The 144179-nt window shown below is 41.2% G+C and overlaps 1 protein-coding gene across 1 annotated transcript; it reads left to right on the top strand.

Annotated features, from left to right (window-relative positions):
- The first annotated feature begins 34213 nt into the window (after positions 1 to 34213).
- CCDC88A (coiled-coil domain containing 88A) lies at positions 34214 to 134007 on the top strand. Its single transcript, XM_056852326.1, has 31 exons — positions 34214 to 34302; positions 34409 to 34509; positions 60162 to 60270; positions 66170 to 66239; positions 69171 to 69229; positions 72159 to 72242; positions 73523 to 73663; positions 74342 to 74511; positions 82414 to 82495; positions 82805 to 82963; positions 84281 to 84427; positions 84877 to 85021; positions 87162 to 87346; positions 93653 to 93790; positions 95351 to 96421; positions 98224 to 98351; positions 104203 to 104344; positions 106214 to 106390; positions 108851 to 109012; positions 109878 to 110155; positions 110335 to 110478; positions 111201 to 111387; positions 112947 to 113092; positions 113253 to 113345; positions 113515 to 113729; positions 123137 to 123220; positions 124161 to 124364; positions 124667 to 124738; positions 125608 to 125688; positions 128148 to 128416; positions 132972 to 134007. Exons 1-31 carry the CDS (start codon positions 34240 to 34242, stop codon positions 133995 to 133997), a joined length of 6132 nt encoding a protein of 2043 aa, XP_056708304.1. The 5' UTR covers positions 34214 to 34239; the 3' UTR covers positions 133998 to 134007.
- The last annotated feature ends 10172 nt before the right edge of the window (positions 134008 to 144179 follow it).

Genomic DNA, 144179 nt, shown 5'->3' with positions numbered 1-144179 from the left:
CATATTAATAAAATTTATCAGCACCTAAAAACCGTTTAAAGCTACCAGCCTAACATATTTATATTGCACACTTTTTCCAAGGATTGGCTGGCCCAAGGTCAAGCAGTAAACTTCATAGTTGAGTAGGGATTTGAATCTTGGTCTCCCCTTCACTTTAAGAAAAATTCCAGATTACAAATTCTGCGTAAAGTAGAACCAACCTGTGTGTCATGACTAAACTGTTAAAATATATACTTTCCTATTTTGCATACCGGTAATTCTATTTGTTTGCTTTAGAGGGGTAGAGAACTAGGCAGAACACTGAAATTAGGACCACTGAGATTCTTGGCATGCTGAATTCTGTTAAAGACCTCTACCTAAGACCATGGAGAGCTGCTGCTGGTCTGAGTAGACAATACTGACTTTGATGGACCAAGGGCCTGATTCAGTAGAAGGCAGCTTCATGTGTTCATGTGTGCTCCATGTGCTAAGTTGTGTATTCATAGATTGCAGGCACACAAAGTTCTCTCAGTCCTGCTTAAGTTTGGCAGGAGAGCTCAGCTATTCCAAATGGAAGTAATGTTATGGTGAAGCTTAACAGACAGTGTCTTTCTGGATTAGATAGTGCTTGACTGCTCAGTTGGTATACTTGCAGGTTTCATCTTGATGAGAATTCATTCCTAAGTACTGGCCTTTGCAGTGCTACACATCAGCATTATTCTTCTTATAGAGAGCTGTTCACTTAAACATAATGGGGTGAAGCTACTCAGTCTCACCCAGTTCTCCTCCATACTGCAGTCTCTATCCCACATGGCTTTTGTACCTGCAGATCCCATAATCCTCAGAATAACCTTTTTTGAGTAGTCAAAAAAGATGCTGCCTTCCTTTTCCAGCAGCTGGTTGGATCTAGCCCAATGTGCAGTAAGCAACTATAATAGTTTGCATGGCCAGACACCGTAAAGAATTGTCAATACCAGTGTGTATTCTGTATATTTTCCACTATCATGTACACAATAAGGGAGGACTTACAAGACGTTTATGAGGAGGACTGTAGGCCTGAAACTATGCCACTGTCAGGATCACAAGCCCTGCACCTGATCCTGCGCCACAGTGTTGGTCATCCATTCTGAAGGACATAATGCCAAGGATGGTGTGGCATTCAGGTACAGCTAGTGACACGCACAGCCAAACTGACTATTTATAGGCCCAAGGAAAGTAGAAGAAAGTATGGAGGAAGGCTATCTTGGTGACAGACCCTTTACTCATTATAACTCCTGCCCACAGAAGTTTATATGGTAACCTGCATAGTTCTGTCGGCAGGTAAGGGTGTTTTTATAGCATGCGTTTCCTGAGTATTAACTTTCACCGATTTAATTCAGTTGTGTTTGTGATGACGTTTTAATCTTACTATTACTTTATTTTAAATTTGTTACTTTAAATGGAGTGTCAGAGAAAAGTAATGGGCAGGCTGATCCATTGGTCCTGCTTTGCTGATAGTCGCTGTTTAGCACATGAAATCTTAGGTTCAGTTTGTGCCTATGGTCTCAAGAAACTTGCATATCTGAGTGTAATACAACAGCCAGTCAAAGTGAGTGGCGCAAACCAGCTGGGCCTTGAGGTGCCTGTCATGCTGTGCAGCTTCTTCATATATGATGTTTATTGCTTGCCAGCAGCTGCTAGTTGCGGGTTTTTTAAGTAGCCCACTTGTCTGTATATCACACCAGAAGTGGGGGGGGGGGGGAGTCCCAGCCTTGCTGCTGGCTGCTGCATTGATAGACTGTGGCCAAGACATCAGCTTTGAGATGAAGAATCCTCCCTTGCCCCACTGTAGCCAATTGTGTGTCCAATGATGAAGACAGCTGAACTGAAGGTTCCCATACTTACTATGTTTGAGTCTTCATTCAACTGGCCAGAAAAATGTACAGTTAAAAAATGCAGAATATATATACTACTGGTGTTGAAAAAAATTGTTAGGAACTGCCTTCCACCTTGGGCTTAGGCTACTCAACATTTACCCACTCTTGTCTGTTCTTTTTACTCTGTTCCCTTCAGTTAGGTTATCTGTCAGCCTATTTTATCTTCCTCTCAGGGCATGATTGTGAGTATCATTTGAGGAGGAAGGAGCGTCCACTGGGAGACAGATGGTGGGCAGCTCACTAGGCTGTTTGAAAGTTGAATTAGAGATACAACTTACATTCTTGGGGTCCTTGCATCCCCACTGGCAGCAGTAGAGTTGAGATTCCCAGCAGGTGTTAGTGTCTGAACTCCCAAGACGGGTTGCTTTAAAGGATTCTGGGAAAAAAAGTGTACTCTTTTATTATTTTTGTTGTCTTTGGCTGTTGGATGTTTGTCCAAAGTGCTCCATCACGAAAGTCTCCTCTTGTGTGCTTCCAAATCTAAATACATCAGTGATTAACTCAATGCCACGAGTCTTGATGTATGAGATCTGGTGTTCTTTGCTGGGTCTCATATGACTTCTGGAGATATGCCATGACTAACTGCAGAGTTAGCAGGAATCTCATCCTCCTTTGTTGTCATGGGACAGAGAGGGGTGAGTGGAAAGCAGTTCCATAGGGCTCTCTGATTATTTTAGTGGGAGTGTTTGGATGCTGCTCTTTTTGTTGGTATAACATTTCCCACAGTCCTAAAGAGCAGGATTAAGCTCTAGGAAAGCACAAAGCTCTTTCTTAGTTCTATTCCTTGCCCACTGAACCACTGCTGCAGTCACTTTTCTCCTCTTGCATTGGCAGTATTATGCTCATAGTATTAGTTCACTGATGTCAATTCACTACACTGGCATAACTTCAGGCTCTGCCAATGCAGGGGGATTTTGAAACATCCTTGGCATAATTCAAGACCGTGAACATAATGTTATATATAATAATAATTTTAAAAATTGGCTGTCAGCTGTTCTTCATTGTTCTACCCTAGTCCTATTTCCTATGGTAGATTGAAAAGATGCGGTTATAAATGTTGAGTCATTTAAATGTGTAAGTTAATTAAATTATAGTAGAGCTCATTGGTTTGACTTTCTTGGGGGCTTTGAACCTGTGCAGCATGGTCTTCATATTCTAAGAGCTGTTGTAGGAAATGTCAAGAACTCCGTTTTCTTGTTTCTGCTCCTTTTTACTAACCATATTAGGCCACCACATTTTTTCTGGAGAGGTAATAACAGCTTTGAGATCAGAGAAATGGCGCTGGTGGGAATAATAAACGAAGCACCCCTTCCCTCAGAAAAAGTTCCATTGATCGAACTAGCAAAGCCCTACAGCAGCTTTGAAATAAAGAAAAAAAATTGTCAGATCTGGTGACATGATGCTCTTTAACAGTGTTTCTTTTTCGATGCCATAAGTGAATTGGGTTAAAATATCACAGTTTAGTTTTTTGTTTTGCACAGGAGTCTCTGGTGCTATTGATGTTAATAGCTGATTTTCTTGATGGCTAATGTAGGATTGTATATTTGGGTTATAAACCTGACTGAAACAAAACAGGGGCATTCCTAGTGGCTGTGCCACTACTAAAGACTCCTTTCACAAAGACCCTTGCTGAAGCGTGAACCTAGACTTTCAGCGTCTTTGGAAGTAATTTTGGTGACCAGCACTAAACCCAGTAGTATGTTAGCTTTCACTATATATATTATATATTCATTTATTTACTTCATTATATCCCACCTTTCTCCCCAGTGGGGACCCAAACCAGCTTACATCATTTTCCTCTCCTCCATTTTATTCTCAAACAATCCTGTGAGGTAGGTTAGGCTGAGTGTGTGTGACTGGCCCAAGTGCACTTTAACAGAGCAGTCCTAATTAACGAGTAACCCTTCTTTAAGGTGTAACTCAATTTAGAATTGCACTGTAAATCTCCTTGATATTCATGTGCTTAGCCTTTGTGAAGAAAAGTGGCACACCTGTCTTTCACTCTTTTTTTTTACAATAATACTTCCAGCCTTTGTATTCTAGTACATCTTACTGCTGCAGAGCTGAAAAATGAATGTATGGACCAAGCCTAGTACATATTTTTTAAAATTGTCCTGAGGTTCAGCCAAGTAATATCAGACTATAAATAACATAAATAACAATAAAAAGGTAAGGGGTACACTATTCGTTCTTTTGTGACTGCTGTGCTGGAAGATCTTTCCATATTATCTCATTCTATTAATGGTGAATAGATTGGTGTCTGAGAGCTGAATAACCCACATTCTCCTCTCCTTAACTGATCTCTAGAGTGCAATATTTCAGGCAGAAAGAGAAAGCTGATTACGTTAAAATGCAGCTGTTCAGGGAGACAGGAGTAAAAACCCATCTGAGCTTCACTTGGTTGAGGAAGAATTCAGAGACCTTAGAGACTGTCAATAAAGGATGCTTTCAGATATGTTTATTCAAGTGTAAAAGTGGAAGCAAAGAACCAGTTTATTCATAGTATAATCAGGAGTAGGAGGTGGGCAACTGCACCCACAGTGTTACAAAGCAACATTTAAATAAATAAATTATATATATATAGTTTATTTATAATAAACTTTTATTTACATCCCATCCTCCCACAGCAAGCTGGGCTCAGGGCAGCTCACATCACTATTCCTATTTCCTATTCTACATAGGAAAATGTGTATACCTATCATTTGCAGTAGAATGTCACATTTTGCTAATTGAGATAGCACAATTGGTTGCATTCATCACACTTAACAGGATATCCTTTTTACAAAGCAGAAATATCAATGCAGGTAAATTACATAAAATGGCCTAGTTTTCCACCTCACTGCAATGCAAAGGACTTAGCATGGTACAAGCTGAGAAAGCACCTCTAGTTTCCATCTAAATTTACCAGACAGACCTTTGACCATTGGGTAAGAACCCCCATGCATGAGACGGTAGATGCTACTTAACAGCTGTTAGCTCAAAACTGCTTAATGCTGAGCATTATACTGCCGTTAACCACCTCGACAATAGACTTTCATCAGTGCCTGTGTTACGATAAGAGGTAAGATTTAACCCACACATTACTTACTTATCTTACTGCTTATCTGACTCAAAGGTCTTGAACAGATCAAAATCCAGCCCTCTTAAAAGCAATCACCACGGCTAAATATTTAGCAATTGTTAAGGTGATTTTCCAATCCTCATCTACAAGGAAAAACTGGACAATTTTTTGAGATGATAAATTTACATACATTAACCTATTAAGAGAGAGGGGGGAAACTTTTCTCTCAGATGAGATCAAATTTCACACACCAATAAAATATGTTCTAAGGACTCAAGCTGGCCAGATCCACATTCACAAACTCTGGATACGGTGTGCCTGCGAATTAGTTTTCCAGTATAGGTGAAGGAAAAGAATTTAACCGAGTGAGCATGAATAATCTTCTATAATAACACACCCATTAGTGATTGTATGAGCAGGGAAATCAAGAGGTCTACATTACAGCAACTAAGTCCATCCATAAGCATATCGCTCATGGGGGAGGTATTAGAACAAAGAGTCTTCTCTTCCAAGTGGAGAGTTCACAAGACGCCTCCTGAGGTCAAGGAAACTAGGCACCTCTCTGTGTTGTCTCTGCCAGAGTGGAGTTTGAGGAGGCACACCGAGGGTGGGAGTTAGGAGATGCATGAAGATGGCAGATGGTGGTAAAGGGGTTGGCAGCAATGGGTTCAGTGTGGTACATCTCCCACAGCAGGTAGGTGGCAATGAGGTGCTGCATAGTGCAGAGCAAGAGGTTGAGCTGCTGAAAGAGCAGCACAAAGACGGAGCCCCGTAAGCACAATCCTCTAGTTTTTCCATGTCCCGTCGAACAGCTCCTATCCCCTCTCCAGCCTCCCCCCCTTCCAGTTACTGCTATAAAGATACTAGTTGCTGGACAGCTTTCCCCACCCCCCGCCTCTTCATTATTGTCAGAAAGGATGGGAGAGGTAAGAATGTGAAAAGTTGGCAAGGAGGAAGAGGAGAGACAGAGCAATGGAAAGGGCAGGGATAGCCATTAGATGGGGTTGGCCAGCAACCCACATTTAGAGGTTTTGTAACCCACTTCTGATTCCTGACCCACAGGTTGAGGAACACTGGTTTAGAAAGTCTCAAAGATGCGGTATGCATTTATGTCATTTTTTGTACTTTTCTGTGAATTACAACCCCATCCTAAGGCCCTCACACTGCACCAGCATTGTTAGTCTGTATCCTATGTCCACTCCACAGAGGATGTAAAAGTAATGGCATATGAATGGTACTCCCATGACAAGCAGACAGAGACACACCCACACAGCATGCGCTGGTGCTGAAATTGGCCTGCCACTCCCCACATGCAGAAAACAAATAATGAACAACAGGAACACAGCACCCTTCATTGTAAAGAGGACTGTGGCTTGAGCGAAGGGCACCTTGGAATGAGCATATACCACAGAGCTCTGCAGACAGAGTTTCAAGTCTTCTGCTACCATGTTCCCATTTGCCAGACACCCACTGGGAAGGAAACATAGCCACATCCCTGCAGTTCCCTTGGCAGAGGCGATGCCCCAAATCTTGATATCCATGAGGGTAGTAAAGATCGCCAAGTCTTTTGCTAGGCAAGTAGGAGGCAAACACTAGGGCAGCAACAAAAGAATACACAGCTGCAAAATCATAGGAGACATATGTTCAAAAGCTCACTGGAGAAAAGAACCCATGTGGCAAACAGGACAAGCGTTTGAATCCCACCCAGAAGGATGCTGCCAAGAAGGCAAAACATACCTTTTAGCCAGCAACAGAGTGATCAGCCACAAACAAATATATATATAAAGAGACCAGACTAGAGCCTACACTTCACATTTGGGAACAATCACACATACACCCTAACTGGGCACACAATAGTGAAACACAATATAAGGCCTTAGGAATCACCCCAGCTGACCTAGTGCTGACAAGCAGGGGGTGAGAACCAATCCCTTTATATTAAGCCCCAATGAAACAGGGATGGGTGTGGCACAATCCATGTACTTATTAACTGGAATCAGACACAGTTTTGAAATCAAGGTAGATGAATAGAGTGGCCAACCCTCTTGTTCCAGCCAGGCTTCTGTGCCTTTGAGAGCTGCACTGACAAACTCCAAAAAGCTCATATATGGACAATTGTTGATTTTGCCCATTTGCAGATTGGCACCTGCAGAAGTCCCTGCTCAGATGAGCTAAGCTGTTATGATGAAGCATAGGGGGAGATGCGGTCCCACAGGAAAGAGGGAACATAGGCTTGAAGAGCTTTGATAACAGATGGACAGCCAATGGTGTGTCTGCAGAAGTAGTGGGATAGCAGATGTATGGCTATACCAAGATCTGGTTGCCTGGGATGTAGAGCTTAAGACTTTTCTGATTTTATCTCTGAATTTTCCATTCTGTAACTCTGAAAGAGTTATGCTGCACATTCAGAAAAAAATTAATGCCCTTATTCCAAATGCATACTTTGAAATAAGTCCCATTTATGACATTTAAGCTACTTTCAAGGAAGTGTGCTTAAGATCGCTGCTTAAAAACTGTGCATGGTAGACATCCTGAGTGACACCCTTCTAAGACCATTGAGGGCATAGAAGGGTGTAACTCTGTTTAGGATTGCACTTCAAGTTGCCTAGGAAAGCTTGGGGAATTAGTTTCACTGGAGATTTGTGAGAAGAGGATAAATATGTCAGGATGGTTTAAGTATAGCAATTTCTGCCTGAGTATTGGGTGCTGAGAGATAACCATAGTAGGCAGACACAGCAGGCAAAATTATCCATGTAACAGAGTAATTAAAAATACGGTAACTGATGAGTTAAAAATATTGCGAACCTAGAGAGCATTTAGCCCTGACCTGGATAGTCCAGGCTAGCCTGATCTCGTCAGATCTCAGCTGCTAAGCAGGGTCAGCCCTGATCAGTATTGGATGGGAATCCTCCAAGGAATACCAGGGTTGTGACGCAGAGGCAGGCAATGGCAAACCACCTCTGAACGTCCCTAGCCTTGAAAATCTTGCGGGGTTGCCATAAGTCAGCTGTAACTTGACAGCAAAAAGAGAGAGCATTGGGAATGGTTAATCCTATCCACTAGACCCCCAGGGAGAAGATTGGACAGAGGGTTATTTTAATTCCTTTTTTAAACTTAATGCATGACAGCACTTCAAGATTCTGCTTTCAATAATACTTCTCTCTGTAAAATAATGTGTTTGTCTTTATTTTAAATGGAAACGTGTACATTTTACATAAGGATCTGCTGCTAAACATTTTCTTAAATATTTTTTAAAGCTGCAAATTGACCTACACATTACTTTAGTTACAAGGCTTGGCATTCTCCTGAATTATGAAGAACTTAACAAGACTGTTATATTTCCTCATCCACAATTCAAGTCAATGGCAGCCTTCAGCCATGACAATGCTGAACCCCATTTGCTAGTCATACATAGACCAACTTGCAGTTGCTTTATTCTGGATTGTTTGTGAAATATGTGACTATTTTGAGGACTAGTGGTGAGTGCTAAGAATCATAAGGGGTTCCTCCTGATCATATTCTGTATTAGCAGAAAATTCCAGCTGTAACATGTATATTAAGTGCTGTCAAGTCACTTCTGACTTAGGGCAACCCTATGAATTAATGACCTCCAAAACATCCTATCGTTAACAGCCTTCCCCTGGTCCATTATCCATTTCATGTTGGGTCTTCCTCTTTTCTTGCTGCCTACAACTTTTCCTAGCATTATTGTCTTCTTCACTGAGTCATTTTCTCATAATGTGACTCAAATACAATAGCCACAAGTTAGTCATTTTAGGTTCTAGGGAAAGTTCAGGCTTGATTTGATCTAGAACCCTCTTATTTGTCTTTCTGGTAGTCCATGGTATCCGTAAAACTCTCCTCCAACACCACATTTCAAAGGAATCTACTTTCTATTAGCTTTCTTCATTGCCAAACTTTCACACCCATACATAGTAATGTGGAATATTATAGTATGAATGATCTTGATCTTGGTCACCACTGACACATCCTTACACTTAAGGATCTTTCTCGCTCGTTCATGGCTGCCGGACTTCCCAGTGTCGATCTCCTTCTGATTTCTTGGTTGCAGGTTGATGATGGAGCCAAGGAATAGAAAATCTTGAACAATTTCAGTTTCTTCATCATCAACCTTAAAGTTGTGTAATTTCTCAGTAGTCATGGCTTGTGTCTCCTTCAGCTGTAATCCTGCTTTGGCACTTTCTGCTTTAACCTTCATCAGTAGTCGTTCCAAGTCTTCACTGCTTTCTGCCAGTAATGTGGTATCATCTGCATATCTCAAATTGTTAATGTTCCTTATGTTTCTCCATATTCTGTCCTCTAACTTTAGCCTCTTGTCCAGAGTATAAATTACACACTAACAGCCCATTCCTGAAAATACGGCTTGCGGAGTCGGCGGGGAAGAGGCGCAGCGGTGCCTCTTCCTAAGCCGATTCATGCATGCCGCGGGAACAAAAAAAGCAGTTTCATGGCTTTTTTTGTATTCAACGGGGCCAAAAGCACCATTGAAAACAGCGAGGCTGCACCTGCTAAATAGCAGGCACAGCACCGCCGTTCCCGCCACCAGCGTAACTGGCCAGACCAGGATAGGAGGCTGCCTAGCCGGTGGCTCCTCCCCCTGGCCCACCCCCGGCCCACCCCCGTGCGCTGGCACGGCCACTCTACGCCTTTGCCGGTGCCACGGAGAGGCCATGCCGGTGGAGGGTCAAGGTGCGGTCCCGCGGTGCTTGACCACCAGCGGGACTGGCTTCGCCGCCACACACGCTGGCAGCGGGGTTACGCCGCCTCCAGAAGAGGGGGGCCCTTTCAGGAATGGGCTGTAAAACAATCAGATTTTATGGCACACCCATTTCTTTTCATTTCATGATCTTCACAGTCAAAAGATTTGCTGTAATCTATGAAACACAAGCTGATTTTCTTCTGAAGTTCTCTTATATGCTCCAGTAAAGGTAAAAGGTAAAGGTCCTCTGTGCAAGCACCGGGTCATTCCTGACCCATTGGGTGACGTCACATCCCGACGTTTCCAAGGAAGACTTTGTTTGCGGGGTGGTTTGCCAGTGCCTTTCCCAGTCATCTTCCCTTTACCCCCAGCAAGCTGGGTACTCATTTTACCGACCTCGGAAGGATGGAAGGCTGAGTCAACCTTGAGCCGACTACCTGCCTAAATTTGCAATATGATCTCTAGTGCCTCTTCCTTTTCTGAATCCAGCTTGAACATACAGCAGTTCGCATTCCCTATAAGGGAACAGTCTTTGTTATCAGATTTTGAGCATCACTTTGCTTACATGAGAAATTAATGGGATGGTCTGATAGTTGCTGCAGTTTTGACATCTCCTTTTTTTAAATTGGAATGTAGATTGAGCATTTCCAGCATTTCTAGGCTAAATTGGCATCTTCCTAATGTCCTGCTTCAGCTCACAGTATCTTAGTCAAGACAAATTTCCTGGTAGCGTAATCTTCATTTGCAATAGACATAAAATATGAGTGGGGAAAATCACTCCAACTACTGGAATTGTATTTAAATTTCAGATTATTAAAATAGCCCAGCGAGCTGTGGCTAACTCTTAAAACTATTTCATCCCCATGCTTTCCCCTTCTTCTGTTGAGATTTTAAATATTCTTGTTTTACTAATACTTTAGAGGGGAAGGCTGTTAATAATAACTTATCATTTATGTAACTGCTTGGAGTATTAAAAAATCACTTTGAACACATGATCTCAGTCATCCTTACAGAAACTCTTGAAGATATTATTATCAGCATATTATTGCAAATATGAGATAGAAGCTGAGGTAAGATCTGAACAATCAGTGTCACAGGTCACACTCTGTGTGGTGTAGCAGTTAGATTATTGAGCTACAACTTCAGAGACCAAGATTCAAATCTCTGCTCTCTATAGGGTTGCCAGGTCCCTCTTCGCTACTGGCGGGAGGTTTTTGGGGTGGAGCCTGAGGAGGGTGGGGTTTGGGGAGGGGAGGGACTTCAAGGCCATAGAGTCCAATTACCAAAGTGGCCATTTTCTCCAGGTGAACTGATCTCTTGTCGCCTGGAGATCGGTTGTAATAGCTGGAGATCTCCAGCTAGTACCTGGAGGTTGGCAACCCTAGCTCTCTATGAAACTCACAGAATTAACCTTGGGCCAGTTATTCTCTCTCAGCCTAACCTGTCACACAGGGCAGAGGATAAAATGCACAAGGAGAGGACCATGTATGCCACTTTGAGCTTCTTGAATGAACCGTAACAATAAAATAAACAACTCTTAGAATGCTAGACTGGTTCAACCTTTACTGACACTATTACACCACTATTCGAAACTTTGCTTTTGCTCAGATTTGCTTGTGTATCTAATTTTTCCTACTCGGTCTTTAACATCTAATGAGCGAAGCATTGCCATGTAGGGTTTCCACTCTCCCCTGGAGAAAATGGCCTTTTTGGAGGATGGATTTTATGGTATTATAGCCTGCTCAGGTCCCTCCTCAAACCCTGCCTTCCCCAGAATACACCCACAAATCTTCAGGAATTTTCCAACTGGAGTTGGCAACCCTCAATGTGATGCCACTGTGTTGTGAATCATCTTGTCCCACCCACTGCAGTGACCAATAATATGGAGGGGGCAATGAAAACAACCACATGGTGGTAGCATGTCACAGATTTCACTAATTAGACATTATAGTGAGGGGAAAGAAGTCTAGACATGCAACGCAACAGATTAACATATAAGGTAATGTCTAGTATGAGCCTGAGACAGGAGGCCATGCACACACATTCCTTTACCCCTCATAAGGTGATCATGTGCCATAACTTTTGACAAGGAATCCATTAAATACGACTTTGAAATGTAAATCTACTGTACTTGACCAGAAGTAAAAAAAAAACAGTCCCCTTTATTGCAGAACCATTTAGAAGTTGCCAGCTCTAGATCAGAATTAAGCTATATTCAGGAGACAGCCAGTCTAATCATGCTCAGACAAAGAAATGAACTGATTTGTCCTCTTTTACAGAACTCTTTGTAAGTTTTATAGTGTTGAACAGAAAAACCAGTAGTGTGTGAAATGGCCCAGAATAGAGGAGTCTAAAAATAAATCAACAACAGTAGAAGAAAATTAAATTATTCCACTGCAATCCCTTGTGTTCCTAGACATTACCACCCCGGGTGTTTCTCTTAGGTCATGATTAATATTTTTAAAAGTTTTATAAATGCCTGGCAAAATTTTCACTTCAGCTTGGATTCTTTTAAAAGAAATAGCGGTGCTTTGCAACAAAAATAAAAAGCCACAGAATGACAAGATGGGGGGGGGGGATTCATCTTGTGGGATAGAATTCACACAGAAATTGGACAGCCGAAATGTCAGAGGTGTTCACGTCAAAGCAGATTTATTAACAAAGCACATGTAAATCTTTGATAGAAACAATTTGCAGAATATATTGGAACAAAGGGAAGTTCTCAGCTGTAGTTAATACCTCTGGCACTGCAGGTTCCAGATGCAAAGAAAATACAGGAATATAAAATTAAGAAATTTCAGGTTCTACAAGGTCTGAGGCAATCATCCTTACTGTAGAGGAATTAAAACCGGCATTTCTCAATTTAAAATGGCTCTTCATACAACAGGCAAAAAAGAGGTTGAATAAAAATAGATGAATGCTAACATTTGCACAGTGATTAGAATGGATTACATGTTTTATCTGGAGCTCCCATAGCGTTTTTCTGAAGCTCTAAGCTCAGGGCTGAAAGTGGAGCAAATGTTTTACTGGAATTCTACAGTGTTTTTGGAACTCCATTTCTGCTCTTGCGTTTTTGTAACATGAAAGATCTTTGTTCAGAATAACTGCCATCCTGCCAGTATTTGGCTGGTTTGACCAGTAAAACTGTCAGGTAACCAGTATTATAATCTAAAAAGCCAGTGTGATATAGTGGTTAGCGTGTTGGCCTAGGATCTGATATCTAGTTCAAATCTCACTCTGACATGAACCTCACTGAGTGACCTTGAGCCAGTCACGCTCTCTCAGCCTAATCTACCTCACAGGGGTTGTCGCAAAGATAAAATGGAGGTGGGAGAACCATGTGTATTGTTCTGAGCTCCTTGAAAAAGGGCCGGGATTAACATGTGACAACACGTGATAGGCCTTTAAATGCCATTTAAGATGAAATAGAAAACAGTGTAGTTCAACCAGAGTGATCTGTACCCAAACCTTTTACTGACAAACTAAACCAAAGCGGCCTTCTAAATGCAGTTATTTCATATAAAACGTGACGGAAAAAGGAATTCAAGAAAGAGACTTCAAACTATTTACAGGTAGCATGCAGCTTTTGCTATGCTCATTAAGTTATAACATTTCAGTTGTCAACTCCTGATTGCACAGAACAGTTAACAGCCGAGCTTGAGCTCCTCCCAGAAACCTCACATCTTTAGCCATTGTTCTGGAAAAACTGGGCCCTGGGCTATAGTCTCTTCCTGAAGCATTCACTATGCTAGCCTGCTTCCCCACAACAAACAGACTCTGAGACTGATGTAGGGTGAAAACGCAGGGTCGCATAAGGGCGAAAATGCATGGCTGCTTTAGCCTCCTTTATTCCCTGTTTCAACCAGGATTCAGCCAGGATCGAACGCATGCGTTTCGCCGAACGTGCATTCGATCCTGGCTGAATCCTGGCTGAAACAGGGAATAAAGGAGGCTAAAGCGACCATGCGTTTTAGACCTTAGCCTCCTTTATTCCCTGTTTCAGCCAGGATCGAATGCATGTTCTGCAAAACGCATGCTTTTGATCCTGGCTGAATCCTGGCTGAAACAGGGAATAAAGGAGGCTAAAGCGACCGTGCGTTTTCACCCATAGTCTCATGAGAAAGGATTTTCAACCTACTTCTCCATAAGTACAAACCCTGTCTCCAAACATCCACTGTTTAGGTTGCTTACACACAAGACAGTCTCTGAGACAGAATCCCATCAGTCTCACTCTCCAAGGGCTCCAACCCTATATGATAAGGCACAGAAATCAAATTGCTACTATTTTATTCTTACAGCAATATTGAGATAGGTAAGGCAAAGAGACGATTATAGTACAATGAGCTCAATGGCTGGGAAGGGAATTAAATGCATGTCCTTGTGGTATGTCTAATCTAGCCAGAAAATTGCAATAGCTTTTTTATTTCTTTAAAATCAGCATTTTATAAGAATATAACTGAACAGCTCATAATGCCTTTACTATGACTTGCTAAACAATTTCAAAACAAACACTAACTATCCAATACAATTTCATTTCAATCTCATTGAGGACGAAAACAGGTCACAGAAGGAATAGTTAAGGACAATTAGACATTAGGCCAGCAAAAACGTAGTTCTTATATGTATTGTTTCTGAATAATTGGTAATGCAGGTACACAGGGACATTTGCAGGGGAAATAATCAATGGACAAAAAAGGGACATTTAATCCTTTCCCTGCTTATCCCTGAAATTATTCTTTAACCTTATTTCTCTCAACCAAACTTATTTCTTATTTTGGAGCTGCAAAGTAATGGAGAAAATGGCCGGGGAAGGGCTAAGAACTTCTACTGATTCTCCCCAGCAAGTGCCCCCCCCCCCACATTACAGGGCTAAGGCAGCAGTATTAAGAACCTCAGGTTGGTCATGTAACATTAAGTTCCACCCGTAGGCACATTAAAAGCAAAGCCTACATTTTCTCCTAATTATTCTTGAAATTTTCTTTTCCAGTTATTTCTTGTTATTGTTCTGAAAGATTGTACACTCTAGATGTCATCGTTTTTATCTATTGCTATTGGTTGTTAAATAATAATGATTGCCCTTAAAAGGGAAGACTTTGTGCAAAAGCCAGCTTTGCCTTTTTGGATATGAGAGCTCAGAGGCTGCCTATTTATATAGCTACTGAAATGCTCATCATTATGATGTGTGCAGTGCATGTGGGGAAAGGGTCTGTAATTTGCAGGGATGAGGACAAACAATGTGTCGCTGTGCGCTGCTGCTATTTTCTGGCAACTGTTCACCTATGTGGGAGAAAGTGAAGGGGTGCATTCAGGGACATGAATGGGTGGTGGCCAAAAATGCTTGCTTCCCTAGTGTTCCCAGTGCTTGGAATCAGAAGCAGGTGTTGTTCCATCTCAACTGTCTCAGATTGCAGTCCATTGATTTTTCTCCCATAGAACTCGAAGAGAGGCATTAAGAACCAAGAGATTGTCTATGTGCACAGCTGTGCCCTGGGTTCTAGTTCACTAGAATGTGACAAAGCATTAGGACAGTGTGATGGAAAGTTGGAAGCTAGTCTATGTTCTTCTGTGGATTATAGAGTTACTAACTGCAGATGTATCAATACTAAAACCACAATGCTGATTTTAAAGAAATAAAAAAGAGACCATCTTCTTCTTTTGTTCTGAGCTGTTGCAATACATGTTTGCTAGTTCCTTGCAATCCTCACAGTTTCAAAAGCAGTTATCAAAAAGGTTTTGAAACTACAGCAGTGGAAAGCTTCAGCAAAATTTTAATAATAAAGTAATTAATTCATTTCCAGCATCCCTTTTAAAATTATCCTCACAGTCTGACTACAAACGTCTTTTCCCCTTAAAAGCATGTTGAGAAGAAAAAGGTTTCTAATAGTTCACATTTCCAAGAGCATGTTTCCAAGAACACTTTATAGCGGTAACATAGGAGAAGCTAAAGCTGTTCTGGTGAATAGCACTCTTCTTGATTGTTGGGTAAGAAAAAAAATACATGATCCTCCCAAAATAAAGTATTTAAAGGGAAAAAGTCCATGAAAGTGTTACACGCTCACCTTTCCCACTAAATTAATAAGACGTTAGAGCTGACAGACCTACATACATTTACTTGGGAGGAAGATCCAAATGACGTGTTACATATGTATGTTAACAGCAGTTTGATGGAGCTTTTTATATAGAGAAGCCTCTTTCGTAGGGGGTGATTGCAATTGGAGAAGTAACAGGAAGAAAGGGAAGGGGGTGCTTTCACTACTAGTCACTTCTCCACTCCAAATTATTCACATGCCCAAGCCACTTGGCCCCTTTGGGGTTCTAGATATGTGTTTACCGTCCCATGTCGTGTGTGTGTAAAGTACCATCAAGTCACAGCTGACTTATGGTAACCCAGTAGAGTTTTCAAGGCAAGAGACTAACAGAGGTGGTTTGCCATTGTCTTCCTCTGCATAGCAACCCTGGTATTCCTTAGTAGTCTCCCATCCAAGCACTAGCCAGGACCAATCCTGCTTAGCTTCTGAGGTCTGACAAGATCAGGCTAGCCTGGGCCATCCAGGTCAGGGCCTCCCATGTCATAGCAGGCACCATTTTGGAAGAGGCGTTCCTTTGTATTTGAAAGGGGAAAATGTTTCTTCTAAAACAGTGTCTGTCACTCACATTTTTTGTAAGTTAATACATTATAATAATTAACACTTTTTATAAAAATCTGCTGACCAATTAATTGGGGGCTTCTTTTTATCTGATTAAAAAAGCATTTAAAAGAATAGAAATGATCAATCACTTACATGTTACAACCCTGACTAAAAAGTTAGCAGTGGTACAAAATATCTAGCAGCCCACCAAAAAATAGTTCACTGACTTGTCTTCCGAGATGGAACTGTTACTTGCCAAAAGTGAGTAGCTAACTACAAACTGTTAGAGCCTAGACAAGGGAAGTTGGACTTAAATCACCCCGCAAATCCAGCTTCTTCTTAAAAACCCTGATTGAAGAATATTGGACAACTTCTCTAGGCAGCTACCACTTTGGCAAACAGCTGTTATGCTTCAAAAACTATTTTTAGCATTCGACTGAAATTTCTTTGCTGATGTTCCAATGCACTTCTTCATTTTTCCCTCAGCGCTAAAGAGAAGCTTTCTTCGTGTTAGTTTTATAAGTATTTGAACATTTTAACATCTCTTGGTTGTCATTTTTAGTGGGCCTTTATGTCATAAGCTAAAAAAAAAAAAGATGAATCCTGCCTCGAAGGAGCTTACAGCCTAAGGTCTGATTGTGGGAGATGAGAGTGTAGTGGAAAATGTAAAGAAATAAATTGAGCACATACACATAAACTCCGGAGGAAGACAGATGAAATACACAAAGAAGACTCACAGTAGGGTTGCCAGGTCCCCCTTCAGCACTGACGAGAGGCTTTTGGGGTGGAGCCTGAGGAGAGTAGGGTTTGGGGAGGGGAGGGACTTCAATGCCATAGAGTCCAATTGCCAAAGTGGCCATTTTTTCCAGGTGAACTGATCTCTATCGGCTGGGAAGCAGTTGTAATAGCAGGAGATCACCAGCTAGTACCTGGAGGTTGGCAACCCTAACTCACCCACCCCAGTGCTTTTGTTTTTTCCTCTTTAATTTATATATGCATTTACTAATTTCAGTGTTCATTTGTTGCTAAACTTAAATACATGTCAACAAACAATTTAAAATATTTTAAAATGGTGGGCTGGGGGTGGAAATGGCTTTGTGATATCAAAGGTGCCAGCTGATCAGAATCATTCATAGAGGGTTTCTGATGCAAACATGCATAACTGGTATTTTTCAGAGGTTGAACATGGAGAGGAACAGTATGTGGGGGAGAGGGCCTTCAGATCAATCCCATTGCCATGAAAATGTTGCAGCTGTCAGCCATCTGCACTGCAGTTAGTGAATGAGAATTGAAACAGACATAACAAAGATCACAGTTCTCCATTTGCCTTTCAAAATCAGTTACAGGCACATACGGATAGAGTTTGCATCAAGGCTGAATAGGGAAGGAAGAAGCCCCCAAGGAATGTTGTTAATTGAAGCAAGGCCCCTGCACTGTTTCTAGCACTTTAAGAGAAAAAGACAGGTTTTTACAGACCCTATCTTTCCCCCCCCCCTTTAAAGTGCTAAAAGGAGGGGGCAGATTCGAATAGCAAAACTGTGCAGGGGTTGAAGGATTAAACCCTCTCCTTTCTCCTCACATCTGAATTGGGGGTCACATGCCTGTAATTTGATTTAACGATTAACAGAGAACTTTGAGTTTACATCTGTGTTGACCCTAAAACTTGGGGTTTAAGTTTCAGGTGGGTAGCCATTTTGGTCTGCAGTAGAAGAGCAAGATTTGAGTCCAGGAGCACCACAAAGACCAACAAGATTTGCCAGGGAATAAACTTTCGAGAGTCAAGGTTCCCTTCAGCGGATACAAGTAGGAATGGACATCTTTGAGCCCTTTGAGATACAAAGCAAAGTGTAATTAGCTTGATTAGCGCATGGGAGAAATGCTTATGGGCAGAAAATTTGTATCTGTAGTGAGATAAGAATCCTAAATCCTTCTTCGGGGGGCGGGGGGGTCCATTGTTCTGAATTTGTGAATGAATGTAGGATTCTTACACCTGACTATACTTTGCATCGTACCTTTGCATCCTGACTCCCTTTTTTGCAACACTCTTCCCACCTTCTGACTGGAAAATAAGGGCTCAGGGATCTCCATTCCAACTTGTATCTGATGAAGGGAGCTTTGACTCTCAAAAGCGTATACCATGGAAAATTCGGTTGGTCTTTAAGGTGCTGTGTATGTGTAAAGTGGCATCAGCTTGCAGCTAACATATGGCAACCCTGAAGAGTTTTCAAGGCAAGAGACCAACAGAAGTGGTTTGCCATTGCCTTCCTCTGCATAGCGACCCTGGAATTCCTCAGTGGTCTCCCAACCAAGTACTAAACCAGGGCCAACCCTACTTAGCTTCTGAAATCTGACAAGATCACACTAGCCTGGACTTGAATCTTGCTATGTAAGAAGGGACAGTAACTCTGCTTATGTAATTTAAGACTCTTAACAGTAACATCCTAAGCAGAGTTGCATCTTTCTAAGTTCATTAAAGTCAATGAACCTAGACAGGTGTAAAGTCAATGAACCTAGACAGGTGTAACTATGCTGTCAGTGCCTATTGTTCCATGAGTTTGCCTCTCACTTAACACAGCCTTTATTGGTTTCTCCGGCAGATAAACAGCTGTTCTTTTAAATATGAACAATGAATCAAAATGCTAGTCTGATTTATGCATACAAAGCTATGTGCTGAAGTGATTCATTTCCTCTTTCATGTAAAAAGTGACTGCGTAAGAGTTGCATTTTATTTCCCCAAACCAACAAGGGCTGGGAGAAGCAATTCAATAGTTCCCTCCCAACTTAACTGTTTAGACGTTTGCACTGGGAAGAGGCTGTTGCTTAATGGAAAAGTCACACTTCACATGTAGGTTCAATACCTGGTATTCCCAGGTAGTGAAATGCCGTATTAACTTCATTTATGGGAAAAACATATACTCTCTCATATATGTATGCACATTCACAAGTTAGTATAAGATGCCATGCTCAGATATAAGAGCCTAAGCATCAGACACATATATTCTACACACATATGTATATTCAGATAGCATAAGACACACACACACATATATACATATTATACACAAGTCTAGAATCACTTTGCATTATCGGTAACCTGTATTCTTTGGTCAACAGACATTTCCTACTGTAAGGAAATTGGGTCAGAGTGACCTGTTTGCAGTCAGTTGAATGTGAGATCATTCTCGCATGGTACAAGCAGGCTTCCTAATTGGGGCTAAAGCTTTGATTTAAGAGCAAGAAATGTCATGATGGAATGTTAATTTTCTTTTCTTCATCATTAGCTATCGTCAACGCCTTTTGAAGATTCCTATAGGATATGTAAATATCTGTTTATACGTTCCATGTAATCAGTGGCTAAAGTCTTCTACGTAATTATCATTAGTGCTGTCTGTCAATGACCTATAAAACAGGTTGTCTCCCTTTGTTCTGGGAAGAGCTCTGACTTTTAAAAAAGAGTTTCTTCCACGTGCGCTCTGCTCTCTTATTGATCAATAAAAGACCTGCTTAATTGTTAACCTCTGTCTTGAATTACTTGATTGACTGCTATAAGTAATCAGGACATTACAGTAGGAGGAAAGACTGTTCTCTGCCTGAGGCCCTAGAGTACTGCTTCCAGTCAGAGTAGGCAACACTGAGTTAGACCAACAGCTCGGTCCCTCTAACTTGGTACAGCACAGTTTTGTATAATATATCTAATTCCAAACATGGCTTGAGAGTGTGGATAAACCCACACACAATAAGTCCACACATATGGGTACAAAATAGGGATGCCAGCCTCCAAGGGGGACCTGGGGTCCCTCAGAGTTACATCTCATCTCCAGACTACATCTTCTCTCCAGACGACAGAGATCAGTTGCCCTGGAGAAATTGGTGCTTTGGAAGGTGGACGCTATGGCACTGTACCCCTCTGAGGTCCCTGTCCACCCCAGGCTCCATCCCCAAACCTCCAGGAGTTTCCCAACCTGGATCTGGCAACCCTAGTACAAACCCAGGATTGCAAAAAAAAAAAAAAAAAAAAAAAATAAATTGTGGCCCCAAGTGGGACAGCTGATGGGGTTCTAGGGATTTGCAGCATGGGAGCTCACAGCAAACTTGGGGGAGGACGGGATTCTGTAGCTATCGCAAAGACTCTCCAGATGCAGGTGCACCAACAAAACTTCTTAATTGCCTCTCACCAATACAAAGTAGCCTTGATACCCCATAGGGAAAGTTCAACTTCACTTCCCTGCCTCCTCCAAGTACTGGCTTGCTTGTTCCTCTTCAGGCTGCTCCCTCCAGCTCCGGCGCACCACGTCATTGAAAGCCTGTCCTAACGGCTGGATCCATGCTGGGAAACTCGCCTTTCCCACCCCTCTGGTCTTGTAGCTTCCTCCCTGTAAGCTAGGGTTGCCAGGTCCCTCTTCACTACTGGTGGGATGTTTTTGGGGGCAGAGCCTGAGGAGGGCAGGGGTTTGGGGAGGGGAGGGACTTCAATACCATAGAGTTCCATTGCCAAAGCAGCCATTTTCTCCAGATGAACAGATCTCTATCGGCTGGAGATCAGTTGTAATAGCAGGAGATCTCCAGCTAGTACCTGGAGGTTGGCAACCCTACCATAAGCCCAGGGGTATGCCCTCTCCCCCTGGGCTGCAGATGCTGTCATCCAACCACGCCCAACGTTATGAGTGCCCGGTCACTCCCAGCCTATGGGCCTGTCCTCTGAGCCAGCCACTGTGCTGCTCTTGGGTCCTGGGACTGCCCAGTCCGGGAGGCCGTGCTTGCCACCTCCTAGCTGGGAGTCTTGCCCCCAAGGAAGGGCCAGGTCACAAAATCTCTTTTTTTTTTCTACTGGATAGTTTAAAAAACTCCAAGCTCAGAACAGTAGCACCCACCCATGCACCGATCACGTTGAGAGCAAAACACACACACAAAAGAAAAGAAACCATGGCAGCATTTTGGTTAGCTATAGCCATCCAAATAGGTGCCCAACCAGGAGAACACAGAAAGAAAGAGGAGGAAAAATAAAAATGATGAAGGAACTGATAAGAGGATGAGAAAGAGGCATGGAGGGAGGAATCTCCAGTTAAAGGTACTAGGCAAGTTGGTGATGTGAAAGACCTCTGCCTGAGACCCTGGAGAGCCGCTGCCGGTCTGAGTAGACAATACTGACTTTGATGGACCAAGGATCTGGTTCAGTATAAGGCAGCTTCATGTGTTCTTATGTCCATGTGAGGGAAAGTGGAGAGGAACTGGAGGGGGGTGCCAGGGGAGACCAGTAACCCTGCTAACTATGTGATTAGTGGTGGCTTACATGCCTTTGGTCCCAAGCCATGGCTTGATCACCAGACAAGCATAATCTGCCAAGGTGGCTAAAATGGTAAAGATGCATTTTTAGCACCAAACCACTTGTGATCACCAAGCTGCTGGCCTCACGCAGTGTAGTGCAAGAGTAGGGCTGCCTCCAGGTGGTGGCTGGAGATCTGGGATTACAACTGATCTCCAGTTGATAGAGATGGATTCACCTGGAGAAAATGCCCACTTTGGAAGGTAGACTCTGTGGCATTATAACCCATTGAAGTCCCTCCCCTCCTCAAACTCTGCCCTCCTCAGGGCTACCCTCCAAATCTCCAGGTATTTCTCACTCTGGAGCCCTAGGCAAGAGGCTGGCAGAGGAAGGGAGCATGAGATCTCCTCTGCCTCACAAGTCCCTGTTGGCCCCCTGCTTGTATTCATATTAACACGTAAACATCTTTTGCCCTTTGTGTTCAGGTCAGGGAAGAGCATGGATATCAAGCACAGCAGACTACCTCCTGCTAGATATTTGCATAATGTAACTTGATTCTTGGAGCCCCATGGCGCAGAGTGGTAAGCTGCAGTACTGCAGTCCAAGCTCTGCTCACGACCTGAGTTCGAGCCCAACGGAAGTTGGTTTCAGGTAGCCGGCTCAAGGTTGACTCAGCCTTCCATCCTTCTGAGGTCGGTAAAATGAGTACCCAGCACCGCTGGGGCTAAAAGGAAGATGACTGGGGAAGGCAATGGCAAAGTCTGGGATGTGATGTCACCCCATGGGTCAGGAATGACCCGGTGCTTGCACAAGGGACCTTTACCTTTACCTTTTTAACTTGATTCTAGAATGTAACATATGCACACACACACACAAACACTTAACTGTTAAGTGAATCTGTGTGAGGCATTAAATATTTATCTAAAATATGAAGTTTGGAATCTGGAATACAGCTGGACAGATCAAGGAGCTATATAACACGTGGGCCAGTCACACACTCTCAGCCTAACCTACCTCACAGGGTTGTTGTGAGGATAAAATGGAGGCAAGAAGAAGGATGTAAGCTGCTTTGCGTCCCTAATTTGGTGAAAGGTGGAATACAAATAAAGTAAATAATAAAGTAAATAATAAAACAATATTAATATTCTTTGCAAAAATCTGCCATTTATTAGCACCCACACACACAAACATGCTGATTCCAGGAACAATTGTAAGGTCTTACACATTTACTCTTTTAAGTTTCCAAATGAAAATGTACAAGTTTGAATCATAATTAGCAGTATCTATCCCCCCCGCCCCGTTAAGATCTTAATAGTTTTTCTGAAAGCATAACCGAAAGGCTTCCTGCATTTTTGTAAATTGTTCAGTCCATCTGATGGTGCGCTCGATACTTATTTCAAAAAGGATCTAAGATGCTAAATGAAGACTTGATGATCTTGAATTCAAGTGACAAGGATAATATTAAGCTTTTGGAAAGATTTAGGTCAACAATCCTATACATGCAAATCTGGGAGTAAGCCCCACTGAACACTAGTGAGACATATTTCTGAATGAACTGTACAAACGTATATCTAATTCTCATCTTGGCACCACCATGCAGATAAAAAAATCCACACTATGGAACCACCCAGGGATAGGGAAGATGTTCCTATAAACAGGGAAATCTAATTTTAAAAAAACTGCAGAAAATCCAACAGAGGGGGGAAAGTGGAGGTTATGATTGTTCTCATGCAGGAAGCAGGAGAAGATGCAGGCGTCACAAAGGGAGGAGGAGAGCCTGGGCTAGACAGAGAAAGAATGGCAAGAGGAACCAGCAAGGCGTGAAAGGGATATCCTTTCCTGTACAAGTCCTTATGGATCCTCTGCTTGTAACAGAAAGTAAAATCCCAATTGAAAACCCAGTCTCTAGTAATGCAAAACAACTGAAACTGGCAAGCTGAATACACCCCACCATTAGTTAGCTGTACATTTTTATCCTGCCCATCCTCCAAGAGACTCAGGATGGTGTAAACCATTCTCCTTTCCTCTCTGCAATCCTGTGAGGTAGGTTAGGCTGAGAGTGTTTGACTGGCCCAAGGTCACCCAGCAAGTTTCGATGGCAGAGCGGGGATATGAACCTGGGTCTCCCAGAACTTAGTCCAGCGTCGTAACTGCTACACGTCACTGGCAAGCAAAAAAATGTTCACCCTGATAATGGAAACAGTATAAAGAGGGAGCGCTATAATTCCCAGAGGTCAAGACTACTGTAGGACTGGTGACCCAATATAGAAATCCCTGCTCTGCACTCTTTCCGGTCTGATCACAGTGAAGGGAAGAATATGGAAGCAAGGCCTCTGCAGATAATCTGAATGATAGGAGGTATGCCTGATCACATTTAAAGACAAGAACGATCCTGAGAACGTAAGAGCTACCCTGCTGGAACTGATCAGTGGTCCATCTACCCTACATTGGCCAACCCCTTGCCTTCCACCGCCAGCAAGCAGGTCATAGAGGTCAAGGCTTTCCCCTGATATTGCCTCAGAATTCCCTTCGACCATCTTGGCTAGCAGCCATTAATGGACGTCTCTTCCACAACTCTGTCTAATCTCCTTTTAACCTAAGAGGGCCAATGCAGCTATAAAATCACTAGAAGAATATAGACTCTTTTACTAGTTTCTGAAAATGAGCTGGTCATGGCATTCTGCAGTGATTGTAGTTATGGATGCCTGTTTAAACAGAGGTGGAATTTCCTTAAGAGTATCTGCCAATGAAACAACTTCAAGTCTCCATCCTGCTCTGTTTGCCTTGCTCCTGTCTATGCTGCAAATCCATTGCAATCACTAACACAGCAACAGGGATGGCCCATTCACTTCCTTTTTAGTGTTGTCACAAAGTACCCTGATCCACCACAAAAGACCTGATGATGATGATGAAGATGATGATGATGATGATGATGGAGCATTAAGAAAGAACACATCTTGATAAATCCTGAGATGTGCATAGATTATACCACAGCCTTGTAGCTGGGTACACAAAATATGACTGCTGGTCAGAATGAATGCATAGCCTGTCTCCTACTTCTTCATCCCCACTTCCACTATTAGAGAGATCCAGTCAAGGCACTTTCATCTACTTTCTTCTTACTTCTGAGATCAGATCAACACAGCCCCTTTTCTTGTGCCCATCTGCCTGCTTGGTGCAGGAAAGAGAAATTGTTTGTCTTCTAGTTTCCTTTGCTCCTGGAGAGAGAGAGAGAGAGAGAGAGAGAGAGAGAGAGAGAGAGAGAGAGAGAGAGAGAGAGAGAGAGAGAGAGAGATTTGTCTAGAGTACTCATGCAGCCAGGCCCTGTGCTGTTGGTCTTTTAAAAACTCTACTGATTCAGGAAGACTGGGAAAAAATTATCGGAACATTTTTTTTATTCTGGACATATTTTATATCTTGTCCCACAGAACTCCCCTCCACACATTTGATAACCCCTTTGAGTGTATGCTGGACACTGGCGATTTGACTGTTTAAACATCAGGAGAGAGAAAAACAGCCTCTTTCTGTGTGCTTCTGGTGAGATCAGCCGTCTTTTTTTCCAGTGACCTCATGGGGTTTTCTGTCTGCCAAGGCTAACTTTAGTGTTGACCATGGCAGGCAAACTCAAAAGAAAGGCCTACCTGCATAATTTCAAAGCAATATTTGTACTTCTGACATGTCCCAGTTTAGAATTATGTTTTCACCCACTGTTTCACATGAAGAACCTTGAACATAAAGAAATAATATATAGGGGGGAAAGCCTACAGGCAGATTTTATTTAATATGGGGGGGAGGACTATTTGGCCATAATATTACAAAAAAGTGGGAAGGGCATGCCTGGCTAAATGAAGTATATGAAGGTACATGAGAAGCAACTCTGCAAAGCTGCATCAGTTGGGGTCTGGTCAGTGTCTGGATAGAGACCTCCTGGGACCCTGTGTATGATGTCCTGAGTTCTGTGATGAAAGGCAGAAAATGTAACGAATACTTTTTGTGCCTGTGTTGAAGGGAAGGAGAAATCAAATTCATGACCCCTTTCCTAATGAAACTCTACCTATGTAGACTTTAAAGCGCATTTGCAACATTGAAAAAAACATTTCTGTTCCTTGAGGGGGAGGGGGAAACAGGCAACAGATCACCCCAATTGCTCTTAACTGTCCCCTCCTACTATTCTTCTTATCCCTCCAGGGCCTGGCAAACTCCCATGGGAATCTCTCTTTGCATCATGCATTCTTACACAAAGTTATCCCCCCCCAGTCCTCCTTATCTCAGTTATAATTCCAGAAGATAACTTATCCTTTCATGTCAGTTTATTTTCTTTGAAGATTTTCATGATGCACTTTTGTCAAAAGATAAAATCCAAGTATACTGCACCCAGAATCCTAATCCTATCTGCATGAACTGCCCATTCAGTATTTAAACATACAGAAGGGCAAGCAAGCCTTGCTGAAGAAAAATCAGTGATCTGGAAAATCTTGCCCCTCACTAAATTTTTACAATTATTTGACAGTATCAGGAAGCATGCAGAGTTGTAGCAATACCAGCCAAAAGCAAGAGCAAACATTCTTTTTGGCAAACAAATGTAACACCCAGTCTTTCTCCCCAGTGGGGATCCAAAGTGGCTTACATTGTTCTCTCCTCCATTTTATCCTCATGACAATCCTGTGAGATAGGTTAAGCATGTGTGACTGGCCCAAGGTCAGACAGTCATCTACCTAGATAGAGCAGGGATTCAAACCTAGATCTCCTCAGTCCTTATCTTAGACTCTAACCATTGCAGTACAATGGCTCTGATAACTCAGGGAGGTTCTTAAATCCTAGCGTTACCAGATCAGGGTTAGGAAATATCTGGAGACTTTGGGGGTGGAGCCTGAGGAGGGCGGAGTTTGGGGGGGCCTTCAGTGGGATATAATGCCATAGAGTCCACCTTCCAAAGTGGCCATTTTCTCCAGGTGAACTGATCAGTTGTCATAGCTGGGAGCCACCAGCTGTGGTGGTGGTGATGGGGGCTTCTTAAAAACTAGTGTAAAGCCCCTTTGGGTTCATGGCACTGGTCATTTGAGTCCCAACCTTTAACTTTTTAACTTTAGGGCTGAGGACTAGAGACAACAATTCAAAAACCACATGACCAAATATCCCACATACATATATATGAGGTATTTGATCATGTGTTTTTTACATTATTATGATGAATATATAAATATAATATTATTATTATATATTATAATATTAAGAAACAATTCTGCTCAATCAATCCCGTTTGATAGCAAGGTTGGTTGAGCTGTATGCTCCAGCCAACCAGCCATTGCCTTCCTCTAGGTCATGACCCTGGTATTCCTTGGAGGTCTCCCATCCAAATACATGCCAGGGTTGACCCTGCTTAGCTTCTGAGGTCTGATGAGATCAAGCTAGCCTGGGCTATCCAGGTCAGGGCTTGGAGTCAATAGCAATCCTTAATTTTTAAGAGAAAAAGTAAAAGACATCACCATCAGTATATGGGATGAGGCAGATGTAGCATCTTTTCGACTGTGCCCCAGACTGCAGCCTGTTTATTTTGTCCTGATTCAGTTTCTTGATCATACTAGAGTGCTATAGTTCTTTGCAGATAGACACCTAGACAGCGAATTTCATCTTCTGTTGACCTAGAGATTTGCCAGCCAACTAGTAATCTTCTTCTAGTAATCCTCTGTTGAGTAAAATAATCAATTTACAGTAATTGTCCTGATCAGCACACAGTTACCATTCACTGAAGATATTCACAACATGCTAAACATCCCAAATAGTCTTCAGCTTATGGAAAACTGAAACTAGCCATGTGTAAAACCAGATTTAAAAACCAAATTTCAACACAAGAAACCAGTTCCTTTTTGCTAGCCTGTGACTTGATGTTTCTACCAGTACCACCTCTTGTGTGTGTAAAGTGACGTCAAGTCGCAGCTAATTTATGGAGACCTTTTTTGGGGGGGGGGGTTCATGGCAAGAGGTGGTTGGGTCTTTAAACACCAGGAAATGACCTTTGTCATTGTTGCCTGATGAAAGCTTACAAGTTGATGAGCTGGAGACGTTCTGTAGTGTTTGCATGTACAATTATGTACTGTATAGTACTGCCAGACAAAGACCGCTTCGAGGACAGTTATTCAGTTATTTAAAAAAATGCTTTTGTAGTTGCCTTCAAGGGCTAGAAGTTTATTGGCAATTATTTCACTCATGTATTTCCAAACCTTTACTGTTGTCCAAGACTTTACAACCCTCTTTCCTTCCCCCTAGCCTTCCCCTTCATTTTCATTTCATCTGGTAACCTCATAATAACACTCTTCAAACAAGAACTAATTTGCTGGTAAGGAAGAGAAAGATGATCTTTCTCTTCTCACTAGATGTATATTTGATTACAATAGGAAAGATCAAGCTTTATCTTTGCAAAAAATATCACCATTAATTCTCTTGTCTTTGAAACCTGATTTTAAAGGTTGGGTTTCCTTCAATTATTTTTTCTCCTTTTATACAAATAAATGTTATCTTGTTTCCTGTGGAGGTTGGTGAAGGGGATTTTTCTTCTTGATTTGAAGAATTAGAAACATGAAGAATTAAAAACATCTATAAATTTGGGTTAAAACTGTAATCTATTTAGAGGTTTTACCATACTTGGATTTTTTCCACCCATTACCTTTCTAGCATTTCCAATCCACTGCACACTTATAAAGCTACAGGGAACCGAAGGAATGCTACATAATGCTGTAAAGGAGGGGAACGTACTTCTGAATACATTTCCATTCTTGACTTACATGAGAAGGAGCTAGGTCTATATGTTTATATGTTTGTGAATTGTGATTGTATTTATATATGTTAATAAAATTTAAAAAAAGAGAAGGAGCTAGGTCTCTCATCTCATGTGAGAGTTTTGTAAACTGCTTTATCAATATTGCATATAAGCACTCGTGACTATTAAGTACATAAAATCCCCTTGGTTCATGCAGTGATTTATACACAGGAGTTTAATAATGCTAACCATGTAGGCCAATCAATTAACTCAGTCTCATTTACTTTTCTGCAGCCAGCCTGCTTCTTCTCTGCAGTTTGAATGAAAATTTTTACATTTTGTGAAGACTGTATAAATGCCTACACTACCATATTAAACAATTGTTGATTGTTGATGTTTCACACATGAATAGTATACCCCCAGATGAATCTTGTGCATGTCTGGAAATTCACAGCTGCATCAGCCAGTGTTGATAGTTCCTTAAATATGATTGTCAGCATTCATTTGTATATATCTGAAATACGGGGAGAGGTTTATTTGGGGGCATATGGGAGTAGATTGGTTCTTCCCTCCATACCAGAAAAAAAGTCTGATATAGCTTCCATCTGCCCAGGGACTGCAGAAACAAGGGAAAGACCCCTCTAGACTCTTCCACCAAAAAGATGTCTAGGAGCCACCAGGAATCATAGAATAGAATCATAGAGTTGGAAGGGACCACCAGGGTCATCAAGTCCAACCCCCTGCACAATGCAGGAAATTCACAACTACATCCCCCCCACACCCCCAGTGACCAGAAGATGGCCAAGATGCCCTCCCTCTCATCATCTGCCTAAGGTCATAGAATCAGCATTGTTGACAGATGGCCATCTAACCTCTTCTTAAAAACCTCCATGGAAGGAGAGCTTACCTCCTCCCAAGGAAGCCTGTTCCACTGAGGAACCGCTCTGTTAGAAAATTCTTCCTAATGTCTAGACAGAAACTCTTTTGATTTAATTTCAACCTGTTGGTTCTGGTCCGACCTTCTTGGGCAACCGAAAACAACTCGGCAGTCGGCACCATCCTCTATATGACAGCCCCTCAAGTAATTGAACATGGCTATCATATCCCCTCTCAGTCTTCTCCTCTTCAGACTAAACAGACCCAGCTCCAACCTTTTCTCATAGGACTTGGTCTCCAGACCCCTCAACATCTTTGTTGTCCTCCTCTGGACACGTTCCAGGAATCTACATCCCCTCCTTCCTTGGATGAACACCAGCAAGAGAAGATCAGATTTGCCTAACTTGATTTAAGTGCTTACTTTGTTCTGATGTTATTAAACTGATTTATCTCCGCCGCCTTATCTGTTCACTCTCCTTCCCTTTGGCATATTTTTTGAGATTGTAAGCCTGAAGACCCCTGACCAGGATAGCCCAGGATAGCCTGATCAGGTCAAATCTCTGAAGCTAAGCAGAGTCGACCCTGGCAAGTATTTGGGTGGGAGACCTCCAAGGAATACCAGGGTCATGTCACACAGAGGCAGGCAATGGCAAACCACTTCTGAATGTCTCTTGCCTTGATAACCCCACCAAGGGTCACCACAAATCAGATGTGATTTGATGGCAATTTTTTTTAAAAGCCTGAGGACAGTGGCTTCTGAGAGTAACGAGTGCTGCTTTGGGAGACAATTATCTGAAAAATAGGATATAGATAGCAATATGACAAACAAATTCTGGGCTTTGCTGATGTATATGGGAGTGGGAAGAATTCAAGCCTAAGCAAGGAAATACCAGACGAAAGTACATGCATTAGGTGTGGTCCCCATACAGTAATTTCTTCTTTTGTACAGACAGTCATGACCATTCCCAGGTAAACACTTGGTGACCATATGATAGATACCACCAACTTGGTATCAGTGCCCACAGCCATGGAGGCTAGAACCAACACTGACACAATTGTGGAAATTCCTGTTAGCTGTATCTGTGTAGTGTTCTTTTCACCATATGTGGGTATATATGTGGTAACAGATTGTTCAGAATTACTTGGTTGAAGGAAACAACTGTGTGAACACACTTAGTTGTGCTGTCATCATATACCGTACATATAACTATTTTACATTTTTAAATTGCATTTTTTTTTTCAGACACACAAAGCTGTGTGCTGAACACATGAAGCTGCCTTATACTGAGTCAGACCTGCGGCCAGTCAAGGTCAGTTTTGCCTTCTCTGAATGGCAGCAGCTCTCCAGGGTCTCATGCAGAGGTCTTTCACATCAAATACTATCTGATCCTTTTAACTGGAGATGCCAGGGATTGAATCTGGGGCCTTCTGCATGTCAAGCAGATGCTTTGATGCTGAACCATGGTCCCCTGCTGACACCAAGATCCACCACCATGCAACAGCAGGTTGCAAACATTGCTGAGTGCCTTTCTCCCTGCTCCTCTGAGCTGCCATTGGTGCTTATCCACAAGCAAGCAAGGGGCAATAGCCCCTTGGACTACTAATCATTTACTTGTGTACTCATTTGTATGTAGGCACCAGTAGCCAAGGAGGCTTGCAGTAGAATCTTAAACAGAGCTACACCCATTCTAAGCCCACTGACTTTAGAAAGGTAAAGGTAAAGGTCCCCTGTGCAAGCACCGCGTCATTGGGTCATGGGGTGATGTCACATCCTGACGTTTACTAGGCAGACTTTGTTTACAGAGTGGTTTGCCAGTGCCTTCCCCAGTCATCTTCCCTTTACCCCAAGCAAGGTGGGTACTCATTTTACCGACCTCAAAAGGATGGAAGACTGAGTCAACCATGAGCAGGCTACCTGAAACTGACTTCCGTCGCGATCGAACTCAGGTTGTGAGCAGAGCTTGGACTGCAGCATACCACTCTGTTTAGGATTGCACTGTTAAAGTACCACATGCGAATTATTCTCTACTCCCTCCTCAAGAGGGAAGGGCATGTGAGTGTGTAGTGGTTAAGAGCGGGGGATTGTAGAAGAACTGGGTTTGATCCCCCGCTCCTCCACATAAAGCCTGCTGGGTGACCTTGGGCTAGTCACAGTTCTCTCAGAACACTCTCAGCCCCACCTACCTCACAAGGCGCCTGTTGTAAGGAGGGGAAGGGATTGTGATTGTAAACTGCTTTGAGACTCCTTAAGGTAGAGAAAAGCAGGATATAAAAACCAACCTCTCTTCTTCTTGCAAGCAGGAGAGAGCAGTGAACTTGGGGTGGGGGGCACTAGAATTATCAACCTCCAGCTTGGGCCTGGAGTTCTCCCAGAATTACAACTGATCTCCAGATTACAGAGGGAAGACTCCCTGGAGAAAATGGCAACTTCGGAGGGCAAGAGAAACAGAAGCCCTCCTCCAGTTCTGCCCCAAATCTCCAGGAATATCCCAAGTCAGAGTTGGCAGCCCTCAGGGGCACTGCAGGTAATCTTCCCATGAAACTTGGAGCTAGCCCTGATCTCCGTAGCCCCACCCCTTCACTGATTTATCCCTACCTTGGTTTATGTTTCTTGGTGTGAAAAGAGTGTGACTGAGCACAAAGAACATGTAAAGAATTGGCTATCCATACATATGGCTTTCAAAGCCCCTCCCATTCTTTGAGACTGGGCTCAAATAAAGCTCAAATTCCAAATACACACCTACACCAAACCCACACAGTGAAAAACCGATCCGCTTTTCTGGCTTTCCCTAGCCATTGTGTTAAGATGAAGGGAAGCGTCTATTTCTCCCTCTCCCCCCACTAATCTTGACGATCTTTCCCGTCTTGTTGGAAATCTGTGTTCCTTTTGGGGGGCTGGGTTTCCACCGCAGTTTTGCCCAGGAGAATGCAAAACAGCAGAACATAATGCCCTCTTTCCAGCCGTCCTCCTTTCCTGCCACATATGTTCAACACACCCTTTTCACCTCACGCAGGGAAGGCACTGGCATCATGTCACTGAGAGTAGTTCACACACATCTAATGCTGCGCTAGATTGCAACGGGGCGGGGAGGGTAATAACATTAACCTCTTTCCGTCAGGAGCATCCAAAGGGAATTAAGCACGCACACACGTAGCCCCAGCAATGGCTGGCCAGATGACATATCACTACCAAAAAAAAGGGTGAAAAGGGCAAGAGTCCAGTAGCACCTTAAAGACTAACAACAATATTTTCTGGCAGGGTATGAGCTTTCGTGAGCCACAGCTCACTTCTTCAGATACAGCTAGAATGTGAATCCATCTGTCTAAGTAGAGGAGAGTGAATTCAGACAAGCATTAGTATGTAAATGTTAACAGTATGGAAATGTGAATAGCAGGCGTGATGGGATGAGGTGTGGTACGCAGAAAAGTCTGTGATGTCCAGGGGAGAGATGGGTGTGGAGAAATCAGCATTGGTCATGAGCCGTGAATGCAAGGTCATTATTCAGCCCAGGACTCTTGCTCTTTTCTACTACTGCAGACAGACTAACACGGCTACCCACTGTGGGGGGGGGAAAGGGTGGGGAGCGTCTTACATCCCTGAAGCTTTCTCCTCGGAGAGCGCGCGCGCCCTCGTGGCTTTCCATAATGTACTCTGCGGCGCGCTCCCGCCTCCCGTTATTGCAGCTGGCTCGTGTGCGCGAGCGCGCCATGCAGCGGTTCCACCCTCCCCCCTCCCCTCCGTCGCTTCCCCTTAATTCCTCCGAACCAGTCCAGCGGCGGACGGATAAAGACCAAAACCGCGCGGCTGCAACAGGGCCTCCCCTGTCTCCCCGAACGCCGCGTTGCGGAGGGATCTCGCCGCTTCCCCCTTTGGAGAACGGCAAGGAGTGCGCGCGCGATGCGGCTCTCTTGAAGCTCCGTGGCCGTTAGAGGGAGAAAAGAGGCAGAGGAGACTGTGGGGGGGGGGGAGAATTCGCCCCCTAATTCTCCAGCGAGGGGAGAATTAGTCCCTTGGGAGGGTGGGTGGGAGGGAGGGAGGGAGGAGGGGGTGTGTGGCCGGCTGCTCTAACCGAGGCGCCGGTTTGCGAGGAGAACCAGAAAGAGGGGGCATGTGGGGAGGAAGGAGGTTGGCTGGGTGAGGGGAAACTAGGGGAGGGAGAGGCTGAGGCGGCTGGGGGGAGGTTACGAAGGACGAGGTCTGAGGACTAAGCAACGGGGTGGGGTCCTGCTGGCAGCCGTTGAGCTTCCTTTGAAGAAGACAAATGAGGGAGGCACCTCTAGATATCTAGGGGCTGTTCCCGAGAGCGCCAGCCCCGGTTTCCTGGGAAGGTGGGCAAGGTTGCCAGGGCTCCCCTTGCCTGCGGGGGGGGGTAGAAAAATCAGGGCTAGCTCGGTGAAAGGAGGAGTGATTCCCCCCTCCCCCTGCGCTTGGCTTTGGGTGAATGGGTTGTGCATGTGAGTGAGGGAGGGAGGCTTGTTGGGGGCCGGAGGGGGAGAATGCCGCTGCCCCCCTCCCTGGCGATCGCCCGCTCTTGCTGGATCCGGGGTAATTAGCTTAGGAGAGTTTCCCTGGCGTTTCTCCCCCCTGGAGCACGCTCGCTGCTGGCTTGCTGGTGCTGCAGCCCGAGGCGGGGTGGGGAGTGCATGCTTGCGCGCGCGGCTGATGTAGGATCTTGGTAGGGTCCCTCCTTTCTTTCTCCTCTCCCTTCCTCTTCGGCACGGAGAGAGGAAGAAGAAAGAGTCATTCGGAGACATTTGGTGGAAGGAAGGAAAAGAAAAAAAAAACCCCACCAGAAATGAATGTCGACCGCCTCTTGATCGTTCCCTTTCTGGACCAGGAAGAGAAAGCTCTTTTGGCCAATACCCTTCCTACTTTTTAAATTTTACTGGCGAACTGCCTTGGATATATGTTTTTCTTGAAATCGTGGAGCATTTCACGGAATTACTACAACGAAAGGAACTGAATCACCCCATTTTGTCTCTTATACGGTAGTTCCTGATTTTTTTTTTAAAAAAAAACACCTCTTAATTATAAAGCATGGAAAACGAAATATTCACTCCTCTGTTGGAGCTGTTCATGTCCAGTCCTCTTGTCACCTGGGTAAGCATTTATTCTTCACTCCGTGGCTGATTCTTTTTAAAAGGATAACATTTCGTGCTGTAAGAACTGAAATGGAGTCATGATCCTGATGCTAATTATGTTGTAGGTTAAGACGTTTGGGCCGTTAGCTGGAGGAAACGGAACCAACTTGGAGGAATATGTTGCGCTTGTGGATGGAGTTTTCTTGAATGAAGTCATGCTGCAAATGTAAGTTATTTTGCTCTGTATTTTAGTTTCTTAGGGGATGCTGTTAACTAGTGATTGGTCTAAGAATGCATTAACGGTTGTGACCAGATTTTCAAATTGCATAGGAACAGAGCTTGATGTGTTGCTACAATTTAAAGTACTATAGCATAGAAACTGGCTGCTGTTTTTCTGAGGGAGTTGTATGTCTTCATAATACTAAGCAAAGTGGAGAGTCCTGAAATACTAGACAGAAGAAACAGACCTTTGTTGTTGGGCAAAAAGCTGTTTAATCTAGACTGTACATGCTTAGTCAATTTTTAGTTCCTACCTAACTCAGGAGGACCACTTTATAGTTGGTGTTAAACTAAATATACATTTGAATGGTGTTGTTGTTTGTTGTTGAAGAAACAGACTGTCAGTCTTTATGTACAATGGGGTAACTTCAATATTGTTGATCAACGGGACTGGCTTACGTCAAAGTGCAATTACAGTCTGGTCCTATCTGCATCTATTTCCAAGATAATTCACTCCAACTGTAGTCTAAGTTGACCTATTTTGTGCTGTAATAAATTTCAAATATCTCAAAACAAATGGATATTACTGTTTTCAGACCTGTCTACTGGGGAATTATAGTATTGATTTTGTTTCAAATGGCATAATTTGATAGTAATCACTACAAACACTAGTATGTCCCTGATCTGTATTCACATGGCAAAGCTAATACTTAAATCATGGGTGAGCATATTGGACTCTCAGTGATATTGTATGAAAAAATCACATGTTGTACCATTGGAAAACATCTAGATAAGCTGAGCATTTTAAGTAGTAAACTGTGGAAAATAACTTTTACTCTAACAAGAAGGTACTGTTTGAAGCAGTGTGTTGGCTCCATTAGGATAAACATTGCCACAACAAGTGGGATACTCATACTTTTTGAAAGGGTGTGTGTGTAGTGTTGGATTACTTTAAACTTGTAGGCAAGACTCTCTGATATGAAAGCTTTAAGTTTTGATCTGATAATTTTGTGTAATCTCTTGTGTTGTACTGTCACCCAAGAATCACTGCTTGCAGTCTGTTATGGCTCAATACATGTCTATTCATACATGATAATTTCCATTTGTGAGATGTACCACAACAAAATGTTGCTGGTAGGAAGGATTTGACATTAACACTTCTGACTTAAGGACATTTGAAGGCTCAATAAAGATGTTTGAGTTTAGCAATGGACATGTTTGTAACTGATATTGGAGGTGGATCCTGTCCCTATCCTACCATTCTACTTAGCAACGTTGGAAACCTTCCTCCAGCCTAAGAAAGCCCATCCTCCAACTTAAGGAGCTTTTCCATTGGAGAAAGAGCTACCTAAATTGGATGAAGGCCACTTGTAGGGCGGTTGGATCCGCCCTATTGAAACTAGCTTCAGAGAATATTGCTATTTAAGAGTTATGGAAGACATGCAGAGTCTATTAATGAAATTGTACAAATGCAGTTCTTTCACTTGTGTTTTGTTTGTTTTTTATTATTGCCTTATACTTCAGGTGCTGTGAGGAGGGTGTTTTACTTGCTTTGTGGTCTGTTTTATCATGATTACTATGGCTGATGAACTTTGCAGGAATTATGAGCAATTAGGATGTGTCTTGGGATACTTGCAGATTCAGTTGCCTTTCAGAATGCTTAGATGTGGGGGTAGGATTCTGGCGGTGTTTGATTAATGGTTTGGTCTGGAATCGTAGACTGGTTGGGTCTGTTGGTACAGCATGCCTAGAAAACATTTCATGGTCTTCTGGTTTAGAGAGGAGAGGAAGATGCTGAAATAGCAAGAGAAGCAGCCGTAGGAGACATGGGGATGAATTAATAATTATTTGCACATATGAATTGCCCATTAATAATTATTTGCAAAGCTTACTGTAGTTTAGCTGAAGATAATGAATTTTAATTAATAACTATTTCACCATATAATTTTATTTAATCTAAAGGGTTTTGTTTTACTTTCATAGTTTTGACAGATCCCTCCCACCCTGAGGTTTGGGCAGAAGTAGTTTCTGCATCAACCAGTCAAAAGCAGCATGGGGTTTTGACATAAGAAAAAGAGACAGCTGTTCCTCATGCAGTGGTCCCAAAGCTGTTTATAAGAGTACATAACAGCACATATAACATTAAAATAGTAAAATCTCATAAATCGTTATTTCAGAAGAAATTTCGGAGTATCATCCATAAAACAGCAGACGGATCCAAACCTATATTTCACATAGGTATCACACAATCAGCAAAAATCCTCTTGAAAGAACAGTGGGGAGGGGGCCATGGCTCAGTGATAGAACATCTGCTTGGCATGCAGATTCAATCCTTGCCTCCAATTTAAAGAATCCGGTAGTAGGTGATGTGAAAGACCTCTACGTGAGGCCCTGTGAAATACTGATGAAGCAGTGGTCTGACTCAGTGTAAGGCAGCCTCTTGTGTGTGTGTGTGTGTGTGTGTGTATGTGTGTGTGTGTGTGTATATATATATACACACACACACACACACACACACACATATACACACCACTGAAAATGTCCCGGAACAGTCACTGTAGTCTGGGTATCCCTGTGAGAGAGAACAGATACTGGGGGGGGAATGGAGTTGCATGTGGTTTCATATGGGGAGAGACAAGCCTTCAGATATGTAGTTCCAGGCCATGAAGGTCTGTAAATGTCAAAAACAGAATCTTAAATTGAAAGTCAAAACTAGAATCTAGGCTTATTTTAAGGGAAGCCCTACTTATTGGGCATTATAGTAATCTGGCATTGTAGTCACAGTAGCATAGATCAACGTAACCAGATCTGATAAGTCTAGAAGAAAAACTAACATTCAAACCAAATGTAACTGAAAACAGCCAAGTCGAAAAGTACTCCTAATCTCTTCACTTAATTTTGCACAGATAAAACTGCCCCATCCAAAGTTGGTACTATAATTTTTTCTACACAATCAAGCTTTTCAAACCAGCATCACCTTCATCTTGCATAGATTCAGCTTGTTCCCCCTTTGCCTCCTGACCACCGCATCCAGACAGCAACCTTGTAAAGAGCCAGTAGCTTCTGGAGGGTTAACCAAATATAGTGCCTGGTTGTCATCAGAGTATTGAGATGCTCAATCTCAAAGCTATGGAAAACCTCATTAAGCAGGCTGATATATGTAGTATTAAACAGACATAGGAGAAAGAACCAACTGAGTACCCCAACAGGTGAACTCCCAAATCACTGCCACTGACTCTTCAATGACAACTGTTTATGTTTGCTGGGGGAGAAAATTTAATGTCCATCTCCCAGCCTACTTTTTCTTTGGGTTGTAAGGTTGTTCTCCTTGGAGGAATGGTAGGGTGGAAATATGAACAATACAGGTATGTCTTGTCAGCTGTATCAGTAGGACCATAATTATATGAGAAGTGAGAGCTGACATGGCAGTGGTTAGATTGTCAGTCTAGGACTTGGGATGACTGGATTTAAATTGTCACTGTGCCACAGAAGCTCACTGAGTAACCCTGGGGCCCATCACATCTCTTGGCCTAACCTCACAAGGTGGTTGCCGTGAGGATGAAGTGGTGGAGGGAAGGACTATATGAGAAGCAGCTCTGAGTCCCTCCTAGGGAGAAAAGTAGGATATAAATAAATAAGACAACCTCATCAAATAGTTTCTGGTGAAGTTCCTGTTTTGCAGCATTGAAATGAAAAACTCACATGTTATGCACATAAGAAGCTTCATTAATTGAACCCAGGTTCCATACAGCAGAACTACATTTGTAGCTGATGTTACATCTTGGTTTCATCCACGCATGTTCCTCTATTGTGCTGGAGTAATTATTTGCAGCTGGATTGTTTTGTCCACATAGGAAAGTCCAGTTGTGAACGATCTAACTCAACAACAGCACAATATCCAGTGATTTGTGCAGCCCTTCAGTGTTTGAAGACAACTTCTGATAAGTTCATAGCAACTTGTTGTTTGTGGTTAGCCAAGCCAATAGCTTTTTCCATATTTACATCAGATCATGGATGGAAGCTAGTCTTGTGGGATTATCAAGTGAAGGTTGACAGGGAATTATGAGTCCTATGCAGAGTCTTACTTCACTATCATGAATAGACTCCTAGAAGTAAATATATTATCTTTCTCTGGAATTCAACAAAAGCTTTCCAGACTTAGTGAACAAAGCCAGTCCAATAGGACAGGTCTCCTAGCTTTATCTGGACTTGAAAGATTGAACTTTATGTACTGTGCTGTTGGTCTCCTATCCATAGTTAGCAATCCTCGAGCGATTCACTTTACAAATCAGCTCTGTTATACAGTGCAAGTTTTCCTCCAGTCATGTTTGCTCTATCCAGCCACCCATGGATGAAGGGTTTTGGCTAGATTCAGTATTAAGTGCAAATTGGGAAGTTCTCAGTAACCACTGCGGTGGTAGTACTTGTATTCTTATAGATAGGCCTAGTTTCCTAGGTTTAAATGTCCAGTTCCTAGACAAGTGCAGGTGAAGTCAGTTAAATATAGGATGCCTTTAGTAAGGTGTCTAATGTGGGAGTACTAGATGTATAAGATGTGGCGTGGGAGGAGAGTTTTACCGATACCATAGACTGCCAAAAAGACAGATAAGTGGGTTCTAGATGAAATAAAGTATGAACTCTCCCTAGAAGCTAAAATGACTAAACTGAGGTTATCATACTTTGGTCACATTATGAGAAGACAAGAGTCACTGGAAAAGACAATAATGCTAGGAAGGGTTGAAGAAAGCAGGAAAAGAGGAAGACCCAGCATGAAATGGATTGACTCAATCAAGGAAACCACAGTCCTCAGTTTGCAAGACCTGAGCAAGGTTGTTAATAGTAGGATGTTTTGGAGGTCATTAATTCATAGGGTCTCCATAAGTCAGAAGCGACTTGATGGTACTTAACACCTACATGCATGGGAAACAGTTTAATACTTATAAAAAACAATATTTGTAATTGTGTCGTATTTGCTTACTTTTTAAAACTGAAAGCTTGAGGCAAAGTCTTTTTTTGCTGTCTGGACAAACATTAACCAGTGGAGCTCTCACTCAAGAGCAATGTGTCTAATCTTTCTGCAGACACACATCATTAAGTAAACTGCCTATGCTTGAGTGTTATGGGAAAATAACACCTAGACCTTACTAACATAGGAGGGTCAATATTATACTCAATAACACAAAGATCTTGCTGCTTTCCCTTACTCAGTGCAAATGCCATCTTGCTAATTATAATACAGACCAGAGCATTTGATTTTAAAAGTTCTGTCAGAGTAACCAACATCTGCTTGGTGTTGGTGGCTTGCTTTTATGGTATAGGACAGAAAACTAATAGGCTTCAGCTGTTCTTTTGGCTGTGATTCTTAACCCCTTTTATACTGAACTGAAATTACAACATTTTTAATACAGCCATCTTCTTTGACATGTGTATACTGTTAAAATGGATTCCTTCTTTTTTAGTTTGCAGACAAGGTAATGGTAGCTAGGTGGATGGCTAAAGTGGTTAGCATCTTAAAGATTACAGAGTTGAAACTCAGGGTACAATCCAAAAAACAGCATACTTTAAAACTGAAAAACAAGGCCAAAGGCTTACTAGGTTGTTTCGTGTCTCCTGTGCGGCCTGTGACACCCCTATAACACTACATATATCCAAGGCTATGAAGAATCCAAGGCTAGGAAGCAATTCCCTTAAGAGGAAGGCAAAGGAGTTGACCTGCCAGATAGTAAAACTGCATTCTTCTACATCTGTTTATCAACCATTTTTCATTTATCTGTGCAGTTACCCAGGAGAGTGAAATTGGCAAATTGTCAGCATTTGCAGCCAAGGGAGAAGAGTGTGAATGTATGTTGGCCAGTGGCAAAGAAGGCCTGAGGACTGGGAGGTTAAGTTTAGCCATATGTAGAGAACAGCTGTTCTGTAGGTTGAACAGTAGCATCTAGGAAAAGGGTAGATGTTGGGCATCAGAAGTTACATGCTACAGCAAGGTGCTGTGGCATTTGGGGTATCTGCCAAATATGTACAAAGAAAAAAGCGCTCTCACCTTCCTCTTCAGTCAGCAGAACTGAGCTGATGGGACAGCAGAAAGAGCAATTTCATCCTCTTTTTCCTTCCCACAGCTCTGATTGCAGAAAGGACTGCTAGGGAGTTCAGAAAGTGGGGAAGATCCATGACTTTCAGCACTGTGTGCCTCCTGCTAATGGATCACTGGATTCAATGCTTGGAAGCTGCCACCAACAGATTAATTTATAACAAGATATTTGCCCCACCTTTTTCCTCATAGGTCTGCCAAGGCGGCTAATAAATTAAAGCATACAAATTAAAATTTCATCTTAAAAGCCATTAAAACCAATACACAGATACATCCTTAAAGCAATTAAAAACCAGATCTTAAAATAAGTACGAAAGATAAAAACAATAATTAAAACATTGAAGAGGAAGGAAGGATCCCTGAGGGAATGCCAAGTGAAACAAAGAAGTTTTCACTTGCTGGTGGACAATGGCCACAGAACAGGACAGGTGAATCTCCCTGGGCAGACAGCTCCAGAATTTTGGTGGCGCTACGGAGAAGGCCAAAATGAGAAGTAGACTAGGCCAAACTAGATACGACTGTGGCAGTTCCAGTGCTTAAATATTTAATCCGCCCCAGTTGTGAAGAAAGAATGGATGTGGGATCTGTGTGTGATGTGTGTTGACTCTTCCCCACTCACACTGCTATTTCTCTCCAGCTCTTCTCTCCCTAAGTGCTTTTCACTCAGCCAATGTGACTTTTGGTATATATACTTGACGAGAGAATTTTCCAAGAGTGAAGCTGCAGGAAGGCACAGTGCACGTGGGAGGGAAGGTACGTGACTCCACCAATGTGGTTCCTTTGCTGCAAAAACCACTCCAATCCCCTGCATAATTGGTAAAGTTCCATACTGAAACACATGGAACTGTGGCTGTTGCATCTGGATTAGTCCTAATGCTTCCAGAGGAAAATGCTTGACAATAAAAAGTGGTTAAATCATATTTGTCCTTATGGTTTCTGGGCAAAAGGTATTTGTATTAGTTTTAACTCCGTATTTCAAATTTATATTTTGTTCCATTAAGATTTAGGAAGCAGTCTTTAAAAATGCAGCAAACATTAAAGTCTTTGTACACAGAAAATTATTTCATGTGACTATTTGTTGCTATGAGGTGGTATATAAATATTTTAAATAAAATATCTTTCTCAAAAGCCAAAAAAAGGCATATTTTTAAAATACCCAAATACAGCTCGGAGCTATGTTGTCTGAAAATGTTGTTAGTGAGCCATTGTGTCCACTTGGCAGGGATTTGCTCCTGGGATGGCTGACAGAACACATGTTTATTTTGTTTTAGCATACTGAATAATACAAGTTTGTATATTATAGAAGGCATACATGTAGTGGTCAAACTGAAAGGAAACAATAGCAAAGCTGTTCTTGTATTTGGGGCTGCTCTGAGGAGACAGCTGTTTCAATTAATGTTAAATGCTTCCTGGAGTAACATTTCTGTCTTGGGATTCAAACATGTGCTTTTCCCTCTTTTAATCTTAGCCATTTTTGATACTGGCATCTCTAGGATCATATTTAATTATTTTGCTTGCTCATAAGATAACTTTGGCATCTAGTACTTTAAGTCCTTGGATTTCCCCCCTGTATTTGCCCCCCCCCCATTTTGGACTGGTATCTTTAAGTTCATTTTCTGTTCGTTGTACTTTTATTGAAGAAAATGGGGGGGCGCACCAAAGCAAAACAAATGCGAAGAAACAATTGGAGCAAGGGAAGTGATACTTTAAGTTTTGTAACCCCAAAACGTATTAAAGTATCATTTCCCTTGCCCCAGTTGTTCCTTCGCCCTCGTATTTTTATTGAGCAAGTTCCTTAAGAACATAAGAACTTATCCTGAGTAGTTCATGGCTGTCATCATATATACTGTTGTAATACCTTTTAGTTACCAAGTTAATATTAGGAATAAGATACATACAAATAGTAAGTGCTGGGCCACCTTGTTTGTGTAGGAGTATGGATTCAAGTTAATACAAAGATATGATATGCTCCTTTCGTATATCTGGTCCCTAATATATGCTGAATAGTCATCATGTGGCCTTGGCGCTATGTGATTTCCCATTTATCTATGTTGCTGTTATGGGAGTCATGGGCAGCACATGTGTAAGTGGAGTCAATCCTGTCCTGTATGACATTTTTTGTGGGATACTTCCTGTATGTCTAGTTTAATACTGAGATTTTGGACCAGGATCACAGGAAGCACCTGGCAGATGTGCCTCAATAGGACCCTTCACTTTATGTAATGAAAGGAAGCATTCACTAGTTGAACAGAATTATTTACCTTGCTGTTTTAGTTTTATTTGTCCTTTTTTGTTACAGGAAAGGGATTTCCTTTTTATTTTCTCTATTAAAATGCCTGTGCAGCCCAAGAACTGTAAAAACATTTAGAGCCTTTTGGGTTTGTTGTATTGTTTGTGGAAGTGTATACAAGCTTTCTTCTTGTATGTGCTAAATTGAGGGATACTTTTGCAAGTTGAGCTTCGTAGTGAGCCAGCTTATACCATGAACAGTTGCTTAAGGGAAGATAATATCACCCGTTCAAGCGTAACTGTGAATGAGAAACTTGGCACACGTCCTTAATACATCAGTGTGAACATGTGCCAAAGCTCTGTATCTGCTCACAAATTTCCCTCAGTGCTAACAGATACTGAAGGATGATGCTATATTTATTTTCAGCTTTAGCATTATGAGCAGAGGATTGTCCATGTAGGAAAGCATGGGTGAACAAACTAGGATACAAAATTTACTACCACGCATATTTTTCCACATATATTGGCATGTTTTGGCACGTAACGTTCTCAACATGGCCAAATCTGTGGATACTTTATCCACGGACTGGAGCCATGTACAGACAAGACAGATGTTTTTACAAACCTACAAAAACTCTAGGTTTGGAGAAAAATCTGAAATCTTAAAAAAAAAACTTTTTGGGATGGCTAATCTGCCTAAAATAGAAGCAGCACCTGTAACTTTAAGAAATGAGTGCATTCTTAAGCATGTTGTAGGGGTTGCTAGGCTGCCACGACAATATTGCCAGCCTTCAATCTTGGTTTCTGTCAGAAAAAGGGAGGGGGAGGGGTCAGGACCCTTTCCAGGGCTGATTTGGCATTTGAGGGAGAACTTGATACCACACAACTTGCATGACTAACCCAGGACTGACTGCTTGCTACTACTCAGCAGCAGCCACTCAACAAAAGCCAGTGTGGTGTAGTGGTTTTAGACTAGGATCTGGGAGGCTCAGGTTCAAATCCCCATTGTGCCTTGGAAATTAATTGGGTGACCTTGGACCAGTTACACATTGTTAGCCTAAACTGCTTAATAGGAATGTTATGAGGATAAAATGGAGGAAAGGAGAAGGCTGTAAACTGTTTTGGGTCCCCATTATGGAGAAAGGCGGGGTATAAATGATGTGATTAAATAATAAATATAGCTGAATATGGGGGAGGCAGACAAAAGGTGAGTGGTGGGAAAGGAGAAAAGGAAGCATGGAAAGGTGAAAACATGGAGGTTGCCAGGAGGAGGAAAAATGTGGGGAGAAGAATACAGAGGGAAGTGACACAAGTCGTTGCAGGTTCCCCACTGCACAACTGGGCCCAGCCAGGCAGCTGACATTGCACAAAATTTTCCCAAGGAGAGATTGGCAAGAAGAAGAAAAAAACTGAGGATGGGGGGGGGGAATAAAGGTAGGCTAGCTAGTGGGTGGGGAGAAAAGATGGGCATAGCAAAGGGGGAAGCTATGGGACTTTCAGGAAATGGAAAGAGGAAATAGTGGGGAAGGGAAAAATGAGATGTCTCCCTGCAAGTCTTTGCAGGTCCCCTGCTTATACTACCATAATGTTTAACAGAGGAAGTGCTTTATCTTAGTTCCATGTCTCACCTTTAAAATTAATCTAACTGCCTTCTGTTATATGGTTCACTGTTATAGATACTTTCATATTTAGAACCAGTAAAAATGCTCATGAAGCAAGATAAGAGTGCTTGATTTGAGAAGGGCTTCAGAGCATCAGTTTATACAGCCTTTCACATGGCCCAACAAACACATTCTTTGTGTGCCCCATTAGAGGCTGAATTCAGTGATTTGTCAAGGGAAGACAATGGTGGTCACAGATCAGTTTCATGTTCCTCTACCCTCAGCAGTTCTTTCCAGCCCTGGGAAAGTATACTCCAGCTGCCATGGGACCCGTAGAAGAAGAGTCGGTTTTTATACGCCGACTTTCTTTGCCACTTAAGGAAGAATCAGACTGGCTTGTGATCACCTTCCATTCCCCACAATAGACACCCTGAGAGGTAGGTGGGGCTGAGAGAGCTCTAAGAGAGCTGTGACTAGCCCAAGGTCACCCACCTGGCTTCATGTGTAGGAGTGGGGAAACCAACCCAATTCACCAGATTAACATATGCAGCTCATGTGGAGGAGTGGGGAATCAAACTTGGTTCTCCAGATTAGAGTCTACTGCTGTTAACCACTATACCATGCTGGCTCATATGTGGACTAACAGCTATGTAGTTTGGGAGACTGCAACGGGAAGGGGGCAAAATCACAATTCATGACTCTTTTGTTAGCGTAGCTCTGCAGATAGAAGAGGGAGAAGAACAACTTCACCCCTTTCACCTCCCCACTGCAGCATTTGTGGATTACTGAATCTATCCCTATCGTTTGTAACCCACAACAGGTTAATTAGCTGCAAAATGTGTCCCTCTTTCTTCCAGGTAAGTATTCACTTGAAGGGCTGGCTATATAGGGAATAATTAATGCGGGGGTGGGGGGAGACAAACTCTTCTAAGTGAGTATTAATAGACCACTAGCAGTACTGGCATTACTTTTTCTTTTACTTTAAGAGGATCAAACCATACACTCATCCTTTGAGTGGGGAATGAATTATATTACACCTCTGTATTTTGTTGCGAGGGTACAGATGGCTTTGCCAAGTCAGGTTTCAGTGTCTTTAATGTAGTCAAGCATACAAATACTGTGCAATTATTTTCTTCTGTCAGTTTTTTCAATGTTTGAATGTACATTTGGGGTTCCTGAACAGTAGAAGAATGAAGGGGGAAAAAGTTAGTATCAAATTTTATATGGTTCTTGCAGCGCAGTGCACCATATTGAAAGTAGAACTTAGTGCCACTCTCTCACTATAGTGGCTGTGGGGGAGTAGACAGACAGATGCTCATCCTAAAGCCACCCTGCGATTTCCTTTTAAACTGGTGAAAATATGGCATATTTTCTCTAGAGAAAGAGGAAAATGGGAGCCAGCTTCCTGATGTCCATGCAGGGTGAAATCCCCATGCGTAACCTCCTTAGTTGGCATTGTGAACCATGCTGGTGGTGGTGGGGTTTAGAAGGTGGTGGGGACATGTTTTGCATGGGCCTCTGTAGAATGTTTTGGGGATATGCCTGGGTTTTTGGTGACGCAAGCATCAGTGGCATGTCTAAGGTTGGAGGAGCTTGATCCCTCTCCACCCACAGTAGGCTCATGATGTTGCCCAGTTACCGGTACGTGCCAGCATGGGAATTATTCTGGCACAGTGCCAGTGGGGCTTGCTGCTGGCATATCTCCAACATATGCTGGTGTAGGGTTTAGTTGCCATCCTGAAACTGGTCAAGGGTTTAGGATGGGTCTGTAAATGTAGTTTATGTGATGGTCCTGAAAGAATTATGAAATTAAACTGAACCACTTATCATTTGGTTATATAGTCTGTATTTGTTAACAGTATTTAAACTATATTCTAAAAATTAAAATTCAGTGGAAAAAAGGACTCATTTTAGTCATTAAGCACCTTCAGTGAACAGATGGTAAGAGAATACACAACTGTCTTGCAGTCTGTTTAGACTTAGAAATCTGATAGTTTAATGGCTTCATATTTATTTGTGATAGATTTGTGAATGAAAATGATACCTAATCCCTGATTATGTGGTGGCTGAATCTGTATTTTGTAGCACTGCTAGCTTTAACTTTAGAGAAATAACAGAGTCCCCCTCCATTTCCAGTGCTCTTTAAACTAATGTATTATCATCATGTGTGCTCTTGTCTGTTCTCTCCCCATTTGAAATTAATGGAACTTGTCATATGTAGGTTGCTCTTGAATGTAAAATTGCTTAAGGCTATCTTTTACTGTTGAGCTGCCTATTGACTTCTATACAGATTTGCCCTATTTTACTAGGCTATTTGCCAGTGAAGCATTTTAATTTTCTACCTTACAAAAGGAGCCACTCAGACATATAGAATTCATTGCCTTAGAATACATGTATAGTGCGACTAGTGAGGTTGCCGCTGGCAACTTGTTTGTTTCATGCAGCTTTGTTTTTTTAAACAATTACATATATTGTAGGGAAGGGAGTTTATTTTAATACCACAGTATTTCAGAAGCAGTCATTGTGCTTGTTAATATGAGGCTATTTTAGACATTTAATACATACAATTCATAAATTAGACACTACCTAATTAAATGGAAAACTGGCATCAAGAATGTAACATTGTATATAGTATTTTGAGCTGTGTGGGTATATATCTGATCTACTGGTCCATCTGGCCCAGTGCTGCCCAGTTTTTTTGTTAACTAATACAGATTTTGTCATATTAAATAGGTGCCTTAAAAATAGTATATATAATGAAACTCTCTGGACCTCTGAGAGGGCCTGGCTGCTACCTACTTTCTCACCCTCTCATCACTGTAACCTCTTCTTCTCCATGTCCCCTCACCTACCTGCTGCCTCCACCTCCATCCTTGCCTCTGCCTTAGTTCCCCTTGTCTTGACATGGTGCAGAGGTGGCCATAGCCTTCTCTCCCCCCCTTGCTACTATATAGCTCTCTCTCCCCAACCTACTCATCTTGGAACCACCACCTTTTGATGGCCTTATCACTCCAGTTTTGTTCCATCTACACTGGCTTCCAATTTGCTTCTTGGCTTCGTTCATGGTGCAGGTATTGACCTTTAAAGCCCTGTGTGGTCTGGGACAAGCAAATCTTAAGGACTGCCTTCTCCCATATGAACCTACCTGTTCACTCTGGTCATCTTCAGAGGCCCTGCATTGGTTGCCCCTGCCATCAGGCTAGATGGGTGGTGACCAGAGAAAGGGCTTTCTCAGTCGTACCAAAACTATAGAACTCATTCCCCAGGGAGATTTGTTTGTCTTTCTCTATTGGTGTCTTCTGCCAGTGGATGAAGACTTTTTTGTTTCGTTTGGCACATACCCCAGTAGTGGTTATTGGCCTCCTCTCTGATTCTAGTGTTATATGTTTATGTGTTTTTATTTAATTATTTTATTTTAAATGTTTTTAATTGTTCAGATGTTTTCATGTTCATGAACTTGGGAACCCTAATTGGGTGGAAAGGTAACATAAAATGTTTAAATAAAGATAATTTTTTTTACCACAAGTCTGGAACTCAGTGAGTTGAACAAGTTTCATCCTTGTGTTTATTTAAATTTAGAACTTCCAGTCTCTTCACAATTCTCACTCTGAGGGAAAGGCATCTTGGAAGCTGTGAGTGATTCTCATTGCACACCTGGGGAGGCAGGACCAATCTTCATTTCCTGTCTCCTTGGTGGGAATCGCCTTGCTGGTTTCAGTTTCTGTCCTGCCTCTGAGGGGAGAGCAGCTTTGTAGCAAGGAAGAAGCTAACTGGAGGCCTCCAGGTGTGGTGGGTCATCTCACCAGGGAAAAGTAGGACTTGGGTGTATTTAAACCTTCTCCTTTACACATTCCAAGGCCTGAAATGCCTCCCAGGGCATAAGTGATGCCACAGCAGATGGGTGACAAGTGGGGCCATTAGGGGAAGAGTCTCACAGCTTTAAAGTGAGCTTTTGCCCATTCCTATTGGATTCAGTCCAAGTCTTCCTCTACTGTTCTCTTATCTTTTCATCACTCACAGCCCCTCAGTAAGTCAAGGGAGCACCAGGGATCTTAACACCTGAGAGAGGGCACCTGGGAGCAATTGTGTCACCTGCCCGGGGTATTTCCTCATTCCAGAGGTCAAACAGGGCATTGACAGGAACGCCAACCGTATCAACAGGAAAATCCCCTGGAGCCATCAGAAGGCCATTTGGATCAATCTGGCACTGGAAGTTGGTCATATTAATAGACTCCCCACCCCTGCAGAGTCTTGGTATCCCTGTAAGAAACTTTGTTCTTCCACCTTCAGATCGTGTTCCTCCTGCCCAGAACAAAATACTAGATCAAGAGTGCGACCTGCACATTGTGTAGGACCATTTATTACCTGGTTCTACCTAGTACTTTCTAGTCCTTGAAGATAATTTGTAGTTGGTCAACCTGAATATTTATGAATAGCTATTAATTTTTGCCCACTTAGTGTGAGGTGCATTCTGCAATCTAGAATAATTGATTTGAACATTCAAGTATTTTATTTAATTGCTCCTCAAAAACCTGTTGTATTCTTTGCTACATGGCCTAGTAAATGCTTTCGTTTTCCAGCAAGCCAATTCAAAACATCTCCATAAATATCAGTTCTTCTTTTGAGTTGTTTCCCATATTAAGTTTGATAGATAAAATAATAGTATTAGCAATGTTTTTTTCCTTTAACTTAGTCATCCCCTTCTACATGAAGATTTCAGAAATGGTGATGATGGCTGTCTTGTTTCTTTATAATAGTAGGAAATAGCTATGATTTCCATTCAGAGTATGCCCAGGAAATTTTCTTGACCTGTGAACACACCAAGAAGTGAGAGCAGGAGGAAGAAATAGGTGGTGATATAGGTGGAGACCAGTTGAGGAAATCAGGCGGCCAGTTGCAACTTCCCTGTGTGGGAGGACTCTTGAAGGCAAGACATGAATGAATAAAGTGGGACTGTGCCATCCAACGTGCCTGTGTGTAATCTTCTGAAGGGAGGGTATGGAAGGACTACCTTTCCCCAGCCTATTGAAACCTCCCACCCTGACCATTCCCTCTACCTGCTCTGGAACACTACCTGGTGGCTGCAAGGTGTCTTCATAATTCAATCTAATCCAGTGGGTTACATCCCATGATCTGTCAGCAGAAAGGTCTGATAGCCGTGGATCTTCCTGGTTCTCCCCTCCCCCCAGCAGCCATTTTTGACCCTAGGCAAATTTATTTGTGGGGTTGCAGGACTCACATGGAATAAAAGCCACATAAGTCTGTTACCCCTATTAGACAGTCTCCATTTTTAAATGGGGGAATTAGCATTCTGGAGACTAAGTTTAGCAAGAGGGAAGGGTACAAGATCTTTTTACCAGCTTTTATGGGGACGAGCCTTCTTAGAAAACTCTTAAATAAAGAAGCGTTGTTTCTAGGTTTTATGGTTTTTATTGAAAATAGTTGAAATACACACACGGCAACAAAATCGCACACCCAATACACACAAGAGCATAAGAAATAGAAGGGAAGAGGGGGTAGATACAAGGATGTGAGGGGTTGAGGGTGATATTTACCTATGTAGAAGAATGTGACATCCAAATGACAGCAGTTCTGAGCAACCGAGAAATAGACCAGCATCTCTTGGTAATAAAAGAACATTACATGCAAGTAAGGGGTAGGTCTCAGATCCAATCAAAACATGCATGTGTTTGAATGGTGAAAAGGCCACTTCTTATAGGAAAAATGAGCCCTGAGGCTGCATGAGGTAACTGCCAAAAACAACGGGCTTTGCCAAGGACAAAAGGCTTAATTACTTCTCCAGTGGCTGAGATATTAAAGTATGAAAGGGCATGAGGTAATGGCAACATGGAAGAATACCTTAGTTTTCCTGATTAAGTACTGGTATATAGTGTAGATTTTCAGATGTGTGAAGATGTTGTGAAGACAGAAGAACCATTTTGTTCTTTGCTACTTTAACATAATCCATTTTGTGTGTTTAAGGCTCAGCACTCAGTACATTTCCAAGGGCCTAGCTGACACGGGCCTCACAAATAACACCTGCAGCTTGTTAATGTAACGGCCTAGTCCTCAAGGTCAGTTGCTCATGCCATCTTAATTAGTTGAACCAGTACATCTGTGGGAAGATGGGAGGGGGTGAGATCACTGTTTTCTCCTGAGAACTTCATTCCAGCTTAGACTGACTAGAACCATCCAGCGACTTCTCCCAAGAATCCACCCTGATTGGGAGCTGTGGGTCATCTGACCTGGGGTCACTTTTCCATATGTTTGGCTAAGCAGTATGGTAGTCACTCTTTCTCTATACTTCAATTTCAGAATGTCTCTCTGTCACTTGGAACAACATCATAGCTATTAAAAACAGCAACTATGTAACAGCTTAGTAAGTATCAGCCAGCTAGATTTATTATTTTATTCTGCCAGCTTGCCTATTTGACTATGTAACTTGTATTTTAATCTCTTTTGAACTATCTATTAATAAAGCTTTATAATTTTTTTGATTTTTTTTAGTTTACTGACCTAACCTAGTGATTTCAGTTATTCTACTGGTATAAGACTGGGGCTCAGTCCTCATAGATGTTTGGGAGGTGTTCCCAGGAATGGAGGGAGAAGACAGGAGGTGTCTTGGCTTAATCTATTCAGCATGCTGGATGAGGCTAGAGGATTCTTCAGATATGCTAAGAGGGTTGGTCAGAGTTCTATGAATGGACTCTTGACTGCTGATGGAGTTAAGGTGTTTTGCTGTCAGTTCCATGTGTCTGATTGGAGTGCTTCATTAAGGGTGTGAGGGAGGCTCATTTACTCCCTATTTCCAACTTTTCCACCTCGAAGTCAGGGGAATGTAAACAACCTGTCTCTGCCTGACAGCTCCCAAAGTTTGTACAGTTCACCAAGATAAAGAGTCCAGAGCCCTGGACTCTTTGGTTCATCTTGGCATAGCAGTGCCCTGCTTTTCCTGGCAGCTTTGGTCTCATATGCCTTTATGGCATATCAGGTTGCTGGGACAACAAGTCAAGAGTCTACAGGAGGAAAGGGTTGAGATTGCTGCTTCTGCCTCTTGTGTGCGTGCAGTCCTAGTGATGGAAGAGACATAAGGGAGTGGTTTCACCCCCTTTCCCTCCCCACTTGTAGCATGGTCCCACATGGCTATTTATCCATACAAGTCATGTGACCCTGGGAATAAATGGTTGCTGTGGTGGGGGGAGCTGGGATGATCAGGAATCCCTGTGCAAACTTCACAATGGATATAACTCATTATCTACCATCAACCTACAAGCGAAAAGGGCTGCAATTTAAATATGCACATTTAAGAGGAGATATTCATGCAGCAGATGTGTTTAGAAAGTTGGCATAAGTAAATTACCTGGCAGAATACAGAAGTATCTTTAAGATTGTGGTGCTGCCTTTCTTCACATGGCTATCCAGAGTGGTGAGAGGTAGATAGGCATGCGAGAAAGGTTTTTTTGTCTATGGTCCCCAGATTTTTGATTCTCACTGCTCCAGGAAACCTGATTAGTCCCCTCTTTGTTGGCCTTTGGCGTTTGATAGGCATTTCTTTTTCACAGGGCATTTGGAGGAGTCTGAACCCAGTGAACTGCTTGTTTAATGACAGAACTCAGGTTGAGGTTTTGGGTTTTTATTATTGTCTGCTTAATAGGATTTATTCTTTTTAAAGACATAGCGGTGACTGCTGCTAATTGTTCATACTTTTGCTTTTTATTTAATCAGTTTCATTTTGGTTTTATATTTTTGTAAGCTGCAGAAGGGCAGGATATAAATATAAAATACATATAAAACATACATATAAATCAAGAGAGAAACACTTTCATTTAAAACCACCTCATTTACTCAGTCTTGGTTGTAGTAAAGCATTAAAAACATTCAGAACACATCCGGTTACATTCATGTTTCTCTCCTGTTTGTGCTATAGCTTTTGAGGTCTGCAGTCTAAACCTGCAGTTCTTTATTTTCATTTATACTCTAACCAGTTGAGAAAGTATACAAGCAACATTAATAATAATTAAGGCCACAAAATTATCAACATTATCTCAAAGAACATCAAAGCAGCTGATATAGCTTTTAATTGCAACTCAGTTCCCAACTGTTTGTCTAAATAAATAAGCCTTACATTTTCTTATGATGATTAATAAAGAGGTATGTTGCTGCTGCAGCTGTTGTAGGAGTTCATTCAAAAGCCTGAGGGTACTATAGAGAACCGGGTGGGGGCTTAAACACAGTTCAATATTATATAGCATCCCGCAACTGCTATTTGTTTTGTCTCTCTACGCTCTGTCTTGTGTAGGTTAATTATTTATTTGCAGTCCCGCTGTTATAAGCAGTCTTAAGATGTGTATCCAGTTGGCCATCCATTCAGACTAAAAGTAACTGCTGCTTCCTAGTCAGCCTGCCAAACACATGAGAAGAACTGTCTCTGCATCTCTTGGCTTCTAAAAACTTCTAAAATCCTTCCTTGATTGCTGCCAAGGAAGTTATTTAAGTGACTGCCTTTGTGCGCCAGTAGCTGCTAGTAAGGGTAAGGCCTTCTGTTGTAATTTTTGAGTAATGGCTTTCTTATTGATAGCCAACTGTGTATTCCTTTAGTTTGCAGAGATTACGTCACTGTACTGGAGAATATTTGTATAATAATTTATATTTACCAAACACTAAAACAGAAGCTGTGTGAAAAGACAACCTAGACTCTGGTCCTAAACTTATCTTGGGATTTAGTTCAATAACAGATGTATTTATTGTGAAAGGGCATGCCAGATTTTTCTAGCTTCATATAGAATTTTATATTAACGTAGCTAGGTTCTTGAGTTCTGTAATTTGGAAGATGGCTTACATTCTTGTAGTGTTTCCTATCAGAATATTAAGCTTGTATGTGTGTAAAGTGCCATCTAGTCAGAGCCGACTTACGGCAACCCAGTAGAGTTTTCAAGGCAAGAGACTAAACAGAGGTGGTTTGCCATTGCCTTCCTCTGCATAGCAATCTTGGTATTCCTTGGTGGTCTCCAGATATGAACCAGGGCTGACCCTGCTTAGCTTCTGAGGTCTGACGAGATCAAGCTAGCCTGGGCTATCCAGGTCAGGGAAACATTAGGCGCGAATATCTATTATTCTGACCTCATGTGGAAACTTTCTGTAGATTTGGGGGTTGAGGCTAGTAAGGGTGAAGTTTGGGGAGGGAGCTCAGCAGGGATGTGATGCCATAGGCTCCACCCTCTGAAACTGCTGTTCTTTCTAGGAAAATTGATCTATGTAGTCCGGAAATTAGTTGTTACTTAGATAGTATTTAGCTCAACCCCTTTGGTTTCCATTCCCCCACTGGTTCAGAAGCTCTGCATTTTCTCTGGGGTTGCATAATTGATCACAAGGTACTCCTGGAATTTCTTTCGGGGGAGGGGAAGCCCCTGGGCATAGTGTTTTGAGAATTCGACTGCAAATACTGTGCAGTTAGAGAGCAGCAGATCCAGCGGAAACAGCCCATGCATAAAAGGTCAGTGTCATACTTTCTTTTTGCTTACCTGTGCAGAGTTCTTTGTTATTGCCACCCCAGTTATGTCAGTGTCTGGAATCATGAGGTGGGTTACTGGTAAAAAGACTGAGAACAGAAATGTTATCCACCTGTTCTTCCTTCTTTGTTGCTTGCCTTGTCTGGCTGTTGCTTATGAAAAGCACTCCCCTTCTGTAAATTTCCCTTTCACCAAGAACATTCAAGTCTCTAAAAATTTAAGGCAGTGAAGAAATTTATAGTAACTTTGAACCCATTTTCTTTATTTTTCCCTCCCACAAAAAATAGATGTTGGGGGAGAGATCAGGCCATTGACAAGAATGGCTGCTTGAATTCCTGCCTGCCAACCCCAGCAGAATCCAAGGTTAATCCTCGGATTTAATTCCCATCTGAATTGCTCCTGCTGGCCTTTAGGTAATCTAACACTGGGGCATGACATCTACTAGGCCTAAAAGGGTTACTTTTCATCAGCAGAGCAATCAGGAGGCCAAAAAATGGAGAGCAGCACAGAGCAAATAATATAATGCTAAAAACTACATGGTCTGGTAAAGACAATCGCTCCAGCAGGCCATCCAGACTTACATGTAGAACTGTTGGTCCAGACTGAGCTGATCAAATCAGAAGTTCATGAAGAATTCCGAATTAAATTCTGTCAGCAGTTTGCTTCCTTACAAAAAGACCTGAAAAAGCTTGCCTCTGAAATAACGGAAACAAGAACAACAGCAGGAGAGGTTCTGGATAAAGGAGTCCATCTGACTAAATACTGCAAAATGACCACTGTATTTTACAGAGTAAGCTGGAGGTACTGGAAAATCAGAATTGCTGTTCCAATTCAAGAATTCATGGTATCCCAGAAATGGGGCACTGAAGGTGCCTACAGTATTTGCTTGCCTGAATACAAGCTGGCCAGATCAGCAGCTATATTCAGTGACAACTGAAGGAGCTCACTAAGCATCAAAAACACCTTTGGGCGTAGGAAAGATGCCCTGAGAAGTGATTGTAAATTTCACATATTTCTATGATTCATACAGTAACTCCCTAGCTAAAGCTATAGAAAACTTTAGAAATTCATTCTTACTGTTAACTGGGAATTCAGGGTAAATCCTGATGTAGACCACTCAGTTTCTAAAACAGGGCGGTCGTCATCCTCCATGGCTGCAGTTTTGTGAATCATAGGCTCAGCATAGTAAACCTTCTCATACATAGATTATCTTCTCTTCACCCAATTAAGTTAGTAATATGGTTGAAACTGATACTCTTCCACTTTCTTGGATGGACTAAGACATGGTTTTATGTTATTTGCTCACTGACCTTCCCCCCAATCACATCTGTTCCTGGAGGCTTAATATTCTTTTCTTTAAACAAGAAAAAGCTGAAGAAATTGGATATTGCTTTATAGACAGTCTTAATGGTTGTGTTTTATTGTAGACTGTTTGGGACGTGTTTAAAGCTACAGCACGGGGCTGATTTCTTTGTAAATCCTCTCAACTCTGGAAAGTGAGACAGGTTGAAATATCACATTTCACAGAGTAAATGAGAAATGTGTTAGCCCAGTTTTTAAAAAATGAGGTTCCAGTAAGAAACTAAAAGGATATTAGGAATAAATTACAGTTTTTAAAAGTCAGGAAAGCACAAGTCTAAATCTACACATGCCAGTGTTATTTTGAATATGGAAACAAACATGTGAGGTTGCATGCTGTCTAGAGCTCTGATGAACACACAGGTCCAGAGAGAGAAGTTGTATCTCTCAATCTTTGGGGACCACATGCAAACTGTAACTGACTATCTGAGGGACCATATGCAAACTATAACTGACACAAACCCCATTTGCCAAGCATTTGCAAACTTGTACATAGAGTATGATAAGAGTGTGTACTGTCTCCCCACATTCTGTACAAGTGTATCTTGCTTCTGTTCAGATGCCCCGACTAAAACCTGAAGATGTCAAATGGTGGCACAGAGGCAGCAGTGTGGGCATGAGGGAGGCCCAACTACTGGGTGAAAGGCGGCAGCTGCTCCAGGATAGGATGAAGCATTTCATGAGAGACCGTAGCAGTCCTATGCAAATCCAGCTGGAGCGGGGCAAGGCAGAAAATGGATTACGAGATCAACAAGGCCCAGAGAAGGGCAGTGTGGGGTTTGACCAGCAGGGGCAGAGCCCCAGGGATTAAAAGAGAGAGGTCAGAAGAGGGTTGAGGAAAGTAAGCTGGCTGAGCAAGGCTGAGAGGGTGCAAGGAAGGGAGAAAGAGGAACCTAAAGGAAAAGCTGGGGCCTGAGACAAAATGAAGCTACCCAACCAGACAGGCCTGGTGGAACTGCTCCAAGGCACAGCTCAGCCCCCTGAGGTTTGAACGGGCAGAAATGGGCAGGTGAAGGGAACTGCTGTACTCGTTAGGAAGTCTGTGTGGACTTTGCTACCTCCAATAAAGAGGCAGTTAAGGAACACCACTGTGTCTAGTGAATCTCTGCTGCCTATGGAAGTCAGTTATTATAGCCCCTCTGCCCACTGGGGAGGCCACAGTGGTACAGTATGTGGGCAAGGCAGGCTCCTTATACTCAAAGAGGACTGAGGCTTGCTGAGCAGCAGTATGCTCAGGCACAGGTAATGCACTAATTGTGGCAACCGGTAGCCACCCAGCAGTCTCAATTTTTCAAACAGATGTTGCAGACATGGCAGCAGTCTTTTGCAGTCTATGGGACTGCCTCCTCAAGACACTACAGCCCTTAACCACTGGAGCTGGCCCTGAGGAGGATCAAGGCACTATAAGGGTTGAGCACCAAGTCTTAGGGCCAGTGTAGATTTCCAAAATTACCCCAACAGGTGATCCAGACCCTTTGGCCAACACATTTGAGAGTACTCACTCTATCATACTTGAGTAAGTCCAGGAGAGAGTGCGGCTGTCCTCAACCAGGGCCAGGTGGAAAGCTCTGCCAAGTAACATCAGGGCCCTGTGGGACCTGAAAGTGTTCCACAGGGTATGTAAGACAGAGCTATTCCGCCAGGCCTATGGCTGAGGACAACTGCAGGTGAGATTAAGTGAGACCAGTGCTGGCCTCCCTACTTCCCACCCACCCCTTTTTAGTTTATGATCAACTTATTGGGGGTGGACAGCTGACCCTGTCTTGAGTTGTTGTTCCGTGGTTGGCATCATTTGCTACAGTGGGCACTCTATACATATGACAACCATCTTTTTAAAATAAATGGAATGGTTTTATATGTTTTATTGCTATATTGTAAAATTCTAATGTTGTAACCCCCCTGAGCCTGGCCTGGCTGGGGGAGGGCAGGCTAGAATTATGAAAAATAAATAAATATCCATGATCCAAGCCAACAGGGATCCAAGTAGAAGGACCCAACTGTTGCCTGGCTGATCCTCATGGTCAGTTATGATGTCTCGCGGCACAAATGTATTCTTTCCACTGGCCAGCTAAACCACTGATTTTACAATCTGAGTTCTAAACTCATTGACTTCACTGGATTTAGAAGGATGTAGGATTGAATTAAGAACAACATAAGAAAAGCCATGCTAGATCAGACCAAGGCCCATCAAGTCCAACAGTCTCTTCACACAGTGGCCAACCAAGTGCCTCTAGATGTGGTGGTATAATACCTAACAGCATATTCTTGGACATCTTGCCTGTGTTCCACAGTACCTAATATATTCAGTTTCAGTTATCTTTATTGGCATGATAATAGGAATAATAGTAACAGGAATACATAAAACTCCATACTCGCTCAAAAGAGAGAGTACTGTACCTAATATATTTGGCATGCTCCTCTGATCCTGGAGAGAGTAGGTATGGATCATGACTAGTATCCATTTTAACTAGTAGCCATGAATACTCCTCCATGAACATGTCCACTTCCCGCTTAAAGCCTTCCAAGTTGGCAGCCATCACCACATCCTGGGGCAGGGAGTTACACAATTGTCAAACTCTTCAGTGTCTTGATTTCTCCTAAGCTTTTATCTTTAGTTAAACTGTTTTGTGGAGGTGGTGAGTTGGGGCAGTCTATTGGGGATGAAGGCAAGGCCAAGCCTCTCTGCTTACTCTGAGCTCATCCCACAAGTGCACACTCTCTTGAACAATTCCTAATGTGGAGTGCGTCCTCATCTACCCACTGCTTCTTGAGTAAGTCCAGGAGAACAGAGGTGGACTCTGGATAACTGCTGTATAAAAAAATTTATCAAAGCAGACCTGGACAATTGGAAACAAAAACAGTTTTCATGGAGTGTCAACAGTGCTGTTGTTCAAATGAATGTGCTTCCACGTATTCTACTTTGATTTCAATCACTCCTGATATACTTTATTCTAGAGTATGCTACAAATAGCAAAAACTTATTAATGATTATATCTGGCAAGATAGGCTTAAATTCACCACCCTCCAAAGCTCCAGAACTCATCAAACTTCCACGGCAGATCCCAGATGCTAGTCTAATGCTCTGACCACCACACTGGCTTTTGATTCACTCAAAATAGAGATTGTCTGTCTGTGTTTTACTAATTTAGTACACTTTTTTGTGGCATTAAATACTTCCCCCCAGTGTATTTATACATTTATTATTCATATATTGAGTACCTATATATCTAATTCCCGAGTCGGCTCCCTGCCTGTGGATTCTTAAATCTGCAGATAGAGGGCAGACTGACCCCCCCCCCCCAGCAGGTTCTTCTGCAGCCTTGGGGGACCCCCAGGGTCTGCAAAAAAATCTGAAATTAAAACAAATCAAAATTGGGGTTCTCCCCCCCCCCATTTTTGAAAGAATGTTTTCTGTGGACGCTCTTTCAAAATGATGATAGCCGCCACTGCAGAAAGCCTGCCTGGGCTGCTCCTGAGATGGCCAGACCTGGCTCTCTGTGGTGGCAGCTTTCCCTTCTGCAGAGAACCGGGCCCAACTGGGGAATTAATCCCCCTCGTAAGGGGGAGAAGTCATCCCCTTCCACAAGTTTTACAGAGTCCCACTTGTTATTTATAATTGTATGCTTTTTGCATATTTTGCTCATGTTGAGGGTTCAAGTGGTATTTTCAGTTTGTAGTTTACAATGCACTACTATTTTTGATAAAGCTTCTTGTATTTTTGCACTTAGTTTTAGACCACTTACTTAAAAAGGCATTTACATGATTTGTTGAAATAAAATGTTTCTAATAATTTTATTACTAATTCTGCTATCTCTGCATCTTTCAAATACATTCCACTGTTAATCAGTGAAGAGCTTCTCTGTTGTGGCCCCCACCTTATGGAGTGGCCTGCATGCTGAGGTGAGGAAGACTCCCACCCTCCTGGCTTTCCAAAAGTTATGTGATCTGAATTATTAAGTAGGGTTATTTTACACAGGTAACAGGGCTGTACTGTAACAAAATGGTTCTGCAAGATTCTTGGGTAAAGTGTATGGGACTGTGGACAATTCTATGATGTATTGTTCTCACTGTTGCTATATGTAATTTTTAGCATGTCATGTTAATACTTATGCTTTGCTTCAGCTCTGTTTTAGATTTCTAGTTGGTTCCAGATTTTTACAATCCAAATCTTATTGCATTGTTTATTGAATGTCCCATCCTGTTGATTGTACTGACTTGTCCACCTTGAGTCCCAGTGAGAAAGGCAGACTATAAATAACATAAAAATTATTAGAGAATTAAGCAACTTGTCTCATCTCTGCATCTTTCAAATACATTCAATTGTTAATCAGAGAATACATCTCTTGCTAATGTTATATGCTAATAGCTGTTAGGTTATTGGGTACAATTTGTTAAATTTAAGGCATGGTGAATTGTAGAAATAACATACGCTTGTGCATGTTTGTGACTGAGTTTGTAAATATACAGTTTTGAATCAGTTTTGTAAAGATTGTTAAATAGCTGCTAACGTGTGGTAACAGGGCACCTTTAATATGACCCCAGCTCCATGTGTCTTGCTTTTTGAGGTCCTACTCTGCATTTTCCATACCAGATATCTTTTCAGCTTGGATATATTTTAACTTTTATTTCTGTCTTAAAACATTCAGAGCACCACAAATCCAGAATTTAACATTTTGCTGAATTTAAGACAGTGGTTCTTTAATCATATGATGGTTACCATAGTAGGCATTTTAATAGTATCTTGCTGCAAGGCAAGCTTAGGGCTAAGGATCATCTTTGAACTGTAGCGACCTGGACTTTATCAATGAGCAAGGCACAAATTTCCTCTGCTTAACCCACTTTTTTGCTTCATTTACTTTTTTTTTAATTTCAGCAACCCCAAAGCTACCAGTCAGAGAGTAAATAAGAAAGTCAACAATGATGCATCACTGAGAATTCAAAATTTGTCTGTTTTGGTGAGGCAGGTTAAAACGTACTATCAGGTAAGTGATTACCCTCCCCTCATTTTTAATTTTAAAAAATTATTTTCAGCAAGGACAGTTTGTCTATAATGGCTAAATTGAGAATTTTTTTGAGATACAGGCTGTATTAAAATACCACAAGCAGACTGGAGTTTGTTCGTTTTATGTTTGGCTTATTCTCATGCTTGTAGCCTACTTCCTAGTGTAATCCTGCTTTAGAATCTCAGTTTGTGGGCAAGAAACAAGCTCCAGTTTGGTTAAATGCTTGAATGGAACACCCCAACAAAATAAGATTAGATCCAGTATTTCATACAGATATTATTCAATCTCTTGACAGCCAAAAAAAAAAAAGCCTACATTGAAGTGGATTCAGAATCAGTTTGTGCTGTGTGCCAGGTCTGGTGTACTGTAAACATCAGCAAATTCTGAAATCTCACAGTGATGATTACATATTTCTTTTCCTCTCTTTCTGTTCAAAACACTATGGCAGTGTTTGGTCCTCTGAGCATCTTTGGGTATGTCCATACTTTAGCCTGTTCCTTATTTTTTTGTTATGCTATTTTTCATGTGCGTATCCTGCCTTTCTTCTAAAGATCTCAGGGTGGCGCATAATATTTCTTTCTTGTCTGTCTGTTGCATTTTTATCTCCCCCTGTGATGAAATGACACTTCATCAAAGTATCTCTAAGATATGCAACTGTCCAATGTGACACACAAAACATGGGGTTTTTTTTAATAGAACTTGTGTAAGAATTTAAGATGACCTCTCTTTTTGGATGGCATACCTAGATAGCAAGCCTAGTCTTGTGTTTGAATAAATACTGTAACCTAGCACTAGTAAGGAAGGTTGGCCCATCTCTTCAGCATCACAGAGATATTTAATTATAGAGAAAAGAGGGATGTGTTTAATCCTTTGCTTTTCCCATGCTCAGATGTTTTAACATTGTGCTGTCCAGTTGTACCTTCTCTTTACTTCCGTATCTGTGGAACGTTTATATACTTAAAACTCTCTTAATTTGAAATGGGAGTAACAAAACCCCTCCTGTCTTGGACCATTCTTATCAAAGAAAAGAAAAATGTATATAGTTGGGAATGTCTCTAGTGAATGAGATTTCCAGGTTTTTGAACCTTCCTCCCATGAGGGCCGAGGCAGGGAGGTGAGGCTGATTCTTGCAGAAAGAATCTGGTTCAGGCTGTCAGACTGCTGCATCTCTGTTCATGGCTTGGGGTGGTAGCTGGGAGAGAAGAGAGAAATGGGGTAGTATGGAATTAAGGATGGAGAAAGGTGAACTCCACATTGAAGTCTAGCAGATGGAGACCAGTGTCAGCACAGTGGGAGTACACAATCCAGTATTACTAGGGTTGAAGGGAATGCTGGAATAAACAGCAGCATTATTCTCATTCTTTGCTTGCTCAGTCTTCATCATTCAATGCTATCTTACCCACCTCATACCATACAAACGATGTTTTGCTTATTTCAGCATTCCCTTCTTCCCTAATGATACTGCATTATGTTTTGCTCCTCATTCTTTATCTGAGGCTATTTAATATTAAATCAGTGCCCCCATAACATGGTTTATTCATGATTTGTCTTGGATGACACTTTTAACTTTGTGTGTATCACAGTGCAGAGTGGGATGATGGTGTCTCTTTTGTTTCAGTTAGTTCTGGTGAAGTAAAGTGTTGGAACCAGAGATATATTGCCTCTCTTGCTACAGGAACTCATTTAGAGTTGGTACTATGGTCCACTTTTGGGGGACATTTGATGCTAGGATAAGCAATACCCCTTATGGCTGTTCCGCATGGGGTTTTTTATTGGTTCTGCTTCCATACAGATGTGGTTTATCTCCTGGTATCTACTTTTTTGTCCCTTTAGTTTTTGCTCCCCCCTGCCCCAATTCCTTTTCCAATTTTTTGAGATCACTTTTATCCTGATCTTTTTTTGTAAGCCGGTTTTTCCTTCTGCGTGATATTTCTGTCAGTTTTGTTTGTCCCGCTCACTCCCACCTCAGTGGCTTCATATTTCATCATCCGAGTGGTGCCTGGTTGTAGATAGCTGAGCTGTGGATTTCCGAATCAGTGCCAGTAACGCTCAGCCATGAATGAGTGTTGACACCTGATCTGCTTCCTCATGGAGATGATTCCTTGTGGGACGCTCACTGTCACTGCTAATTTAGCTGCATTCACAACAGCAGTGAAGCATCCACATGGGGGGATCATGTTTTTCTTAGTTTTCCCCTTGTGCCTGCCATTCTGCCTCCCCCTGCTGATAGAGGGCTTTTGACTTAAAATGGTATTTGCTTTATCACTATAGTGTCAGTATTTTATATAGATATAGCTACTACTTAAAAAAACAAACAGTGCTGCTGTCCTTGTATCTGTTCCCCTGCTTCTGAGGGAAAGGAGGCTGCTTGCCAGGCTGCCTCTCTTTCTGTGCTCCTGCTGGGTGACTTCCCAGAGGCAACTGGTGAGGCAGAAGCACTCAGTCATTGCAGCTGCCCACCAAAGCTGGACTGGAGGGGACTGGGCTGGGTGGTTGACCTGCCTCTCCAAGAAGAACTCTCTGTAAGTACAAATTTCTCAAGACTCTGTTCCCTGCCTCCACTCTCCACTCACTCCTCTCCCTCTGGTTTCCCTCCTTCCTGGCACTTGCTTTCTCTCCCCATCCACTCTGCTGGGATGCCACATATTTTCTTCTGGGAGTCAGGCACAGTACACAAAAGGAAGAGGGGGAGGCAAGGCCGGGCAAGCTTCCACATGCCCAGCACCAGTAAACCAAGGCAAAAAGTCCTCCATTATCAGGGGTAGGAAGAATGACAGAGGAGAACAAGAAAATGGCGCTTGTGTGAGTGGGAAAGTAAAAAAATCCACACCTACCCATCCATATAGTGAACAAACTTATTTTGCATTCAGTCTTTGAGAAAAGATTGCACCAAAGCAGATTTGAGGAAACCTGTGGTAAGGCAGAAGAAAACCTGGAAGGGGGCTGTTTGCACAACACTGTGATGTGAAAGCTCCTAGAAAATCTACTGCTGTTGGGGAAGCAGGCCAGAGCAAATTGTCTTGTGTGGAAATAGCCAGGTTGTGTCAGGTTTGCTGCTTAGCTCAGCCTAATTGCAGTGCTACCACCTGCTCCAGTAAAATCCATAGACCGACTTTGGGACTGCGGGGTCGTGATCACATCTATGATATGAATTTTCTCCATGTAAATAACTTACGTTGAGAAATCCAGGCTCTCAGACTGGTGGGAGGCATGAGGGTGGGTAGGCTTTTATTACCATACTGTGTCCCCATACAGTGTGGCATATGCTTTTCATGCAGTTGTGACAGAATGGGCACCAGGTGTGCACAGCGTCTGAGGGCTGAATGGTAGCTGTTTTTTGGTGCAGTCGTTTCTCCTCTGCATGGCATTGGTAAAGGTACAGTTTTGCTTATTGTTCTTCAACATTTTGCTCTCAAAATAACCAAGCACCTAGGCAATGTCTTTGAAATCAAATTCGTTAGTCCGAACAGGTTGTCCTGGGGAAACTAGTAAGCATCGACAACTCTAAATACCTCTTCTGCACTAACACAAGGCAGACACGTCAACCCCAAATCTCACAGTTGATTCCATAGACTGCAGTTAGCTTTAGCTGCTCAATTTCTGTTGAATCCATTGTGTTAAAATGTATTGCCTTGAATTTATGTAGCATTATTTTAGAATATCAGAGCTAAAATGAGGTTTTAAAAATCAGTGTGTTGTTTGCACATCCTAATTTTAAAATCATTACATGGGACTCAATTACTTTGTTTTGTTAATATAGTATGTTGTTTGTTCATTTGTATGGCTGTATAGAAGTAATGCTTCTGTCAAACTTGCTTTGGAACTTATCTAAAGTGTTTAATTTTCAAATTCAGCTCTGCCTTTAGAAGCGTCACAATTTTGATATTGTTCTATAAAAAGCCCCTCATGGAAACTTTAATTTATTAGATTAAATTTAGTTAATTGTTTCAGAAACTTTAGATACTATTATTTTTTATTTATAATTGTGTTTGGTTTTATAGCCACGAAATGTTCATTATGCTTTAAGTGTCAGTGGACTTTCCATTTCTATTTAACTATGAGAATGTATAAGTTGAACAGCTGGAAGAAAAGTGGGCAACCCATATTTTATTTTGCATCACAAAGAACATTAATAAAATTGGGCATTTCAATATATTGCAAAATCTCCATTGTATAGAAAAACTCAGCATCTAATGTCAGATTTGTATGTGTACATCTGCTGTGATAGATTTCCAGATGTTTACTAGAGAATACAAATCAACTTTAAAGAATTAGGTGCTGTCTAGACTGGGGATTTTCACTGATTACATCCATCATGGTTGAATAGAGTAACTTCTGTCAGACTATTTACAGAATATTTATATTAGTGCAGTTCTGTTTCCTAAAAAGGGATATTTTGGGTCAACAGCTAATACATACCAATCAATTGGTATAGTCAACTTTCTATATAGTGTTGTCTGCTTGTCACTGCCTGTTTTTCTAAATCTTCTAAATTTATGAAATGATTTTATAGTAAATTAAATGCATGGCTTTAGCCCATTTTCTAAATTACTGGCTTTACATTCAATCAGTGAATGCTGTTTTTTATTGTGTCAGTCTTCTACACACACAGAAACTGAGTTATTGTGCGTTTTTCATATTTACTGAGTGTCAGAAAGATGCCCCTAATGTGTGGCATATTAAGATTGGATTGCCCATTTTATGAGCGTAGATATTTCACAGCATTGAAGAGTTAGTGGGTGTGCACGGTCTCCCACTTCAATGCCTGGAAAATTAGGCCCTTGAATATATGTTTCTTTTTCTTATTTTCATGCAATTGGCATGCCATACTCTTGCTGATTCATTAGGGGGTACATTCCACAAATACTGGATACTTGCAATACTGTTAATTTGCACTGATGGTTCTTCCATTCATCCTTTTTCAACAAGAACATAATCTGTTAATGTACTATAGTTGTGCGGGTGCATTTTTTTAAATGATATTGGTTTTAAAATTGTTGTTATATTGCTTTTATATTGTAATGGCCTGTGGTCTTATACAATAAATTTGACAACTACTTCTACTACTACAATTGTGATTCTGTAACACATAGAGGAAAAGAGGTTGTACAAAAGATTATGGGGGGAAAGTGGAAATTTGATGGAATTTACATCCCCCAGGAGTTCGGTGAAGGCTTTGATTCCCCACTCCTCCACATGAAGCCTGCTGGGTGACCTTTGGACCATCACAGTTCTCACAGAACTATCAGAACCCACATACCTCACAAGATTTCTGTTGTAGGGAGAGGAAAGGAATGTGTTTGTAAGTCACTTTGACACTCCTTAAGATAGAGAAAAGTGGTGTATAAAAAGCTACTTCTTTTTCTTCTCCATTTTATCCTCACAACAACCTTGTGAGATCGGTTAGGTTAAGAGATTGTGATTGGGCCAAGGTCACCCAGCAAGCTTTGGTGGCAGAGAGGGATTTGAACCTGGTTCTCCCAGATCCAGTCTGACACTCTAACTGCAACACCATGCTGACTGTTGATGTAAAGGCGGGGTCTGTGTGTATGTGAAATATCCTTCCACTCACTTGAAAATCAGTCTTTCACTCTCTCTTCATTAATTTGTAAATTCTTCCCAACCCTTTGTGTGGGATGGTGCATGAGTATATGGGCTCACCATTATCTTACATTATGTGTGTTGTGTGTGGTATTCAGCTAAGAGCATTTGTATTTTACTGATACAGTAACTTCAGTACTATTGGACCAGATGTATTTTAAATGAAGTATGTGTTTAAATGAGTATTATTTAGAACTATTTAGATTTTTAGTAATTCATTGAAAGTGAGCTCACCATTCCCATGGCTTTTGTAAATATTTAGTTTTTCTTTCCACAGGAGACTTTGCAGCAGTTGATTATGATGCCTTTGCCAAATGTCTTAATAATTGGCAAAAACCCGTTTTCAGGTAAGTCTCTTACTCGATTTAAATCAGTTGTAGTACTACCATCACTTCTAAATGATCCAGGGTGGGGGCTGGAGGTGGGGATGGAATGGGGGGATTGAACTTGTGTGCAAGAACTAATCATTCAGCAAAAGTTTAGATAACAGTGGGCAGATGAAGTTCTCTAGAATCATTAATCATCCACTTTCCTAGTTACATATAATGGAATTTTAATCTCTTCCACTGGACAGTTTTAATCAGTTGTACATCGATTGATTTTGCAGGTGTAGACAAAATGAAGGTTACAAAAAGGAATGAATGCTGAAGGATGAATGTATTATTCAAATACTTCATTTTAGGAAGCTTTTCATTTAATTAGGGAAACCAGTTTTTAATAACACAGGCCTCCTTTTGCTCCATACTTTGCTGTGCGTAACATCGTGTTGAGTTCACCAAAATTCTGCATAGTTACTTAGACTAATTTTTGGCAACTATTAATGTTAAATTGCCATTGCCCAGTCTTTTCCTTTTTGTGAGCCATGAGCTAATTTTCTGTATTGTCTCATTCACAGAGCTCCCTGTTCACTCTCATGCCCTCTGAATGTGTCCTCAACAGATGCAGGGCAATGTAGCCATGTGAGCAAGTAGTTAATTTTCAGGTCCAGAAGTGGGCAAACATCTTGAGCAGGAATCCAACAGGAAGTTCATGTTAAACTGGCTTAAGGCCAAAGTCAGGCAGGCTGGTGATGCAGAAAAAAACTTGATGGCCTCCCTCACCCAAGTTGCCCCATTTGATGGAAGGCAAGAGATAAGGAATGTCCCAACTAGGGCTGTTGATTTGGGTGTTTCCGAACCAAAAAACAGCCGAATTTTGCCTGATTCGGCTGTTTTTTGGTTCGAGAGCAGCCGAACCAAAAAAAGGCGAGAAACCACCAAATCTGAATCAGGCAGATTCGGCAGTTTCCCGCCTTCCTAAAAAAAGAAAGAGCTCCTCGGGAAGTCAGGGGGAGGCAGCCGGGTGGACCTTTAAAGTTCCCCGCTGTTAATCCAGGCAGCGCAGGTCTTTTTGAAGATCCACCCAGCTGCCTCCCGCCGCCCCCCCCCACTCTCCCGGGGGCTCCTGGCACCGGCGGGGGTCAGGATCGCCTTCCCTTCCCCTCCCCCCCTCTCCCGGGGGCTCCTGGCTCTGGCAGGGGCCAGGATCACCTTCCCCGCCCCCCACTCTCCTGGGGGTGGCTGGGTGGCTCTTTAAAAAGATCTGCACTTCTAGGCTTGGGAGCGGGGATCTTTTTAAAGAGCCACCCAGCCGCCTCCCTGGGAGACCCAGGGACATGGGCGGGTGTCTCTTTAAAAAGATCCGGCTTCCAGGCTTGGGAGTGGGGATCTTTTTAAAGACCCACCCGCCCGTGTCCCTGGGTCTCCCGGGGACACGAGCGGGCGGCTCTTTAAAAAGATCTGCACTTCCAGGCTTGGGAGCGCGGCTCTTTTTAAAGACCCACCCGGTCGCCTCCCCGCCTCCCCAGTCTCTAGATGCACATTTCCCCCAGCCAGATTCTCAAAACTCTGCATGGGGGCTTATTGTAGAGTTTTGAGAATTTGGCTGGGGGAAATGTGCATCTAGAGAGCGCCAAATCCAAAGCAAAACCTCTCAAATGCAAAAAAAAAAAACCCTCAATGCAATCCAATCTTGGGAAGAAAGAAGGGAGGCTAATTAGACTGACCAACTTTCACATGCTAGGTGTGAAAAGTAGAGGAAGTCTTGCCTTCCGTAGAAAACCAATGGGAGGCTTTTTCCTATGGCTTTTGGGGGGGGGCATTTTTTGAGGTAGAGGTCCCAAACGTTCAGGGTGGCTTGAGGGGACCCTCCTTGCAAGAACCCCTGAGTTTGGTGCGGTTTGGGTCAGGGGGTCCAGAGTTATGGGGTCCGGAAGGGGGCAACCCCCTTTCTCCATTAAAACCAGTGCAAAAAGTTTGCATTGGTTTTAATGGAGAAGGGGGTTGCCCCCTTTTGGGCCCCATAACTCCGGACCCCCTGACTCAAACCGCACCAAACTCAGGGGTTCTTGCAAGGAGGGACCCCTCAAGCCACCCTGAAAGTTTGGGACCTCTACCTCAAAAAATGCCCCCCCCCCGAGCCGCAAAAAGCCACGAATGGCTTTAAATGCCATTTAAATGCCTGAATCGATTCAGGAATGCCGAATTTCAGCCGAATCGCCCCGAATCTGAATTGGGGCGATTCAGGAATCAGCATTCCTGAACCGAATCAAAGCTACCCGAACTGAATTTTTTTTTTGGCAGCCCTCCTCAGTGGCACCTGCATATATTGATGGGAGTGCCAAGAGCTGCGGAAGACAATTACCAAACTCACCCTAAAAAGAAAGCCGAGTCAGCCAGTAAAAAATGTTCTTCCTTTATGCCTACAGGGTTGCCAGAATTAAATATATGATCACTGATGACCTGGTGCTCATGTTTGTAGATCCATGTTAATTGGGAAAGGGTTGGATGTGTTCCCTAATCATGCTGCTTGTATGCTTCCCAGTGAAATTTGTTGGTTTCATTGTCTTCAGCAAGAAACTAGTTTCTAAGCAATATGATGTAATTTTTACATCCCAAGTATAAAGTTATGTTTGAAGATACTGATGGCCATTAGAGTTTGATTATCAAGGAACTGCTTTTTAACAGATAAATTGCATTGCGTCTAGAAGTTTGAATACCAGTCATGGTATTCTGCTCATTGGCAGCACAGCATAGAATCATATGCAGGTTTCCTAATACCACAGAGACACCTCAACTATATGGTTCCAGAAAAGGACTACACCACAGGACAGCATATATCCCTTGAACACAAGTGAATCTAGTGCTAGTAAAAAAGATATAAAAGGTGTGGGATTATGTAAAGAATAGGAATTTTTACACCTTATCAAAATGTATGTAAATGTTTTAAAATATTTTCAGAACAAGGTACTGAAGAAGTAAAAAAGCTACTTCTGCTCCTGCTTGGCTGTGCAGTTCAGGTAAGACTTGATTTACACAGCTGTTCATGATGCTCAGTTGGATAGACTTCCTCTTAGGGCTAGTTGTCTTGTTCCCCAATTACTGTATAGAATTGGCCTCTGGGGACATTCCTTCTAGACTCAGCTCCTGCAAACCCAAACCATCTCCAGAAGCCTAACTCAGGATCCTAAGCCTTGTTTCTGTTTGCAGTGCTCTCTATTCAGTTTTGGGATAGTCCTCTGCTGCCAAGCATATCCTTCCAGCACTAAGACCTTCTGCTCATACAAGACCAGAATCTTTCAATGAGCCAAAAAAAAAATCTTCATAGCAGATCAAAGGCCATCTTTGCATCAGACAAAGGGGGACACAAGTGATAGCAAGGTTTAGGATGCCTAAAAGTTCCAAAGCTATACAAACCATAGCAGGGGGTTCCACCAATTGCTGTGCTGCTGAAGACAACAATTATCTTATAAAAGAGTCAAAAGATTTCTAATATTATTTGAGGAACAAATTAGGTAATATTATTGGAGTGTGAGGTGAGTAGGTGAATTTGGGTAGTTACAGTACTATAACAATGCTAAGGAATGTATTTTAAAAAGGACAATTGAACGGTCTGAACAAGAAACTTCTGAAAATGGCAAGAAGTATAAAATGAATCAATCCTATGCTGATTGGTGTCAGATCTGAAGCCCAGGCCAAGCACTAAAACTTATACAAAGTTGCAGGTTCTTTGTTCAAGCCATTCCAAGATGGCTTTGGCTATACGCTTTCTCAGAGAGAAGTAAGTCAAGCCATGTTGGCAGGACATACCTGAAGATTTCCAAAGGGCTCAGAAAAAAAGCTCCAAGTTCCTGCCTCCTAACAACTGAAGAACTACAGAGCTCAGCCTCTTTGAAATATGGAGGCTCCATAGCCAACTAGCCAATTGGATGTCTCTGTTAACAAAGAGTAAAATCTCACACACAAAGAATGTAAAGTTGGATCAAAAACCCTCTGAATGGCTGAAATAAACAGGAGTCTTGTGGCATCTTAAAGACTAACCAATCTTTATTCAAGCTTTTGTGGACTGATGGAAGAATGTTGTAGGCCACATCACACTTCAAGAATAGTTTGGCTGGGCAGAAGAAATTCCTCCAGAGAACATCAATACTCAGGGCCTAGCTGCACATTATAAAGTCCTTGGATTCTCTCTGGGTCTGCCAAGAGGACTTGCAGTCAGATGTGAGTAGCAAATTCCCCAGTGGTAACTCAGTACCCAGGCTCAAGGGTGCTCTGTTTGGATTGGTGTGTGTGTGTGGGGTTATGCCACCCCTCGATTCCATTTTCCTTACCTGAAATTGACTTTAGGGAACTATTAGCCCTGTTTTGTGTTGCTTGTGTACCGATGTACACATAGGTTTCCCCAACAGGACACATATCACCTCCTGTGCCATTTCAGGTTATGAAAATGGCACCAGAAGGGGGAGGCGTAAGCCATTGCCACAGTCCCAATCTGGATCAGGTTTCCATGTGCCTTGAAAATGAATTCGCTGTAGAGAACGTAAGCTCAAGTCTGATTGCAAGTCCTTGTGGCTGACTTAGACATGACCTATAAAAAGGAGAGAGAATAGGTTTTTATACCCTGCTTTTATCTACCTTAAGGATTCTCAAAGCAGCTTACAATCACATTCCCTTCCTCTCCCCACAACAGACAGCTTGTGAGGAAGGTGAGGCTGTGAGAATTCTGAGAGAACCATGATTGGCCAAAGGTCACCCAGCAGGCTTCAGGGGAGGAGTGGGGAATCAAACTTGATTTTTCAGATTAGAGTCTGCCGCTCTTAACCACTACACTATGCTGGTTGTTACCACGCTGACCTAAGAACTTTGTAATGTATACTGAGACTGCTAATGCAGGTGCCATGTCAGAGAGTGGGACTGGCAACTTTTCTTTATCACCCAACAGGAGTTTCAAGGTCTCAGGTCTGCAAACATGAAGGCTGAGATTAGTAAAAAGAAAAGGAAGGTTTTAGTTTCTAGAAAAAATGAAGGTTAACAACAATTAAAATTCAGCTAATATAAATAGGGTACATCACAGTTGTAAGCAATAACTCTGACCATTTGGTCTAAACACTGACTGATTTCCCTGTTGTGATATTCTTTTTATTACATATGTTAGTTAGGATCTCAGTGGGCAACTTAATTTTATAAAATAATTAGCTATCCAAGGAAAAAGCTGCTGAGTTCTGTAGACTCATGACCAGGACTTTGCTGCTAACAGCATCTGAAGGGGTTGGAGTGAGTGTCAAATTATGTACCTGAATATCAGCATTGTCTAGAGCTTAGAATGCATTCCTGAGCTCTTCCCCCGAAAGAGCTCAGGAGGTGAAACGGGCTGCGCCAGCGTAAGTAGGACGGCCGCCAGCACCTGTTCTGCTTATGCGCGCAGAAAGGCCCAGCTGCTGGCGGGAAGGCCCGGACGCTGTCCTCCCCGCTCTGCTCTGGGGCATTCCGGCGCCAGGCTGGGGGAGGAGAGCCGTCTTTAGGCGGCCTCCAAAGCCCTTTTTTGGATGGGAACGCCCCCTTCCCCCCCCCCCCGATATACGATACCTTTTTAGGTGGCGTATGTCCCATGCAACCCTATGAAGGGTCACACGGATTTTTAAAGCTGCAGGGAGGTTTCGGGGGGTGGGCGAAACCTCCTTTGGAGGCAGCACAGTTGCGCTGCCTCCTATGATCGGCACAGCATTCCTCTCAGGTATGCTTTGTTAGTGTCATAACTGCAGCAAGTGCTCATAGTCCTCTTGTTAGGGCAAAACGACAGGTTTTGTTTCATGCTGTTTTGTGATACTGAGTTACCGGTAATTATTTCTGTAAACAGCCACATATAATTGAAAGAAAGATTTGAAGTGTTTTTACAATATTTGGTTATACCAATTATAGAGTGATTTCTGGTTACTGTGTATATTTTAGTGTCAGAAGAAAGAAGAATTCATTGAAAGAATCCAGAGTTTAGACTTTGATATAAGAGCAGCTGTTGCTGCCCACATACAAGAGGTAAATCTTACTTACTAAAAATAATTTTGGAGGCAGCTAAATGTTTTGATCTGCCTTGGTTGTGAAGAATATGAACGATATTTACAAAGCATTATATGACTGTGTAGCATATCATGAATTTAGAGCCTTCATTGTTTTGGTTATCCCATTGTGAGATGTACTGTAAATGCTTGAGTAATCTCAAACAAAAAATTGACTAGCAAGCCACCTAAAATCTCACATTTAAGTACATCATTCAAGGTGGCTGTTATCTTATTAGATTAAATGTGGTTAAGGCAACATGTTCTTCTGGTGGTTCCCCCAACACATGAAGTAATTGGGGTCAGAAATAAATGAAACCTTTTTTGATGTGGGGAAGATGCAAAATCGGATGATAGTTATTGAGTTGTCTGGAAATTGTATATCATGCTGTTGTTTTATTATTGTTACATTATATTTTTGTATTTTAACATTATGTAGCAATCTCCTGATTGTAATTGTGAACCACTTTGAATATATTTGAAAATGTAGTTTAATTTTTTTAAATTAAAACCCCCTTGATACTGGATCACATGTCCACGAACTCAAACTGCAGATTTATACAATGACCACAGAATGACAGAAATGAGTAAACTCTACAAACAAACCAAGTAGAAAACTACCGTAACATACCTGGGAACATGACTATCCCCTGTTAAGAAAGCAGGGGGAAAGGCCAGTAGTCCAAAACATACCACTAGAACCCTTTCAGAGTCTTTGTGACATAACAGTAACTCAAAGTGCTGCCATTTCCTATTAAATATTTCCCATGAACATTTGCTTCTTTTGAATGTTGTACAACATGCATTGTGAAAATTAGTTATGGTAATACTAACTATTTCCCAGCTGTACTTGATATACTATAGAATGAAGTCCCAGTACTTATCTTCTGAATAAACATACATAGATTTGGGCTTGCTTAGATTTCCTTTGAAAACTGAAGTGTGTTAGACTTCGTTACTACTATGTTTTTCACAAGTTTCCCTTGTTATAGAGCCAGACATTGCCATAAAAGTGTGTCTGGTTAACTTGTGAAACTGGAAAACTTCAATTTGCCAGTGCGTTTCGTCTTAGTAATTGCAGGGTAGTCTGCTCACTGGGATTGCCTCTCCTCCTGATTGTTCCAAAGTCAGCTGTCAACTAGGAGGCAACTAAAAGTAGCTGTGTACTAGCTGTGTACAGATTACAATAGATAAGTATTTATTTTATAATCTTACTGTTTAAATAGCCAAATCTTCATTGCACTTCATCTTTCTCTGCAGGTGACACATAACCAGGAAAATGTTTTTGATCTGCAGTGGATGGAAGATGGTGCTCTGTCACAAGAGTATATCGAGCCCCTCCTAAAAAATATGGCATTGCATTTAAAAAGACTTATAGATGAACGAGATGAGCATTCTGAGGTATATATCTTTTACCAGTCTTTCTGGTCTATTGTTTAGGAATTTTAGATCATTAAGAGAGATAAAGTTCTAATTTCAGTAACAGAAAAGGCTAAAGAAGGAACTAATGTACAGACAATGCAACTGCGAATATTATCATTGCTGACTTGTAGGTTTGGTGGGATAGCAGATACATTCAAAACACTGGATTTCATTAAACTTCCTACAGTTTTCATAATGCTTTGTGCTTTAAAAAAAACACTCTTTGCCATAATACCAAGAATAGTCAGCAGGTACAATGATCAATAAGCTACGAAAACACAGAAATATGAATGTCAGTTTTCTTATTAAGATAATAGTGTGTGTGTTTGTAAGGTCAGTGTTGAACTTGAGATAAGTGAGTTAATCTGTGCACAGTAAAGGAAATAAAAGGCAAGACAAGTACTTTGCAAACTAGTTGTCTCAATAAGTTCATGAAGTGTGAGCCAATAAGCAGTTAAAATTGCATTATCCCAGACATTTCTGTAGCATAGATGACTAGTAGCTCTTTCAGCTGAATTGTGCCCACATAGTAGGATGCCTGCTCTAGCCTTTGAGTTCATAATAGTTTGTTTCATGTGTCCATGATATACTACATTTTCTTACTACAAAAACTAAGACCGTTCATATGCTCTTATCTGAATTTTTTTTATTCCTTAGACTATCATAGAGCTTTCTGAAGAACGAGACTCTCTCCATTTTCTACCTCATGCATCAGCGGCACAATCACCTTGTGGATCTCCAGGCATGAAACGTACTGAAAGCAGACAGCATTTATCAGTAGAGCTAGCAGATGCCAAAGCAAAGATCAGAAGACTTAGACAAGAGCTGTAAGTGTACAAAGGGAAGCAATAGGCTCCATGGGTACTCCAGAAAATAGGGCCATTACAGGATGGAGGAGCTACAAGATTATGCCTCTGAACAGAAGACGTTCTAGAAGAAGCAGGAGACACAATTCTGCTTGATCATGTAGGGTTAGGGATATAATATACAAACATTTATATAAATACTGAGAGTGATTAATGTGTCTTGGGTGTGCATCATAGCTCAGGGAATACAACAAGAATAGAAATTGTGCACCTGATTATTATTAGGCAGTCCATTACTAGTGTACTGTACCTTAATGATGATGAGATCTTACTATCTTTTTGTTCTTTCTTCCTGCATGCCTGTTGCGTTAAGAACAATGCACTATGCCATTTAAAATAGATGCAAAAATGTTACTTCAGTATCTATTGCTCAACAAAGACTTGCATTTGGAAAAACTTTAAACTTACTGATTGGAAGAGTTTGGCTTTGATACTATTCTATGTGAGCTTAGCAGTTGTGACATAAAGGAGCTTTCTAATCTTCTGCTGCCCCCAGGAATCAGTTGCCCCTGTGGGGGGGGGGGAGTTAAGTGGGAATCAGTGAGAAGAGGGAATCATCAGAAATTGCTCCTGCCAATTACTTACAGTGGCTTCATCTTGGCCTGCTGGTATGTTTTTCATCACTGATCTTGCTTTGGACAGTGATAGTGTTAGGGGCGCCAGCTGTCTTTATGATATGGTGAGACAGGGGGAGCATTTACAGTATAACCTGTATCTATAAAAACACTAAGAACAATGTACTTTTTTAGGAGGGTTTTGACTAGATCATCTTGAAACTGGCAGAGTTAATTGTTACCTTTAGTCGGTTCCCTCTCCGCCCCATCACTGCACACAAAGCAATACATTTTAGTCATCATGAGTATTGTAATACAATAAAAGAAACAGATCTTATTTTCTGATGACTGGATTATTACATGTCTGTTGAAATGAGGCTACCCAAGATATTCTGTAAACAGCTGCACACTGAAAATTAATGCAAATTGCTGTTATTAATTTGACTGACAGTTAATAGCCTAAAGAGTGAACTCTGCTACGTTCTGTATAATTAAAGACAATTCCTTTTGCTATTCAACTGAAGCACACCATTTTAAGTATAGTCATCACTGAGAACATTTAGCATTTACCATGTGTAAGAAACTTATATGTAAACAAATCCTTGTTAGCCATAAGATGTTCGATAGATTTTAATTAAGATATTAAAATAATTTACTACTATGCATAATAATTTATGTTGCTTATATATATATATATATATATTCAATTCCAAGAACAAATGACTATACACAAGAGGCCATACTTTTGATTTAACGACCTTTGTAATTAAGATGCACGGCTAGTCAGTCTATTAGAGTTCATCTTAGTGGTCTCTGTAGTCCCCACTTGGGAACTGTTCTCTACTCAGACCAACTATGGAAAATTCTAGAGAAATCATTGGAGTGTGAAGAGCTCCCCTTTCTCTACAGTGTTTTTTCCTGCCTGTGTGTCATGTGAGTAGAGGGAAGCATCTCCTTCCTCAGTTCTGTCTTTGATGCTGGGGAGAATGGACATATTAGACAGTGTTTTGTCTTATAATTGTCTTCAAAAATATATACATGATATTGTTACGTCATCACCTTCTCCAGTGACTCAGATGGAGATATTAAAAAAATTATCCCCACCCCCCAGCTGTGAAGCAAAAATGGCACAAATATTCTTGTTCATTCTTTGAACTCTGCCCTTCAGAGAGGGGTGTGGAGCAATTTACACTGGAAGCCATAAGTGCCAGGGCTTTGTGTTTAAAAGCAGTGTTCTGGGGAACAGTTTTTAACGGTTAATATTCTGTTCTTTAGCTGTCATTAGTGAAACTCCAATTTCATTCAGAGCATCTTTCCCACATGGGCCTGTGTCTCTTCACTTCGAAGACAGGATCCCTAGTTTTTATATCTGAATGCTATAGTGACTGGTTCATCATAGGAGGTTTATGGTAATAAGAAGCCTTATTAGAGTCAGTCTTGGCTTCCAGCATGGAATATGAACATGAAGTCTAAACACAAAGATAAGTCTCTAGACTACAGGGCTTAGGGTAATGCACCATCCCACTCTTTGTGGTCTGAAGAGAGACCTTGTACAAGCACACCCAGTCTTCGAAATGAGTAAAGACTTGCTGTCTTTTCCCAAGACTGCCTTTCTGTATGGCAGAGTCTCTGAGAAGGTAGCTGTTTTCACTATATTGTTTGAGCTGAGGATATGTTTGTTCTGCCCACTGATAAGATGGTACATCCTTTTCAAACAGACTCACATGTCCTTGGATAGGAGGCATTTGGAGTATTTTCATGATTGGAAAAGGCCAGAAGAAGAATGAATCCATCTTCTTTCTGCCATTCTCCTTTTGTCTATGAAGATGATTGGAAATGTCAGTTTGTTGTTAGTTACTGAGATTCTTTGTACTGTAACCATCTGTGTCTGAATCCTCATTATCAAATGGACAATGCTTGTTGAAACCAAAAACATCGTGATCTGAAGCCACCCTTTTGGTTATCAAAAAAACCCAGAAAATTCCAAGAGAAAGAACTATTGGTTGATGTGTTGCATGCTATTGTGGATGTCCATTCTGACAGAGAGAAAAATCATTCTGTGCAAGATTCTGAATTGGAGATGCCTTTTGAACTATTCCTGGGTGACATATACTGTGGTCTCACATAGTGAGGACAAAGCTGTATAGCAAGCAACTCTTCAGGATAGATAGGTGACTTAGATATAGAGGTGACCTGCTGCTCCACTACAGCCATACTGTCCGGGGTCCTCTGTTCTGAATCTGTAGGTCTGAGATCATTCTCTATGATGCAGGGCCTATTGCTTGTTACTTCTGGTCCATGTGTCTGGTCTATGCATGTTCCACCCTCTCCTTGAAAAATTGAAACCGTGTACCATACAAAACAAGAAGGCTGTTCCTTCCTTTTCATTCACTCCTCTGCAAAGTCTGTCATTGTAGAAGCTTTACAATGAAAGGGCAAGAGTTCCTCACATTCAGCATCTGTAGACAGAGAGGGTAGGAAACCTGACCTTCTTGGGGGGAAAGTTTGTATCTCTGCATTGACCTTTAAAATTGCAAATTACCACACAGTTATAGGTTGTTACCAGCTCTTTGTGTGAGAAAGGATTTCCCCATAACTTAATGCAAACCCTGTGGGGAAAGAGGAATTTAGCCAAGGTCGTCCAAATGCAAGCTGTGGAGCTCCCCAAGCAACACACTAAAATGGCTAAGTATGCAGCAGATTGCACAGCAATAAATCTTTCTACTACAATTTCATTAAGGAGACATGTCTGGCTGCATTCGATTTCCTTGGCTAATGAAACAAAGGCAAGAGTAAAAGATTTAGCCTTTGAATTTTTAAGAATGATTTAATTGGTATATTGAAGAAGCCCTAGAAAAAAAATCAGAAAAAGTCATTTTGCAGCAAAATCTTGAAAAGCAGTCTAGAAGGATACCATTGTCAGTGGTATAGAAAGCTACAGAGAAATCCAGGAGAATCAACAGTGTCACACTCCCTCTGTCCATCTTCTGGTGCAGATCATCCACCAGGGCAACCAGGGATGTTTCAGCACCATAACCAGGCCTGAAACCAGATTGGAAAGGATCATGTAAATATCACTGTGACAATTAAGCCTAATCTAAACAATACACTAATCACGGGGATACTTCCATTTTCATGTTACATACTTGCTTGGAAGAATTACCATATGCATTTTGCATGTTGAGATGGTAGCGTGCTATCTTGGGAATCCAGCTGTAAAACGATACGATATTTTTGGTCCATGGCATTCTGAAGTATTAGGTTATACTCATGTGGAATTAGCCTTTTGTTATCTGCTGTCACAGAGTTCTAGTTCCAAATGGTCTGAGAGAATGGAGACTATCTAGCTGTTTGAGTATGGTTCCCTTTCTGCAAGTTTTTTTTAGTATATTTGGAAATGACTTATGAGATAAGCCTTCAAAGGAGGGCAACACAGATCCCAATAGAATAAAAAATTATACCATACAACAATAATTAACATTTCCAGCAGTAAACACACATGGCAGGTATTCATCCCAGACATGATCTCTGAACTGGCGACATACCAAATTGTATCATTTAGACTAAGCCTCATTCAGAGTTTGGGCCTGAACATAAATTAGGAAAAGCCAAAGCATATTCCTAACATAAGGACATAAGAAAAGCCATGCTGGATCAGACCAAGGTCCATCAAGCCCAACAGTCCATTCACACAGTGGCCAACCAGGTGCCTCTAGGAAGTCCACAAACAAGACAACTGCAGCTGTATTATCCTGCCTGTGTTCCAAAGCACCTAATATTTTAGGCATGCTCCTCTGATCCTGGAGAGAATAGGTATGCATCATGACTAGTATCATTGGTTCTTGTAGGTTATCCGGGCTGTGTGACCGTGGTCTTGGTATTTTCTTTCCTAATGTTTCGCCAGCAGCTGTGGCAGGCATCTTCAGAGGAGTAACACTGAAGGACAGTGTCTCTCAGTGTCAATTGTGTAGAAAGAGTAATATATAGTCAGAAAGGGGTGGGTTTGAGCTGAATCATTGTCCTGCAAAAAGTATCAAAGGTAATGTGCTAATCATTGTCCCGTAAGTATCAAAAACATTAATGGACCGTGCAAGACAGATCTGTGAACCACAGTTTCTCAAGGAAGAAATTAATCATCTAAATCACGCACTGCTAGCAAACGGCTATTCCAGAAATGAAATCAGAAGGGCCATTAAACCAAACAAAAATCAGAAAACTCAGGAAAAACAGTCTCCCATAGGAAAGGTATTATTGCCATTTACTAAAGGAGTCACTGATAGGATGGAGAAACTTTTGAAAAAACATAACCTACAAACAGTGTTTAAACCCACCAAGAAAATACAACAGATGCTACAATCAGCAAAAGACAAAAGAGACCCCCTCACCTCTGCAGAAGTATATCGTATACCTTGCAGTTGTGGACAAGTTTACATCGGGACCACAAAACACAGCATACAAACAAGGATAAAAGAACATGAAAGATACTGCAGACTTGGCCAACCTGAGAAATCAGCAGTGGCTGAACATGGACTGACACAAACAGGACACAGGGTCTTATTCCAAGACACTGAAAGACTGGACAATTCTACCAACTATTTTGTCAGAGTGCACAGAGAAGCCATTGAAATTCATAAACATCAGCACAACTTCAACAGAAAAGAAGAGAGTTTAAGAATTAATAAGGCTTGGCTTCCTGTCCTGAAAACCTCCAGACTAACAAAGACTACAGTCAACAATAGCCATGCAGATTTGCTTTGGATTTCACACATTAAAAGATCACTTTAGGATACAATGGTTCCATATTAACATACCACACCCTCATTAGCGCATTATCTTGATACTTACAGGACAATGATTAGCACATTACCTTTGATACTTTTTGCAGGACAATGATTCAGCTCAAACGCACCCCTTTCTGACTATATATTACTCTTCCTACACGCTTGACACTGAGAGACACTCCTTCAGTGTTACTCCTCTGAAGATGCCTGCCACAGCTGCTGTCGAAACGTCAGGAAAGAAAATACCAAGACCACGGTCACACAGCCCGGATAACCTACAAGAACCAATGAATTCCGACCGTGAAAGCCTTCGACAATATTATGACTAGTAGCCATTTTGACTAGTAGCCATAAATAGCCCTCTCTTTCATGAACAGGTCCACTCCCCTCTTAAAGCCTTCCAAATTGGCAGCCATCCCTACATCCTGGAGCAGTTAGTTCCACAATTCAACTGAGTGTTGTGTGAAGAAATACTTCCTTTTGTCTGTTTTGAACCTGTTACCCTCCAGCTTCAGCAGATGACCCCGTGTTCTAGTATTATTGTTGGTCTTAATGTGTTTAGCAATATGTCCCTCGAAATCTTTTTTTGCATCTCTAATTGTTTGCTCGTCAGATCTCAGAAGCTGAGCAGGGTCAGCCCTGGTTAGTATTTGGATGGGAGATCACCAAGGAATACCAGGGTTGCTGTGCAGAGGAAGGCACTGGCAAACCACCTCTGTTAGTCCCTTGCCATGAAAACCCCAAAAGGGATTGCCATAAGTCGGCTGCGACTTGGCGGCACTTTACACACACACACACACACACACACACAATTGTTTGCTTGCATTTCCTTTGTGCAAGTTTGTGTTTGCTTTTGTTTGCCTCGTTTGGACCCTTAAGGTTTATAATGCTAAAGTTAATGTGCAGTTATTGTATGGCATTTCTGTTTGGATCAGTACATTGGAACATTCATTAGAACATACCCAAGCCAAATTCCTTAGAAAAATAATGGGTATGCCTTGTTGTGTTCCATATGCTGCATTGTGCTTGGAAACTAGCCAAATGCTACCTGAAACAAGAGTGTGGCTTATTACTGTTAAATTCTGGTTATGCCTCCACTTTAAGGCAGACTCCTCCTCTCTTATCTATCATATGCTTAGGGAGTCACACGCCTCTTAAGTGGCTTCAACATATTGAGAACAAAATTAAATCTATTGGCCTTAATTTCTACTCCTTCCTTATGCTTCCTGAGGTAGAAGCTTTCCAAATGATAAAACACAGACTATTAGATACAGGACTTCAAGATATAAATAATGCTGCTAATAAAACCTGCTCTCCATTAAATTTAGGGATACCCTTTGATGTTTAATCAGCCCTCCCCATATTTATCTTACCTGTGTTATCCAGCTCAACTCAGAGTCATTTCCCTGGCCAGGTTTAACATTATGCCATCTGCGTTACTTCTGGAAGATTCTGGAAAATCCCCCTGGCAGACAGACTTTGCCCTTGTGGCAACAATTGTAATGAAACAGTTATTCATGTTTTATTTTATTCTAGTTTTTATACAGAATTTCGTAACGAACTGTTAAGCCCCCTGTTGGCAAATAGGCTGAATGTCTCTGACTTCTTTAATGCTTCTTTCTTATTGAACAATCGTTTGCTCCATATATTGGAGATGGTGGCACAGTTTTCAAAGTTTGCTATAAAAAGTCCACCAATCAGTTAATTAGATGGTGGTATCAATTAACAGCACTACTCGGTATAATTGTCTTTTAACTATTTTGTAAAGGCTACACTTTAATATTTCCATTCCTTTTTGTAACCTGTACTGTGACTTTATGCCAATAAAGGAATTATGATGGTGCACTGTTTGAGCAAGACTTCCAGTTTCTGAAGGAAGCCTTTTTTCCTCTAACAGGTTCCTTCACCTTACCCGTTAGCCATGGTGGTGACCTGTTGGACTTAATACCACCTTTCCTGACTTGCAGTATACAATCTAGCTGAGCCTCTAGTATTGCTGAAATCATCCTCTTCATTGGGCCACAGTTAGACTCTCTTTAAGGATATGGATTTTCCCCACAAGAAAGGAGCAGAGATACCTTGGTCCTAGTTCAGACGTTTCAGAAATGTTGTTTCCTGTCAACTGTACTGCTTATAGCTCCTTCTTCTTCTTCAGTAATCCCCTTTGTCAGATTGTGCAAGAGACCCCTGAATTAGTTTGTCTGATATTTCAATCTCATATCACCAAAACATAGAACTCAGTATCTACAGATTATGAACTAGTTGGAATGGATCCAACCAGCTTTTCCATTGGTAAAAAGGGGTGGGTGATAGCCCCTGCAGCCTCCAAAAAGGGTGTGCTGATGATCATGGTATGTCCATGGACAAGAGCAATGTGGGATGGGGACAGTAGCGGGGTGGGGAGTTTGATGAAATTGAGTGAAAAAGATGGCTGGACCCGACTCCATAAATATGCCAAATAATACAATTTTATATGCTATGAAGTTATAAATGATTCGGTTCATGTAACTGACTTCTTCTTTTTTAAGTGAGGAAAAGACTGAACAGTTGCTGGATTGTAAACAAGAACTGGAACAGATTGAAGTTGAATTGAAGAGACTACAGCAAGAGGTTTGGCACAAGTGTAGTTATTTATTTTTACCAGTTTAATCACTGATGCGTATATCAAGGGAGCACTTTCTAAGTTAAGCAATTTTTTGGTCTGGGGGCCAGGTTGGCATTTAGAGTTCTTACATTAATCCACATACGTTTAATTTTTTCAGTATCACCAGTAATTCATAACGCCTAATGCCTTTCTGAATGCTTCAGTTGTTCAAACTTTCATGAAAACTAACCCTTGTCAGCTGACATTACAGCATCAGTTTTATTTTCTACCAGATCTGATTTTGAGTAAAATATAGTTTTATTTTCATTTGCTAGAATATGAATTTGCTTTCGGATGCACGCTCTGCCAGAGTGTACCGCGATGAGCTAGATGCTCTCAGAGAGAAGGCAATCCGTGTCGACAAGCTTGAAAGTGAAGTCAGCAGATATAAAGAGAGGCTACATGATATTGAATTCTACAAGGCTAGAGTGGAGGTAACTTGAAATTTAAACATTTTATAACAGGATTTGTCTGTCAGTTTTTCACAGAACATTCCTTTTTTGGAAGAGTCCAAGTTTGCCAACATTGGGGCAGAGGTATATAATTTTGGTGGTCTTCATTTTCTCTCAGATCTAAGAGATGGATGTGGAAAATGGAATATAGGGCCATTTTCCTGATGCAACTCACACTCAGCCTATCTGCTTTCCATACTCTTATGGATTCCTGTATGTTTTTTCTCCTGGAGGCAAATAGCAGCTCTGTGTGTATGTAACGCATCCCCTCCATCCACATGGCCCCAGTCCAAATCCTCTACATGCAAAATTGCTATTGCTATTTTTACAAATGATAGCAGGTGAGCCCCTAGCTGTGGAAATACCTTTTCTTGGATTTTTAACTTTCCATGTTCTTTTTATGTATCATGAATCTCTTTTCTAAATGAAAATGTATGTATGAAAGATCTGATTATAATCATCTTTGTTGCTGAAATGTATGCTCTACACCCATCAGCAGGGTCTTTATAATCAGGAAATTGTTTACTTTAGTTAATTGATGCTTACCTCTTGCATGCTTCAAAAAGGACATGCTTTCAGGGACCCACGGAATTGCCTGTTGGCTTTTTGAATGCCCAAAAATGCCAAGGAAAAGCTGCTGAGTTCTGGAGACTCATGACCTGGATTTTGCTGCTAACAGCATCTGAAGGGGTTGGAGTGAGTGTCAAAAGCATGCACCCAAATATCAGCACTGTCTGTAGGGCATAGTGTCGTAACTGCAGCAAGGGCTCATAGTCCTCTTGTTAGGGCAAAATGACAAGACTTCGTTCCTGCACTGGGACTCCATAATGATATTTACAATTTAGGATTTTGGCATTTTAATTTAGACTCTGTCTTGGTGGGTTCCAAAGTGAGTTTTGAAAGTTAAGTGAGTTTTAGCTCAATATTAAGAATATGGATTGGATCCAAAAAACCTTGAGTGTAGTTCTGGTCATATAATGAAAGTCTCCTGCCTCCCCTTGTCTTCTGCAGCCCCTTGGGATGCCAAGAAAGCTGCTTCTAAAGGTCAGGGTTTCCTTAGATGCCTTATGGGGAAGAGTATTGTAGCTATATGGGGAAATGTGTGCAATACCTAGTGCAAAGGCTAGTTTTGAATCCAACCCTATGTTACTAATATTTCATGTTGCCAAATAAAAGATACTTTTATAATATTTTAATAAAATATAACATTTTAAAAAACATTTTGTTCCGTGTATTTTTTTATGTGATACTTGGCGTACAGTAAGCACAAGCTTCATATTTCTCCTTTGATTTTTGTAGGAACTCAAAGAAGATAATCAAGTATTGTTGGAAACAAAGACAATGTTGGAAGATCAATTGGAGGGGACCCGGGCTCGTTCGGATAAATTACATGAACTAGAGAAGGAGAATCTACAATTAAAAGCTAAACTGCATGATATGGAAATGGTAAGCATATAAGAGCCCTAACCTGGATAGGCCAAGCTAGCTCAGTCTCGTCAGATCTTGGGAGCTAAGCAGTGTGGGCCCGAACTAAGATGGGAGACCACCAAGGAAGTCCAGGGTTGCTATACAGAGGCAGCCAATGGCAAACCACCTCTGAACATCTCTTGCTTTGAAAACTCTGGGTTCAGTGTATGTACCAGAGTTTTGATGGCAGTTTTCACCACTAAGAGTATAAGATAAGGTCTCAGATGAATAGGTTTTAAAAAGTGAACTATTATTAATTTTTACATTCAAAGTGAACAATAAATAATTTTTGGTACTGCAAAAGTTGGGAGTTTGTTCAGTTACTTTCACTTTGAAGTCACTGTTATGCAAGCAGGTCTTTAATCAGATTAAATACAGCAGAAATCTAAAAGAGTGACTTTTAAAAACTTCATGTAACAATATTTAAGGAACGTGATATGGATCGGAAGAAAATTGAGGAACTTATGGAGGAAAACATGAGTCTAGAAATGGCTCAAAAGCAAAGTATGGATGAGTCACTGCATCTTGGATGGGAACTTGAACAAATAAACAGATCTACTGAACTATCTGAAGGTAGATAAAAGATTTCTTTTTCCTACTGTTGTGGAAAATGGTGAAACTGTAGATCTCAGACATTCTAAGAGCTGATCCAGGTGTTTATAAATTGTTCTGCTCAAAGATTCAGCTTAGTTTGTCCATGGGTATTGCTACTGTTTTGCCTTGTAGGGCAATTTTTATTAGTATGTTGTGTTCAGGCAAGACTATTTCTGGTATGGCTGTGTTACCATAGCTGTTCAGGGCGTTCCATGTGGAGCAATACAAACTGCTGAATTAGATCTAACAAAATGTATTTTTAAGACACTCATGTTTCATTTAAGAAAGTAAATGGCATTATGATTCATTATCATCATGTATTATAATAGTTATAATATTTTAATGAACAGTGAAACAACAGCATTTCCTATATAAATGTAGTGATTAGCTAATCACAAAGACTTGTGGAAGGCACCTCACTTTCTCCTGTATCCCCATCCCCACACTATTCCCTCTTTTCTTCCTCTTGGCAGCTCCCATATCCTCTGGACAAAACAGAGGGGGAAATGACCTAACCTTAAAACAAATTGGGTACCCAAGAGGTTGGGTGAAATAAAATTCAGTTAAACAAAGTATATTTATTACAAGGCACTCTTGCGTATATTAAAAACAAGCCATTTGTATTGGTTGCTATAAGGGCTTGTTTTAATGTACGCAAGAGTGCCTTGTAATATACTTTATTGTTCAATTGAATTTTATTTCACCCAACCTCTTGGGTACCCAGCACCCGTATCCTCACCCTTCCCTTCATCCTTCTCCTTCCCACCCACCAACTAATCAACCTTTTATCTGCCCCCATATTAAACTATATAATTTATTTATATCATTTATATCTTGCCTTTCTCCACACTGGAGACCCAAAGTAACTTACATTATTCTCCTCTTCTCCATTTAATCCTCACACGAGCTCTGTGAGGTAGGTTAGGCTGAGGGTGTGCGACTGACTGAAGATCAGGCTTTGAGTAATGAGCACCACAGCAAAGTGGGGATTTGAATCTGGGTCTCACAGATCCCAGTCTGAAACTCTAAATAATATATAACACTGACATTTGTGCTGGGGTTGCTGTTGGATATTAGTGAGCAGCTGGGCTTCAGATATGTCCTAGAAACACTTGGTATAACACTCCATATTATCTAGCCTATTAATTGCTCATTTTGCCTTGGCTCCACTGGAAGATTTGTGCATGTACTAGGGCCCACCGTACAATCAGAACTGTGAAAAAATCCTAATGTTAGCCCCTTGCGCTAAGTAAAAGCTAGCATATCCCAAATGGCTTTTTCCACTTGCGCAAGAAGTTGTGCAGGCAATTTTTGACCACTGTAAGATATAGGGAGGAAAGTACACGAGATCTTTCTCAAGCGGAACTTTGCTAAGTCTATGTTTTTGCTTATGCATCTGTTTAAAAGGGGGTGATAAAAAAGAGCTTTGAGATCCTCATAAAATGGACACTTGAGAAGAATATGAAAAGAGGTCTCGATCTTACCTGGCATGGACAAAGTTGATCAAAATACAGTATATTCATGAATTTACCCTGACAAACCTGAGAAGGATTAGCATTTAATGTAGTCAGATGCAAGGCCCTTGTATATCAAGGAATGGTCAAATAATATGCATATGATGGAAGATTTTTTGGAGGAGAAATAACAAAATATCAGAGGAGCAAACAGTGTGCTGTGAATCTGGTACTTTATTAATCTTGGTTAATAATACCTTACTTAACCAGAGCATAATTCTCATGTTCCCCATGACTTTTCATCAAATCTGATGTTATACTAAGGGCCATCAACATTTTGTCAAGGAGTTTCACCCAAGAAGATCTAAAAGAGTCCAAAAGAAGATCTAAATAGTTCCAGTTTTTAAGAATATTTTGTGTTTCTTTGTCAACTCAATTGATACAAAGTATTTTGGACTTCTGACCTTGGGGGACCATTTGTTAAAAGTTTAGAATTTAGGCATTCATAATCCTGGAGGCCAAGCACATTTTGGGATAGTTTGAGCTAGGGTATGATGAAGTAGGGAATAACAGTGGTGTCTTGGACATGACTCATATGGTATGTGCTAATTATAAATTAATAGCATACAAATAATGGATGGGAAACTTTTTTTTTAATTATGTAGTGCCACGAAAATCACTTGGTCATGAAGTGAATGAACTGGCATCAAGTAGATTACTGAAACTGGAAATGGAAAACCAAAGTTTGCTAAAGACTGTGGAAGAGCTACAAAGTACAGTGGGATCTGTAGAAGGCAGTAATTCAAAACTCCTGAAAATGGAAAAGGAAAACCAGAGACTAAGTAAAAAGGTACCCAGTGTCAAGTTTTGTTTTAAAAAATTAAAAATGTTAAATCCTAGAATACTATTATAACCATATGTTATCACATTATTCATTAAACAAGTTAAAGCAAATAGCTTAAAGTTGTAGTAAGTTTTCTATTATGAAGTTCACTGTGTTTCTTTGCCCCACCCTGAGTCTTTTAGTATTTTATGACATATTTTCTGCAAAATAATAATTTACTATTGATATTGCAAATAAGTTTCAAGGATAAAGCAAACATAGCTGTTCATCTTTTTATTACATTTTCTTAAATAATATAGCTTTGAAAGCTGTGACAAATTTATCAGCTTCATCAGGTCTTCTTTCCTTTAGATACATCTGTTTTCCATTGACCTTTGTGGTCCTCTTTCTGAGGGGAAAGGATACTTACACATGCTTTTAATAGTGTAACATAGAAGCAAATATGGGTTTTGCTCTGAGGTTCATAGAGTTAGCCTTTTGATTAGTTGAAAAAGATTAGGGCAGTTGACTGGTCAGTTATTATCAAATATTGGTCAACTATATTTAAAGCAATAACTCATTAGAAAAACAAAAATGATACTTTATTCATCAAGAGGTTGATACTTACCATTATCTATCAGTTACTGGATTCAGTTCAAGGTACTGGCTATCAGTTCAAGGTACTGGGGGAAGGGCCGTGGCTCAGTGGTAGAGCATCTGCTTGGCATGCAGAAGGTTCCAGGTTCAATCCCTGGCATCTCCAGTTAAAGGGACTAGGTGAGTAGGTGATGTGAAAGACCTCTGCCTGAGACCCTGGAGAGCTGCTGCCGGTCTGAGTAGACAAAACTGACTTGGATGGACCAAGAGTCTGATTCAATATAAGGCAGCTTCATGTGTTCATCATATACAAAACCCATAATGGCCTTGGACCCCCCATATCTGCAGGACCTTCTCCTGCTTTTCTCTGTTGCAACAACTTCAGTCATCTGAGCAAAGCTTTCTGAAGGTGCCACCCTGCAAATAGGTTAGATGGTCCCTAAAGAGTAGGTGACCACCTGCTCCCTAAGGTCTACTGGCTCATACACCTGCATTCTCTGTTGTGGCTCCCTCAGTGTGGAATGGCCTATCTGAGGAGGTCAGGAAGGTTCCCACACTTCAAGCATTCTGCAAACAGTGTAAAACAGAATTGTTCTGGAGGGCCCTTTTATAAAGGGAATAGGACTTGTATAACGGCATTGTTCAGGAGGGTATATTTATAAGGGGAACAGAGTTTATTATTCCCAGTTATTTTGTTTGTATGTGTTAATCTTGTGTTAAATAAATAAAACATTTCAAAGCTGCCTTTCGACCCACGTTAGGGTCTCTAATGTAGCGAACAATAAAGATTACACACACACACACAAATATATAAAATAATTGAGACACACGAACACATGAGCAGGAGAAAGGGTCAGCAAGAATTAGTGAAGCTATGCCAGACAGAATAGAAAAGTCTTCACCCACTGGCAGAAGAGAATAGAAGAGAACAGACGAATCTCCCTGGGGAGGGAATTCCATAATTGTGGTGCCACAGCTGAGAAGGCCCTTTCTTGGGTTGAAACCTGTTTAGCCTTTGACGGTGCCTCCAGAGATTACTATTGTGATTGAGTATGTTCACGTGGGAGTAAATGATCCCTAAGGTCTTCTGACCCCAAACCATACAGCTTTAAAGGTCAGTACCAGCACCTTGACTTGGGCCTGGAAGTAAATTGGGAGTCAGTGTAAGTGGAACAAGACTGGAATGATATGGTCTGTATGAACCAGTCCAGCCAGGCAGCATTCTGCAATAATTGTAGCTTTCAGACACTCTTCTCAAAGCAGCTCCATGTAGAGCACTTTACAGTAGTCTAATCTAGATGTTACCAAGAAATGTACCACTGTTGCAAGACTTTTTTGCTCCGGAAAGGATGCCGCTAGCTCACCAGCTGAAGCTGGTGAAAGGTGCTCCTGGCCACTGGTCCAACAGCACCCCTAAGCTACAAATCTGCTCCCTTGGGGGGGGGGGGTATGGCACCATCCAGAACAGGAGACATCTCAATTTCTGGATTATAGCCTATACTGTTGACAGCCTGAATTGTTTTTACTGCATTGTTTTCTGCTTTTATAAAATTTGGGGTGGGGGGCATTATTTGAGATATTGTGTCTGATATTCTTTTTGGTATAATTTCTAGTTTTTGTAATCCTAGTCCAGTTGTATTGTTTGTTGGATGTCTCATGCTGTTTGATTGTGATGATTTACACTGTGTAATCCACCTTGAGTTTCAGAGAAAAAGTTGGGCTATAAATATAGTAAATACATATCATGTGTCTTTGAGCCATTTCATCACCAAGACATCAGCAAGAATCCACATTCTGTGTGGCCTGGGTAAGAAAACCCGCCCACTTGACAGTTACAGCTTGTGCTGCATGGCAGCTCCCATTCTGGGGGGGTCAGTGGGATCACTGTGGCCCCCTTACAGTCAGAAAAAACAGCAGCAGGAACACCAGAGAGCTGTGGAGAGGCTTCCTGCTTCTGTTAGCTGCTCCACCCCCTCGAGAAGCTTCCTGCATCTCTTAGCTGCCCTACCCTCACCCCAAGAGATGAGCCAAAAACTTGAAGCTGTATTTCTTGTATTGTTTTAATTTATTGAAGCTACCTTGGAGATCAGTTGGTAAAAAGAACAGGTCATACATTCTTGAAGGAATACTAATTACAAAAAGAAATTAGTTACCTTGTTGTAAAGGAAATGAAATTAACTTTTAAAAGCATAAACTGAGTTGTAACTTTTAACAGTGCTAAGTAAGTTTCTATGATTACTCTCTCAAACATTTAACAGTAATTTGTTAAAAAACAAGTCAGCTTTTGAAGATACTTGTTCTAAGTAGTCAATAAGTCAGTTCTTTTCTGACATTTTATAGCAGGTGGCCATGGACAGAAGCTTTGTTGTGCTACAAAACTTGTCCCTGCCTGCTACAGAATTAGAAGGCAAGAATTAGCCCTTGCTAACAAATAACATCATAATGAAATTTAAAAAGAAAGCTACCGCCTACATAGTAGTATTCTAATATTTGACTGTTGACCACTGGATTGATCAGATAACAATATTTGGCCAGTAAATTGTTAAACATACATACCGTATTTTCCGGTGTATAAGACGACTTTTAAACCCAGGAAAATCTTCTCCAAACTGGGGGGTCGTCTTATACGCCGGGTATCGTCTTTCCTCCCCGGCCTCCGCTTCAGCTTCCGCCTTTATGGGCTTCCCTCCCCTCTAAACCCCCCTTTAGCCCCGCCCTCTGTCGGCTCAGTTCTCCCCTCGCCTTTAGCCTCGCCCTTCTCGAGGGCCCTTACTCTCGCCCCTGTCCCCCTCTTCTTCCCTGCTCCCTTCTCCCCTCGCCGACTCCCCCCGAGAGCCACGTCCCGCCGCTTCGGGCTCCCGCCGGAGCCCAGGGCTGAGCCTTGGCTACAGCCGGCGTCTCTGGCTGCGGGGCTCCCGCTGCCCGGGGAGGCTGTCTCCCCGCCTCGCCTCCAGGGAGGGAGGGGAAAGAAGACGAGGCCTTGCTCGAGGGGCAGCAGCAGCAGCCGCCAAGTGCCCGGCCGGCGATGCCACTCCAGCAGCAGCCCGCCCGGTGAGTGCGAGCCCCCGAGACCGGCAGAGGGGGCGCTAGAGGGGTCGCCCCTCGCCCCGCCGACGGGCCGGGATGGGCAGCCGTGCGGCGGGGCGCCGCAAAGGGACGGGGCGGCAGGGGGACGCGCGGGCAGCCCTCGTCCCCCCTCTGCCCCCTCCGCTCAACTCCAGCCGGACTTTGGCAAGCACGCTCGGCGGGGCGCGCGCAGCTCCCGCAGGAAGAGTTGGGGTCTGCCCCCCCCAAGTTCTGGGCTCCGCTCCGGAGTGCCATCCCAGCCCTGCGGAGTTCAGGCGCGCCCGCTGACTCCCGTGTAAGCGTGCGGGGCTTGAGTGTGTATTCCCTCCTCCCTTCCAGTCCCTCCCCTCCCCTCCCGTGTTTATTTGGGGGGAGGGCTTTGCTTCCCCTCCCCTCGGGGGCCCTGACGCACCTTCGGCTCTGGCTCGCCTGCCTCCCGAGGCACGCCATCTCCGCGCCCTCTCACGCTGGCTCCTCCGCCTGGGCTCTGCGCCCCCCCTCTCCCCGGCTGCCCCTCGCGCAACGAGCGCCCCCCGGCCCCGGCGCGACCACCCCTCCGAAGACCCGGAGTGCCACGCGGCCGCCTCTTCGGGCGCTCCCGCCGCTTGCAGAAAGTGCCGAAATCCAGCCTGGGCGGAGGTGACGCCAAGAGAAGCCCCCCACCCCCTCTCCGGCCAGGGGGCTGCTGGATCAGGACTTCTCTTTCTCCAGGCAGGGCAAGGGCCAGAGGGAAGGGGCCCTTTTCCCCATGCTTTGCTGGGGGGCGGGGGGCGGGGTGACACCTTCCTTGGGACATTCCCAAACTCTGTATTCTAATTCTAAAAATGGGGGGTCGTCTTATACGCCCAGTCGCCTTATACGCCGGAAAATACGGTATTCATAATTTTAAAAGCTCTGTGTTTTAATATGGCTAGTACTCTGTAAGGCTGTATTTTGCTTTAACTGTATATTTACTGTTTGGAAATTAATTAAAAGGGCATTTATTTCCTCTCATAGTTTAACAGTATTAGTTTAAACTTCATAATTTAATTTAATATTTATCAATTACATGTATTTTCTATCCACCTTTCATCCATCATGTAACAGCTTACATGGAATGTGACTTTTAGGCCCCTTTACCTAACTTCTTCTAAGGGCCGAACTACCTGCAATATTGGAGTTCTGTAAGTGAAGTTTCTAAAGCATTATTTAACCCTAAAAACAGATGTGGTAGGGCCTGATAAGGATCAGGACTGCAGCCTTATAGAAAAGAGGGTTTCTTCCCACACATCATTTTCCAGATTGAAACTATATCCTGCCCTAGAACTTAAAGAAAGGGGGGCAGGGAGCATTTTCAGTTGGAACAGTTTGAGGCGGGAGAGTTAATCCATTTTCCCCAGTTTAAGCCATGATCCATGTCATGTCGTTGTGTGACTACTGATTGTGTGTATGTGTGTGTGTAAGAAGTGCTATCAGGTAGGTTCTGATTTATGGCGACCCTATGAATTAATGACCTCCAAAATGCCCTATTGTTAACAGTTTATTTTTTTCTGCATGTGCCTTAAATAATCAGGATTTTCAAGGGAGTATGCTGGTATTGGTGGTATCATTGGTGGTGTCACTTGTCTTGGGTGGGGGGAAGAGGAAGTGATTTGATGCTAATGCCAGTGCAATCAAAAAGTGGGCTAGAGGTGGATGTAAGTGGGTGGGGCAACAAAACCTGACAGAAACATTTCGCTTGAAGAAAAAGTACTCAAAATAAGCTTCCAGAAAAACATGGGGGTAAAAGTAGTCTCAAAAGAACAAAAAAAAAAACCTGGTGGGGGGCAGCAAAGTGAAAGTTAAAAGCACAAAAATGCATACAGAACACAGGATAAACAAGCAGTATGGGGCCAGAACCAATGGGAAAAAACTATGTGCAAAAGCCCATCGTTTGTCATTCATTCACCCCTCCTTCAACTTTACAGATCAAATTTTACACTTGTCTCAGTAAAGTGAGGCAATTGTTTTGCCCTTATTAGTGAACTTTAGGATTAAACTGTGAGGACAAGTTTTCATCCAGTATTTATTTATCTGCATTTGTGTTACAGTTTAGTTTAAACCCTAAATTCTGCGTAACCCAGCAGTGCATTCCTAAATTGAGGTATTCCCTTCTTAGTTCATTAAAGCCAATTGATTTAGAAGGGTGTAACTCTTTGCATGGCATATCTTAACTTTCCATCTACACACAATTTTGCACAATCTTTGCTGTAATAAATAATAATTTTTATAACCACAATAGTCCTTTTAAAAGATAGCATGTTATTTACTCCAGGTAATCTTTTAATAGAATCTCAGTTAATACAATGGAATGGTTTATCAGGGTAGTCCTCTGTCTTATTTAATATAGCTATCCCTTGTAAAGTATTTGAGGTTTTCAACCCATTTAAAATCATTATTTCATATCCTTTGTAATATTAATACCCATTATTTGGAAATATAAAAATTCATTATGGTTAATCTCCTGTAGGTTCAAGTCTTCTGTAGAAATCCCAAGTTATTTCCAGTAAATGTTAGGTCATAGTATGTGTTGGGTTGATTTCTTACATAATACATTATAAGAAACAGTAAGTAAAAAATCTTCGCCTTTAGAAGATTAATTAATGTGCAATTAAATGTAAGATCCAATTTCAATTGTTTGTTTCTCTCTAGCTGAAAGGACTTGCTGATGAACTTAGTGAAGAGAAGCAAAGTCTTCAGAACAGTCAGAATCTAAGCAGAGATCTGATGAAAGAGAAAGCACAGCTTGAAAAGACAATTGAAACTCTGCGAGAAAACTCAGAGAGACAGGCAAGTTATATAATAAAGCCTTTTTAATCAGTAAACCCTGACATTGATTAAATCAGGGATGGGGAACCTCAGGCCCGAGGGTCATATGTGGCCCCCAAGGACATTTTTTGTGGCCCTCGGGAGTTCCAGGGCCCTGCCGCTGAGGCATGGCACAGGGCGGCCCTCCCCGAGGGTGTTCCTGGAGCCGCGGCTTGCAGGGGCGCTGCAGCGCCCTTTGGACCTCCTCTCACCGACTGGTGTTGGTCGGCGAGAGGAGGGGGAGGGACGCTTCCCCCAAGGCTGCCCCCTATTGCCGCAGCATGCAGGAACACCGGGTCACAATGTAAGCCCCTCTAGCTGCCTGTTGGCTGTTGAGCAGCAAGAGGGGGGGGAGAGGCCCCCGGCTCCCGGTGGCAGAGCATGCGCGCAGGAGCCGATCGGGCTTCAGGGGGCCTTTTGTGGACTCTGGGGGGGGAGGGCATGGAGCCTGGGGTCTGGTTGCATGGGGCCAGCAGAGGGGTGTGTGTGTGGGGGAAAGGCTTTTCTCTCTCCCTCTCTTTCTGTCTTTGTCTGTCTCCCTCCGTCCTTTTCTTTCTCCCCCCTTTCAATTTTTTTCTCCCTCTCTCCCTTTTCCTCTTTCTCTGTTTTCCTTCCTTCCTCCCTTTCCTCCCTTACTCCCTTGCCTATTGACTGCGGGCTGCGCCCCCCTGGCGCCTCGTTTGCTCGGGCCCACCGCTGGCTGCCCTCCTGCTTGGGAGGGGGGAGGACCAGGGGAGTGGGGGCACCCTCCAGGCCTTTTCTGCGTGGCCTCCCCTGGGGTTGCAAACCTCCAGGTGGTGGCCGGAGACCTGGCAACCCTAGCCTCTCCCCCACTCGGAGATCTACACCTGGTATGGCCCCCAAATGATGTTATAAATGTGCAAATGGCCCTTGGCAGGAAAAAGGTTCCCCACCCCTGGATTAAATGGTCAAGGTTTACATTTTTAAAGAGCAGCTACATTTGTTTTGGGTATATATAATTTTAAACATGGTAATCATGGCCCTTTTTCCCAGTTTCTGTTTTCACAACACATTTTTGCATGCATATATCTTTTCTACTTAAAAAAACATTCTCACGTTTCAGAAAAATAAGTTGTGGTTGAGCTCTTTACAAAATTACGAGCAGGACAGGAAAGTTACATACAATTGTTCTTTCAGCCTTTTTCTAGGCAGACAAACCTGTCTTTTTCTCTGATTTGTTGGAGAGGAGAGAATGATTCTGGGCAGAGAATAAAAGGCTTACTCTGCTCTGCAGATGGAAACATCTGTCCAGAAATGTCATTAGATTTAAGCTAAGTATGTAACAACTAGTTTTTTCTACAACCTGGGCTGCTTGAAGCATCTGTCTGCTTCTTTGAAAAATATAGATACTCCTAATCTTGGATTTGAGAAGTCTAATTGCCAAATCATCTTTCCAACCTCAACCTTTTCTCAGTTTGAAAACACTTGGATTATAACATTGTTTTTATTGTTATATCTTAATATACAGTATTTTAGCCTGATTCAGATTCAGACTTTCATTTTCTCATTTCAATTAATTAGATTAAAATGTTGGAACAGGAGAACGAACATTTGAATCAAACAGTGGCTTCCCTCAGACAGCGCTCACAAATCAGTGCTGAAGCAAGAGTCAAAGATATAGAAAAGGAGAATAAAATTCTTCATGAATCTATCAAAGAGACAAGCAGTAAATTAAATAAGTTAGAATTTGAAAAGAAGCAGATTAAAAAAGAATTGGAACTCTGTAAAGAGAAGGGAGAAAGGGCAGATGAGCTGGAAAAAGAAGTTCAACATCTTGAAAAAGAAAACGAGCTGCTTCAGAAAAAGGTTACGAACTTAAAAATCACTTGTGAAAAAATAGATACTTTAGAGCAAGAAAACTCCACTCTGGATATGGAAAATAGAAAGCTGAAAAAGACCTTAGATAGCCTGAAAAACCTCAGCTTTCAGCTAGAGTCCTTAGAGAAAGAGAATACACAACTTGACGAAGAGAATTTAGAACTCAGAAGAACAGTTGAATCTTTGAAGAGTATAAACATCAAGATGGCTCAGTTACAATTAGAAAACAAAGAATTGGAAAGTGAGAAAGAGCAGCTTCAGAAGAGCCTGGATCTTATGAAAACATCTTTTAAGAAGACTGAACGTTTAGAAGTCAGTTACCAAGGTCTGGATACAGAAAACCAAAGGCTGCAGAAAGCACTGGAAAACAGCAACAAAAAGATCCAGCATTTAGAAAGCGAACTACAGGATCTAGAGACAGAAAATCAAGCCCTACAAAAAAATTTAGAAGAACTCAAAATTTCTAGTAAACGCTTGGAACAATTGGAGAAAGAAAATAAACTTTTGGAGCAAGAAACCTCTCAACTGGAGAAAGATAAAAAGCAACTGGAGAAAGAGAACAAGAGACTGCGACAACAAGCCAATATTAAAGACAGCACTTTAGAAGAAAACAATGCAAAAATCTGTAATCTGGAAAAAGAGAACAAATCACTCTTTAAGGAAATTGGTGTATGTAAAGAAGCTTCTGTTCGGCTAAAAGAACTTGAAAAAGAAAATAAAGAACTTGTAAAGAGAGCCACCATTGACAAGAAAACACTTGTCACATTGCGAGAGGTAATGTTGCCTGGTATGATATCAGTATAAAGGACATTGAAGTTGTAAAGTTCACATAAAACAACTGTTAGCTTCATTCATAGAATCATAGAGTTGGAAGGGACCACCAGGGTCATCTAGTCCAGCCCCCTGCAAAATGCAGGAAATTAACAACTACCTCCCCCCACATCCCCAGTGACCCCAACCCTCCCCCCGCCATGCAGGATCCCACAATTAAAGCACTCCCAACAGATGGCCATCTTGCCTCTGCTTAACGACCTCCAAAGACGGGGACTCCACCACCCTCTGAGGCAGCACATTCCACCGTCGAACAGCCCTCGCCGTCAGAAGGTTCTTACTAATGTTTAGGTGGAATCGCTTTTCTATTAGTTTAAATCCATTACTCCATGTCCTAGTCTCTGGAGCAACAGAGAACATTCAATAATTTAGTTCATTGATATACTTGTTAGTCATATTTCTAGTAGGTGTCTAGTGCTAATTCTGTTTCTGAGCTCTAATGGCTTGTGAATTCCATAGACTTACATGTTACAAAGCAAGAAACATAACACGAGTTCCCTCTGCTCTCTCACTTCTGTTGTAACAGTGGAAGCTGTCTGTGGTATCATTACTCTACCACAACCATTGCTGAGTAACAGAAAGGCTATACAGGATTTATTAACTTAATGTAATCTCATAAGAACGTAAGAAAAGCCCTGCTGGATCAGACAAAGGCCCATCAAGTCCAGCAGTCTGCTCACACAGTGGCCAACCAGGTGCCTCTAGGAAGTTCCCAAACAAGACGACAGCAGCAGCACCATCCTGCCTGTGTTCCACAGCACCCAAGATAATAGGCATGCTCCTCTGATCCTGGAGATAATAGGTATGCAGCATGACTAGTATCCATTTTAACTAGTAGCCATGAATACCCCTTTCCTCCATGAACATGTCCACTCCCCTCTTAAAGCCTTCCAAGTTGGCAGCCATCACCACATTTTGGGGCAGGGAGTTCCACAATTTAACTATGCATTGTGTCAAAAAATACTTCCTTTTATCTGTTTTGAATCTCTCGCCCCCCAGCTTCAGCAGATGACCCTGCGTTCTAGTATTATGGGAGAGGGAGAAAAACTTCTCCCTGTCCACTCTCTCCAAACCATGCATAATTTTATAGACCTCTATCATGTCTCCCCTCAGCCGCCTTCTTTCCAAGCTAAACAGCCCTAAATGTTTTAACCGCTTCTCATAGGGCTGTTGCTTTAGTCCCCTAATCATTTTGGTTGCTCTTTTCTGCACCTTCTCAAGCTCTGTAATATTCTTTTTTAGGTGTGGTGACCAGAACTGTACACAGTATTCCAAGTGTGGTCTCACCATAGATTTGTACAATGGCAGTATATCTCCATAAATATAAAACGTCCTGCAAAAATAAAGGAAGTAAACACTTAGAATTAATTCACATTTGTTTTTAGGATATAATTGCTTATTTAACCAGTCTGAAGATATAGTTTTTTTCAAGGAGTTGAAGATGGTTTGAAAGAACAGTTACTGCTTGTATTGCGTACATACAATCTTGTCTTTGATTCTGTAAACTGGTTTTGTAGATTTATGTGTTTCAAAACCTTCAGTACCTGACAGGATGTGACTGGAACAAAAAATATACACATGTGTACTGTAAGAAACAAAGCCTCCCTCAAGCTTCTTTCAGCTCTCTTTAAAACTATTGGTTGCCTTCATCCATACTCCCTACAAACTGATGTTGCCTTTATTAATTGCATATGTTCACTGCCTTTTAAATTTTATTTATTTATTTATTTATTTATTTGGGAAAGGATTTGGTGAATGAAAAGCTGAAGACGCAGCAGATGAATAACGATTTAGAGAAGCTTACACATGAACTTGAAAAGATTGGTTTGAATAAGGAGCGTCTCTTGCATGATGAACAGAGTAGTGATGACAGGTGAGAATGCTAGGTTGTGATCATTTCCTTATGGCATTTCTGAAGCAGCTGTTTTTCATAGGATTTATTGCTGTTCAGATAGGCATTTAATTGCCTGTATCGTATATTTCAAAGTGAACTAGTTTGATGTTTTCCTTTCTTCATGAATACTTTCCAAACTTCATCCATCTACTTATGGCCATTTATGCATGGAAAGTTTGGTTTGGTTTGCTGCTCTGCAGATGCAGTTTTCTGATCTGAATACTGAAAACTCTATGCATGGGGGCTTTTTTGTCCCAAAGAAATTCCAGGAGTACTTTGTGATCAATTATGCATCCCCAGTGAAAATGTGGAATGTGGAGTTTCCAAGTCCCTCCCCTTGAAAACACTACTTGGTAATTGGCTGTAGTGTATTGTTTTGAAATACGTCACCAGTCCCCGCCAGCCCTGCAGAAGGATTCTTCCAAGTGGCCATTTTACAACCAAAGCAGAGAAGGGTTCAGACACCCCCCCCCAAAAAAAAACCACTTTTTTTTTTGTTTCTGGCTATCTCACTGCATGGATCATAAGAAAACTCCCACTGTGAAACTGACCTGGGGGGAATCAGCCCTGCTCTGTTTGCTCCCTGATGTATGTAAGCACATGTGAAATTGACCGGGGGGGGGGGGATTAGCCCAGGAGGGTGGGAAATCTTGTCCTGGTCAGCCAGCACCCTCCTCCGGTTTGTTTGTTTTTTGTGTGTGCATTTTTAGTGGAAAACCCCCGCTAAAATTGTGAATATAAATGAAGAGCAGCTGAGGGGAAACCCTGTATTCCCTCTCCCCCCCCCGATAGTAAATTGCCCGAATGGGGGGGGAGTGAGGGAACACAGAGTGTTTCCCTCAGCTGCTCTTTATTTATATTTACAATTTTAGCAGGGTTTTTTTGTGTGCTAAAATTGCACTAAAAAACTAAAAAGGAGGTGGCAGGAAGCCCTGGGTTGCCAGCCCTGCAGCGGGATTATTTAAATTGATTTGAACCGAGTGGTTATTTTACAGCCAAAGCAGAGAAGGCCCTCCCCCACCAATTTGTTTCTGGCTATCTCAAAGCAGGGGTTTGTTCCAAGTGTCCTCTCAGTAAACTTGCCCTGGCAAACAAAACAAACTCTCACTGCTGAAACTGACCAGAGAGGAAATGTATGAGGTGAAGGGTGGGGAACAGCCGGCTCCGTTCCCCAAGATCTTAAAATTCTGGATGCTGAAACTCACCAAAATGGCTTCTGGGGAGGGGTTGGACGAGGGAGGGACAAGCGAGAATGAGTACTAGCAGCTACCAGCAGCTTTTCCATTTTCAACTGCTCCCTTACCTACCCATGTAGCTGTTCCTAAGTTTAGGTTGTCAGGTTTTTCTCTGCCATGATTATCTTTTACTTCATTCACTGATGTTTACACATTTACACACAGAAGTTTACTCAGTGCTTAATGTTCATAATATTTGCCTGACATCAGAGTACCTAAGCTAGTTGCTACCAAAGGTTTCACCCGAACTATCCTAACTATGTCCCTGCCATATTCCAAATATCAAGACAGCTATTGCATTTTAAAAGTAATGGGTACTGTATGTCTATTATAGTCCATGAAGGTCACTATGACTTACACAGCAGAAATAGATGAAAAACCACAAAGTACATTTGGAGGTACTAGCAGTGTTGTAGAATAGTCCTTCAAGAATGTAGCCACTTCAGCCCTTACAGCCAGAGGTCTTTATTGTAGTCTAAGATAAACTGTGATAGAACTGAGTATCTTCTCTCATCATAGGTTGTTACTATCAGCATAACCTGGGTATTAGGTGACCTCTACATTTATATTATGCTCATCTACTGATGCATTATAAAGGACTGTACTCATTGGCGTGTTCTTCTATAATAAATTCCTCATTCTTGGCTGACACAAACCTACTAGCAGAAAAAAAAAGATTTTCATATCACATACTACACAAGGTAGTAAGCTTAGTCCCTCTGAAAGCATTCTTGGCTCTCATCAGTTTACTGCATCTGCCAATATAAGGCCAGTGGCATACGAACATCTGTTTCCTTTACTTGGTGTTATCTTTCTTCCTGTTCCTCCTGGAATCCAAATACATGTTAAGAAAAACTGAGTGTTCTATCTTCTCATCAGCCTTCCTGTCAGCGTGCTGCTCAATTGAGAATAATGGCTGGCTCTGTAGTCTGTTATTAAGCAATGATTGACGTAATGATGGTGGAAAATTCAGACTCTCCTGTCTTGGGGTAACCAGCTTGGATTTTATGTATCCAGACTTAGTTTCAATGTATTGTTGAGGCAATGTGAGTTTCTCAAACAGAATATCAGTACTTTGCCCATGAAATATCTTGTTTCTATTACCCTATCCATTATATTAATTTAATACCTAGTTTATTCATTGCTTAAGGACATGAGGATGTTTGTTGTTTGGGGAGTATTAAGGAGTGAAGGAGTCACTGCTGTTGTAGACTGAGGCATGGGGTAATGGAATTCAGTGGCAGTGAAGCTGGGCAAGTGATGGGGATTGGGGAGCTGTATTTGAGGGAGATCAAACTGGAAAAATTGAGGTGATACTGAACGAGGGAGAAACTTCTTTTAAGATGGCAAGATCTCATGGGTAGAACAGGATAAGGAAGGAAGGATTTTGTATTTAAGTAACTTTCAAAAAGTAATTATACTGCATAGAAATAGTATTGTAATTAAGCAGGATTTATTTGTCTTAATTAATATTTGCTCCACATTTTTCAATATTGACCTAAGGATTATGGAGAAATGGGTTAAAAGGTAAGAAGACAGAGGGATTTGTGCAGATAGCACTGTACTTTTAAAATGTAAGCCATCCTCAGCCTATAACTTCTATGTTGAAATATATTTATTAGTTGAATGATCTCAGTTTTGAGCTCTAGAATTGGACAGAATATTTCTGTACTGTTTGACATGAGACAGTTTTAAAGGTGGAATGCTTTAGATGCACTTGTATCTCCTGTGTTTGACTCATTTTCTGTTCAGGGGTCAAGTATGATGTATTAATGGCAGCAGATATTCAGTTTGTTCGTTGTTCTCCCATGTTAGTTTACTTTAACAACTTTGTTGCAAGTTGAACTGGTATCTAGACCTAAAATGACACAAGTAATTTCTTCTAGTTGGTGCTCCTCTGCATAATCAGTAAAGATTTTAGTTAATACAGGTGCTTACTAGAATGTTATTTCCATGGAATCAAGGTATCTGGGTTTTTTCCCTTTTAACATTTTGTTATATGATTGTCAGTAACCAGGATGACTGGAGGAAAAAAGAGGGCTAGTCACCTTCTGACTGAAATGACTTGATTCTCAGAATTGGCAGTGACATTCGAATGGGTGGTGCTTTGATAACTTTCTGCCCCCTTTCCTTGTTTTGCTGTTGCTGTCCATATCTGCACTTGTGAATTTCCACAGGTCTGTATTCATAAGTGCGTATCCAGTCTGCATGATGACCTTCTGCCATCTCTCCTGTCCTGTACCTTTAAATCACTATCTGTCTGAACTACAGGGAAGAGATCCAGTCTCATTTCACACTTTCTTGGCTCTACTGTTATTATTTAAGCAAGTGCAGATTTCCCCACAGTCAGATATTCAGTGGCAATGCACAAAATCATAGATGCAGATGTGGTCTGTGTGAAAATGACCTACTGTTGAAATAGATATAGTGTTAGCTTTCTAAAGAAAATGACCAAATCAGTGGAGCATTCACTACAGATCTTTTGTTTCTCTTTATTTATTTACTTAATTTGTACTCCACCTTTCTCCCCGCTGGGCTTACATTGTTCTCCTCTCCTCCATTTTATCCACACAACAACCCTGGGGAGCTAGGCTGGCCCATGATCAGTTAGCAGAGTGGGGATTCAAACGTGGGTCTTCTAGATCCTAGTCAGAATGTCATAATCATCAAGTGCTTGCCTTCATGGGTGGTATTCAGATGCATAATTGCTCAGCTCTAGGATCTGACTTTTAAAGTGTGCTTTAATGAGAGGTTGTATACTAAGTCTTAGACACTGTAAGGTTGCATGAAAGGTGAGGGAAAATATCATCAATTTTGCTAAATCAAGGGAAATATCTTTTTTGAAACATTAGGTGGAATCACAGAGTAAATACATGAAATAGATATGCGCACATGTGTAATAATTTATTCCTGGTTGTCTTCTTTGCTGCTTGTTTAACAGACATGAGATGCAAATTCTAGAAGCTACTCTGTGTCCTTCCTTACAGAGGATTGTAATCAAGCTCATTATTTATCTTTATATTTGTTTTGGAATGTAGCCAAAATGAAGAGTGTTCACTAGCAATCCAATCAGTTCCCATCCTGGCTGTTTATGTATTAGAGTAATTAGTATGACTTCATTAAATAGCTCTGTTAGCATACGCACAGACGAGCATAGTTGATGCATTTTATCTTTGGCTCAGTTCAGACATCACACAAAACTATGGTTAGTGTGATCACCCAAATTTGGGTCATTCCTTTAACTATGATCAGTTACAGTCCATCAAACCATGCCCTGATTTGAAATCATTGATTTATTGATTTATTAGCTGCAGGTGAGTCTTAGCTGTGGCTTCATGTGATGCCCCCAGCATATATATGCTTCTTCCTCGTGGAGTTGTGTATACATACACACACAATGTGCTGAATTTATACATATGAAAACCTCACATAAATTAGAAAATACAGGTTTTCCTTTGCTTTGATCATGAAGTAACTAGCCTCCAAGAAGATATAGTGTTAGCTTTCTAAAGAAATAAGCAGGCAGTTGCATTCTGATGTTACATTTAGCCAACGTTAAGGGAAAATATGTACAAACTCAGTGTGTTTCCAGGCTCATGTATACCCTTTGCAACTTCTCCCTCCATTCTCACATGGAGAAATGCAGTTTAAAACTGGTTAGCTGTAATTTATGAATGTAGGTTTGCAGGTTAATCAGCATTAATTTTTTGTCCCTAATAAGGATTCAAGGCATGGATTTAAACTCTAGAATCCTAGTTTGGGATGGGGGACTAAATCCATATGCGTATAATCATACATCATGAGTAACCAAAATTAGTTTTAACTGCAGTTCTCTGTGCTGAAAGGAGGAAGCAGCAAGACATACATACCCACCTGGCGACAAGCTGTATTTGTGCCCATTTTTCCTTAGCTGTAGTTAAATGTGAACGGAGCCTGTAATAACAGTGTTAGTTGGTGAACAGGTACAGTAGTGCAAAAGGAAAAAATATCGATGTCAATACTCAAGAAGGATTAGCACAGCTAAGCTTCAGTCTAGGCTCATTTAATGAGGAACAAGATTTTGAACTCACACAGACCCTGGAAACAGAGATACTAGAATGTGGTGTGGGCTGTATTCCACTGCCTTGCGCACATTTCACAAAAAGCTGACAACTTACATGCTGTCTTATAGTCAAGGTAACACATTTCAAATGTGCTAAGCTGAGAGCAAGGGTTGGATCTTAGCAGAAAGTGCTTGTGGACTTTCCCCTTCCACAGCAGCCTCTCCTTGACTCTCTGAAAGCCAACAGTAGGGATCAAGAACCTAGTGGACAAAATGCAACCCACTTCAGTGAATGTGAATTAGCCCTTCAGCTCTTGTATGAATACTCTGGTAAGCCCTCAGTGCCTCATGGAATTTTCTCCATGAATCTCCTCTGACCTCCAACATTGGCTTGGGGAGGTGGCAGTCACAAGGAGCTTCTGTGGGATAGGGAAGGTCTGTACTAGCAATTTGCATTGAGTTCATCTCCAAGTTTATCTAAAATTATTTAAGACAAATTTTTGCAGCTGTCCTTGGTAACAAAAATTACTGTGTCTATGGTTTCATTAAACAGTAAATACAAACTGTTGGAGTCAAGGTTGGAATCCACACTGAAGAAATCACTTGAAATAAAAGAAGAAAAAATTGCTGCTTTGGAAGCTCGTCTAGAAGAATCAACAAATTTAAACCAACAGCTGCGCCAGGAACTTAAAACAGTAAGGAAAAGAGCCCTTCATTTTGAGACTTAAAATCATGAACATAATTTTCAAATGTATGTAATTCAACTAAAATGTATTTAATTAATGTTTTCTAAGAGTTTGTAAAAGATGTAAAATACAAAAATGCATATTTGGTATATCTCTATACTGAAGAATTTTTAAAGCAGATTTCTGAGCACTGTTGATCTTGAAAAGCAAAACTCTTGCTAAAGAGAGCCAGGGTGGTATAGTGGTTAAGAGTGGTGGATTCTAATCTGGAGAACTGGGTTTGATTCCTTACTCCTACACATGAGCAGTGGACTCTGATCTGGAGAACTAGATTGGTTTCCCCACTCCTACACATAAAGCCTGCTGGGTGACCTTAGGCTAGTCACAGTTCTCTCCGGACTCTCTCAGCCCCACGTACCTCACAAGGTGTCTGTTGTGGGGAAAGGAAGGGAAGATGACTGTAAGCCGGTTTGAGACTTCTTAAAGGTAGAGAAAAGTGGGGTATAAAAGCCAACTCTTCTCCTCCTCCTGCTGAGTTTATTGAGTTCTTAATAAAAAAGAATATATATAATTGATTTATTTCACATTAATTTATAAAGATCTGTTTTAAAAATAATTATGTATTTCTTTAACAAAAAACACCTTACATTTCTGGTAGAGCAAGTCTGGCCTTTCCCCCTTTTTAATTTTTTTTTTGCTGGTAGCAGTATTTAAAGTGGTGTTCACTTTCATGTTTAGTAATGCTGTGACCTGGATAGCCCACATCAGATCTTGGAAGCTAAATGGGGTCAGCCCTGGTAGTTGGATAGGAGACCACCAAGGAAGTCCAGGGTTGCTAGACCGAGGCAGGCTATGGCAAACCACCTCTGAATGTCTCTTGCCTTGAAAACCCTATGGGGTCAACATAAGTTGGCTGCAACCTGAGTACAAAAAACAACATTCTGAACAGCTGACATTAATGGTTGTAGCGCATACTTTCACTGATTCTTGTGGTGGCTTATTGTTATAGGCACAAGAAATATGAATGGGTGGGCAGAATAATAGACATTAGGTGGGCAAAATGCATTTGTAAGTAGTATCCATTTCAGTAAACAGCCTACTTTTACTTGGAAGCCAGTAATAAAATACAGTTATTATGGCAGGGGCCATTTATGACATTTCATACCAATAAGGGCCAAAATAGATAGGATGACAGTGAATCAATGTATTAGAGTCTCCTTTATCTTACCACTGAATTCCTTTAAAATGTGCATGGTGATTTAACAACTACCCTTCCATTACCCACGTGTTTGCTTACAGAACCTCCTCCCCACATCTCATTTCTTCCTGTGGGGCTCAGACTGGAACTAACTCCCATCAGGACAAAACCATCTGGGGTGAGATGGTTCTAAGAGTGTGCATGTGAGTCAGGGAAGGGTTCAGCACCTACTCCCAGCTTTCAGCATGACCTCAGTGAGATCATTCTTTTAATTAGTCTGTGTTTTGATTGTGGTGTGGTACTAATGGTTTAATTGGAGTTCTTTTTAGTCGTGTCCTACATTAGCACACCAGGCCCAAACATTTGCTGCAGTGTGTCTGCCTAAGATGTTGGTATAATTTCACTGTAGCAATAGCATAATGATGTTTAGTGATATTACACTGCTTTGGTCTTGGTATGGTCCCACTCTCAGCACTTCTGTAATGATGCACTATGTCTTGGGATCAGGCGGTGTTGCATACATCCCAATTTGTATCTTATCTTTTGCAATGTGCAGATGTGGCAACTGTCAACAGAATGAAGAGAAGAAATATCCATAAAATGTTTCGTCCTGTTCTGTTAGCCTTCGTATTTTAGGATAATATTTTGCATGTCTAAAATTGAATTAATTGATTTTCTAGGTTAAAAAGAACTATGAAGCACTCAAACAAAGACAAGAGGAGGAGAAAATGGTACAGAACTGTTCTCCAAGAACTGGAGAAGAAAGTCCATCTATTAATAAATGGGAGAGAGAAAGTCAGGAAACTACTAGAGAACTTTTGAAGGTTAAAGATAGATTAATTGAAGTTGAGAGAAATGTGAGTAGAAATTGTAACTATTTTTGGTTGTTTTTAGTTAAAATTTGTCCAGCTGTCCATATGCATCTGCTATTTATAAAAATTACTTTAGCAAATTTGTACAGGGATGCGTTTTGGTCGTGCCACCCCCAGCCCAATTAGGATTCTTCTGCTGCCAGTTCATGAGCTTTTTCTGTGGCCACCCCAGTGTTGTGGAACAGTCTCCTAGAGGAAATTATAAGATCTACTTTGCCATTTTGGATGGCTTGTAAAACAGAACTGTTCAGAAGAACGATGGACTCTTCAAGATGATCGCTTTGTGGGTGCCTTGAACGACAGTGGTCTGTCTCTGCTTTTAATTCTGTTCTTATAATTATTTTATGCTGTTCTGATGTTGTTACCTGCCTTGGTTCCCACTTATCTGGGGAAAGGTGGGATTATAAATATTTTAACCAAATATGTCAGTTGAAGCAGATAATAATGAAGCAGAAAATAATGCCCTAGTAACTGATAGTTTAATATTATATTTTTGAAAATATGTTTTCTTGGAAATAAATCTCATATTTCAAAGAAACCTATTTTCAGATAAGTGTGCTATTGCCATTCCATCATGTGTTTTTCTTTGGATTATGCTTATAAAATAACCTGCTGGTAGCTGCTAGTACTCAGAGGTAAGGCAGGTTTTCTTCTTCTACATTTGTGTACCTGTTACACAGTAGAGTACATATACACATTTTTAACAATTCAGTTCTCCAATGATGAATGACAAATTTCCAAGCAAAATGATTTCTTATATTGGTTATGCTGGGAAGCTGGTGCTAATTATACATTCTGAGCCATACGTGGCCATAGATTGGTTTTTGTTTGTGCTTATGTAAAAGTCTAGCCAATTCAGTGCCAGTTCATAAAATACTATTTCCAGGCACAGAATTACATCATGCATATGTTGTAATATGAGAGCCAGCGTGGTATAGTGGTTAGAGCAGGGGTGGGGAACCTCAGGCCCGGGGGCCGTATGCGGCCCCCGAGGACATTTTTTGTGGCCCTCAGGAGCTTTGGGGCCCTGCTGCAGAGGCGGGGCGCAGGGCGGCCATCCCAGAGGGTGTTCCTGGCGCCACGGCTTACAGCGGCGCTGCAGTGCCCTTTGGACCTCCTCTCGCCGACTGTCGGCTGTTGAGCAGCGAGAGGGAGGGGGAAAGAGGCTGGTGGCTCCCGGCGGCAGAGCATGCATGCAGGAGCCGATCGGGCTTCAGGGGGGCCCTTTTGTGGACTCTGGGGAGGAGAGGGCATGGAGACTGGGGCCCGGTCGTGCGGGGCTCTGTGCACCGCCGTGTGTGTGTGTGTGTGGACAGGGGAGGCTGGGGCCCGGTCGCGTGGGGCCAGCGTGCGCAACTGTGTGTGTGTGTGGGGGAAGGCTTTCCTCTTTTTCTGTCACTCTCCTTACTCTCCCTCTCTTTTTCCTTCTTTTTCTGTCTCTTTGTCTCCCTCCGTCCTTTTCTTTCTGTCTCCCTCTCTCTCTCCATTTCTTTCTCCCTTTCTCCCTCCCTCTTCCTCTTTCTCTGTTTTCCTTCCTCCCTGGCCGATCGACTGTGGGCTGCGCCCCCCTGGCACCTCATTTGCTCGGGCCCACTGCTGACTGCCCTTCCACCTGGGAGGGGGGAGGGGGGCACCCTGCAGGCCTTCTCTGTGTGGTCTCCCCTGGAGTTGCCAACCTCCAGATGGTGGCTGGAGACCTGGCAACCCTAGCCTCTTCCCCCCCACACACTGGGAGATCTACACCTGGTATCGCCCCTGAATGATGTCGTAAATGTGCAAATGGCCCTTGGCAGGAAAAAGGTTCCCCACCCCTGGGTTAGTGTTGGGCTAAGATCTGGGAGACCCAGGCTGGAATCCCCTCTGCCTTCCTGGGTGTACCTTAGGCTAGTCACACATTCTCATTCTAGCCTACCTCACAGTGTTGTAAGGATAAAATGGAGGAGAGAACCATGTAAGCCGCTGTGGGTTCCCATTGGGAAGAAAGGCAGGATATAAATAAAGTAAATTAAAAATATGGTTTGACTATCAACTTGTGCATAGCAAACCTTCTGCTTTGACTAACTTTGTAGTGTTGAGATTTGTATGCAGAGAACACACATTTTTTATTTGGAGCTTTACAGTTCATACATGGGGGAGACATTTTTGTGAGCCTTCCCCAAGCATAGCATTTCATAAACCTTTCTTGGGGTCTAGGTATACATGATCAAAACTAACAGAGGCAACTTACATGAATCTCAGGATTCGTAGTCATCCTTTCTCTAGTGCTTCCATTTTTGGACAATTCAAATACCATCAAGACAAATTACGTTAATTAAATATATTTAGGCTTTCTTACATTGTGTGATTTCTTTTTACTGTAAGACTTGTATTATTTGTAGACTGTTTTTGTCCAGCCCTCAATATAATGTATTTAATGTATTATTATTTTTTATTTGCTTTTGAAAGAATGCAACACTGCAGGCAGAGAAGCAAGCCCTAAAAACACAACTAAAGCAACTTGAGACACAGAACAATAATCTGCAAGCTCAAATTTTGGCTCTTCAGAGACAGACAGTTTCCTTACAAGAACAAAATACAACCCTCCAAACTCAGAATGCCAAGCTTCAGGTTTGTTTTCACAAATGTATTTTATCACCCAGCTCATAATATTCATCTTGCAAGTAAAAACTTGGCAGTTAGCCACATTCATTTGAGATTTATTGTGTTTGTGGGGGTAAGCATAATTCTCATGCGTACATGTTCCTCCTGGGTCATGATTGTGCATGACTTCACAAACAAGGAAGTAGGGCTACTGGGTTGTCCCTTGCTCCCTTTTGGTTCTGTGTGTGTGTTTGCTATTCCTTAAAAAAATCACCTGTCCTTCAGTCTCTGTTGCTATTTCTTGTATAGGCTTGATTTAAGTAGTGAAAAATGGGAGCTTTCATCTCACAGAGTTCCACAGTCCTAGTTTATCTCTTCAGGCCAGATCCAAGTTTCTTTCCACCCTGTTTACACCTTGGTTTTGGGATCAAAGCTGTCATGTTTCCCACTCAGTTGTACTACTTTTAAGGACTTTATGTATTTTTCAAAATTTTAAATTTTACAGCAGTTGGTTTTAGAGAGGTAAAGGAGAACATATGGGAAACAAAATGTAGAATTCTGTAGGGGAGACATCTGAATAATCCTGTTTTACGTACCTGTGTGATGTCCCCCATTTTTTTTGTTGGTAGGGAATTGCAATACAGAGGTAGATTGCAAAGTTTGTATGTCTAAGGCCCTTGTTTGATCTTCAGATTTTCCATTAAAAATCTCATAGCAGCAGAAGTCTGAGCAAAGCGACCTTTCCCTTTGAGACAGTGGGCAGCTGATCTGAAAACTGTTAATTGTGTTAGCCTGGATGAGCTGTTTCTCTAATTCTGCAGATATTTATTTTGATCAAGTTTGTTTAAAGTGGTTTCATTATCATGGTCCAATGCCATTGTCATTCTTGCAGGTAGAAAATTCGGCTATTAATTCACAAAGTACATCTCTTATGAATCAGAATGCTCAGCTGCAGATTCAGCAGTCTGCCTTAGAAAATGAAAATGAATCTATAATCAAGGAACGGGAGGATTTGAGATCACTGTATGATTCACTAGTCAAAGATCACGAAAAACTGGAACAGCTTCATGAACGACAAGCAGCAGAATATGAATCTTTAATTTCCAAACATGGAAACCTTAAGTCAGTGCACAAAAATCTTGAAATGGAACATAAGGACTTAGAAGACAGGTAATTACCCTGTGTCCATTCCCTTTTATGACTCAATCTGAAATTATGTTTTCAATATAATTTTACATTGAATTATGAAAATAAAAACTTTTTGACTTGTCACATTAAAATCCTTAGAATACAGCATTCTAAATCTTTTTGGTACTTTATAGAATTATGTTATGTAATCCACTTTACAGATATAATCAGCTGCTGAAACAAAAAGTGCAATTAGAAGAGTTAGAGAAGGTGCTCAAAGCAGAACAAGAGAAAATGGTACAGCAGAACAAAAAGCATGAAACTGTTGCTGCAGAATACAAAAAGCTTTGTGAGGAAAATGACAGGTAATGAAGCATGAATCATTCTCTGTATTTATATGAATCATTACACAGTCTGACTGCATTTTGCATTGTTAACGGTGAGAGACCTTTTTATGACACTCCAAAATGTGGTAGCTTCTGCTCACACTGATGGCAAGCTGCTACTACCACAAGTGGTGGTAATAAACACAGGCTGCCATCATCATGAAGTGGCTACCATGTGCAAATAGGTTATGAAGGTAGACTCTTGGGTCCATGCAAAGTAATGAAAGTTAGAGCCAGTCAGATATGACATCTTATGCTCATGTGAATCATCCTTATCAGCTGAACATCGTAATGTATGAGCCAAATAATCTTTTTTTTTTACAGTCAACATCTGTGATCACAGGTATATGGGAACCATTTCTCTGTGGAGGGGAATAAAAAGTGTGGCATTCAACTATGTATAATAAATGATAACTTAGTTTAGAAAACTGGTTTTGGGGAGAAGACAGAAAAGGTAATTAAACATGGTAGCATACAAAGCATATAGCTAAAACAGTGGAGCATCCCCCAGCTGTATCAACAGAATACATATTACCACATCAAATAAAGCAGATTTTCTTCATATGCTAACTATGGTATTGTCCTATTACAAAGAAATTCTAGAAAAATACATGGAAATATATTCTTAGGTTTTTATAGGATATATATAGGTCTATCTATTTAAACTCTTTAATATCTTTTTGTAACCATTTGAATTACAGGCTAAATCATACATACACCCAACTTTTGAGAGATAATGAAGTTCTGCAAATAGATCATAAGAATTTGAAAACACTTCTGAACAATTCTAAACTGGAACAAACAAGATTAGAAGCTGAATTTTCCAAGCTCAAAGAACAGTACCAACAACTGGACATTAAGCATACAAAACTGAATAATCAGTGTGAGGTAATATGTTTGGGTTATTTTCGTGTGTGTTAAGTGCCGTCAAGTCGCTTCCGACTCATGGCGACCCTATGAATCAATGTCCTCCAAAATGTCCTATCTTTGACAGCCTTGCTCAGGTCCTTTTTATACTATTTAAAATTGTTTAATTTTCCTTGCGGTGGCTGGGTAGCCTCTGAGGATCTACCCTCCCCCCTTCAGAAATGGGCTGAAATACTATATCTGTGTGGCATACTGAAATAGCTAAAACAGCTAATTTTACTTGTTTTGAAGATGGCTTTGTTAGAAGTAAGGAACAAGATTAATATGTAATTCAGCTTACTCAGGTGTGCCCCTGTGTATTTAATTGAGTCTTCAGTGGAAGTGCTCTGATATATAACGACCATCTTATTTAAAAACATGTTAATTGAACTTTATTTCAAGTGTTAAGTGTTTGTCAGTCATTCCAGTTAGTGTCTTTCTGCATTGTCAGATGGTTGGCAGTCAGGAGCAAGTTCAGTTCTTATTCAGTAATTAGGTAAAACAAGTGGGGGACCTGCAAGGACTTGCAGGGGTATACCCTTGCCCAATATTTCTTCTTTCCCTTCCATGAAAGTCTCTTCCCTTTTCCTTCTTCCTTCTCTCTTTTCCACCTAAAACTCACCCTACTTTTACCTGCCTCCTGTCTTCAGCCTCTTTCCCTCCCCTGGCAGCATCTCCCTGGGAGACCAAGTTTTGAAATGCTGGTGGGCCAGGCCCAGTTGTGCAGTGGGACACCTGCAGGGGCATGTGGAGGGCACCTCACTTTCCCCTATAACCCCATCCCATACTATTTCTTTTTCCCCTCCTCCTGGCAGCCCCCATACTCTCACCATTCCATACATCCTCTGTCCTTCCCATCCACTAACTAACCTGTCTTTTATTTGGCCCCTCCTGACCGCCTTTTACTGACAGAAATCAAGACTTGCAGGTTGGCAATGCTGTTATGGCTGCCTACATTGCTGAGGACATTTATTTCTTAAAGCTACTGGCACCACATCTATAGTTTTGGAGGGGTTAAGCCCTCACAAAGATATATATTCATTTATTCATTCATATTATTTTGCAAAGCCTGGATTTTTCTCAGGTAAGTATAAACTGTTTTCTCTATCCATGGCGCCAGTCTCCGGATTTAAGCATCCACATATGTGGCCATGTTGAGAACTCTATTGATATTGCATTCATTTTTTCTTTAAATCTCTATCTGTAGAGGTAACACAGTTCATGAGGGTTTTGTTTAAAACTTTAAATGAAATTCTGGAAAAGAACCTGACATATCTCTAACAAAGCTAGGTTCCTGCTGCCTGCTTTCCTCTTGGCTTAAAGCCTTAGATATACTTGTCAGTAGCCGAAAGGACACTAGGACCTGAACAGAAACTGCAGGGCTCCCAATTAGCTTAGAATAATGACAATGGACAGCAAGTAAATTGTCCAAATGTAACCTTTTATTATAATATTTGTTTCTGAATCTTTCTGTATTGTATAGCATACAAGTAGTGCAAGCGTTGCTTTTGCTAAAATACAGTGTTGTACATTTTTAACAGTTGCTTAGCCAATTAAAAGGAAACTTGGAGGAAGAAAACAGGCATCTATTGGATCAAATACAAACATTAATGCTACAAAATAGAACATTATTGGAGCAGAATATGGAAAGTAAAGATCTTTTCCATGTTGAACAGAGACAGTATATGTGAGTACTTTAAAAAGGTGAACCAGTTGTATATGACATAATTGCAGTTGGACTGTCAAATGGAAATAAATGATTAATGTTTTTTTAAAAAAACTAGTTTTTAAAAAACTTTGTAGAAATGTAAATAACTTTTGAAATGTGTATCTATTTTTCTTCACAGTGACAAGCTAAATGAATTAAGAAGACAAAAAGAGAAATTGGAAGAAAAGATTATGGATCAGTACAAGTTTTATGAACCATCACCACCAAGAAGGTAACATATTGTCACAAATGTAAAAGAAACAGCTTTCTTCTTGAAGGTGATTCAGTTCTATGTCCGTGCATGTTAGTTAGATAAATTATTTTAAAATAACAAGGTCAGAGGGTCAATGTGATTCGAAATGTGATTCTAAAATTAGTATTTCTCTTTATATCTTTACAAGGAGGGGTAACTGGATTACTCTGAAAATGAGGAAATTGATAAAATCTAAGAAGGATGTTAACCGAGAACGTCTCAAGTCTCTTACTCTGACACCTACCCGCTCAGAATCTAGTGAAGGATTTCTTCAGCTGCCCCATCAGGACAGTCAAGATAGCTCTTCAGTGGGGTCAAACTCACTTGAAGATGGTCAGACTGTGGGGACCAAAAAAAGCAGCAGTGAGTAAATTGCTTGATTTTAGTTAGGATCAGTATCTGGTATAATTTGGTGGTAACCCCCTCTGGGGGAAAACCCTCAAAGCATTTAGGGGAAAAGTTGGTTTAGAAATAACTTGATTACTTTCTTGCAGAATGGGGACTCAAGCCCTACAGCAGGTGAATATTCTCACAGTGCAATCCTAAAGGGGGGGATACTTTACGGAGGGCCCAGGGATGGCTCAGCCACACCGCCTCCTTAGCAGCTTACTGCCTTCTGAGCCTCAAACCAAAAATGTATAATTCTCAAAAATCCATGAAACCGGTCCTTTGGGTTTCACGGGGTTACGCCTGCCTTTTTGCTGGCTCAAGTTTGCGCCTGCTGAAGGGGTGCTTCTGAGGCAAAAGGGCTTAGGGATCTGACTAAAGTCAGCCCTGCCCCAGGAACGCTCCCTTTGACTCTGGCACAAGTTCTTGCGCCGGGGGAATGCTGCCATGGTGGCAGTACCAGCACCCATGCGTGGCGATGTTGCACGGCTCCCCATCACCAGCATAAGTGGCTCTGCATTGGCATTAGTGCCAGTTTAGCTAGCATAAGTGGGCACTAATACCGGCTCAAGGGTCATGCTGGCTCTTGAGCCGTTTCACACTCCCCCCAGTTAGGATTGCTCTGCTCATATGTATAAGGGCTGCACTATTTAAAATGAACAATTTTGAGAGCTACAGCTAGCAAGTGAAATTGGTACCTATCCTTTACCTCTAAACATTGCTCCTTTTCCTGCTGTTTCCTCTCATCCACTCATAACATTTCCCCCTTCATGTGTCTAGATATCCTTATGATATGCTTCTTTACTAACATCCTTTCATTGCTTCTGAATTGATCCTGGGTTTTCTGCATGTTTATGGGCAGCCTAGTCCTCCGATGCCGCTGGCACAGTGAGACACTGTCTCCAGCCTTGCATGAGGGAGGCACAATGCTGAATCATCTATCTCCCAGAGCGCTATAGTGGCACACAGGCCAGGGCAGCAGGATGACCAGGAGTTATCACAATATGGAAATCCACTGTCTGTAAGCATTTTATATATTATTTGATGCAAACCATCTGGCCCTGTGGTATCTCTTCTCCATACTACTTGAGCATGGTTTGTGCCTTCACTGCATTACACCAAACTATACTAGTATTGGATGTGTAAAATCCTGTATTTTCCTACATCTTCACCCCACATAGTGTGAAATGGAATAGTGCTGTAAGTTGTTTGACTAGTGTTTTTACTAGTATCTCAGTGAAAACATTGTCCAGACATTATGGACAGAAAGGAATTCAAACTAGCAAACCTGGACATATCATTTCATAAGGTTTACTTCATTGATGGAGTGTTGAATTCGTGAGAAAGCTCAATCCATTTGAACCGATGCAATTTGCTTTAACATCATAATTGCAGCCAAAACAATAGTTTTGTAGCACCTTAAAGACAAACAAATCAATTATGGCATGAGCTTTAGTGAGACAGAATTCAGTTGAGGCATGAAGTGTTCATTTGACAGAAGTAGACAACCAAAAATACAGACAGTGCGAAAGCGGAGTGGGGCGAGGGGGGGGGTTACTTCAAAGAACTGTTCTGAGGGCCCAAGTAGAAAGACTTCAGAAGGCCCAGTTACCTGGGACGTGTGATATAATGCTATCAAGTGCAAACAGTGCCCCTCTGCCTTTTGCATTGGCAGTCTCCGCAACAGAAAAAATGGACACAAGTCAGACAGTAAAAATGGAAATGCTCAGAAACCTGTGGGGAGGCATTTCAATTTTCTTGGACGTTCAGTAAGGGTTTACTACTTCCACAGAAAAGTTTAAAATGGAGACTCCAGCTAGAAGCTTATAGATTGGGATTTGTATGCAGGTTTAATGCCATCAGACTTGAACGCAGTATGGACTCAATGAGTAGGAATCAATGGTCAGTTCTCACAATGGCGGGATGTGAGCAGTGGGGTGCCTCAGGGATCTGTGTTGGGACTGGTGCTTTTCAACCTGTTCATCAATGACCTGGAGTTGGGGTTAAACAGTGAAGTAGCCAAGTTTGCAGATGACACCAAATTATTTAGGGTGGTTAAAACAAAATCGGACTTTGAAGAGCTCCAGAAGGATCTCTACATACTGGAAGAATGGGCATTAAAATGGCAAATGAGATTCAATGTGAGTAAGTGTAAAGTGATGCATATTGGGGCAAAAAATCCCAACTTCACATATACACTGATGGGATCTGTGCTGGCAGCAACAGACCGAGAAAGGGATCTTGGGGTGATAGTGGATAGCTCAGTGAAGATGTCAGCCCAGTGTGCGGCTGCTGTAAAAAAGGCAAATTCCATGCTGGCCATAATTAGACGAGGAATAGAGAATAAAACTGCTGATATCATACTGCCCTTGTACAAATCTATGGTGAGACCACACTTGGAATACTATGTACAGTTTTGGTCACCACACCTAAAAAAGGATATTACAGAGCTTGAGAAGGTGCAGAAAAGAGCAACCAAAATGATTAGGGGACTAGAGCAACTGTCCTATGGGGAGCAGTTAAGACACTTAGGGCTGTTTAGCTTGGAAAGAAGGCGGCTGAGGGGAGACATGATAGAGGTCTATAAAATTATGCATGGTTTGGAGAGAGTGGACAGGGAGAAGTTTTTCTCCCTCTCCCATAATTCTAGAACACGGGGTCATCTGCTAAAGCTGGAGGGTGAGAGATTCAAAACACATAAAAGGAAGTATTTTTTCACACAACGCATAGTTAAATTGTGGAATCCAGGATGTGGTGATGGCTGCCAGCTTGGAGGGCTTTAAGAGGGGAGGAAAGGATTATTCATGGCTATTAGTTAGAATGGATACTAGTCATGCTGCATACCTATTCTCTCTAGTATCAGAGTAGCATGCCTATTATATTGGGTGCTGTGGAACACAGGCAGGATGGTGCTGCTGCGGTCGTCTTGTTTGTGGGCTTCCTAGAGGCACGTGGTTGGCCGCTGTGTGAACAGACTGCTGGACTTGATGGGCCTTGGTCTGATCCAGCAGGGCCTTTCTTATGTTCTTATGTTGGCTAGCTCACTACAAAAAGCAATTGTTCTTTACAGATTTATGTATACTTTTCAGATTCATTCTATTTTACCAGTTTATCATGGTCCACACCCAATTTGAGTGAAATGGTGTACTCTTTTGACAGAATTTTGTTTTAATCTATGTTCTGCAGTGTAATATCACACAAATTGAACTCGGTAACTGTGCCTGTGGTATTTGGGAACCATCAAGTAGTCAAGGTAGGCTGGGCTGATGTTTGGATATTACAATCCCAAATAAAGAGGAGAACAAGCAACTATGGAGAACAAGCACTACATTATAAATGATTTGGATGAAGGAATAGAGGGGATGCTTATTAAATTTGCAGATGATACTAAATTGGGTTGGGTAGCAAATACGGTAGAAGACCGAGCCAAGATGCTGGATGATCTTGACAGGCTGGAGAAGTGGGCTAGAACTAATAAAATGCACTTCAACAAAGACAAATGTTAAGTTCAGCGTTTAAGTAGGAAAAATCAAATGCAATTTGGGGGAGACTTGTCTGAGCAGTAGTGTGTGTGAAAAGGATCTTGGGGTCTTAGTAGACCAAACACTGAACATGAGTCAGTGATGCGGTAGCTAAAAAGGCAAATGCGGTCTTGGGCTGCATCAACAGAAGTATAGTGTCCAGATCACGGAAAGTGATGGTATCGCTTTACTCTGCTCTGGTTAGACCTCACCTAGAGTACTGTGTTCAGTTTTGGGCACCACAATTTAAGAAAGATGTAGACAAGCTGGAACGTGTCCAGAGGAGGGCAACAAAGATGGTGAGGGGTCTGAAGACCAAGTCCTATGAGGAAAGGTCGAAGGAGCTGGGTATGTTTAGCCTGAAGAGGAGAAGACTGAGAGGGGATGTGATAACCATATTCAAGTACTTGAGGGGCTGTCATATAGAGGATGGTGCTGAGTTGTTTTCTGTTGCCCCAGAAGGTCGGACCAGAACCAACGAGTTGAAATTAAATCAAAGAGTTTCCGTCTAGACATTAGGAAGCGGTTCCTCAGTGCAACAGGCTTCCTCAGGAGGTAGTAGGCTCTCCTTCCCTGGAGGTTTTTAAGAAGAGGTTAGATGGCCATCTGTCAGCAATGCTGATTCTGTGATCTTAGGCAGATGATGAGAGGGAGGGCATCTTGGCCATCTTCTGGTCACTAGGGGTGTGGGGGGGAGGCAGTTGTGAATTTCCTGCTTTGTGCAGGGGGTTGGATTTGATGACCCTGGTCCCTTCCAACTCTATGATTCTATACAGGTCCAGATTGTGGTACTGAACTCATCTAAGGCATAGAGGCTTTTCAGAATCAGATTTCTAATAGAGGTCAAACGGAGGCAATCAATATCATTAGGAGAGTTCCCCAAACAGTCCAGGGGAAATGTTACCAGTTTCTGCCAGGTTGTTCTAAAGGCTTCCATCCTCAGTAAAAAGAGCCCACCTGTTTCCAGATATCTAGGGCCTTGCCTCTAGGGAGCCAGACCTAGTTCAGCTCTCAATACAGTTCCTGCCACACAATGTGGACCTCCCATGATTCTTCAAAAGAATCTAGCAGAAAAGGTATCAAGCTGATCGTGGCAACCAGATATTCAAATTGGGGCACCATATAACAGCTGGGCTCCCACCTTAGAATTAAACACCTCGAGTGCCACAAGGTATATACTGACCTCCTTTACAGAAAAAATAATGAGTTAGTGCACATTCTAGCATCTAACTGTTGGGCTCCCTCTATATTTTGTTTCCATGACAAGTTAAAATAAAAAAGTACTCCCAGATATAGAAATTGTTTAACTTGCTCTAACGTTTGCCCACATCTGAGCTGATTCATATTCTAGCAGACTTTGTTCTTGCTTGGAATAATCCTTATGGAAAGTTATGTTTTTCAAAGGTCGTTTATGCATGGGAGTTTTATCTGAGGTTCGTTGCTTTCTGGACCCACACTTTCCTATTACAATCTATGCTCCAAGCTCAAATCAAGAAGCATTTCAGCCTCCGCCCCTTGAAACACTGCTTTGTAATTGGCTGTAGTGCTTACTGTGAGGAAAAAAGTCCCATCCCCCCCAGCGGAAACCCAATTGCCATGCTAAAAAGCATTTAAAAAACAAAACGGAGCTCTCTGAAAGGAATGGGGGGGGACCCAAGGCTCATTTTTAAAATCCTTTCTTCTGCTCAGAAAGAACTCTGAGAAAGCAGGAAGCATTTGAATCCCCGCCCCTTGACACACTGCTTTGTAATTGGCTGTAGTGCTTTCTGTGATAGAAACGTCACTCCCCCAAGCTTCTGTGACCTGCGCTTTGCCTTATGCCTGGTGATTTCACCTGGGCTGATCTCAGGGGAGATCGACGAGTTGGGTTATTAGAGGAACGGAAAGTGTCGGGATTTGCGAGGGCTTACTGCGAGGTCATCTCTAATGGATGGAAAACTCATGCATAAACTCCAAGGAACGACCAGACAGACCCGGGGGGGGGGGAATGAGAGTGAAAGTACCCATGCATATACGACCAAAGTAAACTATTTCAAGAAAACTATGACAAAAAGTACTTGTACCTTGGAACTGTTTTCTGCCTTTTTACAGTTGATTTTATGCAGTTTGTGTACATGCTTGAAAATGGAGATGCAGTTTTAAATGTGCTTGTACTGGTTTTTTTTTATAAGTTGATGGCCATGGAGGAAGACAGATTTATGTTTCAACAATCAAGAAAACTTAAAAGTCCTTAACTTTCTTAAGAGGGGGTGATGATCTCTGTTGATTCCCTCTCCTTGCTGCAGCTTCCTTTATTATTTGGACACTGTCTGCAGTGAGAGGGAGGAATCAGTGGGAATCACTGCTCCCTTTTAAGAAAACTGAAGTGCTGGGAGTCAGGTCAGCCTTCTTGCCATGTTTGTGTCATCTGTGAACATCTGCATTCTGTCTAAAGTGCATTGTTAGTTGATACCCCTCTCATTTTTTAATGTATAGTACTTAGGAATGAGTATTTAATGTTTTAACCTTATATAGTATGGGGGTGGGGAGTTTCAGGCAGTGCTCTCAGTCTTTATATTGAGGACCATTGTGCCAGTTTCATTCATTTACTCCTTTCCCTGTCTCTGTGAGTTGTTGTTTTTCCTTTTAAAAGAGTACATAAAGGCACTAGTGGAGTACTGGTTTAAAATAACAAAACCTTGTACTGTTGATGAAGTTAGTTTTCTCTGAAGTTAGTTTTACTGGACCATAGAATGGAAAATATTTAAATAGTAATGGGAAGGGTCTGAGTGACTGTTTTGCATGTAGTTGCAGAGCACTGTGAGTCAGTATTCAGGCTAGATGGGTACAGGATTGTCTTCTCATGGAAGGAGTGAGGTGATATTTAAAGCAGGGCATGAATTGCTTTCTGAATGGTAGTGATGGGCATTGACTGAAGTGGGAGAAGAATCTAAAGTAATTTTTAAATGCACGTGATTTTGGACCAAACCTCTACAGTGTAAAACATTCTTATATGAGGACATCCTCACTTTGTATGCTCAGAATTTGCTGCTCGTCTAGAACTGGGGTGAGCTTTGAGTAGTCTGCCTTGGCCAAATATCAGTGTGCTAAGAATGCAAGTACAGAATGTGGATTGCTGCCAAATTCTGCCCCCAGCTCCTTTTGGTAGCTAGATGACGTATTGAACATTACTTGGTAAATGTGCAATCCTTACAAAACATACATATGAATCAGCTGTCCTTCAGAAAGCAAACTTGGTACTTAAGCCAAAGAAGACCCATTGATTTAGATAGCATTAAATCCATTTACTCTGGTTTTCAGTTCAGCTAGGTTGCATGTTGTACACAGGGTTTGTTTTCAGTTTGTTCCAGCTAATAACTAAAAACATTTTCCAACCAGCAAGCTGAAAGTCAGTATATGCTGACTTTCCTCTCTCAGCTAAAACGGTCAGTTTCTTCAGTATCAAACATTCACTCTGGAATTGTCATAAGCAAGAATAACTCCTCAGAGTTGAATATTTTTTTAAAATGTAACTAAGTACATTGACACACAGCTGTCTTGTATTGGTTTGAATATTAGCCCGAGCTGGTGGGCCTGTTACAAGATCGTGGCCTCACTTTGAGTTAGCTCTTTTCCTTTATAAGAACTCAATAAGATGAGATGCTAGGAGATCTGTCAAGCTTTTTAAAAAACTTAAATAGTGACTGTTTGAGGAGAAGGATTTAACCAACCCACAGTTGAGGTTTGCTCTTTAGAGGGAGCCTGTCTTTTTCCTCTCCATGGCTAACAATAGCCTGGGTGCGTCACCGTTTATTTCTTTCTGCAGTGGCAAAGCAGTATGTGAGAATGACTTCTGTGTTCTCTTCTCTCCTCTGCCAACCACACCACCAGAAATAAAGTCATAGTGGATAGTTAAGAAAGTTAAGGGAGCATTTTGCACATCGAAATTTATTTTGAATTGTGTAGCGAAGTATTTTTAATTATATTTTGATTAAAAATTTTGAAAAACAGCAGCAAACACAAAATAATAAACAGAGAAAGCAGTAGAAATACTTTTAAACAAGGTGAAACAAGATTTTTCATTGCACACAACAAAGGATAAGTATAAAACATAATCGTTAAAAGATGTTCAAATCTAACCCAGTGAACGCTTTTTAGAAATCTGCAAATGGTTATTTGTCCACTCTCTTGCTATGTAACTTTTTTTAGGCTAGTTGAATATGACATTTTTTGAAACACAACAGTATTGTGAACAGCAACTATGTTGAAGAAAATTGAGATTGTCCAATGGCTTATGCAAATTTTCTATGTCTTCTATTATTTTAGCATGAAATATTTTTAATGATATGGCATTGGGAAGAATTTTTAAAAATGTTTAAAAAGTTTGATCTTCTTCTATTCCATTCTTCCCCAGACTAAAACCAAATGAATTGTAAATGTAAGAATTGTGTCCTAAATTGAATTCCCCAGCATACAAGGCTTAATTTGGTTCAGGACCATGAAGAGTTTATTCTCTCTCCTCACCCTACCTCCAGCCACACACACTGTTTTCCTCACCTGAAACAGCCCTGGAAGAGTGCTGTCTTGGAGAATACATGCAGAGCCTTACAGCTCCCCTGGTTCCAGTTCAGGAAAAATGTGCAGGAATTGAAGACACAAGTCTCTTCTCCCTGTGAATCCTGGTCCCAACCCAAATCAAGACCTTTTCAATCGAGAATTGAATTTCCACTGGGGAACTTGCAAGCGCACATTTGATCACACAGACTAGTAGATGGCCCGGAAAATGTAATGTGTAATGTCTGTTCTAGGATACACTTGCTTCAGAAATCCTAAAGCAGATAGTAGTGGGCAGTAAAGTGTTCCTTCACACATGTGCATGCAAAGTATGTAAAAGTCTAGATCATATGTAAGTAAAATTATCAGTGACTACAAACTTTTATTTCTCTGAAAAGAAGCCTTCACACATACCATTGACTAACATTCTTTGTGCCCAAATTGGTAATAATGCTACACTGAATTGTAAATGCCTGCCACTAGTAATAAGATCCAGTTGCTCAGAACTCTAATATTAGCACAAGAGAAGCTTGTGAACTTTTTTCCTATTAAATAGAACTTTAAATTATCTTTGCAGAAACTGTATGTTTGGTTTGAATGCTTTCTGTAAAACGTCTCACACTGTCACTATTATTTTTCTCTTAGCTTGATCATTTTTCTGTTGGATAACTCCCCTCCCCCCTGCAAAGTAGCAGTATGTTTACCACCTAACCAGGAACTCCTAAGCAACACTCTGTTAAATAATTACTGCACTCTGCACTCCATTCAACCAATTCCTTGGACAAGCAGGAACTTTTTCAGATCATGTATAATAGCAGGAAAACATTTGCTGCCACTGCTCCTAATTATGATTGAATGAAATAAGTTAACATTATAAATTAAGTTTCAGTGTGAAAAATACAGAACTGCATTGGTAGCAATACATTGTTACTGCTTATTGGAAGATACTCCCCCCCACACATACCCAATAGTTTTTTCCACCTTCAAAAACCTGGTTTTGCTGAGTTTTGATTCCCCATGCACAAAATTTGTTTTTGGTATTTTCCCTTTTTGTTTTCCAGGCGGTTAGCAGTTTTTAACTGAAAGCTTCTTACCTTCCTCAGGCATAATTTCCAGTGTTTTTTGGGTTATATTAAAGGTTCATTGTGGAGGCTTCATGTTCCATTGCCATTCAGCAGCATAAGGTTAATAGCTTTTGGTTAAGTACACCTAGTGGAAGCTCAAGCATTCATTTCTGTCCTTAGTTTCAACATTTAACTTCCATCTGTTCTTCTCCCCTTTTTCTTTCATCTTCCCGTTTCCGTTTTTCCTTATGCTATGACATAAAAGTGGTTGCACTGAAAAGACTGCCCTTTTTGAGGAACAGACCGAAGGAAAAAGACAAAATGAAGGCCTTCTACCGTCGCTCCATGTGTAAGATTTTATGACAGTTCAGCTTCTTTTTAAATGGCTACACTGGCTTCCATTACTAATTTCACTAACCTTTCCCTGGACTGCGCTGCTTTTTTCCTGTTTTGCAGAGTGCAAGTCCTGCTGTAATACAAGGAGCTGAAGCAATGTTTCTGAACACCTGGACACTATTTACACATATGCTGTGAATGCACACATTTATGTTCAATGTATAGAAATTACATGCATTTGAACATAGGTATTATACACATGTATACGGAGATGCAGTGCACTCAGTTTTTGAAATGTTGAACTCTACTTTCAGTAACCAGTTTTATAAAGCTTTAAAACTATACATTTATAAAATCTGTAGTGCAAAACCAGTGCAAAAATAAATACTAGCCTATTAGTCATTCCAAGTCCAGAGGAAAACAAATATTTTTGTCATTTCTTCTTGAATGAAGTGTTGTTTTTTAAATTTGGGGGAGGGGCTGCAGTGTTTGTAGTATAGTAAAAATAGCTGTCACAGGATGCATTTATTTCAGATCCTTTCTCTAGTGCTATGCAACGTAGACTATTCCTGCAGAAGCCTGCACTGAACAAGGACTTTTAATCATTGCCAACACTGATTTTTGTATAGCATTTCTGCTCATCTTACCCTGTTCATTCCATTTTGTCATTGCAAAACATATCAGAGCTTCTAACATATATATTTATCTGCTGTATAGCACTCCAGCACAAGCATGGCGGTTATAGCTAATAAAAAGCGATTACAGGAAGGCTTTGGCTTTTTAACACTTTTCATCCATTCAGCCAATTGCATGCTATAACATGTATTAATTTGTGACTGCAGCTTTCAGTATGCTTTGATGCTTAGATAAACGTGGGGCATTTACAGTGCAAAATAAAAAAAGATAAGAAACATTGAACCATGCTGATTCATTTGCTTTCATTTGCATCCCAGCCATGAATGACCTGGTGCAGTCCATGGTCCTAGCAGGAGGACAATGGACAGGTAGTTCTGAGCATCTGGAGGGTCCTGATGATATATCTACGGGTAAAAGGAGAAAAGAATTGGGATCTATGGCCTTCTCTACTACATCCATCAACTTTGCAACTGTCAACTCTGCTGCAGGCTTGAGATCCAAGCAGTTGCTTAATAATAAAGGTATAGGTAGAACCTTTTCAAAGTGTGATGTGGTTGTTTTGGTAACCGTAGCATTGTTGGAATCTGTTCATGTTCCCATTTCACATGCTTTCCCAGCAAAATAAACACTCTGGAATAAATGAATTGAGGACCTGTGAATTAACTGGATGGAAAAACATTTCCATACTTTTAAACTTCTTTGGGGGGACCATGAGACTATCTCAAAAAAAAAAAAATCCTACATGAAATATATCATATCATTTGGTAGATAATCAATTTGAATTATGTTTTTGCAACGTAGATGTGTTTTGTTTCCCATCTAGATGCTACATCTTTTGAAGATGTAAGTCCACAAGGAATTAGTGATGATTCTAGTACTGGATCAAGAATTCATGGTAAGATTTGCACTTCAACAGAATGCAGAACAGAAGACCTATAACAGAATGCTACTGACGTTTGTCCAGAAATAGGAAATAACCAGCATTGCAAGTTTGCATGTTCTTGCATCTCATGTAATTGTATGGGATCTTTCCCATTTCTTTCATTCTAATTTCTTTCTTAAGTGCACCTAAACAGGACCCATATTTCTCTTTGTGTAATCTAGAATATCATAGAGTTCAATTGTGAATTAGCTTTTTACTAAAGAACACACATTGAAATGCATCCAATGCATTTTTTAAATCAAAATTTAATGCTGTTATACAAATATTTAAAGCCACAATAGAATCTTTATTAAAAATAGATTGCTATAAATAAGTACAAACCTATTTGATTCAAGTAGTGTAATGTTTTAAAACATCTTAACGCTGCCTTTATGCTTGTATTGGTTAGGAGTACAGGACATTAACTGTGCAGGTACTCCTGCTCTTCCTGTTGGTGGCATTTCTGCAATGTGCAGAGCTCCATGTCAAATCTGTTGTAAGTGCCTTAATCACAACTAGTTTTCTGCATGTTGGCAAGCTATTCCTTTTGAAATCCTATTTATTCCCAGCAATAAACCAGTTCTGAGTCTAAACATGCTTCCTCCCCCCATTCTTTATTGCTCCTATAGTGCTCCATTCAATAGTGTATTCTTGGATGCCTGGAAATGACTTTTTTTCGCCTATAGGGAACCACACTTGTAACAGTGTGTATGCTGAGCTTGTGCAAGACCAGTAGTGCATGATTTTCTGCCTCAGAGCATTCTGTGATCAGAATGTACAAGGCACAATACCATCTGCTATGGGTATGTGCTTCATGCTGTCTACTGATTTTCTTCATTTAGCTTCCAGACCAGCCAGCCTTGATAGTGGCAGAACATCCACTAGCAATAGCAATAATAATGCCTCCATCCATGAAGTCAAAGGTATGCTTCTAGGCAAATTGACACATGTGCTTCATCTCCATGTGTTTTGAGAGGGAGGGAAACAACTCATGGCATGTGGGATTTCTTTTCTGTTGATCATTTTGACACATTTCATTCCGTTTAAATGAGGCTTTGATGCAGGATGGCCTCTGAGTCTGAATAAATTCATATTATAAAATAAAATGAATAATGAATATTACACACCTGCATGTATCCACATGCCCAACTCTGGTTTGTCTGCATAGACTATTATGCCAGTACAACATCACTAGCCATGATGTTGCAGCAGTATTAGGAGGATGCAGTCTGGCCTGCGTGAAAATCTTTCAGTTAAGAAGTTTATCAGAGTGATAGTTTATTCCTGTGTTAAAAATATGCTTCAAAAAACTTGGTTGGATCCAGTCTAAATTGGCAATTTTCATCAGTTCCCCTATCTGTTGCAGATGCCTCCCCTCCCGTTCATTTGGGTACTTTATCTCCTAGGAGCAGCATTCTGTGGAGATCAGTGGGCTGCACTGTGGGGTGGGGAGCAGCAAAGTTCTGTACCCCGGATGGAAAATCCAACACAGAAACTGGAACAAAGTCAGCATAGCCTTTAATTTTCTTCAAGAGGCATGCAGCCAAATGGGAGAAGTGAAGATAATGAATTGTGGGCATCAGGAAAACCTATGGTGTAGAGGGAGGGAGTAGGTGGAGCAAGAGAGTCTAGAAGTAGTGAATGATAGCATGGAGCAGTAAATTGAAGGCTTGATTGCTTGGGGGTGGCAGAGGCGAGGAAAATTGCAATCATGGAAACAGTTCAGGTGCGAAGGACCCCTGTCTCCCTACACACACACACTCACCGCAACCAATAGCTGCTATTTACGCTTGTTTTAAAAATATGATTGATTAATCTTCTGGTGGCATTTCGAGTGGAGCCTCAGTGGAGCAGCTAGTGTGTCCTACTTGATGTGGATTAGGTAATGGGAATTAGTAGAAGGAGTTGAGAAGCAAACAATGAGAGGGGAATCGAAAGAAGGAGTTTAAGTCAACCAGGAAAGAAAGGAAAGATGAATATAGCCATGATTGGCAGTAGCCACAGATTGAGGCAAACAGGAGGAAGAAGAAAAGAAAGTAGAAACAGGAGTGTTATTTTATAGGAGCCAATAAAGAATTTTTTACAGAAACAGAGGGATTGGAAGGAAAAACAGAATGGGTAGAGTCTGTGAAATGAAAATGGGATGGATGGGAAAGAGAGAATGTGGGGTGAAAGACACAAGGGCAGCAAAGTGAAGAGAACAATGGTACATAGAAGAAAAATGAAAGTAAGAACTATTGCATGAGGAGTGGAAGAACATGCAAGAAAATTGGCGAGACTAACAGTATACACAAAACTCCAGAAGCACCTTAAACAACAAAATTTCTGGCAGGGTATGAGCTGTCGTGAGTCACAGCTCACAGGTATCTGAAGAAGTGAGCTGTAACTCATGAAAGCTCAAAACCTGCCAGAAAATTTGTTAGTCTTTAAGGTGCTACTGGACTCTTGCTCTTATCTACTGCTACAGACAGACTAACATGGCTACCCATTGCAATATACACAAAGTTCTAGATTGAATTATTTATGCTGCCAGTTTGGGACAAAAGGCAGAACCAAGGGGAGAGATTATATTTTTTGCTGTCTCCTGATGTCAGGCCTTCAAACTCATCCAAGTGTGCATGCTCCACCTTCCCTTGTCTGTAGCAAAACACAGTTGTACCCATACAGTTGTATGTGTGGTGAATATGGATACAAGTCTTTTAAAAAAAATTCCAGTGTAAATGATGCTTTTCAGTAATATGCTGTGGATTATGGGATGGTTCACTTGTATTGTTTCAGGGAAAAATCAGAATACAAACACAGTGTGTCGTGATATGAATTGGGTTTCTTTAAGAGACATTGAAACGTGGTGTAAATTGGTATTTTTTTCACACGTTATTTTTTCTAGAATGTGACTTTTTCCTCCCAAGTTACGTGTAACAGACTAAAATGAACAATCAGTGGAATGCCTTGTTATAAAACCTTTCAGATAAGAGAGGATAGAACTATTTTAAATAAATTAATTTACTTGACAGTATTTTTATTCCATAATTTACATTCGCTTTTTGTAATGTCATAAGAGCAAAAGTCAACATTTTTTCTGCATTTCTGCTAAACGTGACATCAGCTGTAAAGATCTATATATTTAGTGTCCTGTAATTTAGTTCTTTTGAGAGAGGTTAAAAAGGAAGGGTGTTATTTATATATTTTAAAAAGGAAATGTCACATTGAAGAGCCATAACAGGTAAGTCAAGGGAATGAAACTCTATCTCATGTGGCGTTGCAATGAAGAAAAGCATCCAAACAATACCAAGGATGCTTTGTGCATCATTCAGAATGTGCTTTTAGAAGTGTTTTTATTGCTTAATGTAATAAAGTTGTCAATGCTATTTACTCCAAAAAGCAGGTGCAGTTAATAATCAAAGCAGGCCACAAAGCCACAGCAGTGGAGAATTTAGCCTGCTTCATGATCACGAGGCATGGTCCAGCAGCAGCAGCAGTCCTGTCCAGTATTTGAAAAGCCACACCAGGTCTAGTCCGATGCTCCATCATAAAATGTCAGAAACACTGGACAGACAAGGAACTTGGAGAATTAAGACCGACTCCCCTGGGAGTGAAGTGCTTTCTTTGCAACAGTTTTTGGAAGAAAGTAATAAGGTTATTTCAACTGAGGTAAGCTGAAAAGTTACCTAAGGTTAGGAAAGCAAAACATAAAGCTGTACAGATTGAATATGACTTCTGCATCGCACAAGATTGCAAGATACTAGAAGGAAACCTGATAATTTCAATTTTAAAACAAAAATTCAGAAGGAACTTATTCTGCATTGTTAATGTTTGGAAACTGATTTTCTGGTGATGGGGTGGGATAGTCTCTTCTCATGAGAGAAGCCTCGGATGGTCTCTGGCAAGGTTGCAGTTGACCCCATGGTAGTGGCTTCCCTGAGAATCCCAGTGTGGAGGGGCAGTACCACAGCACACTCTTTCTCTTTTGACTATGCTCAGAAATAAATATGGGAAACCATGATTCTTTGTCTCTCTCTTCCCTCCCCCCCTCCCTTCAGTGAGGTCAGGAATAAAGGAAGGAAACCTGGGGACCACCCTGGGATTCTGGTCCAATACCCTGTTTCCTCCAAGAACCCGATTCTTTCTGGACCAATTACAGACTCAGTCAGCCCCGTTAGCTGACATAAGGACATAGGAAAAGCCATGCTGGATCAGACCAAGGCCCATCAAGGCCACAGTCTGTTCACACAGTGGACAAACAGGTGCCTCCAGGTAGCCCACAAACACCTGTCCAGAGATAATATACAGCAAAACCTCCTGGGCTGGGTAACATAGTCTGAAAGAGGTTAGAAGCTCAACTTCCTCAGCTCTCTTGGAACCACAGGGGATGGGTTCCTTTGCTTTTTCCCCAGTTCAGAAGGGCATAAGAAGCTCAGGAAATATAAATAGAAGTCAAAGAATATAAGCTGCACCAGGACTTTATCTGAAGGCCCTCTTACGTTCTTATGACAATTTTCTGAGCACCTGGCAGGAGTCTCCAAAGGGAGCAAGTAACCAATCTCCTCCAACTTCTCCTTGCTTCCAAGAGGAAAAGAGAAACCACTGCTCTTCCCCCTACATTGCCCATAGCAGGAGACCTAAGGATGCCAGTCCCTTGCTGGATAAGGAATCTGTGGTGTCTGACCACTCTGAAGATTCCTTGCAATGAGAAAAAGGCTATCTGAGACTATTACTCAAACTCGTCTTTTTCTTCAGGAAATTTCCCCAAAAATTCTTCCCATAGGCAATCTACCCTGCAGACCACAGGCCTCTCTGGATTGCCTTTTTCTTTGGTGTTTGAAAAAGACATCCAAGCTAAATAGTCACCATTCTGGGATTCTCAGGGAAGCCCCTCCCATGGGGTTGTCAGAGAGCTGTGACTGTCCTACGCCTATACCACTGAGAATGGGAATTCAGGATAAGTGAACAAATTTTCCTGTTTCTTCTAAATGGTATACTGGACTAATCTGTAAATGTAAACTAAATGCAGGATATGGTTACTCCTTTTCTTGAACTAAAATTACCTGAAGTTCAAGTTCAACAGACCTACACAAAATCAAGCTACCCTTTTCTGCTGTACATAAAAGCAAACAGTGATTGGCCGGGCAATCGTAATCCCTGTTGACTTGGCAGGTTGTGCAAAATAATCTTTAGATAGTACTGTAGCCAAAAGAAAAGAAGGTAATAGTTTTAGTCTCAGGGAATCTCTGCACTGATTCTGAACTGTTGGTTCCCCATCTGCTTCATGCTAAAATGGTCCTTGCTCCACAATAAGAATGGAAGTGGTACCCTATCACTTCACACCATTGTTACTATGTACTTATTCATTTATTTAATTTAATGTATTTATTAATATGGTGCCGTGATCAGTCTGTGTGCTTTAACATTGTCCCTGCCTCAAGAAGCTTACAATATAAAATGAGAGATGAGTGCTAGAGACATGGAATGAGAATAACGCAGCAACAATATATATTCATGTTGACATCGTTTCACAAGAGGAGGGGTGGGGACTAAGAGGCTATACCAATAGCTTCATTCAAAAAAGCTGATTTTGAGAATAAATTTTAAGTAAGTGAGAGGATGCATTGTATAGGCGTTCTGGGAGCAGTTCAAGGCAAAAGGGGCAGAGGAGTTTGATTGGACAAACGACCTTTCAATGGCCGAGGATGGAGCTTGAAGAAGGGAAGGCTACGGTGGGGTGTAACAGGTAGGAGAACAGAGAGACGTAAGGGGCGAGGTCATGAAGGGCTTTGAAAATAGATCCAGGAATAGATGGGAAGCCACTACATGAGTTTAAGGAGGAGCTTCACATGGTCATACAGATGAATGATTTCAGTAACATAAAGTTAAATGGAAAATGGGAAGCACGTGGTGAGAGGGATTATAAGCTTGAATATTATAATCACCATAGAGAGAGATGGGAGTGTTGTCACAAAGGAAGATGGTGAACTTTCAAGGTCTGAAATAAAGGTTGAGTAGGAGACAGAGCAATATGGACAGCAACAGAGATGCAGAGTGGACTAGAACTGCGCAGAATGAACTTCAGAAGCTGAGAAGCAATGGGATAGGGTTGTGGGCAAATGTTGGGACTGGCAGAATTTGGAAAAAAGAAAGCCAGGACCACCATGTGGTTTTCAGTTGAAATACTTTGAAATAACTAGATGAGTGTTTCCCAATCTGCGGGTTGTGACCCAAAAGTGGTTGCAAATCCTCTGAAAGCGGCTCATGGGCCCTCCCTGATGGCCGCCCCACTCTTTCCATTGCTCTCTTTTGTATTTTGGAAACCAAGATCTGACCCTTGAAGCAGTATCTGCTATGTCATACAGTAGTTGGTATTTTTTCTTTACTGCGTATTCATGTTGATCAAGTAAAATGTGTCCCGATGGTTACTAGAGTGAGCTTTTTAGAAGCTATGGGGGGATTTGAGGGAGTGATGGAGAAGGAGAGGGTGATCAGAGGCTGGAATCTAACCTCCATAAGGCTGTATATGTTGGAATGGCACTTGCTTGGGGTTCATTCTGGGGGCTGCTGCACCCTTTGTGTGATGTTTGTTGGTTTTTCAAAAATATCTGGTTAGCCACTGCAGAAAATGGAATGTTGAACTAGATAGGTACCAAGGTCATAGTTTGCCTAGAGAGTCAAAAAAAACTTTGCATCAGCCCTGGCTGATCCAAGTAAATGATCCATTCCAAGTAAATTTGAACCTGTGGGTCACCATACTGAAAAGGTTGGAAACTGCTGAACTAGCCTATTCCCAGAGAAACCTGGCTATAAGTTTTGGTTTCTAACAACCTCGTTGCCCTGTTTTCCCCTCTAAGATCTCCAGTGGCTATTTTGCCAGATGTATTTTCCATCATGAACTGTGCTGGAACTTCTCCACCTCTACTGTTTATAAGTCTGGGAAACTGGTGTGTGTGTGTTAAGTGCTGTCAAGTCGCTTCCGACTCATGGCGACCCTATGAATGAAAGTCCTCCAAAATGTCCTATCTTTGACAGCCTTGCTCAAATCTTGCAAATTGAAGGCTGTGGCTTCCTTTATTGAGTCAATCCATCTCTTGTTGGGTCTTCCTCTTTTCCTACTGCCCTCAACTTTTCCTAGCAAACTGTTAGGTGTGGGTATGTATGTTAATGCCTGCAAGTTCTCTGGCATTAAAATGCTCTCCTTCAGATACCATTTTTATGCCAATTATGTCTATGATCTTAGTTTAAGAATTTAATATTCCTGCATGTCTCTTTATTGTTACATAACATATCCCTGTGGCATACAGATAAGGATTAATAATCTTTCCAGGTCTCTGACAGTTGAAAATAGAACATAGGCAACTGTCAGCATTCTGGTTAATACTTTTTGGGATTTTTTCTTCTAAATAACAGAGTTTCCATCCTTATATTAGTTGAATATTAACTCTATGTAACCAAATAGACAAGAGCATAATCTTACTATATACTAATTTATTGCCTTGCACTTTTCCAGGTTTTTAAAGCTAAAGCACACTTATAGTAATTGTACAAACTTTGGGGCTAGTAGGTGTTTCAGCAAACACTGTGGTTCCTTATACAAGCTGTGCAGGTGAAAGATTCAGGTGACTGCTTGTTAAATTAGTCTTGCTTTGGAGAAGCCTCTTGGAGAGGAAAAGCAGGTCTTGTTCTTGTATCTTGGATGTTTTTCCAGGGACTCCCAACTGGGAATTCCAATCCGGAAACTCACACAGTATTTCAGACGCAGGCTCTTTCGTACATTATGTTCAGATTGCAAAGGAAGGTTTCAACCAGTTAGTGAGAGGCATATATGAGAGATGGAAAGTAAAATGGCCATCAGTTTGAACTTTCTGATTTTGAAAAAGAAACTGTCCTTGAATTAATTGAAAATAGATGAAGCTGTTCAAAGAAGTTGAATATTCAAGGTGGGAATATATATTTATGTATTTACCCTAGTCTATATAGTAGTACATTTAAATGAAAAAAACATAACTTGTGGTTTTTCCATGTATGTATAAACCTAGTATATTCAAAATATAGCATATACATATTAATTGGGTAGAAGCACAGGTATCAGCAATTTTCATGAGATGGAACTGCATATATAGTTTTATGTGTGTATGCTATAGAAGCTATCAGAATTCTTGTTTGCATTTTGAAAAATAAAACTGAGCACAGAATAAGTTTTTTGGAATGTGTTTTACAGATCAAATCCTCAAGCCAAGAGAATCTTCTGGATGAAGTAATGAAAATTTTCTCGGAAAATGCTGAATTAGCAGGAAGAGATAAACTAAGGAAACACTCAGCAGTCAGCAGTGGTATCGCCAGATCACAGAGTGTAAAAAACCCATCTGAATTCTCTGACGGAAAATTAGCTAAGCAAGATCACCTTGCAAGTTCCAGTACACATAGAATGGAAGATCCCAGCTTTTTGAACTCTTCAAAAACACTTACAGCAGGGACTAGAGGCAAGACCAAGTCTGTTAAGGAAAATATACAAATGAGCCTATCACAACGACAATCAAAAGATTGTAACCCTTATGCTACTTTACCTCGTGCAAGCAGCGTGATTTCTACAGCTGAAGGAACTACTCGGAGAACAAGCATCCATGACTTTTTATCTAAAGACCCTAGACAGCCAATTTCAATTGACCCATCTCCACCTACAATTGACAGAAGCGCCCCATCAGCTTCTAGTGAGTACGGTCCTCCGGAACAGTCTTCTTGTGTTTTTCATTATAAAACTTATACTACAGTTACCCTGTCAGAAAATGATTTAGGTAGTATAGCTATGCTAGATTATTCTGCTCATAAATCAGAAGAGCAGAATTCAAGGACTGGCAAGACAACTTTTAATGCTAAAACACTTTCTTGTAGTAACATGTACAGTGAAACGGTAGGCCCATCAATAAGCAGTGTAGGGAAATTCTCTGCAGCTTGTTTATCCAGGCCATTTTTGTCAATTAATACTGAATTAGTCAGCAGTGTGAGTGGATTGCCTCAAAGGGCTGTATCAAAAGCAACCAATACAACTGGGTCATCAGTGAAAGCTGCACAGAAGGATCATAAACTACCTTCTGAGAATCAGAAATCTGATGACAGAAACTTAGAAGTGGCTCAGAGCAGGAGTGAATGTACTGTTGTTGCAAATGTAAACACAAATGAGAGTAAATCCCCATTACCAGTTTCTGAAGATACCCAAACTGTTTGGTATGAATATGGTTGTGTGTGATTAAATAAAGATTAAACTAAATATCTTCTCCCATACAGTGTGGATGTTCAAAATAAATGTTTACTCTTTAGGTCACATTTCAATCATTTACTAGCTAGGGCAGTACCTAAGGGTACATGTTTTTCCTCTCAATGGGGACAGATGAATTCACTCTTTTTTTCTTAGCATGTGGCAGAATGTAAAATTGTAACCATGCCAAAGCTTGCATGAAACATTAACTACATTGTGTATTTTCTGCATGCCTTCAAAAGTGTTAATACAAGCTAACGGTCTGTATTTTTATTTTCCATTTGTTACAAATATTTTTTTGTGCATTGCTGGATGCATGCTAAACCAGTTGCATGCTGCTGTGCCAGAAACGGCACAAAACACCAGGTAACTTTCAGCAACGGTAATTTCTTCAGTTTCTTTTCCTTTTGGATGCACCAGTATCATGTGAATTATTCATTTTGGCCCCAATCCAGCAACAATTACCTGTGATTAAGGCTGCAAACCTTAGCACTTACCTAGAGTAAGTTTCACTGCATAAAGTGGAGTCTACTTCTGAGTAAACATGCATGATTCTGAGGTTTGTCTGATTTCAAACTTTGTCTTGTTGCTTAATGACTTGCAGCCAATTTTATGCATATTTACTCAAAAGGAATCTTCCTTTTGTTCAACGGAACTTGCTTTCGAGTAAGGGCAGTTAGGATTGCAGTCTTAGTCATGACTGACTTTTGTTCAGTTGGGTCTTGAAATGAAAATGTCTTTGTTCCGTCCTGCACATCCTATTGAAAAAATGCAAAAAGTGCTCTGCATCCCTGGCTTTTAATTTACGCCGTGTGTAAATTCCACTCATGAAATAAGTCATACTCTAAATAATTCTGTGCTTATAACTTGCACACTAAATATGAACTACTGTTCATACTAATAAAACAATGTTGGACAACATAAATGGTGGTTTATTTATTTTTTTATTTAAAGATACATAATTAGATGTAGAAGCTGCATTGGAAATACTGACCAGCTTCATCTTTTCCCCTTTCACATGCTTTTCCTTGCCATGCTTGATGTGTTTATGTGGTCATGTATTGTCTTGTCTCCAGAGTTTTATCTGAATTTTTATTACAGAGGTTTCCCTGAATATTAACGGTGTGTTAAAATAAAACAATAAAATGGAACAGTGGTTTTCTTTTTCTGTTTAGAGATATGGCATTTTTGTTTCATTTTCTAATCAGCTGCTATATCACAGTTTGCTTTTCAAAGTCCCCATGTATTCTAAAATGGTACTCCATGCAGCATAGTGGGGTTGCTGTTTAAGAAACGGGTTCAAAACCCACTGGATATGTGAAACTAGTTGAGATCCTTAAGAGTATGAAACAGTGCATTTGAGCCAAATACCATCACCACTGAAAATCCTTTAAAAAGATGACCATCTGTTTGTGTTTGAAATCTCAAGAATTAGTAATGTATCTGTTAAATTTCACCATAGTTTCTTAGGCAAAAAATATTGGCTAAGATCAACACAAGCTACTTTAGGCATACTTTTGAGCAGCAGCATCCCATGCCACATCACAAGCTGCTTTTGAAAGTCTCATTTTCTAAAGTGGTTTGTCATCGAGGTATAAGAGGCTGTGATTTAGGAAACCCAAATTCCTTTTGCCCACGCAACTCACTTGCCATTTTTCATTTTTAGAAACTGCTACTGGTGTTTAAAGTTTGAGACGTAATAAAAGCCTGCATGAGGGAAAATTTTAAATGTTGCAGAAAGAACTTGAACTCTGCCCTTTTGGTCACTTCTCGACAATCTGTGGTAGACAGAGAACCACTCTAACTAAAAAGATTTTCTTTCCCTCCCCTCTGTTTAAAGGATAAGGAGACTGAAGAGCTGACTCTGCAGCAGAGTTAAAATCAAGTACTTTACATAAGCCACTTTAATACCATTTATTTTGGAAGGGGCAAGTTGTTTAAATAGGTCCACGCTGAATTGGATTTTTTAATTGGGCTGTATATTAAAATTTCAGAGAGGCTTTGAGGAGAGGGGATTCATCAGAGAAAACGCTCCTCACAATTGAAACAAGACAGGGAAGTTGTTTTATATTACTGCTTCCCGCAATATAGGACTACACAACTGATGAAAGTAATATAAATGTTAATAAATAGCTTTTTGTTTCCTAGTTATGAAGCAGATTCTAAGACTCTCCTCCACTAAGTGAGGAATCTTCCATTCATGGAAGATTTTTTGGCTACATTCAGATGTCACAATAAACCTCTGTTTGTGTCAGACACAAACATGGCTTGTTTGCCATGCTTGCATGCCCCTTCCCTTTGTGTGCCACTGAAAGCTAATTGTATGAGGAGCTTTTGGTTAAACTCTCATTTGCTGGGACACCCCCCTGGGCAAATAGGACTTTTGTTTCCTTCCCACTAACCAGGATTCTAAACACAAACACACATTTATCATCCCAGTTTATGGAAAACAAATAAATAAAGGAGATGTCCCATCCAACCACCCAAAAAGGCTATGCTGAGGATCGTGGTGCCTCTGCATGGACAAAAGGCATGTGGCATGGGAGCCTTTAATAAGGGAGGGAACTGGGTGAGATTAAGTGAAAAAGCTGACTGAATCCAACCCAAGCTGTAGGATTGTGGCATCTGAATGGGGCAGGAGTCTTCTGTGAATGGAAAATTCTACACAGAGGAAAGTTGCTGAGTTAAGGGAAAATACACAGGTCCCAAAGCCCTGACCTGGATGGCCCAGGCTAGCCTGATCTCGTCAAATCTCAGAAGCTAAGCAGGGTCAGCCCTGGTTAGTATTTGGATGGGAGACCACCAAGGAATACCAGGGTTGCTGTGCAGAGGAAGGCACCAGCAAACCACCTCTGTTAGCCTCTTGCCATGAAAACCCAAAAAGGGGTTGCCATAAGTCGGCTGCGACTTGATGGCACTTTACACACACACACACACACACACACACACACACACACAGGTTCCAAACCAAAGAGGTTGAGCTAAAAATGCTAAAATTACAAATATATAAATTTTAATAAGGTGCACAGTCAAGTTAAAAACATAAGACCTCTAGCACAGGCAAGATTTTCACATTCAATATATGCAAACTTAAACACCTGTGATGCACAATCTTACATTGACCAAAGTAGGATCCAAAAAGGACCAAATGCTTTTCGGCCTGAGAAGGCCTTCCTCAGTGGTCAGTCATAGAGTTATAATCTAGTACACATCCTAATAATATTATTGTGTCATAATAAACAGTAAAAAATGTTTAAAAGCCCTTCTAGTATAATGAAGCTCCCTGTAAGTTTATTTATTCCTTATATAATATAACATGGTTTCCATTTCTCACCTTCGGTTACATGCCAGGCTCTTGAGGATGTGTGTACATCAAGCAGTGTAATAGGTCAAGTGAAATAACCAGTAAAACATTACCCCTCCACATAGATGCAGCATATTTTTGTAATGCATCAAGTGCTCTGCACTCCATTTTAAGTTAGCAGCCATTCATTTAGTGGAATTTGCCCAGGCAATTTATAGAAATACATGAAAGAAGTTCGAATCCATAATCCATGTACAATTGGAGGAAAGTCCATTGTACAGTGGTATTCACTCCATGACTGCCAAATGTAAGCCATACTGGGCAATAGCCTTACCCACTTTCCTGGGACATAGGGTAGGTGCCACATTGTGAAGTGGTGCTCAGAAGAGCTACAGGTGGCATGTCAAAGAGCCGAATGTGGCTTCTGAACCACTGAGTATCACTGCTATAGTATGCATTCTACTTTTTACACGGATGGGCGTGGGGGGAGAACCCCTTAAAAACGATTGCCCATAAATTGTAATGAGTTTTAGTGTCAAGATTTTACATCATAGTGTATACCTACCATTGTGGCTTGTATAAAAACCCATTGTGATATCTATTTTTGTTGAAAATTAATGCTGATCAGCACCAGTTAAACAACATCAAAGACTTATTTGTCTCTTCTGTTTGACATCTGTTATTTTTTTGAAGTGTTGCTATACTGCTTTTCCATTGAGCGTGCCAGTTTCTGCTCCATATATCGGCAGTTCCAATAGCCCATTTGGGCCTTAAAAATGATTGATCTAAGAGCAAATTCAGGAAACTGCGTGACATACAAAGATGCCTCTGTAGCAGACATGTACATCGCTTTTTTGTACAATGAAGTTCTGTGTGAGTGCTTCATCATGCATCCATCTCACAAATCATCCTACATTTATCGTACCACTTTGGAATTTGCAAAAGAAGGCTTGCTGCTAATGTACTGCTGCTTTAAGCTACAAAGTGGGTGGCAAAGTAATAACATCGCTGAATCTTCATATGGACCCATTTAGTTCACACTTTGGTTTGGTTGCATGAAGTCAGAGAGTTAAATACAGGACCACCGTCCCAAGAGATGCATGGTGCATTGAGTTAATTGAACTGTGAACTGGAAGGCTTGCTTGATGCATTACTTTCCTAAGCAAATAGCTAATTTAAGATAATTTGATTTTGCATGTTTTATTTTGTTGCATGCAAGGATAGTTTTCTGCTTTACAGACTTGGTTGCTAAGGTGAATAAATCAATTGTGCAGTCTTGACTGATATAATTAGGCATAGTGCATATATTTCCTTGTGTTTTCACTTTTGAACAAAATCCATTTTTCACCTAAGGATAACTCTGAAAGGGATGCAAAATAAATAAATATATGTGACATATATTAACAGAATAAATATATCAAGCAACTGGGTTGTATTCCTATCTTCCATTCTTATTCCCAGTCCTTTCTTTTTGTTTATCTTCTACCTGTGGTGTATTATGTATTACTTTGTGAGGACACATGTTTTTCTCTGCTAAACAAATAACATAACATGCTTTTCTTCTGCAGATGTGGAAGCTAAACCAGAAAGCAGAAATTCAAAAAGCAGGTCTAGGGAGCAACAAAGCTCCTAATTCTATTACCCCCACTACATGAGACGTGGGCCAAGTGGTGAGTTTTCTGCCCAGCATGTAAATGAGATTGTTTTCATTTACAGAAGGGGAAAAAAACTAACAATGTAAGAACAAGTGCACATTGCGTTAACATTTGACAATACTGCTTGTGTTATGTGGCTCTCTGTCTTGCTAACTACTAAAGCCAAACCAGCAGGTGGCATTTAGCATCTTTTAAAACCACCTTCATTTTCCCAAACTCACCTCCAAAATTGTCTCAATGTAGATAATGCAGCAAGCTGTATGAACTTGATTGATCCATGTGAACTTTGTGTCTCCTGTGTAATCCTGTGGCATCGTAACCATACATAGACCTCATGTTTATCCCAGTGTCTGGAGGAACCCATCTGTTTTGGATACCCCTACAACTACACTGTATAGAGTGGGTCATTTTCTCAGGGTTTGATTTAAATTTCTTCAGGAGAAATTTCAAGTGTATCAGTATTGCTTGAAAGGAAAAAGTAACACATGATCAGGGCTGTGTATATACTAAAAGAAGCTTTTCAGCTTGGCAATTTTATATTCTGTGCCAAGAAAAACTGAATTTTGTAAACTTATCAGATATACAAAATAAAAAGCCTCATGTAAATTTGCTCTAACACTGCATTTTGACTTATTTTGCATAATTTATCTTTCTAGATATGAGGGGCAAGGAACGATGATCCTGGAAATGTTAGTCAACCATCCTTCTGACTTCTGAGAAATACATTTTGAGGCATTTCTTTGCAGTCATAAGGAAAATTTCTTTTTAGCAAAAAAACAAACAAAAAAAGCTCTTATCAAACTGAATGCTGCATCCAGTACCACATTCTGCACTTTTCTACATCATCACAGAATTGCAGTATACGCATAGCCCTTTGTTTGATACATATAAAAGTATAGCCACATGAGTTGGTAAAAGATTTATTTTATTAACTACTCAATGCCATTATGTATCATCTGCTCTTCCTGGGCCCATTCTATCATTGCTCAAGCTATTTCTAATATATTCTATTAGTCCTTTTAGTAGCTTTACTCTGGTTTTTATCTCTCTTTGTCTTGCAACTTTTCTTACATTTTCTTTCTTCTCTTTCTACTTTTCAATTGAACACAGAGAGAAAAGTGTCCTTCAATATCCTTCAGCCTTTATTTCTGAAGTAACAAGGCATCCAGCTGTAGGAACCCCGTTTTTAAAAAAAAAGTTGAGGAAAGTTTTTACAATCCTACGTGAATAGAGCAGTCAAGAAATACAAATCTTCTTTCCTTGAATCAAGGAACTGTACTAGCATCTCCTGCTGAATTTTTTAAAGACGGAATTTATTGCACATTTATTGCACTGTTAAGATCTACTGAAAAAAGGACAATTTTCATCTCTCTAAGGAACAAGGGTTGTGTGGTCTCAAGAATTATTCCAGGAATTCAATTACTTCTTTCTTCATTCTTTTCTGAACACCAATTGCTTACTGCTTCTGCCAATAATTAGCAATATTTAATTCTGTAAATCTGAAGGGGAAAGGCTGTAGTATATTGTGGAATTTGTTGTAAATACCGTTGTTTTTTTAAAGCCCCACAAGTTTATTGGCACTTCACAGCCTTATTGCTTAATTCCCATGACTGCTATTCTTCAAATAAGATTAAGCTGATTATTTTGGTGCATATGGCAAAAAGAAACTGTTTACATACGTGAAAATATAACTGCATCTTAACTAATGTTCTATAGAAATTCACCATTGGCTATGTTTGCTACACAAAAGCTATGTTATATTACCATATTGCAATTTTTCTTGCAGTACACTGACTGACTAAATATTTCTGGAACTTTCACCCCCTGCTACATTTCCCCACCCCTCTAAATAGCATTTCTAGGATAAATCTATCTTACGTTAATTTTTCTGTATTTTTACTTTGTTTTTATTTGTGATTTTGCTATGAGCTGATTATGGCTTAGGAGTAGCTTTATGGGACGGAGGTAATGAACCACGTTATGCAAGCTGTTTGTTACTAATAAGTTGTTTTGTTTTTCATAATTTTATTGGAATTAAGTTTGATGTTGGTACTTAAAACTATTTGTATACATTTGTTGGCTTAAAAACTGTTGCAAAGAGCACAAGAAAATAGATTTGGTTAATCTTGGGAAAGTTCATGCAGTTATCACTGTGTCCTGGTTTATATTAAATTTCAAAAATTTTATTTTCTTACAAACCAGTTAAATGTGTTAATATTTCGATGACATGTATCAAATGTAACCTTTTAACCTCTTAGGGTTCAGCCCTGCTAATATTTATGTACGTGAGAATCTTTAACCCTGTTTCCTTTCATTTTTATCTGAGTTAAATGTCTCACATAACTAGAGTTGCTGTACATGTAAATTCTTAATGAATAGTGGCTACTGCCTACATTAACATAACGCAGATTTACTACATTTCACAAAGCATGCAAAACATTTATTACAGACATCAAGCATCTATTTTGCATCAATTTTATTATTTCTGATAAATTAGAATAGATCCTAGATTCACTCTGCCATCCTTATGGCTGCACAAGATGTATTCCTGTAAAACAAGCCATATAAAGGGGCCAATGGCCCAAGCCTTTGTTCACCCTCATATGCAAGGCTACTCATAGCCAGAGCATGTAGAGCAGAGGTCCCCAAAAAGGTGCCTGAGGACACCATGTGCCCACTACCACCTTTCCTGGTGCCCATGTGTTTTTAGAAAATGGGTGTGGCCAGATAGGGCTCAATGGGGCTTCTCATTGGCCTTTGGAGATCTGACTGGCTGTGCAAATTAAAATAACATTGTTCTGGTGGCAGTAGTGTTGGTTTTATTCTTTCTTGCTCCTCTTTCCCAATGCATTTTTAAAAAATACTCTTCTTGTCCCCTGCATTCGGGCTTCCTTTGTGTATTGATCCACCTCTCATGGTGTCCATTTTGTGGTTGTGCCCACAAAATATGCCCACCACCTAATGTCAGAATTCCAAAGATGCCCACAGGCTCAGAAAGGTTGGGGACCCTTGATGTACAGGGTCTGCTCAGCTGTGGCCTAGAGGCTTCAACAATTTTATTTGTATCTGTACAGTTGGGTTAGGACCATAGCCATAATTCGATAACCTCTTAGTCCATGAGCCTTCAAACAATCAGATGTATGCTTAATGCAACTATTTTTCCAGAATAAAAGTTCAGCATATGAGGATTGCAGTGAATGGTTTCTCTCGAAATCATTGAAGAGTGAATTGGTATTAGATCCATGAAGATCACAGGAACATTGCTGTTATGTTGCTTGTTAGAGAAAGAGTGCAGTCTCATTGCTTGCCTAAGGCAGCATGACCTTGAGCTAGATTAGGTCACCACTTTCTGAATGTGTGTGAGGCAGGGCACATAAACATATAAACAGCACTTCCTGTTGCATCAGAATATCTATGTGAATGGGCTCTGCCTGAAATTGGTGGGTTATTGCCAGGTCATCCAGAGTACTAACATGATCATGGCAGAACTGACAGAGTGTGACATCATAAGAGTATGTAAAAAAAGAATAGATTGACCATATATGTATATTTATTTAGAAAGCAACTTCAAGGGGGATGAATGTAATGGAACTTTCCCAGAGCCTGGCTCTGTAAGTTTCTAAGCATTCTCATTTTGCAGGATTTTTTTTCCTGGAAGTTGAGTAGCAAACCCATCATATGTTCCAATATTGCCGATATTGCTATTTGAACAAATGTATCCAAATGCTCCAGTCTTAAACAGCGCTAGCAGCTAGGTAAGCCTGACGGTACATTTAGTCAGAAATTACTCTGTCATTACAAACAAGGGTTGCAAACTTAGATGGCTAAGGCTTTACCACATTATACTGAACCGTATGGTGGATGCCCATTGCTTACTTCACAGATTCTTCCATCTCCACAGATTCTTCCATTCTTCCATCAACACAAACCTTTCTAAACCATGTGAGAATAGATGGGAGTGATTGATGGCTTCCCATCAAAAGCTAGTCATCCAAAACTGGTCAATACTGCATGGGTCTAGTTCTGTTGCTTTGTCAGAGCTTTGGGGAAGTTGTGCATTTTTAATGCAATTCTAGCCCTCTGATTGACCATACCTATTTTCTTTAAATTTGCACCTTTTAAAGCTTTGCACTTGTTTTATATATCTGTGTTTGGCTTAGATTTAATTTAATAGGCATGTTACCTTTTTACAGGGTACTGTATCAGCTAATCTACCAGGAAATTCTTGAGCAGGCCCTTCTGATACCAATGAGAATAGTTCAAGAACAGTTTATTTACATGGAAATTTCACAGGAAAGGTTGATGGTGCATTGTGTTATGTACCTATATTGGCAGCAGGCTGAGTTAAGTACTATGCGTAGGTCACTTTAGCCTAGTACAAAGTTTTCCAAAAGAAATGCAACCTTCCCTCAACTAAAAGCTAAAACATTAGTCTTTCTAGGAGGAAGAAGCTTATGGGCTGTAAGTAATATCTTTCTATAGCTCCTTCCCAACAAACCAAGTCATTTTTCTATATAAAGCCAGATGCTGTTCAGTTTAATAGGAAGCAGAGTCTGGATTTTGTGCAGGATGTACATCCCTGTGTATTTTTAATTTTCCCTTCCAGAGCCCACCAATTTAGACTTCACCTTTCTGAATAAGTGAGGAAAAATTAAATTTATGTACCGGTAATCCCTTTCATCCCAATTTTCATTAGTCAAAAAGTTTATAAGATAAAAAAACCTATTTTTAAAACAGTTTATAAAATCTGTGACAGTGTCTGAAAAATGTGTCACTTTGCCATCCATTGAAATCCCAGCACCTTTGAGACTAAACACAAGGGCTTTTTCACTGCGCACGACAATATTCAGCAGCTAAAGAGGAAGCTGGAAATCAGTTTGTAACACAATGGAACGTTTTGTTTCCCCTATGCTGCTAAGGCTACTATCGCCTTTTCCAGATTGCATTATTTGTTAAAATGTTTTTGTGCTTGGGGAGAGAGTGCAGCTCCAGCAATGGGGCCAATGTATGTAAACTCTGTTGTGCATGTAGTTCAAACATTTGTTAAGAACGGAACTGCCTTAAAAGGGGAGGGCCTGGGTGCGACACGAACTGTTTAAACACTGTTTTACAGAGGCTTTTATTTAAAGCTGTAGTTTTCCTTTCTTATACCTGTTAAGGACTTTTGTAATGTTTGCCATTGTACACTACTTAATTATGTTATTAAAATTCCAA

This window comes from Euleptes europaea, chromosome 7, assembly GCF_029931775.1.
Source record: "Euleptes europaea isolate rEulEur1 chromosome 7, rEulEur1.hap1, whole genome shotgun sequence".
Taxonomy (NCBI): domain Eukaryota; kingdom Metazoa; phylum Chordata; class Lepidosauria; order Squamata; family Sphaerodactylidae; genus Euleptes; species Euleptes europaea.
This window is presented reverse-complemented; position numbering and strand designations above follow the sequence as displayed.

What these genes read in the sequence shown, in the direction of transcription:
- CCDC88A (XM_056852326.1), top strand. Translation starts at nt 34,240, where the DNA reads ATGGAAAACGAAATATTCACTCCTCTGTTGGAGCTGTTCATGTCCAGT. An exon ending in CCAGTCCTCTTGTCACCTGG is followed by an intron (nt 34,303 to 34,408) that starts GTAAGCATTTAT and finishes ATTATGTTGTAG; the next exon opens with GTTAAGACGTTTGGGCCGTT. An exon ending in CTTTGTGAGGAAAATGACAG is followed by an intron (nt 110,479 to 111,200) that starts GTAATGAAGCAT and finishes TTTGAATTACAG; the next exon opens with GCTAAATCATACATACACCC.